Raw genomic sequence first — 144,179 nt, forward strand, 5'->3', positions numbered from 1 at the left:
CTCTTGGCAGATGGCGGGATGTCTTTTACCAGGACAGGAGCCACTGTGATCAAGTGAGCTGGATCTACAATGTACTGGGGCTCCTCCTGCTGGTCGGAGTAGTCAAATGACGGAGACAGAGCATTCAGCTTGATGGTCTTCTCGGCCTGGGCGAAAGTGAAGCTCAAAATCAAAATGGGAGAAGAAGAGTGCTCATCTGGCTTAGCAAGGGTTCAGACGCTGGGCCGTCTGCAGATATGTAAGGTTCTTGTGGTCGGTGAAGACTATCACTGGATGCTGGGCCCCTTCAATAGATAACGCCACTCCTCCGAGGCACATTTTATGGCCAGAAGCTCTCTGTCTCCTATACAGTAATTCCTCTCAGCAGGGGATAAGAGCTTGGAGAAAAATCCACATGTAAACATCTTGCCCTTGAAACTTTTCTGTAGTAAAACAGCACCGGCTCCCATGGAGTAGATGTCCACTTCTGAAAAGAATTGGTAAGAGACATCGGAATGACGCAGAACAGGTGCAGAAGCAAAGGACCTTTTTAATTGGACGAAGGCGGCCTCCGCCTCAGGTGTGCAGACTCTGGCAGATTGGAGATGTAAGAGATGAAAAATTCGGGATGAACTGACGATAGAAATGAGCAAATCCAAGGAAGCGCTGTATAGCACAAAGACCCTGTTGGCGGGGCCAGTCCATTACTGCATTCAATTTTTCAGGATCCATTTGCAACCCGGCATCCGAGATTATGTACCTGAGGAACGCTACGGTAGATTTTTCAAAGATGCATTTCTCGAGTTTGGCATAAAGTCGATTCTCTCTCAGTCGCTGTAAAACCAAACGTACATGCTTCAGGTGAGTGGTCAAATCTGGGGAATAGATCAGTGTATCGTCCAGGTACACTATTACGCAGACATAGAGCAGGCCCCGGAAGAGATCGTTTACCAATTCCTTGAAAACTGTGGGAGCATTGCACAGACTGAAAGGGATGACGAGATACTCGTAGTGTCCATCACGAGTGTTGAAAGAGATCATCTCAGAATGCAGAACCCCTATTTGCAACTTAAAGGGGATGCCTGCGCCTGTACGATACTCCTGCTCCAGAGGGCAACAGCGCTCTGATTACGTCACTGGGTTCGGCGCATGCCCAGTGACACTATTGAGGCTGTTGCCCTCAGGAGCAGGAGTATCATACAGGCGCAGGCACTTAGCGATACAGCGCCTGCTGGGGATTTCGGAAGCAGAGACAGTTGCCTGTGTATTATGATGAAGCAGAGAGTCGGCATCGGCTCCCTGCTTCATCATCCCTCCCCCCCTGCCGACTCTCCACACCTCTGGTCTGTGCGGGGGGCCAGGCCGCCGTCAGTCAGCCTCAGCTCCGCCTCCTTCACATACTAGAGAAGCCAATGTCCTGCTGCGAGGAAGAAGGTAAGTATGTGATGTTTATATTTTTTTTACTTTCTGTGAGGAGCACATTGTGGGCATATTACTGGGGGCACAATGTGGTCATATTACTTGGGGGGGCACAATGTGGGCAAATTACCAGGGGCACAATGTGGGCAAATTACCAGGGGCACAATGTGGGCATATTACTGGGGGCATTAAGGGGACTGGGTGGGATTAGGTGTATAGTTATGTTTTGGGCAGAGTTAGAGGCGTGGCCTAGTGCCGCAGACTCTGTCCTTTTTTGCTCGTTTACAAAGTTAAGAGTTATGAGCTGAAGGGCAACTGAGCATCTGGCCAAATTTTCTGCCAGTATAATCAACCATTTGCTAGAGGCCTTGGGAGCTGGACCGGCAGCTGATTATGTACACATGCATCCGCCGCTATATAGGACCTTACCAGTAGTCCGTCATAAGACATTCCCTTTAAAGGGGTTTGTAGCTGGCCAGCTAAGACCTGTCCTAGGTTGCTAACATAGCTTATATGTTTACACAGCTAGACCTGCCAATAACCTTAATACAGTTCCTATGTTTGTGTGTTAAAGACAAAAGCAGAGTTATTTACAGTGACTTCTTTTGGATGTCATATAACTGTTATATATATTGTGTTCACAGAAGCAGAAAAGATAATATGCCTTTAAGATTCATTATATGGATGTGAGGTAAGCTCAATGACAACAGAAACAACAAGAAGAGTTAAACTGTTGTTGGGCAGGAGTCTAGACTAATCACAGCCAGCCTCACACACAGCAGGAGTCTTGGCCAATCACAAAAAGCCTCATACACAGCCTGTGTGGGAAATTCCCTAGCAGGAGCTGCTAGAAAATATTCACCAGAGAGAGAAGCTGAACAGACATTCACTCCATTAAGAGCTGTGTTTTAAGCAAGCAGAGAGGCCAAAATAGGTATTTAAAACTGTTATTTAATGTTCATACTGTTAATATAGTGATTAGAACTGTATACTGAACCAGTTAAATGTGTGTTTACTTACAGTTCCACCAATTGTAAACTACAAATACCATACGAACAATTGCAACCATTCAAATTCCATATTGCAATCCAAATTGCATACAACCATACCAGATCATACTCAGCCAATCTGCAAATAGTTACTGCTAACTGCATATTGCACATTGCGACCAAATTCAGCAAGTGAACTATTGGTTAACCTCAGATATACCTCTCAGAGAGATCATAAAGTGCTTAAATAACTTAAAGTGAGAGTACAGATACTGAAGGGAGAAATATATCCACCATTTTATGTTGAATGACAAGCTTGAACAGTTGAACCACCATCTCATGCATACCGCCATCTTGTGATATCTTTTCAACACCTGTTTTGTCAATGGACTATCTGCTGCGGAGGCGGCCGTGTTATATATGAAGAAAAGTTGGTTAATAAAGAAGTTATTTGAAGCATTTGGTGTGCACTTTAAACCTACTGTTTCCATAGAACGGCGCTAGAGGAATTACAGAGTAACAGACAGTCTGGTTAGACTAAAAAAGTCAGAGATATCAAAATTCTTCTAATGCCACAGCGCAAAAGGCACTTTGTAGTGCTGCGCCTGCCACAGGGTTCTCCGGTTTCAGGGTTAAACCTGCATATAAGCAATTCTTTATTCTTTTACTATATATGAGTGGAGCATCAGAGCATTTCCTTGCTCCCCCTTGCCTTGTGCTGCATCGCGGCACAGATGGACATTCTATAGCACTGCCCTAGGCTGTTTTGGAGGCATGTACTAGGCAAAGTAGCATAAAACCCATTTCCAAAACAGTCTAGGGCTGAACAGAAATCTTTGCTTAGCATAGTGATGTGAAGCCCGGTACGTCACCGGCAGTAAACAAACAGAACAAAAAGATTATTATTGGGGAAAACTGTACAATTGATAGGAGGCTCTAGTCCCTTGTTGGGCCACCTCTAGCATGGATAGAAGATGAGATACAGTTAGGCATGGAGGCATACAGGTTCAGTGTGGTATCCTGTAGCACATTTCCACCTGTGTCTGGATGGGTGACAGTGAAACAGTGGGAGCTGCTTGTGCATGCGTAACACCCCGGAGTGGTGTTACCACTCCTGCACCCTGCTACTGTCTTTAATGGGCTAACACAGTGTCATCTTATGTATTTTTGTCCAGGTCCTCCACAATGTGCATTCCTAATCTTGTTATGCAATTGTTCATATGTAATGTGCCTGGTTCAACAGCAGGTGGCAGCAAACACAGCAGAGCTATAGTTAGAATAGAACTAACCATTCCATTCTCCCCCCCCTTTGGTCAGAAGTAGGCCAGTCCTGCTTTCTACCAGAAGGAGGTGGGGAAGTTCTGATTTGTGCTGGTTGAGACTCCATGTTGGAGCTGCCAGGATTCTAACCTATTTCTTGGATTAAGGGCTAATGCACACAAACGTATTTTCTTTCCGCTTCCGTTCCGTTTTTTTTGCGGACCGTATGTGGAACCATTCACTTCAATGGGTCCGCAAAAACAATGGAAGGTACTCCGTGTGCATTGCCTTTCCGTATTTCCGTTCCGCAAAAAAGTAGTGCATGCCTTATTATTGTCCGCAAATCACGGTCCGAGGCCCCATTCACAGAACGCACACTGAACACATCTGTATGTCATCTGTATTTTATCCATATTTTGCGGATCCATACTGTACAAATGCTATGCCCAGCCCATATTGCTGTGTGTTTGGTGATTAATAAGTTACTGTTTCCGTTTCTGATCCTCAAAAACGGATCACATACGGAAACCATACGGATATGTTTTGTGGAATAACGGAACGGTAGAGGACTTAAATCAGAGAAAACCTCACATACGAAATAACGGATCCGTGAAAAACAGACCGCAAAACAACAACGGTCGTGTGCATGAGCCCTAAGTCCGACTAAAAAGTTAAGTGCAGCGTAAAGAAGAAGCCAAGTTATCCAGTCAGCTTGTCAGTACAGCAGAGTGGGAGAAAGATATAGCAGAGTTGAATTTTCCTGCCAGTTTAATGCTAAAGCCTGCTGGAACCAAGACAAAGCCTGTAAACTGTTTGAAGAAATGTTTATTCAAAGTAAGGGCTTGTTCACACGACCATTGCCCCTCCGTTGCTGTATTGCGGCCCACATACGGCGGGTCCGCAATACACGGGGCACCAGCCGTGTACATTTCGCCTCACGGACAAGGCCAGTTCACTTAAATGGGTCCGCAAATCCAGAGATGCGGTGCGGAAGGGAAGCACAGAACGGAACTCCACAGAAGCACTACAGAGTGCTTCCTGGGGTTCCGTTCTGTGCCTCTGCACCGCAAAAAGATAGAACTTGTTCTATCTTTTTGCGGAACAGACGGATCGCGGACCCATTCAAGTAAATTGGTCAACAATCCGCATGCGGCTGGCCCACGTTCGGTGCCCGTGCACCGCCAACCAGTCAGCCCAGGCCTTACCATGTGCATGCTATGTAGCCGGAGACACCAATGAACTCACGAGGGACATCAAGTGTTGACCACTAGATGCCACAGGTACCGCGGGCATTCCACTCCATCCAACTCTGCCCCAGGAAGCAGTTCCCGAAAAACCTGCCAATTGAAGCGAGAAAGAACGTCAGCGATCCGGTTGTCCACCCCAGGAACATGCCTGGTCCTAACATAAATATTACGCTCCAGGCAACGGAGGACCAGGTGCCTGAGCAACGACAGAACCGGTAGGGACGAGGACGACAAACAATTAATACATTGAACAGTCCCCAAATTATCCGACCAAAAACAAACATGCCGATTCGCCAGACGCTCCCCCCAGATCTCAACCGCCACCACTATAGGGAACAGCTCCAGCAATGTAAGGTTCAAAGTAAACCCAAGAGCGGCTGGAGTTGACGTAAGGAGACCTTCCGCACCACCAAAAAAACATCAATCAATCCCATGAGATTGGCCAATTTGTCCGAAGGGAGACGGAAGACCATAGCAACAGTATCTATCTCAATTCCCAGAAAAGAGAGACAAGTCACCGGACCCTCCGTCCGCCACAAAAAGGAAGTCGTTCAGGTAATGAATCACCAACGACAACCCGGACTCGACACGCACAACCCATTCCAAAAATTAGCTGAACATCTCAAAGTAATGGCACAAAATGGAGCACCCCATAGGCAAACACATGTCATAGTAAAACAGGCCCTCAAAACAACCCCCCAACAAATTGAAACAATCAGGATGAATGGGCAAAAGTCTAAACGCCAACTCTATATCGGATTTGGCCAGGAGAGCCCGCTGCCCTCACCAGAGCCACCACCCTATCAAACGAGACATACGTCACTGAGGCTTCCGCCTGAAGTATAGCATCGTTAACGGACGAAACCCGTGGGTGAGATAGGTGATGTATGAGGCGGAATTTACCAGTCTCCTTTGTGGGAAGCACACCCCACGGGGAAACCCGCAGGTAAGGGAAGGGGGGCGCCACAAAAGGGCCGGCAATCCTCCCCGCTGACACCTCCTTCCGCAACTTAGCCTCAAGCACCTCAGGGTTTTCCCTGACAGACTTAAGATTGTCCGAAAAAAACGGGAACCTATTAAGAACAAACGGAATGAAAAAAACATTAGAGAAACCAGTACACAAAGTGGAAGCCGCCTCCCTATTGGGATACCTGTCTAGCCACGGCGCCATCTCTACCATGCTGACTGGCGTCCATTTGTTTCGAAGGGGGAGGGAGTCTTCCTGGGCTTAACCTGAGACCTGGTACACCGGGCCGCCGGGTGGGGGCCCCCGCATGCCGAGCATTCGTGCTTGTATTTGCACAAACTGGCATACTTGCAGAATCCCTCAGTAAACAACCAGCACGTGCCAGGTCGACGGCCGGCCACTGATCCCTGGCCTGCGGAGGCCCCGGCACCAGTGGCCGCCCCTTGAAAGAAAGGGGGTCTTTGGGACACCATCAGGCGAAGCCATACATCCGTAGCCTTAATCCCCCACCCCAGAGTCGGTTGCAGCGCCAAACGTCTCCTAAACTCCTCATCATACCTCCACCACGCATTGCCCCCGTGAGCCTTATACGCGCTATAAATGGTGTCCAAGTATATGAACAATTTAGAACAGCGCTAGGGGTGAAGCTGACCCAAAACACAACCCATGACCGAGAATGCCTGTGGCCAATTGTTCATAGTCTTCGACACCTTGACCCTCCTGTCATATGGATTATCTAAAAAACGTTTTTCCTTATCAACCGTATGTTGGTCAACCGATATCAGGGACCAAATGTCCACGTATTGGTTGGACCAAATCTTTTCCCTCACTGCCTCATCCAAGTGAGAACCCAAAGGCCTGACACCGCAGAAAAGCGAATCTTTATGTACACCCGCCAATACTGGGGTGACCCCCACAGACGATGACGAGGCCTCCCGTGAATCATACCCCAGCGCTGGCGGGGTAGGCACGGGAGGCGGTGAGGGAAACAAAGAAGGCAATTTGTCTAATAACGATTTCAACAACACCTCCAGACCTGCACTGGATCCGCCCGCCCCACCAAGCCCCGGCATATTGATACTCACCAGATGAAGGAGGCATCGGCGCCGAAGCTGCAGGTATAGGCACGACTTCCATGTGAACTGCCGAAGTAGCCAGGCTGGGGGCTCTGGACCCATCCCCAGGAACGGGTCTGTCCCGTCTTGAACGCGATGTACACACAGGCTCCTCCGATGCGCCCGAGGACCCGTCCGAGGACGACGGAGAGCGCCATCGAGAGGATCTGGACCGCCGACTGTATCTGGATGACCTGGAGCGATGACGTGAGCGGCGTCTACAGCGGCCACGCTGGCCCCTACTCCTGCCATCTACAGACGAGGAGGGGGACAAGGACAACTCCATGCGCCTGCGTGAGCGGACAGGGGAGGCCGCAAGGAGTTGAGGGGGGGTAAAGGGGCAATTTGGGAAGGCCCAGCAGAGGGGATCCCCGCTGAAGGGGCCAACAATACCAGTGGAACTGGGTGGACAGGTCCTAACCCCTCAGAAGGGGGGGGGCAACACTTCTCCCTGCATAGGTAGAGGAGCTGGCTGGGACACAGGGGGGGTTAACTGGCGGTCATCCGCCGCCATAGAGCTCCCACCAGACCCCATGTTAAATATTCCCGCCGCCTGCCTCACTGGAGACCACACTGGCTGGCGCGGAGGAAGAGGAAGGGGCGGGGCTAACCCCCGGCAGTGCAAAACTGCCGCCGGCCGGCGCACTGAGGCCGAGCGCCTGCGGCTTACATCAGGGGCCGAATCGGGTGCCGGAGAAGGAGAGGGACTATGCCCTAGGCGGGTCGGAGGGCGGTGAGTACAGGCAGACCGCCGCTCACCCGTCAGGAACACCGCAGCAGGAACATCAGGCGCTGGAGGGACGGAGGAAGGGGGAGCGCTCAAGCTGCCCAGAAAGGAGCGCAGCCAACCCTCCCCTTCCTCACTAAATCTCGCCAGGAAGGAGCGCATCGCGCAAAGCAGCGTCTCCCGCGGCCATCTCTTGTGGGGTAAGTACTCACCAGCTTGCCTTCACCATAAAGAGGAAGGGCCAGGAGCAGGGGGGGGGGAGTATATATCACCTCCCATTGCCCCCTCCCCTTCCTGCTCCGTAGCCCCTCCACAATTTTATTTAACCCTCCATCTCCCAACTCCCAGTTACCACCCCTTTAACCCCTTCACAGCGAAAGCGAGCCAACATTAAGGGGTGGGGGCCCTATCCTCATAATAAAACCTGGGGAAGGGGATGGGGGACCATCAGTCCCTCATCACCCTCCCTAAACAGTCGGGTGCTATCCAGGTCCGATGCTCTTCATAGAGGCATGTCTAGGAGTCAACAATCTCTCACCATGAGATTCACTACCCAAAAGAAGCCTCTGAGAGCCTTTTTATAGGGCAGCACTTTTACACCCTCTTGTGACAAAACCAAAAGTTTTGCAGCAATCAGACATTTCTATCTCGATGCGTTATTATATTTGTCATTATGTACTGATTTATCACTCTTCGTCTCATTGTCTCCAAACCTCAGGAAGTTAGAAGGTTATATCATTTTCTACATTACCTTGATGACTCTCTTTTAAAGTTTCACTACACTTTCCACATAAAGGCCAGTCGGTTTCTCAATAGGTAGCAGTGCTGTGATGAAACAGTCAAGATGAGCTGATGGAGCTCTCCGGAAGCATGAATGCAAAAAAAAGGAAGTTCCTTTGTAGAACTTGCTGAAGTCTATTTACTATTAATGTATTTATCTGAAAGCAGACTATCTAAACCCACAGCACCGCCCCGAGACGCTGAAAAGTGATCGCTTCCCAACCTGCTCATTTACAATGCATATTGAGGGATACGCGATGATTTGGTTGTAACACGTGCTGGCTATAAAACAAGGAAGCCTGAGAGGGATGGCTGGAGGAACACACCTTACAGGACACATGATGTGAGAAGACAGCAAGGAGACATAACAATCCAGGATGTCCATGCTATCACCTATCCTGAGTCCACCAGAGATCAAAAGTTACTTGTCCAAGGGGGAACGCTTCATAAAATGGGATGATGTAAGTAGTAGTCCTGCTCGTCTTTTCCTACTCACCGGTCATAGTGAAATAAGTAGATCCTACAAGGAAATTGTTTGCATTCATTTGCACATTTATACAACAGAACGTCTCGTCATGTTTGCTCTGCTGATGAATGAGGCTGAAAGGGTGAAAAACCCAAAAATGTATAAACTACTTAGCCGAATTTGAGTTTTGCTTTCTGCATCTATGTGCTAGTGAAGTTGTAGCAGCCAGTTAATTATAATTTATGGTTTTTTAGGCTGCGAACAAAAATTATGGGGATTTTATGTGGTTTTCGTGGCAGTTTTGTTGTGCAGTTAAAAATCAGAAATAGAATCAATAGCAAGGAAAACTATACAGGAAGGAGTCGTACATGTAATGGCCTTGGCTCAAAAAAACCTGTAAAACCACCCATAGAGGGTATTTATTTTTGAATCTCCACTATTTAGTTATGACCTAATGAAAGAGTCATACTTACCTGCTACCCGACGCTCCGGTCCTGCGCACGCGCTTCCATTCGTCGATTTTTGTGTTCCTGCCTGGTTATGGATATGGTCACCTGTACTGCTGAGGCCAAAGCATGGCTTCAGCGGTGATGTGTCCCCAAGCTGGATGTCACTGCTGGCTCACAAGCTGTTTGGGGACATGTCACTGCTGAAGCCAGTCATTTCCTGCAGCAGTACAGGTGACCATATCCATATGGCGGCCAGAAGTAAACAAACCGGGAACCAGTGCACGAGATGTTATCACATCATACATACTAAGGCTGCTTTTACACTAGCGTTAATATTTTCCGGTATTGAGATCCGTCATAGGGGCTCAATATTCGGCAAAAAAACGCTTCAGTTTTGTCCTCATACATTGTCAATGGGGAAAAAACGTAACTGAACAGAACGGAGCGCTCCAAAATGCATTCTGTTCCGTTCTCACACCGGAGAGCAAACCGCAGCATGCTGCGGTTTTCTTTCCATTATAGGATGTGGAGCAAGACGCGATCCGTTTTCTCTGACACAATAGAAAACTGATCCGTCCCCCATTGACTTTCAGTGGAGTCCAGGATGGATCCGTCTTGGCTATGTTAAAGATAATACAACCGGATCAATTCATAACGGATGCAGACGGTTGTATTATCAGTAACGGAAGCGTTTTTGTTGAACCCTGCCGGATCCAGAAAAAACGCTAGTGTGAAAAGTAGCCTAAAGGGCAGAACTAAATAGTGAAGATTCCGATATAACATCTTTTGATGCTTTAACACGCTTTTTTGTTGCATAACTTTTTTTGCATCTGCAGGTTGCTGTGTTTTTGCTCCAAAAACACTAGTTTTTTTGTACGGGTATTTTTGATCATTTGGTGCCATGTTTTATATTTCTGGCCTTTTTTTTTTTTTTTTTTTTTTTTTTTTTTTACAATGCAGCATGCTGTAAACTCTTGGCATTTTCTTAGGCATTTTGCCAACACACATAAAAAACACCACAAAAACACAGGGGCCGTATCCGCATGTGCGTTCTGCAAAAAAAATAGAGCATGTCCTATTTTTCTCAGTTTTGCAAACAAGAACAGGCTTTCTTACAATGGATCCGCAAAAAAACAACCAAAAAAAAACAATGCAACACGCACATCACATGGATGTCATTCGTTGTTTTTGCGGACTGCAAAATACATACAGTCGGGTGCACGAGCCCTAAGGATCCTGGAGCATCCTAGAGTCTGGTCAGGGCAGGTTTTTATCTTCTCAATATATGGAAAGATCTGTTGATTCACTAACAGCATGGTGAGGAACGGAGACCCCATTTTTGAGACCCCATTTTTTTACTACAACTTACAGGGGTCTTTCACTCTCTAGGTATTTTTGACCTCTCCTCACGTCCGGTCATCAATATCAGATTGGTGGGGATCCAATGCCCAGTACCCCTAACAGACAGGTGTTTTTGGCACTTAGAAACAAAACAGTGGACAGAGGAGGAAGCAGAAGGCTGCGTCCACTGTGTAGTGGTCGTGTCGGTGTACTGCAGCTCGGCTCCAATAGGCCATACCTCCTGGTCAGTGCTTAAAAAACTTAAAGGGGTTTTCAATAGATGTGGTCATGTGGCTGTTTACCTCATGTACAACTTCCCCATGCTTTATTTTGTTATTTTGGACTCTCCTGATCCGTTTTTTGACCATGTAATCATATCACTCTGGCTTGCTTCCATCCTGTATGCAGCATCCAACCGAACCCATGATGCCCTTCTCCTTTCTCAGACACAGCTCCAGCACCACCCAACTAGTTTATAGCATCTCCCAACCATCTACTTACATAGACACCCCCCTATCACTGCCCCACCCATGGACATGACATCACAGGAAATAGGAAAGAGTTGCATGGACATGGTCATGTGACCACAGCCCAGAACGGAAGAACGGAGCAATAAAGGTATCAGAAATACATTCCAAAATTACAGCTACCTTCATAAATTATTATTTTAAAAGATGATGATGCAAACTGGAAAACCCCTTTTGTTGTGCAAAGCACGTACATAAATTTTTGGTGCAGATTAAATTGGAATTCTGGCGCTTTTTGATTATAACAATCTGCCCCATTGTGTTCTTGAAAAGAAGGCAGAGTTATAGAGAGGGTTTTCTTCAGTTGAGGCAAGGATTCAATTTGCTGCACTAGCCCTAATGGATATGTAAATACCTTGACCAAAACAGAGTTGGTTTTGCTCAGCAGCTGAGGAACATCTCCTGCCCGCCCTCTGACAGCTACACCCCCGAGGAACGAGGGGAAGGAAGCTTAGCTTAGAAAACTCAAGCTACAGCTATAATATATTAAAATATTACACACGGTAGTACAATCTCAACGATAATTCCTCAATAATTACCATAAATTGCAGAACTAACAGTAGCATACAATATCCACTAATACCACCACCATATGTAACACCTATACTGTTATGCAGGGTCCAAATAACACAATACACAGCTAAGTTCTCTATCAGAGACTGGTAGTGTGAATCTTTTGTGAATCATTCTGATGAAGGCAAATGCCCATGATGATGGAGGCCCTGATTCCCCCTTATGCTGTCCAGTCCTGCCCATAAGAAGACCTCTTTTCCATTTTTGATCCTACTATGTTAGAAGTCCTCCACACTGGACTGGCCTCTATTAGCCAAAGCTGAGAAGATGACATAAGAGGCTCTTAGGCTGGTTTCAGACCTGAGCGTTTTACAGCGCGTTCCTACGCGCTGTAATTGCTCAACAGGCAAGAACCAATGATTAATAGTGGAGATATGGCACTCAATATCTGGGAAATTTGCTCAAAACAGGTCACTTTATTAATGCAATAAAATGGTTAAAATGTCATATCCCAGATATTGAGTGCCATATCTCCACTATTAATTCAAATTCTTTACTTCTGGTGTTTGGAGTTCACACCTAGATACTGAGCACCTCCCCATCCTACGGAGTAGTAGAGCCACTCCATTCTTGTTAAATAAAGAACCAATGATTCCCTATGGGAATGGTTCTCACCTGAGCGTTTTACAGCGCGTACGATCGCGCTGTAAAACGCCCGACGCCCCAAGAAGTACATGAGCTTCTTTGGGGCGTCTTGTCGCGCGTTCCCGTACATAGACTTTGCGGGCGTTCGCTTGTCTCTGTATGCGCGATTGCAAACGCCCGTACAATCGCGCATACAGAGCGCGACATCCCGAACGCTCAGGTCTGAACCCAGCGTTATAGTGTTGCTTCACAATATTAAGAAGGGTGTTTTTCTTGGTAAATTTGACCTCATGGACTTGTACTTTGCTAGCAAGAGTAATTTCCTCTGAGGGGGCAAGAGGACTTCAAGTATATAGAGATATGCGAGTAAATAAGAGAATGTTCTAAATACAGTATAATACATATATGTAAAAAACATATATAGCATTTCTAATCCAAAAAATCTTTTTGGCCCCATGGACACAACCTTCTGCGTGTGCTCCTCATTTTTCTCACTCCCATCAATAGAAAGAGCTATTCTCCTCCGCAATGTGGACATGAATAAGACATTGCGGAGCGGCCACACGGATCTGCAAAAATTACAGACCCCATAGACATGAATGGGTCAATGCGCTATCTGCAAAAAATGCAGCTAGCACATGGATGAAAAATACGGTCATGTGCACAAGCCATAGATCTATATAAGTGACATAAAATGCGTATGTGTATACCGCAAACTCATCCCTCGAAGATGAAAGCTTCATACAGGACCAGGTACATTGACCTGAATAACAAGAAGACTAAGCAGTCTGCCGTGAGGAATGGGTTAATGCACACACATCCTGTATTTATTTCTCTCTGTAATTTTTTTTTTATTGTTGATATAAATGAGGAAGAGTACTGGGGAAAAAAATTATAATAAGACATTCATGATGGGTGAGCTTCTTGTGTTGTTGCAGAATGCACTAGTAGTGTTCATCGTCGCTTCTCCCATCATGTGTTGCATTTATAAAAACGGGTGCCTTATGCTCCATGAAATATTCTACTATACATCCATCTCTACAAAATATGAATGTAAATGAGTCAGTATGAGGTAGTGTCAGTATTCTAAATTTTTTTTTTTTTACAATGGAACTCTATGGTGAACGGATGCCACTGTATGGCCTAGGAAGCTGTAGGATGACTGTGTGAGTGTAGCGCTCTAGTACTTGTGTACGGTGTCCGTGTGTAGTGTAGGTATTATCTGGGAATGAGTGGTAAACAGATACAGTATTTGGTCTGAGGCTCGTTCAAAAGTTTGCTATAGGACCCATCATTTTGTAGATGAGACTCTGCATTCTTCTGCATCCATGTCCTCAAGGAGGACCTCTCACCCCTCCTGACCTGCCTATGTATTAGCTTCATGCATTCCCCATGTAATAACAGTTCTGGAGCATCTATTCTGGCACAACATAGAGCCATAAGAATAGATGTCCCAGAATTGTTATTACATGGGGAATGCGAGGAGGGGACGGGTCCTCTTTAAGCACTATTGTTTCGGTAGTTTAATACTTAAGATAATTGGGCTGCACTGTAGGCACAGTAATTGGGGAACATGGGGCAGCAGGAGGCATAGTACTGGTATAGCATGAGGAGGGCAGTATTAAAGGGTTTCTGTCACTAGAATTAACCCTATTAAACTGGCTGACATTAGCGATGTGCTAATGTCAGCAGACCCCCAACTCTACTATTCTTATGCTTATTGATGCGCCGCTTACTGCACAATTTTAACTTTGATGATATGCAAATTAGCCTCTAGGAGCGGGGTGGCGTTGCTCCTGCTCCTAGACGCTCCGTTTTCCCACCTCATGTCACGCCCTGCCGTCCTTGATTGACAGGGCCAACGTTTGTCTTCTCCTGCCAGCTTCCTGTGTACTAGGTAAACGCACTGCGCAGGCGCAAGATTTATCCAGCACACAGGGCCGGCAGGAGGAGACGAACGCTGCCTGGCCCTGTCAATCAAGGATGGCAGGGCGTGATATGAGGTGGGAAACAGAGCCTCTAGGAGCAGGAGCAACACCACCCCTGATTTACACATCATCAAAATTATAACTGTGCAGTAAGGGGCGCATCAATAAGCATAGGAATAGTAGAGTTAAGCACGTCGCTAATGTCAGCCTGTTTAATAGGGTTAATTCTGGTGACAGAAACCCTTTAAAAGATAGGAATTTCAAATGCTAGGTCGAGTGGGAATAGCTATAAATAATGTCAGCCAGTTTATTAGGGTTAATTCTGGTGACAGAAACCCTTTAGAAGATGGGGATTTCAGGTGGGAATGGCTATAAAAGTGATGAGTCAGAGATGTCTCAGCTGCAGACACTGTGGTTATCAGAATTGTCATATTGGTCTGGGCCGGACAGAGAAGAAAAGGACAGAGAATGTCCGCAAAATAGAAAAGACCTCGACTCTGAGTCTCTGAATTTATGGTAGACCTGTCAACTCTCCTGACATATCTGTTAAAAGAATATCCTTGCATTAACCATAACGTTAGAATTGTGGAGCATTTGCTCCTGGAAGTGAATGAATACGGTCTTGTCTATATGGAGACTCATTGTAATGCAACTAGTATATATCACTAAATGTGAAAGACGTGAAAAGGTGCGGAGCATCTCTGAATGCATTGTAATTGCTTTCATTCCTGTATTTGGTGAACTAGTGAGCAAAGAACCTTCTACCATGAAATGGACCTGGTTATAGAAAGTACCAATGTTATAGACCGAGTGGACAAGTGTTCTGTGCCTAGTGATTTATAGTAGTTGTAAGGGGGTACCTCTGCATAACATGATTAGCGCAGTGACCTCTTGGTCTTGGGTTGTTTCCCAGTCGATGACTGCCAGTTAGGGAAGCGGGTGGAGCGGTCACAAGTGATCACTTACAGTCGCACATGTTTACATTGGAATATATAAACAGAAGTGTAATAAGTTCTCCTGAAGACAACCACAATTCTATTTTGGTGGCCTATGCTGTATGTGGGTGTTACAAAGTGATTATGAAATGGAACACGGAGTATAACATCATATAGACCTATAGATAGCAGTTTGCTTCCTCATGGACACCGCTCTACTTCTGTTGTTCTTATACAGAAGTAGACGTTCACAGGAGGAAAACAGGCTTCGCCTTCCCACCACTGTAGGCAGACATATTTGTTAGGAGCACAGCAGATACTTCCCATTTACAGTAAGAATAGAGAAACATTTCCTGGCACTGACAAAAATTGACCCTTAGTTGTCTTAGCTGCTCAATGCAAAGAACAGAGAGCACTTCACACTGAAGTCTTACCCTAGGCAGGTGGAATAACGCCTCATTTTATGCTATTCCTGATGATTAAATATTCACAAAAAGTATGTATATAATGTTATCGGGCAGTGGCGGTGAAACCACTGCACCAACTAACCGGGCTAGACCTAAGGGTGTTCTCCTGGCACTCCTAAGGGTGTTATCCTGGCACTCCTAAGGGTGTTATCCTGGCACTCCTAAGGGTGTTATCCTGGCACTCCTAAGGGTGTTATCCTGGCACTCCTAAGGGTGTTATCCTGGCACTCCTAAGGGTGTTCTCCTGGCACTCCTAAGGGTGTTCTCCTGGCACTCCTAAGGGTGTTCTCCTGGCACTCCTAAGGGTGTTATCCTGGCACTCCTAAGGGTGTTATCCTGGCACTCCTAAGGGTGTTATCCTGGCACTCCTAAGGGTGTTATCCTGGCACTCCTAAGGGTGTTATCCTGGCACTCCTAAGGGTGTTATCCTGGCACTCCTCTTATTTTTACCCTTTAACCCCTATACATTGATATGGTCTTCACTGAAAGCGAGCCACCTGGCCACTACATCTTGGAATAGTCCCGTGTAGTTGGGAGCTGTCCCACAGGGTTCAGATACATCATTGCAAAGCACCAAAGGATCAGGCAATATTTGTAATCGGGAAACAGGCAAGGGTCAAGGCAGGAAGAGTTTGTATCTGTGAAGCAAGTCCTAGGTCAGGACAGGCACCTAAGGGTGAATATGGTAAACAGGCAGCAGTCAGAACAGGCAGCAGAGTCAGTAAATGAGCAGAGGTTGGTATGTGGGCAGACAAACAGAGTAGCACACCTTGACTAGGACTAGCAAGCTAAAAAACCTAAAGTTCAGGCACCTTCCTCCGCGGAAGGTGCCTTAGAAAACCCACAGATGGCCAGCCATAGGCTGGAACATAGCAGGGCACGTGCACCCTAAGGACAGAGGAGGGAGGCACAGTGCCAGCAGGAGCAGACCATGGCCTGCAGGAAGAAGCATAAGGGCGAGTCTGGCACCTTGGGACCTAGCAAGAGGAGAAAGGCGCAGTCCGCTGCAAAATATTTACATTGTATCTAGCGGAAATCCACAAATGAGTTTGGATTTAGAGGAGTAAATGCTGCAAGTGTGTCACAAATTTCATCCTCTACATTGCAAAAATCTGAATCCTCAATTGACATGATGTGGATTTAAAATCCACACTACATGTAAAATTAGGATTTAAGTCCGGAAACTTTCCCGCAGCTTGAGTTTAGGATTATTCAAAATCACATCCAGTTTGCTGCAGATTTTGTGCACGTGGAAAATCTACAGCAGTTACGTCATGTACACTTGGCCAAGAACTGGTGGACATTACATCATGCATGTTCCTCTTCAGTGCACAGACCAGGGGCTTTTAGGGTGGTATCTTGAGATGCATTATTTAGCAAATGTGTTGCCTAATCTTCTAGCATTTGATGTCATTATAACTACATTTTTAAAAACTTTAGGTTTGGGATCTGTTCCAGGTCTCTCACTTAGCATCGGCATTTAAGGCTACCAGTGTAGTCAACAGCATTTTCTACATTGTCTGACAGCAGAAGGTTCAGTTCGTGTAGACCATTAGCATGTGTCAGTACAAATCGTAGTTTGTTTAGCAGTCATTGCAGTATTTGAGTCTGATTTGCTATGAAAATACAGGCAAATGAACAAGCAAAACCTCTGTGCGTTTTGTGAAGCCACATCCAGAAATACAAAACCGTCGCCGTCTTATGGATTTGAGTGTCAATACGATTACAAGTCCTGATTGTTTACTTAGAGCTAAAGCACATTAAGGGAAACTGGTCGCTTCCTCGAAGATTAGTGATCTAGGCTTAAAGGGGTTGTCCAGGGACATACAAGCTCATTTGTACACGCTCATATAATTTGATTATAAAAGCTGCACCATTTGCCCTATTTTGGGCCTCCTCTTGCAATCCAGAATATTCCACTTCAGATTAGTTCTGACAAAGGCAGAGAGCTTACCCCTCCCCTCCTCTGTGTCGGAGACGTGTATGAAAGGACATTAGCTAAGCCTGCTCTCTACTCTGTTATCGGGCAGTGGCTGAAGGGAGCTGGCTTTGTTAATAGACTGATGCAGACAGCCAGGTCCCCTCATATCGAGCAGGAGTAAGCTCTCTGCCTGTGTCAGACCGAATGTAGACGTGAAGCTTCCTGGGCCGAGAGAAGGGGGTTGAAATCGAGACAATGGTGCAACTTTCAGAATTAAACTATAGTACTCAGGGGCAGCGATCCCGCAGGAGGAGAGCTGGGAGAAGGGGAGTAGTAGTTGTGGCACTCATGAGAGTAGTGGTGGTTCACAGGGGCTTTCCTAATTCCAGTACTCCTGCTGTGCAGTGAGTGGAGGGCACACCATGAACCTTTCAGGGACTCTATCCTGGTGATAGTTGGGGTGCCGTTGATGGTGATTAGTTGGCAGGGTGCAAAACATTAGGGCAGATGCAGGGCCGGTGAAAGGCTAATGGAGTCAATGACCAGGCCCATTTGGTTGCAATAACCTCTATTTTTGCTGAATACATAATGGGAGTAGTAATGAGTAGTAATGGGAGCAGTAGTTCATACAGCAGCAGAAAGCACAGTTCTAAGGTATGTTAGGACTCTTTCAGACGGGCGAGATTTCCGCACGGGTGTGATGCGTGAGGTGAACGCATTGCCCCCGCACTGAATCCGAACCCATTCATTTCTATGGGGCTGTGCACATGAGCAGTGATTTTTACACATCACTTGTGCGTTGCGTGAAAATCGCAGCATGCTCCTCTTTGTGCGTTTTCCACGCAACGCAGGCCCCATAGAAGTGAATGGGGCTGCGTGAAAATCGTAAGCAAGTGCGGATGCGGTGCAATTTGTATGCACGGTTGCTAGGAGACGATCGGGATGGGGACCCGATCATTATTATTTTCCCTTATAACATGGTTATAAGGGAAAATAATAGCATTCTTAATACAGAATGCATAGTACAATAGCGCTGGAGGGGTTAAAAAATATATATAATAATTTAACTCACCTTAATCCACTTGTTCGCGCAGCCTGGCTTCTCTATCTTTGCTGTGCACAGGAAAAGGACCTGTGGGGACGTCACTACGCTCATCACATGATCCATCACCATGGTAAAAGATCATGTGATGTACCATGTGATGAGCGCTGTGACGCCATCAAAGGTCATATTCCTGCACACAGCTAAGATGAAGACAGAAGGAGATGCCGGCTGCGCGAACAAGTGGATTAAGGTGAGTTACATTTTATATTTAACCCCTCCAGCGCTATTGTACTATGCATTCTGTATTAAGAATGCTATTATTTTCCCTTATAACCATGTTATAAGGAAAAATAATACAATCTACACAACACTGATCCCAGACCCGAACTTCTGTGAAGAAGTCCGGGTTCGGGTATGGGTACCAAACATGCCGACTTTTCTCACGCGCGTGCAAAACGCATTACGATGTTTGGCACTCGCGTGGAAAAATCGCGCATTTTCCCGCAACGCACCCGCATCTTATACTGGCAAAAAACATGACGCCCATGCGGAAGAGGCCTTAGAGCATAGGAATCCTCCAATAGTTGTGAATAGGCAGTAGCAATGATGTTAGTAGTATTCCTGAGTCTCTCTCTAAACACACTTAGAAATCTTTCCAAATAACCACAGATGTGCAATTCAGATGGCCAGTTGGTCTCAAAGTGTGGTGGGTGCCAGAGGCAATTAACCTCTTCCACAAGCAGTAAAGTCTTAGGCTAGGTCTACACGACGACAATGAGTCGCGCAACACATAGGGCACAACTACACTGCAACATGTGTCGCGCGACATTGATGTCGCACCAATGTCGCGCAACAATATTTATAATGATAGTCTATGGTGTTGCACTGCGACATGCGACAGTCGCAGAAAAATCTATTTTGAATGGATTTTTTGCGACTGTCGTGTAGCAGTCACAGCATGGTGCAGTGCGACACTATAGACTATCATTATAAATATTGTCGCACGACATTGGTGCGACAAAATGTCGCGCAACAAATGTTGTCGTGTAGACCTAGCCTAACTGCCATAAACAAGCGGTACTTCACTGTGGCTTTGATTGTTCTAAACCTTCTGTGAATGTCTGTTCTCTTTCCCTTAGGCCTCTTTCACACGGGCGTGTGCGCCCCGTTGCCGTATTGCGGATCCGCAATACACGGGTGCCGTTCCGTGGGCATTCCGCAGCACGGAGGCAGACCCATTCACTTCAATGGTTCCACAAATCCGGAGATACGGAATGGTGCGAAACGGAAGCACGGAACGGAACCCTACGGAACACTACGGAGTGCTTCCGTGGGGTTTCGTCCCGTACTTCCGTTCCGCAAAAAGATAGAACATGTCCTATCTTTTTGCGGAACGGCCGGATCGCGGACCCATTCAAGTGAATGGGTCCGCGATCCGCTGCGGCTGCCCCATGGACTGTGCTCGTGCATTGGGGCGCACACGTCCGTGTGAAAGAGGCCTTAGGAGTAGTCTCAGTTAATTTGTTCTCTGGCAGCTTTTCAATCTCAGGAATGGTGTTTCCTGGATGAGGCTTCTGTTTGGGCCTACTTTGCAGGAGCTCACACATGTAGGTCTTGTCTCTAGCTCTGCTCCACTACAATTCACCAACTAACCATCATCTTAACATGTCTTAGCATGGCAACCTTAACAAGGCCACCATTGTTAACCGTTTTATGTCCATACACAACTATTTGGTATACGTAGGGGTACATTTATTAAGACGAGACCAGCGTTTTAGATGCCGGTCTTAATAAACCCTTAAACTGGCGATGGTTCTGCGGAAGTTATGAAGAGGCGCATGCCTCTTCATCACTTTGGCGGATCCACCACCAGTTCTAAATGTAGGACAGCTTCCGAGCTGTCTTACATTTAGACCTTTTTCTATACCACACTATATCACTCCCACAGCTTTAGACCTGGCGTGAGCAGGGAAAAGTCGCAGATGGCAGCGCAACTAACCAATGAGCCACGATCTGAGCCTGAAATACACCTAATATAGGCGTATTGCAGTATAATAAATGACCCCCATAGTGCATAGAGAAATGAGTGATTTTAGCATTAAATGACAATATTTAACTTTTTGCAAACAATTAACCTTTATTAGTGATCCACTGGGTCACTGCACAGGAAGAAAAATTGAAACCTTGAATTTAATAACCTGAAAATCACCGTTTTGCAGCAATCACCTTCATCAAACATCTACTATATAATATAAGATAGAGGAGGAAGTTTGGACCATTCTTCTCAGCAAACATTCAGTTCAGTTTCTCGCCACAATATTTTGTCACACAGCCCTCTTCAGGTCTTGCCACAACATGACCTCAATGGCAGCCGTTACATTCTCCTGTAAAATGTTTTGACACATTTTCTCCAAATCCTGTGGATAAGAAATAACTTAAAGGGGTTTTCAGGCTTTTAATATTGATGACCCTTCTTCGGATAGATCATCAATATCAGATCAGTGGTGGTCCGACACACAGCACCCTGCCGATCAGGCGTATGGCGAGAAGGTACGACCCGTACGGGCGGCACTTCTTCTGTCTCTTTTCATGTTTGCCATAGACATAGCAGCAGCGAACAGGAAGAGACACAGCTTCATACAGCCGGGAGTCAGACCCCCGCCGATCTGATATTGATGACCTGTCCTGAGGATAGGTCATCAATATTAAAAGCCTGAAAAACCCCTTTAATCTAACCAATACTCCCTTAAAGGTACCATCATTTTTGGCCAGGCCAGTTTTATGAGTTTGTTTTATAAATTATTATTTCTAACCACAATTCAAAGCAAAATCTGATTTTCATTGGTTGATTTTCAGTAAATTTTTACTTATTATTACTTTTGTCAGTTTCAAGTTATTTCAGTAACCATTGTGGGTTTTTCTTTCTATAATTGAAGGGTACCAACAATTTTGCTAATTGACTCCTCATTACACCTTATGTCCCTTTTGCTAGAAGAGGAACGTATGGTATATGATAAGAACACAATTATCTTGAGAGAGCAGATTGAGGGAGTAAAGCAGTGTCACCACCAGACATCTGAGAAGCTCTGACAGACGTTCTTCAGAACCTCCTGCTTGAGGTTCCCTTTGTTTTGCTTTCGTTTTCTCATCTCGTTAGCCTCTCTCAGCTGTCATGTAGTTGCACTGATTGCATCCCTTTAAATCCCTTCCCATACTGCATCACTTTGCGGTTTATACAACTTCCTGGAGTGTGTGCATGCTGGATGCTACTACTGAGTCTTCTACAGATAAGTTTTGTTCATTCATTTGTGTTTTCCTGTTTGCTGGATCCTAGGTGACCCTGACTCCCTCCGTATCAAGTGTAGGGAGCCGGTGGTCGTGTCCCCTCACTATTATAGGGTGTCCAGGTGTCATACAGTCGAGGAACGAGGGTATGCAATCATCTACCATAGAGATTTTTGCATAGGCTGAGCAGTAAGGGAGAGAGCCAGGTCTGTTGCAGGGCTTACCCTTTGGTTCCTTAGTTTTGGATCCAGTCAGTCGGATCTTCATTTTGTGTCTTCTAGTTTTCTGTACACCTTCCGTGACAAGCAGTTTGTGAACAATCCTGAATTTGTACGCAAAGAACAGACACTACAGCATACTATTGAAAGGTTCACTGATCAGATAAAGGAGAGTAAACACTTTCAATGTGTAAGAGACACTACCTACTTCAAAGAAGGACACACAGTATTTTTGATTATAGCCAGAAACAGAACAAAGCGTTAGAGTTGGAAACAGAACCTTCCTCATCAGAAGGGAAATCCGAAAGTGGTTCAACTAGAATACAAAATACTCAGTTGACACAACCAGCCATATTCCGAGGTAGGTCTCATAACAGAGGTAGATGTGGTAGAGGCTCGCGTGTGCGGAGCAATTTTTTAGGGAGGGGCCAACCCATGTATGACTACCTCCCGAGGGAAAGAAAGTAAGGCCAATTTACAGATGTGAGAGTCCCTCAGATTAATTGCAAATCATCAATTTGTCCAGTAGACCTCTGAGTTGTGACGAAATGAATCTCCTAACATTTGTCCCTACTGTAGGATGGCGCAAGGGACCGTCTTTGACAGAAGGTATGTGTCACCAAGGTTCCTTGCCTCGGTGGAGTAAGAGCCAGTTTTCATGTGTCAGCAGCAGTTGCTGTTTGACACTTTGCTATTTAGTATAGCTGTAATAGCTGATCTGGGATGGCTCTTACTGGGAGTAGTCAAAGTGCTGGGTGGGTGACTACTCCCCATGTTCCAGGCCGGGTCTTGACTGGACTATATAAAAAACTCAGCCAGCAGTGTCAGCTGGTGGTAATTACCTCTCTCTCTGACAGAGGAGCTCTGGCAATCGCTGGATTGGGATCCGAGCCGTGTGCTAGGCTGGAGGCCTGAGTTTGGGAGGTCTGCTCTGTCCTGAGCAATGCCGATCGGGGGTGAACTAACACTTAGGATAACAGGTGACTCTTGCTTTATGAACTGTCTAGGTGTGAACCAAAACTGCAAATGGACTGTTGTACTTTTTTGTTGCCATAAGTATGAATAAAACACTGAAGTTTTTGAGTTACAAACTGGTCTTTGCCTCTATACTGCATCCGCTTGTCCTGTCTACCAGAGCGAATCCCCACAATTGGTGGAGGATGCGGGCATAAGCAGTGAGGCCGGCGTGAATGCCGAAATATTTTTTGGTTTGCATTTTTGGGCACGGTTGTATGTCATACATCAAACCAGCGGTATTACAACCCGTGTCCCATGACAAAATGGAGGCTGTTGTGAAGGCCCTCATGGAGGCTAATCTGCAGCAGCGAGAGACAAACCTGCAACAACGGGAGGCTTACAAGCAGCAGCAAAAGACCAACCAGTTGCTGCAACAACATGTGATGGCTTTGCAGACAGCAGGCGCAACCCCGAGCATCCACAATGCTCGGAAGGCAGTCTGTGCGGCGATTCCTAAGATGACACCCGCAGATGACATCGAAGCCTACCTGGCGATGTACGAGAAAGTGGCCACAAGGGAGAAGCTACCCTGAGACCAGTGGGCTGAGGTCGTCCCTCCGTTTCTGGCATCCAAATACCAGCGGGTATATTTCGACTTGCCAGCCGATCAAGCGGCCGACTACCAAAAAGTAAAGGGTGAGATTTTGGCAAGACTGGGGGTGAATGTGTTGGTCCGGGCCCAGCGGGTACATCAGTGGGGGTTTAAGCTGGCTGAGCCCGAGAGACCCCAGTATTATGACTTACTCCACCTTTTGCAAAAGTGGCTACAGCCTGATGTGCTGAGTCCCATGGCTATGCTGGACAGAATATTGGCTAATATGTTCTGGAGGCCTTTGCCACCCCCTCTCCAGCAATAGATCGGCCAGGTCTCTCCAGGCAATGCCCTTGAGATGGTCGACCTGGTGGAATGCTATGAGGCTACCCGGAATCTACAGGGGGGTTCTTTTGGGAGGAGGGCAGTCAAATCCCGTAAATCTCCACCCCAGACCCAGTGACTTGTGCCAACCAAACCCGCCCGGGATGTGCCCACTGTGGACCCGGCTCCGATAGTCTGCTGGCGGTGTGGGGAGCCTGGCCATGTACAAGCTGACTGTCCACATCAGGTGGAACCCATGGACACGAACTATGGCTTCCGTCAGTCGTTATATGCCAGGAAGCTGTGTGCAGCGGGTACCCCAGAAACTCTAAATCACTTGTGCCAGGTGGAAGTGGGAGGCACTCCAGCGGAGGCCCTGCTGGACTCAGGGAGTCTGGTGTCCCTAGTAAGGGCTCCCCTGGTACAGTCTGCTGAGTATACTGGCTGGAAAGTCTGGGTCATGTGCATTCATGGAGACTTAAAAGACTATCCCACCGCCCTGGTGTCTCTAACCACGGGGGCCGGCAGGTGGACTCACGAAGTGGCAGTTGCCACAAACTTACACTACGAACTTATAATCGGGAGAGACTTCCCGGGTTTCCCGGCACTGTGGCCTGCTACAAAAGTGACTGATACCCATGAGACAGGGGTAACCCCAGCAAAGTGGCCTTGCTCCGGGGGGAGGCCAGAACCCTGGGATCTCGAGGCCGAAGGGCCAGCGGTAGTGGTGACCGGCACTTCGGTGGAAGAGGGGGAGACAACCCACTGAGTGTAATGGTCTGAGATGTGGAGGACTTGCCGCCGGGGCCTAAGCTGGCACACCTCAATGTATTCTGGGGCAATTTTGGTACTGCACAAAACCGGGACCCAACCCTATCCTGAGCCTGGGAAAATGTATTAATAGTAGATGGTGAACCACAACAAGCTGGGGCAGAGACGGAGTTCCCCCGTTTTGTGGTTCATCAGGAGATGTTGTATCAGGTTAATAAGCTGCGGGGTGAACTCATTGAACAGTTGGTGGTGCCCCAGGATTATCGCAAACTTGTGTTAGAGTTAGCCCACAACATGTTCTCGGGGGTCATCTACGAATGCAGAAAACACAGGACCGGATTCTACAACGGTTTTACTGGCCCAATGTGTTTAGGGAGGTGGACGAATTCTGTAAGTCTTGCCCAACCTGCCAGGCAACTAGCCCCCATCACCTTTTCCGCAGTCCCTTGTTACCTCTCCCAATCATTGAGGTACAATTTGAGCGAATCTCTATGGACCTCATAGGCCCAGTACCGAAGTCCGCTAGAGGACACCAACACATCTTGGTTGTCCTAGACTACACTACTCGGTACCCGGAGGCGGTGCCACTCCGACATACATTGGCTAAACTTATAGCTAAGGAGCTAATGAAGAGGTTCTCCCGAGTTGGGCTACCTAAAGAGGTTCCGACTGACCAGGGGACCCCATTTATGTCCAAGGTCATGAGGGAACTCTGTAAGTTGCTGCATATCAAACAGTTACGGACGTCCGTGTACCATCCACAAACGGACGGTCTGGTTGAAAGGTTTAACAAAACAGTAAAAACCGTGTTAAAAAGGGTGGTGTCTAAAGATGGGAAGGACTGGGACCTTCTTCTGCCCTATCTCATGTTTGCTGTGTGAGAGGTACCCCAGGCCTCTACTGGGTTCTTGCCCCTCCGAATTGCTATATGGCAAACATCCTCGTGGTTTGTTGGTCGTAGCCAAAGAGGCGTGGGAACAGCAACCCACTCCGCATAAAAGTGTCCTTGAGTATGTTACCAAGATGCAACAGCAGATAGAGACCATTTTGCCTCTTGTCAGGTAGCATATGGAGGCCGCTCAGCGAGCCCAAAGTCGGATCTATAAATCGGCAGGTTCGGGTCCGGATCTTTAACCCGGGTGATCAGGTTTTGGTTATGGTGCCGACCGTGGACAGTAAGTTCCTGGCCAGGTGGCAGGGACCCTACGAGGTACTTGAAAAAATTGGAGAGGTAAATTACAAGGTACACCAGCCAGGGGAACGAAAGCCGGAGCAGGAGTACCATGTGAATCTACTCAAACCATGGAAAGATAGGGAAACCTGTACTAAAGACAGCCCGCGGCCAGGTTTTCTAGGGGAAGCGGTTTTGGCCCCTCTGTCTGAAACAAGGGAAGCGGCTGCCACAGTAAGAATTGCTGACAGCCTCTCCTCTAAGCAGGCTCAGGGGGCCAGGGAGTTTATTAGCCGGAACACAGATGTGTTTTCAGATCTCCCTGGACGCACTTCCACAATTCGGCATGACATTGTCACTGAGCTTCAGGCAAAAGTCTGCCTAAAACCATACATGGTACCCGAGGCTTGGCTACAAGCCATCTCAGAGGAAGTGCAGATAATGCTGAGGCTAGACGTCATTGAGGAGTCTAAAAGTGAATGGCCTAGTCCTATAGTGCTAATACCCAAGCCGGACGGTTTTGTAACGATTTCCGAGAACTAAACGAGATCTTTAAGTTTGATGCATATCCCATGCCTCGGGTGGATGAGCTTATTGAGAGGTTAGACCAAGCCCAGTATTTTTATGTTTTGTACCTCACCAAAGGGTACTGGCAGGTACCCTTGACGGAGGCTGCCAAAGATAAAACTGCCTTCATCACACCAGAGGGGCTGTACCAATATAACTGGTTACCCTTTGGTGTGCATGGAGCGCCTGCCACTTTTCTGAAACGTGGATGCCCTGTCCCGGGTACACTGTCTGGCAAGTGTTCACCCCCTCAGGGTTGAACAAAGGGGGAGGTATGTAGGAAGGGGCAAGGGACAGTCGTTGACAGAAGGTATGTGTCACCGAGGTTCCTGGCCTCGGTGGAGTAAGAGCCAGTTTTCATGTGTCAGCAGCAGTTGCTGTTTGACACCTTGCTATTTAGTATAGCTGTAATAGCTGATCCAGGGCGGCTCTTACTGGGAGCAGTCAAAGTGCTGGGTGGGTGACTACTCCCCACGTTCCAGGCCAGGTCTTGACTGGCCTATATAGAAAACCCAGCCAGCAGTGTCAGCTGGTGGTAATTACCTCTCTCTCTGACAGAGGAGCTCTGGCAATCCCTGGATTGGGATCTGAGCGGTGTGCTAGGCTGGAGGCCTGAGTTTGGGAGGTCTGCTATGTCCTGAGCAATGCCGATCGGGTGTGAACTAACACCTAGGATAACAGGTGACTCTTTTGCTTTATGAACTGTCTAGGTGTGAACAAACACCAAAACTTAAAATGGAATGTTGTACTGTTTTGTTGCCAAAGGGGGGAATAAAACACTGAAGTTTTTGAGTTACAAACTGGTCTTTGCCTCTATACTGCGTCCGCTTGTTTTGTTTACCAGAACGAATCCCCACACTACGAATACATTCAATCTATTCGATTGGGTGAAAGACCTCCACTTGTTTATACGTAAATTAAAGTGGAAGAAGTTGCTTATAACACACAACAGGGCACAATGTGAAACCTTGGGAATTGAGATGGAGTACCTTCCAGATGTTGAAGTGCTGGCTGGTTTATGGGAGGAGGGTAACAGAGGTAAGAAGAGGGACCTTTTACCAACCTAAAGATACCTTCCACGAAGAACCCATCGGTTAGTGACCACACTCCATGTGACATCTTCTTGAAGGTGGTCACCGATCAGTTAAGAATTCTTGAGGGTTACAAGGTCGGTCACAGTAACGTAACACAGGTGGAGATGGAGGCATTGAGGGCTCTAGAATCAGACGCCTCAATTGTGATAAAACCCTCTGATAAGGTAGGGAACATTGTAATCCTTAACCACCAACAATATGTGGACATGTGTCTTAATATTCTGAGTGACAGACTTTATTATAAAATTCTCCCATCCAATCCCATGATTGCGTATCATAAGGAGTTGAATTTGATTTTGTCCCAGGCGATGGACACTTAGGATGATCAGTAAATCTGAATTTGAATTTCTGCTACCCAAATATCCACAGATAGCTTGTTTTTTACAACCTTCCGGAAATCCATAAGGGGCTGGATCCCCTTAAATGAAGGCCGATTGTGTCAGGCACTAATAGTCTGACACATCCTATAAGCACTTATGTGGATCAGATTTTAAGACATTTTGTCACTGCTTTGCCCTCCTATGTCAGGGACTCTATGGACATCATAAAACGAATTGATGGCATCCAGATGGAAGAGGGCACAATACTAGCTAGCCTAGATGTAGAGGCATTGTACAGCTCTATCCCTCATGGTAAAGGCTGTGAGGTAGTGGAGATCATGTTACAAGAACGTGGCGTCCATCTCCAATCACACAATAGATTTGTACTCCTAATGATGAGATTCATTTTGAATCACAATACATTCCTGTTTGACAATAAGTACTATCATGAAATAAAGGGTGTGGCCATGGGAAGCCCATCTTTGCCAATTTATATCTGGGCTGGTGGGAACGGGAAATTGTCACAGGTGAAACCTTGAGGGAGTATACATCGTCGATTGTACTGTGGATCAGATAAATCAACGATGTATTCATCCTGTGGAATGGTGACGCTGATACTTTTGCCTTGTTTGCAAATAAGCTTAATCAAAATGATTGGGGCTTTTTTTTTCACATGGGAGACTTACCCCTCTTCCATCACTTTTTGGGATTTAACCATCTATAAGAAAGAAGATGGCACATTTGGTACCCGTTTATTCCATAAGAAAACACCTACTAACAGCTTGTTAGGATGGAAGAGTCATCTGCCGACCTTCAAACGTGGTATCCCAAAGGGACAATACCTGCGATTGCGGCGTAATTGCTCGGTCATGCGAGATTTCCAAAGAGCTGCGGCGGATCTCAAACAGAGATTCAGGCATCAGGGATATCCACAAAGAATTCTCAATCAGGCATACCAGTTGTGACAGAACATCACTACTTAACCCACACCATAGAACAGACGAATCCGACATAATTCGGATTATAGGCAACTTTGACCAAGCACATGAACCAGAATTCTGGGGTATTCTACGTACTGACCCGGATGTGGGGCATTTGGTGGGTGAGAGACCAATAATTACCTCCAGACGGGGGCGTAACATCAGGGATCGCTTTGTACACAGCTTCCATCAGTCTATACCTCAGAGTTGACACTGGCTTCAGAACCCTTTGAAGGGAACGTTTAAGTGCGGCAAATGCATTGCCTGTAGTTCTACTAGAAAGGGTAGCATGTTTATGAGTACTCCCACTGGTTCTTTCTACGAGATTAGAACTTTTATTATTGTAGGACAGTGGGGCTGGTATATCTTGCTACTTGCGCGTGTGGTATGCAGTATGTAGGGAAAACCCTGAGAGAGTTTAAGAGAAGCATTGGGAGGCACCTGAGTGACATACGCAAGAGTGCTGATACCCCAATTGCGCGCCACATGATGGAGTGTCATGATGGATGGGGGTAGAGAAATAACTTCCAGGGAATTGAAGTGGTCAGGACATCACCGAGAAGCGAAGAGATGGACAAATACCTATTACAAAAAGAGGCACAATGGACCTTCCGCCAGAGGACGGTGCGACCAGAGGGCCTCAGTGACCACATCTCGTACATCTGCGTTATATAGGGTGATAAATTCATAACGGCGTCACATCCATCTTAAGTACTAATATCTATGAGCTGCAGGATTATTTGTATCCCTGTCAATTAAAGTTAGGGGGTGTTATAATGTATGATTATGTGGTTGTCACCTTATGATGAGAATATATAACATTCTTTAGATATATGGGAATTAATGGATGAAGGTACCAGTTATAATCCACTTATTATTTACAGTTTTGAATGCCTAATTAAAATTGGTTAATCATGGACCTGTTGTAATACCATCTGCAGAGGACGTCCTACATGGAAATGATACATGGATATTATCATCTCACCATAATAAAGTCAGCTGATCTTCTCATCGGGGACTGGCTAAGTATGGGTGTTCCTTTCCCCAACGGGAAGCCAGCTCTATGGTCGGCTTGGTGAGAAGGGCTGGAGCTACACCCTGTAAATTGTGGAGTTTCGGCAGCCGCCTTACGGCCGCTATAGTGCCGGGAGCGCCGCCACAGCAGAGTGCGCGTGTGTGTCTTTGTGTGTCTGTCATTGTAGGGAAATTTTGGCAAAAAGAGGGAGAAGGCGCTCATAGGGTAGTAAGTCTTAGGTATCAGTTTTTAGAAGTATTAGGTGTCAATTGTTATGCTCACCTTCTGGGGTTGTGCATACGTGGGCACAACACTCGTAAGGGCGATGGGTCGGTGCTGCCGGTATCTTCTCAGTTCTTGTTGGTGGAGTTGCCAGGTCTCCAAAGGAGTGATATGATGTGCAATAGGATGCTGTGTACTGAGATCGTACACAATGTGATTCCTCTTGGCGCAAGACCACGACCGTGATAGGGTGACTCTTTTTAAACGGTTTTTATTAGATGACCGCATTTCAGAGTAAAAATACTCCTTTTTCAAGTCTTTGGAACTGGGCAAAGGCAAGTAGCACAGCCAGTCAAAAGAACTTAGGTCCGGGCTGCTATGTGTGGCACGGTTGTAGGGAAATAGGCATTAGCTGTAGTGATGTATGGGCTCCTGATGAGGTCTAGTGTAGAACCAGAAACGCGTTGAACCAGCAAACAATCACAGCAAGCCACAACATACTAACTTATGATAAGATAGGCAGTGATTTCTTTTGATTAATAATAGTGAGGTCGAGAGTGGATGGTATAGTTGCACCCTGATGTGATTGGTAGATAGGGCCAAGACCCGTGTTGCACTTAGGGGTAATGTGGTGACAAACACCTGGCTAGGGTATATCACCACCACTACCCTCACTGAAGACATGGTTCAGATATAGGACAATACAGATTATAAACATACGGCACTAAGGTGCACGCTATTGTGTCTATATCGAGGATGTCTGAGATATTGCGCTAAAATATGTGTTGTTTGTCCTCCCCTTCATTTTAATAATAATTAATACAATGAAGTTATTTTTTGTTTTAATTTTAGCGTCCTTTTACCTGTGATTTGATCCTATTAATGACGTAAATGAGAGTAGAGGAGATTAACTACTGTGAATTGGTGTACCAACAATTATATCCTAAGATATGAAGTGGTTTTACCTCTGTGTCTCAATATTTTTCCAGTATACTGCATTCCCCTGCTTCACATAAAGGGTTTTTTCGGGAGTTAAATATTGATGAACTATCCTCAGGATAGGTCACCAATATCTGATTGGTGAGGTTCCAACGCCACCCATGACCAGCTCTTTGAAGAGGACTGTGAGCACTGTATGCCGGTAGCAAGTTTTGTACTATACTATTATATAAGCTCTGCACGGTGGTGTTATGTAGGCATTGTATTACAATATTACTGTCACGAGGGTGTCAAGAACCACGCCTGACTCCGTTATACCCGGGGTCAGGAAGTCGCAGCGGTTGGCTGCGCGCTCTATGTAAGATAGGGCTGTTTTCCTTATGGTAGCTTTTTGGGTTCGCTTTGCCACCCTTTTTGGCTCACTCAGGGATTCGTAGCTCCTTCTCCTCAGCTGTTCCTTGTCCAGTACTCCCAACCTCCTTATATTCCCCTCTCACACTTCTCTGGTTGCCAGATATAGAGCTTCCTGCCTGGACTTCTATACTGACCCACTGGAGCTGTGTTGCTGCGTTCTCTGGTTGTTGGTCCAGAACGTTTCCCTCCGGATCCCTGTTGGACCTTTGTGGTCTGCTGTGGTCGTCCACCTGGGATTATATGTTTGTCTGTATTTGTCTGTCCTCTCCTTGGTGTTTTCCTCTTAGTGTCAGTGGTGCGGACTAGCGATCCCACCGGCCCGTTCACTATCTAGGGCTTATTTTAGGGAAAGCCAGGTTTTAGGCACGTGATCGGCATACGGGTGAGGAACCCGTCTAGGGACGTCAGGGCAGTCAGGTGCCAGCCGCAAGGTGAGTCAGGGGTCACCACCTTTCCCTTTCCCTTGGGCAGGGCTTTCCCTTTTCCCTCCCTGTGCGTGACGCCGGTCATTACAATTACGTAGCAACTGGCATATCTATGGAAGGATCAATGTCTGAAAATCATGCTAATGACTAGAAAATGTATATATCAGTGGCAAAAATCTGTGCGCCCAAAGAAAAAGACAATACAATTGTGGAATGAGGCATATTAGAAGCTAGGGCTAAGGCCTCTTGCACACGACCAATATGGTTTCTGTTTCAGTTTTCAATCTGATTCCTTTCTGTTTTTCACATCTGAATGTATTAATTTTCACTGATCCGTTAGACTACAAGAGGCCTAATGGGTGGCTCAGGTCGGTGAAAATGGAAATGAACATATTCTAAAAATATCGGAACGGATACACGGATCGGTTAAAATAACTGTAGTGTACATTATGCCATTGAAATGCGTTGGTTCTATTGCTATCCAAGTGTAATCAGTTATTAAAACGTATGCCAGTCGGGGAAAAAATAAACAAAATCGGTCGTGTGCAAGGGGCCTTATTCATGATGAGTGGTGTAAAACTCTCCCGTATTTCAGTTGCTATAAATGGACTATTTTTATATGGACCACACATGTGTTCTGTTTTTCTTGCAGAACCATTCACTGAAATAGACGAGTCTTACACCAAATGGCTGAGATTCCACCATGACACCATTTTTGTGCTACATTGTATTAACATATGTTAAGAAATGAATCAGGACAGAATACTGGATCTAACAACAACATGGTGTTAATGGGTAGATATTCACTTTAGGCAAAGGGCGTGTGGGGGGGGGGGGAGAGTCAATCTAGAAACTAAACTATAGGATTAACTCACAGAGAAGTATGTTTCTTCTAAGCCAAGAAGCTAACACATATTACTGGTGTTTGTATATTAGCTTTCTGAGCAGATCCCAGTGTGGTTAAGCTATAGTACATAGTGCATATGATATGTAGATGCTAGCCCTGTCAATCAAGGGGACGGGGGCATGTGAAGAGCAGTTGCAAAGCATTGCTCCATTGATTCAGCCCCGCTCCTTGGTGCTCTAATGTGCTCATTTGCATATGAATAAAAACGCTGATATCTCTGCAGCTAAAAAGGACGGTATTGTTTTAATCAGCATAATGAGTCCTAACGGGCAATAGGGTTGATCCTGGTGACAGAGCCTCTTTAAAAGAGTTACTATCTTCCCTGCAAACCATAGACCAAAGAAAATTGCAATTGTATTTATATCTAAGATTTTTCTTAAAATTTCTGAGATTTGTTCATAAACTCTCCATTAATTTCCTGTAGGAATCATCTACAGCATCTCCAGTCATTCTACGTGTTGACCCAAAAGGTTATTATGTGTACTGGACTTTCCAGAGCAAGGTGAGAATATTCCTATTTACCTTTCTTCTTGGATGTGTGGAGTGAGATAACCAGGTTTAGGAAAAGAAAACGTGATTTAGCGATATTGTGTCAAGAGATGTGCACCCCATATGTGTCAATGTGCTTCTGTATTCAGAAGTGCAGTCTGGCAAGGGTTGTGCTAGCATTTTGCAATATTGTGTTCAATTTGTTTCATGAGAAATTGGAGTCCTTCACCAAATTGGAGCTAAAATACAGGTGGAGAGGTCTACAATATACCACATTTTGTATGTTTCACTGGGTTCACTAATATCTGAGCTGTTGATCTCCAAAGTAGGGGTCCACTCTCTGAACAAATCTATGTCCCCGATTAACATAGTATTTTAATATTCTACTGCACCTAACAACTGATACTGGTGTATTTTCAGCATGGTAACCCTTCTTCCCCTAGTTTCCAGGATTTTACTGGGCACAAGAACATCCCTTACCTGGCACAAGATCATTTGGTCAGACATTTATGTGATCTGATATTCAATCTTCTACCCTAAATGGCCTTTGAAACGGCCAAAAATAGTACATGTCCTATTTTTGGATGGACGCTATTCACTGAACGGCCATGTGAATAGCCCCATAGACTGTCATCCGTGCTAAAAATGGCCGTGAGGCCTTATTCACACATCAGTGTTCGGTCAGTGATTTCCATGAGTGACTGTGAGCCAAAACCAGGTGCGGCTCTAAACACAGAACAGGTGCAGATCTTTCCCTTATACCTTATGTCTGTGGAGGCTCCAATCCAGTTTTTTTGACTCACAATCACTGATGGAAATTACTGACCAAAACACTGATGTGTGAAGAAGGCCTTAGGCCTCCTGCACACGAACGTATGCGCTCCGTGGCCGTATTGTGGATCCGCAATACACGGGCACCGTGTTGTGTGTATTCACTTCAATGGGTCCGCAAATCCGGAGATGTGGAATGGTGCGGAATGGAAGCACGGAACGAAACCCTATGGAAGCACTATGGGGTGCTTCTGTGGGGTTTCGTTCCACAAAAAGATAGAACATGTCCTATCTTTTTGCGGAACGGCCGGATCGTGGACCCATTAAAGTGAGTAGGTCCGCAATCCGCTGCGGCTGCCCCACGGACAATGTTCTCCAAGGAAGAATAAGCTCGACAATCACACAGTTGTTTGATTTTACATTCTGCAAATTGAAATACTTAAAGGGTACCTAAACCTTTGCTCAAAGCAGAGGCGCTTTTCAGAGTTATCTGCACCTTCTGCTTGCATCTGCTTTGCTCTCCTTTTGCGGCTGTCATGCGGACGTGCACTCAGTATAACAGATAACGCACCAACCAGGCTCTGAACAAGAGACAGGGGAAGGGTCACCTCTTAGCTTATCCCTGACCTCTTTTCCTGCACTGCTCAGCCCACATGCAGACCTTGAAGGTAGGTGTGATGTGTCCTCCAGCCTGGGCTGACAAAACCCTGAATTCCCTGAGATGGTGAAGTGGGGAAATAGGAGCAGCCTGCTCGCACAGAACCTGGATGGGATAGATGACACAAACAACCAAACTAGAAATGCCACTTATCTTCCAGAGCAGGAACAGACAGCCAACCTTCCCTCCAAGCTTCCCAGACCACAATGATTAGTATAATCCGCTCAGAGCACTTAGCTGGAGGCCATTTAAACTAATGACTCCACCCAGTGCACCTGATGAGAGGCGGTTCCAGCACGGCACCAAAACAAACACTAAACTCGTGCTGCTATCCTGGCCGACCTCCGCACATCGTTAGAGTGGGGCATGACAGCGGCATGCGGAGCACAGATCCTATGGGGAGCGGAACTACCTCTGTTGCAGTCGTAACTGCTGCTATGAGGCCTGTCAGTACACCCAGTAATAACAAGGCCCAGGCTGTAATGGATGTCTGTCATTCATTATGGCCTGGGCATCATTCCCTAACCGTGCTCTCTCCAGCAGGTGCTGGGGCAGTATGTTCTACGTTTATCGGGGGAATAGGGCTAGAGGAGTATTATCAGCATTATTTTTTAATCTTATTTATACCACATGGGCTTCACTAATATAAAGGAGGTATTAAGAGGGAGCACTATAGTGTAGGGGCTCTAAGGGGGAGCACTACTGTAAGGGCGGACTAAGGGGTCATTAGTACCAAATGGGGGCACTAAGGGGTAAAACTACCAAGTGGGAGGACTAAAGGGGCATAACTACTATGTAGGAGGACTAACATGGCATTATGCTGTGTAGGGACACTAAAGGGAGCGCTACTGTGAGAGGAAACTAAGGATACATACCTACTGTGTGGAGGCACTACAGGGGCGTTCTACTGTCTCAGTTGGTGGGGGTTCTATGGCAAATTTGGGCGGTTATGATTAGTCATGGGAGAAGCACTGCTGCACCTTCCGTGTTTGAAGTAAAGGTTTAAGTACTGTACTCTTTAATGCGTTCTTCAGAATTTCTATTCAGCACTGATTAATTTTTTATTTTTTTAATCACTTTTACAGGAAATTGAATTTATCGAACTGACCAGTATCCGAGACACGCGATTTGGAAAATATGCCAAAATCCCAAAGGTATTTCGTTCATTTTGGTGGAAATGAAAAACAGATGTATTGAACATGCTTTTTCAGTCGTTATATTTGCCCTTTTTAATGCCTTCCGGCTCGGCATAATACTTTTAGACATAAAGGACGTGAGATTTCTAGTTCTGCTTCAACAGTCACGTGAAATATAATGAATTTCAGATTTCCCATAGGCAGCTATCTATTCAGTCGGATTTTATTACGGAATCTTTATCTGACTAGTCCTCCTTGTAGGAAATCCCCCCCCCCCAAAAAAAACAAAATACACTGTGTTATCCATGATGCAGAATCTGAGGGGTTGTGCATGACTTAGATGTTGTCATAAACATAAGATCTATTAAAAATGGTCACGTGTTTGGCCCATGTGTCCGTTTATGTCCTCCATGTGTCATCTGTTTTCCGTGTGCTGTAGGCTGTAAATTGGATTTCCCAAGCATCTCCTTGCAATGGTCCACGAAATGTGGACCAACCGTAGATGGCATTCGCATTTTGTCTGTGGTTTTAACAGACCCATAGACTTGTCTCCATGGATGTCAATGGAAAGAAGGCTCCGATGTGTTAAATTTTAGTGGAACCTCACAGCGGTTTACTTCTGTCTACCCATTAGAACCACATGCCAAGCTGAGTGTGTATGTGTATGGGAAAGCTGGGAGGAAAAGCTGTTGGACAAGCAAACATTGGATCTACAGGTGTACAGGCTTCTTAAGAGATTCCAAGACAGGGGTGGATTAAGTGAATCATAGGACTGGGACTGTTTACCCATCTTGGGCCCATTTCCTTCTTTTGCCTGGACCTTCTCCCCTTTGCGTTCTACCTCACACTTATTTTTTTCTGGTAAATATTAAAGAAAACTATACTACATATATAGTATAACACCCCCAGCCCAACACAGTATATAGTATAACACCCCCAGCCCAACACAGTATATAGTATAACACCCCCAGCCCAACACAGTATATAGTATAACACCCACAGCCCAACACAGTATATAGTATAACACCCCCAGCCCAACACAGTATATAGTATAACACCCCCAGCCCAACACAGTATACAGTATAACACCCCAAGCCCAACACAGTATATAGTATAACACCCCCAGCCCAACACAGTATATAGTATAACACCCCAAGCCCAACACAGTCTATAGTATAACATCCCCAGCCCAACACAGTATATAGTATAACACCCCCAGCCCAACACAGTATATAGTATAACACCCCAAGCTGAACACAGTATATAGTATAACACCCCAAGCCCAACACAGTATATAGTATAACACCCCCAGCTCCACACAGTATATAGTATAACACCCCCAGCCCAACACAGTATATAGTATAACACCCCCAGCCCAACACAGTATATAGTATAACACCCCGAGCCCAACACAGTATATATTATAACACCCCCAGCCCAACACAGTATATAGTATAACACCCCAAGCCCAACACAGTATATAGTATAACACCCCCAGCCCAACACAGTATATAGTATAACACCCCCAGCCCAACACAGTATATAGTATAACACCCCCAGCCCAACACAGTATATATTATAACACCCCAAGCCCAACACAGTATATAGTATAACACCCCCAGCCCAACACAGTATATAGTATAACACCCCAAGCCCAACACAGTATATAGTATAACACCCCCAGCCCAACACAGTATATAGTATAACACCCCAAGCCCAACACAGTATACAGGGAGTGCAGAATTATTAGGCAAGTTGTATTTTTGAGGATTAATTTTATTATTGAACAACAACCATGTTCTCAATGAACCCAAAAAACTCATTAATATCAAAGCTGAATATTTTTGGAAGTAGTTTTTAGTTTGTTTTTAGTTTTAGCTATTTTAGGGGGATATGCAGGTGACTATTACTGTACATAATTATTAGGCAACTTAACAAAAAACAAATATATACCCATTTCAATTATTTATTTTTACCAGTGAAACCAATATAACATCTCAACATTCACAAATATACATTTCTGACATTCAAAAACAAAACAAAAACAAATCAGTGACCAATATAGCCACCTTTCTTTGCAAGGACACTCAAAAGCCTGCCATCCATGGATTCTGTCAGTGTTTTGATCTGTTCACCATCAACATTGCGTACAGCAGCAACCACAGCCTCCCAGACACTGTTCAGAGAGGTGTACTGTTTTCCCTCCTTGTAAATCTCACATTTGATGATGGACCACAAGTTCTCAATGGGGTTCAGATCAGGTGAACAAGGAGGCCATGTCATTAGATTTTCTTCTTTTATACCCTTTCTTGCCAGCCACGTTGTGGAGTACTTGGACGCGTGTGATGGAGCATTGTCCTGCATGAAAATCATGTTTTTCTTACCTTGCAGACTTCTTCCTGTACCACTGCTTGAAGAAGGTGTCTTCCAGAAACTGGCAGTAGGACTGGGAGTTGAGCTTGACTCCATCCTCAACCCAAAAAGGCCCCACAAGCTCATCTTTGATGATACCAGCCCAAACCAGTACTCCACCTCCACCTTGCTGGCGTCTGAGTCGGGCTGGAGCTCTCTGCCCTTTACCAATCCAGCCATCTGGCCCATCAAGACTCACTCTCATTTCATCAGTCCATAAAACCTTAGAAAAATCAGTCTTGAGATATTTCTTGGCCCAGTCTTGACGTTTCAGCTTGTGTGTCTTGTTCAGTGGTGGTCGTCTTTCAGCCTTTCTTACCTTGGCCATGTCTCTGAGTATTGCACACCTTGTGCTTTTGGGCACTCCAGTGATGTTGCAGCTCTGAAATATGGCCAAACTGGTGGCAAGTGGCATCTTGGCAGCTGCACGCTTGACTTTTCTCAGTTCATGGGCAGTTATTTTGCGCCTTGGTTTTTCCACACGCTTCTTGCGACCCTGTTGACTATTTTGAATGAAACGCTTGATTGTTCGATGATCACGCTTCAGAAGCTTTGCAATTTTAAGAGTGCTGCATCCCTCTGCAAGATATCTCACTATTTTTGACTTTTCTGAGCCTGTCAAGTCCTTCTTTTGACCCATTTTGCCAAAGGAAAGGAAGTTGCCTAATAATTATGCACACCTGATATAGGGTGTTGATGTCATTAGACCACACCCCTTCTCATTACAGAGATGCACATCACCTAATATGCTTAATTGGTAGTAGGCTTTCGAGCCTATACAGCTTGGAGTAAGACAACATGCATAAAGAGGATGATGTGGTCAAAATACTCATTTGCCTAATAATTCTGCACGTAGTGTATAGTATAACACCCCAAGCCCAACACAGTATATAGTATAACACCCCAAGCCCAACACAGTATATAGTATAACACCCCAAGCCCAACACAGTATATAGTATAACACCCCCAGCCCAACACAGTATATAGTATAACACCCCCAGCCCAACACAGTATATAGTATAACACCCCCAGCCCAACACAGTATATAGTATAACACCCCAAGCCCAACACAGTATATAGTATAACACCCCCAGCCCAACACAGTATATAGTATAACACCCCCAGCCCAACACAGTATATAGTATAACACCCCCAGCCCAACACAGTATATAGTATAACACCCCCAGCCCAACACAGTATATAGTATAACACCCCCAGCCCAACACAGTATATAGTATAACACCCCCAGCCCAACACAGTATATAGTATAACACCCCCAGCCCAACACAGTATATAGTATAACACCCCCAGCCCAACACAGTATATAGTATAACACCCACAGCCCAACACAGTATATAGTATAACACCCACAGCCCAATACAGTCTATAGCAGTGATGGCGAAACTATGGCACGGTTGCCAGAGGCGGCACTCAGAGCCCTATCTGGGGGCACCCGCACCCTGGAAAAAGTCTATGGTGTACAAATATGCCTTCGATTTTTCCTGCCATTCATCAGCGCAGGCGCACTTTGAACAGCACAGGCAGCGCACTGAATGTAGGCAGGCTATTATAGCTAAATGATAAAGTACATGGAAGATATACAATATTGTATTCAGGGTAAATTGTCGTGTTGGCACTTTGCGATAAATAAGTGGGTTTTGGGTTGAAGTTTGGGCACTCAGTTTCTAAAAGGTTCACCATCACTGGTCTATAGTATAACACCCGAGCCCCTGATAGTATATAGTATACAACACCCCACATATATATAGAATAGTATAACACCTGACAGTGTACAGTATAACTCCCCTGTAGTATACAGAATATAGTAAAACACACCACAGTATACAGTATAATACCCCCACTATATAAAATATATAGTATAACACCTCGTACAGTTTATACACCCATGGTATATAGTATAACACCCCCACCATACAAAGTATATAGTATTACACCCTGTACAGTTTATACACCCATGGTATATAGTATAACACCCCAACAGTATGTAGTATATAGCATAACACACCACAGTATGCAGTATATAGTATAACACCCCAACTACTGTATATATATATATAATGTTCCTTTAAAAGAAGCTTCCACATCAGTCTGAGATCTCAGCTCCTACCATTTCTCTAATGTTTCACTCTTCATGGCTATTACTGTATCTTATGTACTAATGCTTTTTACCAGACTTTTTACAATTATGCACAGGAATGGAAAGCTGTGGTTAATCTTGAGCAATTACCAGGTACAATGTGTTCCTTCAGATACAACATGTATAAAGGCGCCTTACACAAAAAAATTCTGCACCTAAAAATCATCTGAATTAGGCTGGCGGGATGATTCAGATGAATGGAACTGATTGCCAGTGGCAGGAAGCCACAAATGCATGATGTGAGCCTTACCTATTAGGAGAATCCAATGCAAACTGGCTGCCGGTGCCCATATTCCTACTGAAATTAATTGGTGCCTTCACACGTGGCAGATTTTGTGGCAGAAATTCTGCAAATTAAAATCAGTTCCATTCATTTGAAAGGGGCAGCAAACACATGGATTTCTGCAAGCCACAAAATCTGCCACGTGTGAAGCCACCCATAAAGAGGTGCAGGTGCTTGTGGGTGGGAGTGGCCCTACCTATTGAAAATTATGGAGGTAATGGAGAAAGCCACGAAAGTAGCCTAGCTGATCTGGTCTTTGCATGTTGCATGCTACAGATTATGATGTTTATTCATTTATGAACTGTAGCTATTTACTTAGTTATTAATTATACTGAATGCATACCCCTATGAGCCTACAGGGACTTCAGTATGCTATACGTGTTTTTTACTGATGTGTCCTTCTTTGCCTCTCCTTAGTTCAATATTTCTCGAGATATGTGGTGAGAGATGACCATCCTATAAAAATACTATGATTTTGTGATAATGTGTCAGGAGATGTCTATCCCATTCAATGGGTGGCCATCCAGTGGTTGTGATTTGAACTGCAGCCTGTCAAAGGTTTTGCTAGCATGTTAGGATGTTTGCAAATGAGAAATCTGAGTCCTTAACCAAAACTGCAACATTATATATTCACTGACCAGTACTTTGTATATTGTACATGGTGTGTAGTCGAGACACATGAACACACTAAATTTACATGTATAGTAAAATAACAACATAGTAACATAGTTTATAATGTCGAAAAAAGACACCTGTCCATCCAGTTCGGCCTGTTATCCTGCAAGTTGATCCAGAGGAAGGCAAAAACAAACTGGGAGGTAGAAGCCAATTTTCCTTACTTAAGGGGAAAAAATTCCTTCCCGACTCCAATCAGGCAATCAGAATAACTCCCTGGATCAACTAGTAGCTATATTCTGTAATATTATTACACTCCAGAAACACATCCAGGCCCCTCTTGAATTCCTTTATTGTACTCACCATCACCACCTCCTCAGGCAGAGAGTTCCATAGTCTCACTGCTCTTACCGTAAAGAATCCTCTTCTATGTTTGTGTACAAACCTTCTTTCCTCCAGACGCAGAGGATGTCCCCTCGTCACAGTCACCGTCCTGGGGATAAATAGCTGATGGGATAGATCTCTGTACTGACCCCTGATATATTTATACATGGTAATCTTTTTTCTAAAGTGAATAACACTAATTTTGGTAATCTTTCAGGGTACTGTAGTTGCCCCATTCCAGTTATTACTTTAGTTGCCCTCCTCTGGACCCTCTCCAGCTCTGCTATGTCTGCCTTGTTCACAGGAGCCCAGAACTGTACACAGTCCTCCATGTGTGGTCTGACTAGGTATTTGTAAAGTGGTAGGACTATGTTCTCATCACGGGCATCTATGCCCCTTTTGATGCAACCCATTATCTTATTGGCCTTGGCAGCAGCTGCCTGACACTATTTTCTACAGCTTAGTTTGCTGTTCACTAAAATTCCTAGGTCCTTTTCCGTGTCAGTGTTACCGAGTGTTTTACCATTTAGTATGTACGGGTGACTTGCATTATTCCTTCCCATGTGCATAACCTTACATTAGTCAGTGTTAAATCCTCATCTGCCACTTATCTGCCCAAGCCTCCAATCTATTCAGATCGCTCTGTAGTAGTATATTGTCCTCTTCCATGTCAATTACACAGTTTAGTGTCATCTGCAAAAATGTATATTTTACTATGCAAGCCTTCTACAAGATCATTAATAAATATACTGAAGAGAATAGGGCCCAATACTGACCCCTGAGGTACCCCACTAGTGACAGTGACCCAATCTGAGTGTGTACCGTTAATAACCACCCTCTTTTTTCTATCACTGAGCCAGTTACTTACCCAGATACAGATGTTTTCTCCCAGTCCGAGCATTCTCATTTTATATACTAACCTTTTATGTGGTACAGTGTCAAATGCTTTGGAGAAGTCCAGATACACGACATCCATTGATTCGCCGCTGTCAAGTCTAGAACTTACCTCCTCATAGAAACTGATTAAATGAGTTTGACATGACCGATCCCTCATGAAGCCATGCTGATTATTTGCATTATTTGCTTATTTTCATTGAGGTACTCCAAAATAGCATCTCTTAGAAAACCTTCAAACAGTTTACCCACGACAGATGTTACACTTACCGGCCTATAGTTTCCAGGCTCTGTTTTTGGACCCTTTTTTGAATATTGGCACCACATTTGCCATGCGCCAATCCTGTGGGACATTCCCTGTCAGTATAGAGTCCACAAATATCAGAAATAAGGGTCTGGCTATGACATTACTTAATTCTCTTAGGATTTGTCTATTTTAATCTTTTTAAGACGCCGCTGTACTTCCTCCTGGGTCAGACAGGGCACTTCTAATGGGGAATTTACTTTTACATTCTGCATTTCATCTGACTGTTTATTTTTCTCAGTGAATACAGTGGAGAAAAAAATATTTAATAGCTTTCCTTTCTCCTCGTCGCTCTCTGCGACTCCCCCCTTATTACCTCTCTAGATGGAAGACACCTTCAGAGTTATACTTTTTACCATTTATATAATTGAAGAACATTTTAGGGTTAGTTTTGCTAATCTCTTAGTCTCTAGTTTGGCTGCTTTTATTTGTTTTTTACATATTCTATTCTATCATACTTTTTCAGTGCTTCCTCGCTACCCTTCTGTTTTAGTGATTTAAAGAGGACCTTTCACTTGGAAAAACATTGTGAACTAAGTATCCTGACATATACAGCGGCGCCCAGGGATCTCCCTGCACTTACTATTATCCCCGGGCGCCGCTCCGTTCTCCCGTTATGTCCTCCGGTATCTTCGCTCACTTGGTTATAGTAGGCGGAGACTTAGGACTCTTGGTTATAGTAGGCGGAGTCTGCCCTTGTTCTGCTGGGCGTCTCCTCCTCCTAGGCTGTAGCGCTGGCCAATTGCAGCGCAGAGCTCACAGCCTGGGTGTTTTTTTTCTCCAGGGCTGTGAGCTCTGCGCTGCGATTGGCCAGCGCTACAGCCTAGGAGAAGGAGACGCCCAGCAGAACAAGTGCAGACTCCGCCTACTATAACCAAGAAGATTAGGATTGGTCACTATTTCCCAGGTGTCCCCCAACCTGCACATCTGTTGTTCTGTCAGGTCTATTGGTTAATACTAAGTCCAGTATGGCCGTCCCTCTAGTCGGGTCCTGAACCAGTTGGGAAATGTAATTGTCTTTAGTTTTTGCCAAGAACCTGTTTCCTTTTATGAGATGTACAGCTTTCAGTTTCCCAGTCTATATCTGGGTAGTTGAAGTCCCCCATAATAATGACCTCGTAATATATATTTTTAATATATTTTAAATTTTATGTTTTAATTTTTTCTGCGATGTGTCCCAGTTGCTGTACCTCATTTTTCTGTCTAACATGTTTGGGCTATTACTTACCCCTTACTTGGCCTCCAGCAGGAAGTACATTGGGGATCTTCCAGCTCATCTTGAGTTCATATTCTAGATACCGCTGGCCTTCTCAGGACAACCTCAATTGTTCTGTGGACTCATGCAAGTTACTCCTCAGTCTTCTCCCTGAATTTCTGCTAGTGTCATCAAGTTATTCAGTCATGGTATGGGGGAATTATTTAATCTCCATATGGTGGCAATAACCAGTCACTTTACCCAGTCGTGATATTTAGTCAAAGTATTAAGGTGATTATCCAGTCACAGTATGACACTATTATGCAGTCAATGTCTGGTGGTGTTATCCAGTCACGGTATGGTGGTGTCATGGTTATCCACTTACTATATGGTCGTGTTATGCATTCATGGTATGGTGGTGTTATCCAGTTATTGCATGGTGGTTTTACACAGTCACACTACGGTGGTCTTATCCACTTACTATATGGTGGTGTTATGCATTTACGGTATGGTGGTGTTATCCAGTAATTGTATGGTAGTGTTATCCAGTTATGGTGTTATCCAGTCACAGTACCGTGGTTTTATCAAGTTACTGTATGGTGGCGTTTTCCAGTTACAGAATGATGTTTTTTTTTTACAATTACTGTATGTTGGTGTTATTCAGTTATTGTATGGCGTTGTTCTCCAGACATTGTATAGTGGTGTTATCCAGTTATTGTATGGTGGTATTATCCAGTCAAGATATGATGGTTTTATACAGTGACTAAATGTTGGTGTTATTCAGTCACGGTATGAGGAATTAAAAAGCAAAACCTAGGTCGGGGCTGCTGGGACATCTGGCTTATCAATGATATGCGTTATTTTATTCTATGTTTGTGAGTATAATAAAGCACTTTAACTTTTTCCACTTCGTTGTAATACTTAATGATTGGATTCCCTTGTTTGACTTTCTGGGGAGGAACATAGGAGAAGATCGGAGGTGTGTGGAGCACCAGCGGTTTTGGTCACAGTGATCATCTGTGGGAGTGCATGTGAAGCCACTAAGGAATAACCGAAATGGCACTCTTCCTTTGGATTTCTCTGTATGAATTGGAGGTAGCATGCATCAAATCTGTCTGAACCCGGTATGGTGGCGTTCCCCAGTCATGGTATGAAAGTTTTATACAGTGACTGTATGTTTGTGTAATCCAGTCACAGTATGGTGGTGTTATCCAGTCACAGTGTGGTGGTGTTATCCGGTCACAGTATGGTGGCGTTATCCAGTCACAGTATGGTGGCGTTATCTAGTCACAGTATGGTGGCGTTATCCAGTCACAGTGTGGTGGCGTTATCCAGTCACAGTGTGGTGGTGTTATCCAGTCACAGTGTGGTGGTGTTATCCAGTCACAGTGTGGTGGTGTTATCCAGTCACAGTGTGGTGGTGTTATCCAGTCACAGTGTGGTGGTGTTATCCAGTCACAGTATGGTGGTGTTATCCAGTCACAGTATGGTGGTGTTGTCCAGTCACAGTATGGTGGTGTTGTCCAGTCACAGTGTGGTGGTGTTGTCCAGTCACAGTGTGGTGGTGTTATCCAGTCACAGTGTGGTGGTGTTATCCAGTCACAGTGTGGTGGTGTTATCCAGTCACAGTATGGTGGTGTTATCCAGTCACAGTATGGTGGTGTTATCCAGTCACAGTATGGTGGTGTTATCCAGTCACAGTATGGTGGTGTTGTCCAGTCACAGTGTGGTGGTGTTGTCCAGTCACAGTGTGGTGGTGTTATCCAGTCACAGTGTGGTGGTGTTATCCAGTCACAGTGTGGTGGTGTTATCCAGTCACAGTATGGTGGTGTTATCCAGTCACAGTATGGTGGTGTTATCCAGTCACAGTATGGTGGTGTTATCCAGTCACAGTATGGTGGTGTTATCCAGTCACAGTGTGGTGGTGTTATCCAGTCACAGTGTGGTGGTGTTGTCCAGTCACAGTGTGGTGGTGTTGTCCAGTCACAGTGTGGTGGTGTTATCCAGTCACAGTGTGGTGGTGTTATCCAGTCACAGTGTGGTGGTGTTATCCAGTCACAGTGTGGTGGTGTTATCCAGTCACAGTGTGGTGGTGTTATCCAGTCACAGTGTGGTGGTGTTATCCAGTCACAGTGTGGTGGTGTTATCCAGTCACAGTGTGGTGGTGTTATCCAGTCACAGTATGGTGGTGTTATCCAGTCACAGTATGGTGGTGTTATCCAGTCACAGTGTGGTGGTGTTATCCAGTCACAGTGTGGTGGTGTTATCCAGTCACAGTGTGGTGGTGTTATCCAGTCACAGTGTGGTGGTGTTATCCAGTCACAGTGTGGTGGTGTTATCCAGTCACAGTGTGGTGGTGTTATCCAGTCACAGTATGGTGGTGTTATCCAGTCACAGTATGGTGGTGTTATCCAGTCACAGTATGGTGGTGTTATCCAGTCACAGTATGGTGGTGTTATCCAGTCACAGTATGGTGGTGTTATCCAGTCACAGTATGGTGGTGTTATCTAGTCACAGTATGGTGGTGTTATCCAGTTACGGTATGATGGTTTTATACAGTTACTGCATGTTGGTGCTATCCAGTCACAGTATGACACAATTTTTCAGTCAATGTCTAGTGGTCTTATTCAGTCACAGTATAGTGTTATTTTTTATTCACTATTTGGCATTATTAGACAGTCACAGTATGGTGGTGTTATCCAGTCACAGTATGGTGGTGTTATCCAGTCACAGTATGGTGGTGTTATCCAGTCACAGTATGGTGGTGTTATCCAGTCACAGTATAGTGGTGTTATCCAGTCATAATCACAAGGACCTGGCTGCGAGATATGTACCAATGCCTTGGATCAATATCACTGAGCGACATTTACATTGATCATTATTCTTGTTAGTTAACATGCGTCAATTATTATTGCTAACAAATGAGCGACTCGAAATGATAATTGGAGACCTTTACTGAAAGCATATTTAGGCTTAGTGCCTATGGCAGTAAGAGCAGTAAATACAGTCTGTGTAAATCATCTCCAATGTCTGCCCGCTCTTCTTACAGTAGGAAAGTTATTGGCCGTGCTGCACACCATGAATTGATGCTATGAACATTGCAACTATGAATTCAGCACTAACACTAGTGCTGCAAGCTCCCGAGGAATGAGGAGTGGTAGTGGCTCTGGCTGTAAGAGTAAATCACAGTGGCAGTCCTCACACTGATGCTCTCTAGGACCAGGGCAGTGATAGGCCCATGCACCCTTTCATGGGTTTTGAAGGTACGACTAGCCAGGACATGTCCAGGTAAGAAGGGTGTATTAATGGTGTCCCTCACAGCAGCAAAATCTGAATGGCTGTAGTAGCAGATTTCCTTGCTGACTCCTATACTTTGCAGATTCCAAGTTCTCCTCTTTCTGCCTTTACTCTCTTTCTTTTTTAGACCTAACGAGCATAGGTCCCTGCTTCCTTCGTCTCTGAACTCCAGTCAGGACAGATCTTGGAAGTCAACCCAACCTACCACAAAGGGCTGAGCCAGGATTGTTAACCATGGCTGTGCAATCCATTCACAGCTATGCTTGATATAATTTATAGCATAATACTGAATAACAAACCATTTGCAGATACTGTTCTAGGTGCTGCACATACCTTACTAACTGACTTCAATGTTCAACCATGCAGATTGACTTTCTAGCTGTTTCTTTCTCTTTTTTGCTTGAGTACTGTGTAGTATAGATGGTTTTCTCGCTGTAAGTTTCTCAGAGTGATTTTTTGCTATTAAGGCCTAGTTCTCTGTGGAGTGAGCCCATGTAACCTTCACTTCCTGCACCACCACACTACACTGACTGAGCTAGGAGCAGATCTAAGTCCAACACTTAACTTCCTACAGAGCTAGGATTATTAACCCTGACTGACCAATACAGAGATATACTAGTACATTACAAGGTATTACCATATTAAATTGCATTTATTAACATTTAGAACAAGAACATTTAGCAAATACCTTATTTTGGGGTACTGCACTAGGACTGTAACCCTCTGCCTCTAAACAATGGGTCAACTAAACAGCGGGGCACAAATGGATAAAGAAGTATTGGGCAAGTTCATAAAAATAGCTAGCTGACCACTGACCACCAACGTACTCTACACATGTCACATGGTTTCCAGGAAGCTGAGATACAGTATAAGGCTACTTTCACACAGTCGGTGTTTGGTCAGTGATTTCCATCAGTTATTGTGGGCCAAAACCAGGAGTGGAGGCTGCACAGAGATCAGGTATAAGGGAAACATTTTCTCCTTTTCTGTGTGTTTGACTCACACCTGGTTTTGGCTAACACTGATGTGATCATCTAATTTGCGACCGTAATATGATTATATACTCTCATCATACATTATGGTTTCCTCTGTCTAATTTAATGCATATGTTTCCCTGATAATTAAATCTTGATGTAACACTTGCTGACAAATATAATTATATGATTATATGATATTGATGAGGTGTTGTTCAGTTGTCCTTTCCCATATCTGATGAAGGCCACCTTGACCGGAAAACATTCAGAAGACTGGGAATTTGCTCAATAAATTACTAGGAACTTGTAAGTCATTCCCCAAAGTAAAGGAGTTGTTTGGTGAAATCTTCCCAATGAAGAGCTGCTCTGGTTGCTTCTGTATCTGCTTGTGATATGAGCACTGCGGTCTTCAGGCATTTTATTTCAGTTTTTCTGCTTTTAAGGGGAAGGACCTCTTCAAACAACTCCTAGCATCTAAGTATTCTTGACCTATTTGAGTTGCACTATCACCTTAAAAGGGTTATCCAAGACCTATAATGCCCCCCCAAATTCCCAGGCCCCTCACAGAGATTTTACTTACCTCGTTGCCCCTGACGTCCGCACAGCTCCCCGCGGATGAAAACATCTGGTGTCGGGGGAGAGCAGCCAATAGCAGGCCACGATGGCAAGGAGCCTCCCTAGAGTCACCTGCAATGCTAGGGAGGCTCGTTCTCGTCGCTGCCTGCTATTGGCTGCCCCATCATCACCAGATGTTTTCAGAAGCAACGCGGTTGTGGAGAGCAAGGTAAGTGTGGGAGGGGTCCGGGTATTTGGGGGGGGGGGGGCATTATAGGTCTTGGATAACCCCTTCAGGTTCATGCTTCATACACCCAGCCATATACCTGATGTTCTACTATGTTATCCTACTTAATACAGGGGCACCCTATGGCACACCGAGTATCTACAGTTCCAAAGGGACTACAAGCCCCTCCTAACAGGCCACATGCATGGTGTGTGCATGAAGCCTCAGAGCACAGTTTGGCTTTAGTGGGGATTGGTGGGTGTCTAACTTCCGGCAACCTTGCCAATCAGCTCATTGAAGAGGTTGCGGTACTCCGTTGACCGCTGTGGCCTCTTTCTAGGCCAGTGATGTCACATTAATGAGTCACATGGCCTATCTGCAACTCTCTCCCATCCAAGTGAATGGGCCTGGGCGTCAATACCAATCACAACCACTATACAATATACAGCGTTGTGCTTGGTATGCTGTGGAGTTTTTAAACAGTTGTTGGTTGAGGGAGCTGGAAGTCAGACCCCCACTGATCAGATATTGATGGCCTATACACAATGCCATCAACATTGAACTTTAGGAAAACCCCTTTAAATATGCTGTTGAATGACAAATATGTAGAACACAACACCCTACAGGAAAGTTCTGTCATCCTTGATCCAACATCCTTGTTTATTTTACTAGATCATCTTGAGGCAAATAATACATTCCTTGTTGTAAAGTATAAGGATATTTGCATCCTGTTGTTACCATATTGATGGGCAACTAAGATTCTTCACCCATCTGCAATCTCTGGCAAACATCCTGAGATCCTTTATAGTGGTTCATTAATGATATTAATCAGTTATTGGCCGGGTTCACAGGCTTTGTTCAGTTGAAGCATGTGCAGCCAACCAAGTTCTTCGCCTTTTTTTACAGGTTATCATACTCACAATAAATGGTTCCACAATGTCCTCAGTGGGATGTGGATCTTAAGCAACTTCCACAGTGTGCTTGCAAAGTATGTCTAGGAACCATAAGACTTAAATCTCCTGAACAAGTTTGCTGCTGTCTAGACATATTATGTCCACAGAGCTTCTGTACACACCTCCTCTTGACACCGGTATGCAGTGAAAAGTTTGCTTTTGTCTTTTTCTTCACGTTTTCTACATCTTTGCTGTTCTCTGGCTGGTATCATCTCAGGGTTGTGTCCCAGCATCTGCTCACTTTACTCTCTAGAGCCAGTGATGGCTAACCTCCAGCACTCCAGCTGTGGTGAAACTACAACTCCCAGCATGCTCCATTCATTTCTATGCAGTTCTGAGAACAGACAAGCAAGTGTGCACCTTGGGATTTGTGGTTTTACCACAGCTGGAGTGTCAGAAGGTAGCCATTACAGGTCTAGATATTTTACTAGAACAGTTTTACTGGTGGTAAAAAGTTGCAAACCGCGCGTTTACAACTTTTTAAATGTCCCTTTTGAAAAAAAAATGTGCAAGTGGTGTTTCTCAGCTGTCCTCAGCAATTTCCCAAAAAGGAAGTGTAGCAAGGGTGGGGAGGGAGCAGGGCCAGAGGGCCCAACACATTTATCTCTTTTTACTCCAGTTTTCTTCTATGGCGCCAGGGGCCTAGCGTAATGTTTAGTTAAGGCGCTTTGACTGCCAGAGATGGGCCTAATTATGATGAGGTCACAAATTAGGAGAATCTTTTAGCAGAGCAGGGGATATCATAGACTAGTGATAAATCAGGGACTGACTACTCTGAACTAACTCTTCCTCCCTATGGGAAGGGTGGCAACCGCTCCATCTAGTAACTGCCTATTACACAGGAAAAAATGCATAGACACCATAAAGTACATCTGCACCACTGCCTTGCATATATCCTTTCACTTACTTTTTTTCTAACTTCACTTAGTTAACATCAATGGCAAAAATGCAAGTGAAAGCACAAGTGAATTTTTGGGTAGTTTACCACTTTTGTTATTCAGTAGCAAATTGGGAAACTTATTGCAATCACTGTAAAAACAAAAATAAAATTATACAATAGCAAAAATATTATGACAGTAATAAAAAATAGTATAATTACGATAGTACAAAAATATTAACAATGATACAATGACTATCTATAATAATAAAACCCACACGAATAGAGCAATTAGAAGAACAAAACACAATGAAAATTGCCCAATAAGGGCTCATGCACACGACAGTTGGCTGTTTCGTGGTGGACAAAACATGGATACTGGCTGTGTGCATTTTGCGGAACAGAACGTCTGGCCCCAAACAGAATGGTCCTATCCTTGTCTGTAATGCGGACCAGAAAAGGATATGTTCTATCATTATGCAGACGGCACGGAACGGATGTGTGCTTTCTGCATCTTTTGTGGTCCCACGGTCGTGTGTATGAGCCCTAACATATAATGATTGTGGTGGATGGCACTCCTGTTGATGGTGGTCGGTGCTCAGTGGAAGGGGTCTATCAGAGTATATTCATATAAACCACGGCACTCGAAGTATTGCAAGATAAGATTCTTTTTTATTTATTGTCCATCCCAAATGGATCTTTTTATAAGTACACTGGCCAACGTTTCGGTCTGTTTAGGACCTTGATCACGGCCTTAGTGTGGGAGACCGGAGGTATCAGGGAGGACCTCTCTGATACCTCCGGTCTCCCACACTAAGGCCGTGATCAAGGTCCTAAACAGACCGAAACGTTGGCCAGTGTACTTATAAAAAGATCCATTTGGGATGGACAATAAATAAAAAAGAATCTTATCTTGCAATACTTCGAGTGCCGTGGTTTATATGAATATACTATGAGCCCTAACAATCATAAAAAATAGTACAATCAGAATAACAAAACACAATGACAAAGACAATACAGTCACAACAATAACAAAAGTAGTACAATCAAAGCAACAACATATATTTTAATAAATCTTCAATCTTTAGTGCCCCACATATGTAACACATGGTGGCCATTCTGTTCTTTACAAATACATACAAGTATGGCCAAGTTCACATATAATTTTTGCCTTACATTGGAGGTACAATATATACGTCAGAATTATAATCCCTCCTATATTTTTTTACCGTATTCCATTGTGTAAGAAAGTAAACATACCACATTTTCCTAGATAGATGCATGGGACCCTATGGATATATTTAACGTAAGTGCCAGGAGTTTTCCCATCGTGGTACAGCATTTTTGAAAAAAAGTGCAAAAAGATGGGCAGGGGTCTCCTAATGATTATGTTACTATGAATGATCAGCAGACATGGAAAGACAGCAGAAGCACAGGGGCAGGCAGGACACGGGCAGTGGGTAATTTTAGAGAAATTATTAAGGGCCCCAAAAACAAACATGTATTTTGTGGTGTTTTTCAGCACTGTCATGTTTTTTTCGCGCCTTCTCCAACAGTCCAAGCGCCGGAACAAAATCTACAGCAGCGTGGTTTTGGCTTAGATTTCGGTGATTATTTTGCCGTAAATGATGATGATAAATGTGCCGGGGCCGATCATCCCCCCCACCTCGCCCCCTCTCTGAGGGAGGCATAAAATTGTAATTGCAACTAGAAAAGGCAAAATTGCATTGAAAAGTCAGGAATCCAGTGAATTTGCGACTTTTCTTTCCAATTTCTTTCTAGCAATGATTTGAGTTTACTCAGTTTCGTTTTGTTACCTATCATCAGGGATATGGGGCACATACGCTATAACGGGATATCTGCAGTACATAAGATTTCTCATAGTACAGATTATAGACAGAATACAGACACAGTAATCTCTTAGATAGCCCAAGTCTTAGTTCATGTTGTTTTCTGCTTTCTTCGCCTCCGCATGTCTCCAGGATTTTGCTAAGATTTGCATGGTAGGATATGATTACTGGTGTCATTTGCACAGGAAATACAACTAGGTAAATACGAAGAAAACGGATCTCCTGCTCCAGAGCAGCTGCCCTTTGTTGGTGTAATGCATTTTACATGTTGATTTGTCATCGCTAGGTTATAGATTGCAGAGATTCACAAGGGAATCTGTTCTCCAGTTACGTGAAGAATTGTGATTACATACAGCAGACAATACACCTGTGCAATGGCGCCCCCTAGTCCTCAACTACAATGAGCAATCCTCTTATTTTACAGCTACCATTGCAGGTTAGTTTAACCACCTCCGGACCGCCTAACGCACATGTGCGTTCCGGAGGTGGCAGGCTGGCGCACAGTCACGCATATACGCGTCATCTCGCGATACGCGAGATTTCCTGTGAACGCGCGCACACAGGCGCGCGCGCTCACAGGAACGGAAGGTAAGCGAGTGGATCTCCAGCATGCCAGCGGCGATCGTTCGCTGGCAGGCTGGAGATCCGAATTTTTTAACCCCTAACAGGTATATTAGATGCTGTTTTCATAACAGCGTCTAATATACCTCCTACCTGGTTCTCTGGTGGTCCCTTTTGTTAGGATCGACCACCAGAGGACTCAGGTAGGTCAGTACAGTCGCACCAAACACCACACTACACTACACCCCCCCCCCGTCACTTATTAACCCCTTATAAACCCCTGATCACCCATGATCACCCCATATAAACTCCCTGATCACCCCCCTGTCATTGATCACCCCCCTGTCATTGATCACCCCCCTGTAAGGCTCCATTCAGACGTCCGCATGATTTTTACGGATACATGGATCGGATCCGCAAAACACATGCAGACGTCTGAATGGTCCCTTACAGGGGGTGATCAATGACAGGCGGGTGATCACCCATATACACTCCCTGATCACCCCCCTGTAAGGCTCCATTCAGACGTCCTCATGTGTTTTGTGGATCCTATCCATGGATCCGTAAAAATCATGCGGATGTCTGAATGGAGCCTTACAGGGGGGGGTGATCAGTGACAGGGGGGTGATCACCCTGATCACCCCCTGTCATTGATAACCCCCCTGTAAGGCTCCATTCAGACGTCCGCATGTTTTTTGTGGATCCGATCCATGTATCCATGGATCCGTAAAAAATCATGCGGATGTCTGAATGGAGCCTTACAGGGGGGGTGATCCGTGACAGGGGGGTGATCACCCTGATCACCCTGATCACCCCCTGTCATTGATAACCCCCCTGTAAGGCTCCATTCAGACGTCCGCATGTGTTTTGCGGATCCGATCCATGGATCCGTAAAAATTATACGGACGTCTGAATGGAGCCTTACCAGGGGGGTGATCAATGACAGGGGGGTGATCCGGGAGTCTATATGGGTGATTACCCCCCTGTCATTGATCACCCCCCTGTCATTGATCACCCCCCCTGTCATTGATCACCCCCCCCCCGTAAGGCTCCATTCAGACATTTTTTTTGGCACAAGTTAGCGGAAATTTTTTTTTTGTTTTTGTTTTTTCTTACTAAGTCTCATATTCCACTAACTTGTGTCAAAAAATAAAATCTCCCATGAACTCACCATACCCCTCACGGAATCCAAATGCGTAAACATTTTTAGACATTTATATTCCAGACTTCTTCTCACGCTTTAGGGCCCCTAAAAAGCCAGGGCAGTATAAATACCCCACATGTGACCCCATTTCGGAAAGAAGACACCCCAAGGTATTCGCTGAGGGGCATATTGAGTCCATGAAAGATTGAAATTTTTGTCCTAAGTTAGCGGAAAGTGAGACTTTGTGAGAAAAAAACCAAAAAAATCAATTTCCGCTAACATATGCAAAAAATAAAAAATTTCTAGGAACTCGCCAGGCCCCTCATTGAATACCTTGGGGTGTCTTATTTCCAAAGTGGGGTCACATGTGGGGTATTTATACTGCCCAGGCTTTTTAGGGGCCCGAAAGTGTGAGAAGAAGTCTGGGATCCAAATGTCTAAAAATGCCCTCCTAAAAGGAATTTGGGCCCCTTTGCGCATCTAGGCTGCAAAAAAGTGTGACACATCTGGTATCGCCGTACTCAGGAGAAGTTGGGGAATGTGTTTTGGGGTGTCATTTTACATATACCCATGCTGGGTGAGAAAAATATCTTGGTCAAATGCCAACTTTGTATAAAAAAATGGGAAAAGTTGTCTTTTGCCAAGATATTTCTCTCATCCAGCATGGGTATATGTAAAATGACACCCCAAAACACATTCCCCAACTTCTCCTGAGTACGGCAATACCAGATGTGTCACACTTTTTTGCAGCCAAGGTGGGCAAAGGGGCACACATTCCAAAGTGCACCTTTCAGATTTCACAGGCCATTTTTTACAGATTTTGATTGCAAGGTACTTCTCACACATTTGGGCCCCTAAATTGCCAGGGCACTATAACTACGCCACAAGTGACCCCATTTTGGAAAGAAGACACCCCAAGGTATTCCGTGAGGGGCATGGCGAGTTCCTAGAATTTTTAATTTTTTGTCACAAGTTAGCGGAAAATGATGATTTTTCTTTTTTTTTCTTTTTTCCTTACAAAGTCTCATATTCCACTAACTTGCGACAAAAAAAAAAAAATTCTAGGAACTCGCCATGCCCCTCACGGAACACCTTGGGGTGTCTTCTTTCCAAAATGGGGTCACTTGTGGCGTAGTTATACTGCCCTGGCAATTTAGGGGCCCAAATGTGTGAGAAGAACTTTGCAATCAAAATGTGTAAAAAATGACCGGTGAAATCCGAAAGGTGCACTTTGGAATATGTACCCCTTTGCCCACCTTGGCAGCAAAAAAGTGTCACACATCTGGTATCGCCGTACTCAGGAGAAGTTGGGGAATGTGTTTTGGGGTGTCATTTTACATATACCCATGCTGGGTGAGAAAAATATCTTGGTCAAATGCCAACTTTGTATAAAAAAATGGGAAAAGTTGTCTTTTGCCAAGATATTTCTCTCATCCAGCATGGGTATATGTAAAATGACACCCCAAAACACATTCCCCAACTTCTCCTGAGTACGGCGATACCAGATGTGTCACACTTTTTTGCTGCCAAGGTGGGCAAAGGGGCACATATTCCAAAGTGCACCTTTTGGATTTCACCGGTCATTCTTTACACATTTTGATTGCAAAGTTCTTCTCACACATTTGGGCCCCTAAATTGCCAGGGCAGTATAACTACGCCACAAGTGACCCCATTTTGGAAAGAAGACACCCCAAGGTATTCCGTGAGGGGCATGGCGAGTTCCTAGAATTTTTTATTTTTTGTCGCAAGTTAGTGGAATATGAGACTTTGTAAGAAAAATAAAAAAAATAAAAATCATCATCATTTTCCGCTAACTTGTGACAAAAAATAAAAAGTTCTATGAACTCACTATGCCCATCAGCGAATACCTTAGGGTGTCTACTTTCCGAAATGGGGTCATTTGTGGGGTTTTTCTACTGTCTGGGCATTGTAGAACCTCAGGAAACATGACAGGTGCTCAGAAAGTCAGAGCTGTTTCAAAAAGCGGAAATTCACATTTTTGTACCATAGTTTGTAAATGCTATAACTTTTACCCAAACCATTTTTTTTTTGCCCAAACATTTTTTTTTTATCAAAGACATGTAGAACAATAAATTTGGCGAAAAATTTATATATGGATGTCGTTTTTTTTGCAAAATTTTACAGCTGAAAGTGAAAAATGTCATTTTTTTGCAAAAAAATCGTTACATTTTGATTAATAACAAAAAAAGTAAAAATGTCAGCAGCAATAAAATACCACCAAATGAAAGCTCCATTAGTGAGAAGAAAAGGAGGTAAAATTCATTTGGGTGGTAAGTTGCATGACCGAGCGATAAACGGTGAAAGGAGTGTAGTGCCGAAGTGTAAAAAGTGCTCTGGTCATGAAGGGGGTTTCACCTAGCGGGGCTGAAGTGGTTAAAGGGAACCTGGCACCTGGATTTTGGGTATAGAGCTGAGGACATGGGTTGCTAGATTGCCGCTGGCACATCTGCAATATCCAGTCCCCATAGCTCTGTGTGCTTTTATTGTGTAAAAAAACCGATTTGATACATATGCAAATTAACCTGAGATGAGTCCTGTACGTGGGATGAGTCAGGGACAGGACTCATCTCAGGTTAATTTGCATATGTATAAAATAGTTTTTTTACACAATAAAAGCACACAGAGCTATGGGGACTGGGTATTGCGGATGTGCTAGCGGCCATCTAGCAACCCATGTCCTCAGCTCTATACCCCAAATCCCAGTGACAGGTTCCCTTTAAGGCCTCTTACACACTACCGTATGGCAATTTCAGTGTTTTGTGGTCAGTTTTTCACGGATCCATTGTTCCGTTTTTTTGTTTCCGTTGTGTTTTTCCGTATGGCATATACAGTATACAGTAATTACATAGAAAAAATTGGGCTGGGCATAACATTTTCAATAGATGGTTCCGCAAAAACGGAACAGATACAGAAGACATACGGATGCATTTCCGTATGTGTTCCGTTTTTTTTTGCAGACCCATTGACGTGATTTGCGGGCATACAGAGTACAATCAGTTTTTTTTTTGCAGAACCATTAAAATGAATGGTTCCGTATACGGAACGCAAAGAACGACCCACAAAACGGGAAAAAAAAGCGGACGTGTGAAAGAGGCCTTATTCAGATAAATGGGACTGAGCAAACAAGGTCAGTACTGTCCAAGGGCAAGAAGGGGTCTGTTTCTAAAAGGAAGCAGCTATGTTTTGTTCTCTCATTTAACCTCTTTGAAATTATATCTATATATTCCCAGAGAATACCAACTGTATAGTACAGCATATACGACCCAAATTCCAAAAAATAGAAAAACAATGCATTGATTTGCAAATCACACAGAACCATATTTTATTCATAGATCAGATGTTGAAAGTGAGAAATTTTGCCATTTCATGACAAAATGAACTTTTTTAGAGCTTGATGGGCAACAAGGGCTGGAAAAGTAATTAGTACTAATACAAAACCGCTAGAGAAGCAATTTGCAATAATAAAAAGAGTATGTTAGAGAGGCCGAGTCTCTCAGAAGCAAAGATGAGCAGAGATTCACCAATCTAAGAAAAACTGCCAAAAAATGTCCCTTGCGAAGACTGAATGGTCCACCAACGACAGTACATAATATCAAAAGATTCTGAGAATCTGGAGAAATCCGTGTTGCTCAGGATGTACAGGCCCTCAGACGGCACTGCATTAAAACCAGACATGGTTCTATACTGGAAATCACTGCATTGGGCCAGGAACACTTCCAGAAATTCCATGCAAATCACAAATGCAATTTGAAGTTGTATCGGGCAAAGAACAAGACATATGTTAACACAATCCAGAAACAACACCGTCTTCTCCAGGCCAAAGCTCATTTAAAATAGACTGAGGCAAAATGGAAAACTGTTCTGTGGTCAGATGAATCAAAATTTGTAATTTTTTTTGGAAACCAAGGACAAATTGTCCTGCAGAATTAAGAGGCGAGGGACCATCCAGCTTGTTATCAGCGCACAGTTCAAAAGCCTGCATCTCTGATGGTATGGGGTTGCATTAGTACCTATGGGATGGGCAGCTTATACATCTGGAAAGGCACTATCAATGCTGAACAATATACAGATGATTTTGAACAACATATACTAAAACATATACTCAAATCCAGACGTCGTCTCTTTGTCACGCCCATGTTCATGGTCGTGACTCCTTGGGAGCTGAATGCAGTTGCCCGTGGTCTGGGTGTTGTGCAGCTGGGGGCACTTAGTTGTTTGCCTCAAGTGCGGTTGCCGCGGACAACAGGTATGCGTGCGGTTGCCTTTGGTTTTGTGTGTGTGTTTGTATGCACTTTCTATGTCTGGTGTGCACGGGGTTTATGTATGTGTGCACTGTGACACTTCCCTTTGCCTGTGGCTGCCCATGGCAACGTGTTGTATTGTTTACATGTGTTGGCAGTGTCTCGGCCTTCTGGCCGGCTCCCAGGACACGGTTGCCACGCATGTCGTTGTCGCTGTTAACAGCTGCAGTGTGATAGTTGTTTGTGCACTTCCCCTTTTAGTGGCTTCACTACCCTGTTTGGTGATGGAAGGGTTAACTCCCTTTCCACAGTGTGTCTGTGTGGGTGTGGCCACTTTGGGCTATAAAGCCTCTGTGGAGACCTGAAGCTGAGGGGTTCTTCAGCCATGGTTTGCTGGAGACATCCTCCTGGTTATTCACCATCTCTCCAGTGAGGGCCACCCTTGTGGTCATAACTCTTGTTTGATGTTATGAAGATGTGTCTGTGGTATGCTTGTTTATTGCACCTTATGGTCCTGGGTTCCTGTGTGATGTGTGTTGTGTGCTGTGTCCTTTTGTAGTGGATAGCAGCACTTGCACATGGGTTCCAGGCTTAGTGTCTGTGGCAGGTGAATGTTGTGTTTGTGGCATGTACCTGCCATTGCCATAAGTTGTATATGTTCCCCCTTCCTTGCAGCTTGGCCAGTGAGACTCCTGTTCCTCCGTATCCAGAAGGAACAGGTCGTCTTACCCTGCTCCTAGTTTAGGGCCACCCTGAGGGCTAGCAGGGACTTCAAGGTTCCGGAGTATGAGCCCTCCTACCATCAGGGTCGGCTCATACAGCTAGGAGTCAGGGTCAGATTAGGGATGCGATTAGGAGGTGACCTGCTCCCTAATTCTGTCGTCCTGGTCGAGCAGCGACCACCATCTTCTGTCATCGCACGGCTGAGGGTTTTCCCCATCCTCAGCCGTGACACTCTTTCAGGGAAAGCCTTGCATATTTTAGCAAGAAAATGCTAGGCCACAAACTGCAACCATCACAACAACATGGCTTTTCAAAAGAAGAGGCTGGGTGCTCAACTGACCTGCCTACAGTCCTGACTTTTCACCAACATTTGGCATATCACGAAATAAAAAATCCAGCAAAGAAGATGAAGGACTGTTGAGCAGCTAAAATCCTACATCAGACAAGAATGGGACAACACTCCTCTCCCAAAACTCCAGAAATTGGTCTCCTCACTTCCCAGATGTTTACAGACTGTTAAGAGAAGAGGGGACTCCGCACATGACCCTGTCTCAACTATTTTGAAATGCGTTGCTGTCATCAACTTCTAAGGGAGTTCGTTTTTTTTTCATGAAATGGTAAAATTGTCTCACTTTCAACATCTGAAATGTGTTCTATTGTTAATAAAATGTAGTCTATGAGATTTGCAAATCATCGCATCCTTTTTTATTTTATTTACATTTTACACAGCGTCCCACCTTTTTTGGAATTGTAGTTGCTTATTTATATTTGCCAAGAACCTCTGTAGCAACTACAATATATATATAGCGTTATGGCTTTTAAAAGGTCTTTCCGGAAGTTAAATTTTGATGGCCAATGCTCAGGATATATTATCAATAACAAATTAGTTATTTTAGGAGACAGTGGCCTGGAGAGAGAGAGAGAGAGATAGATAGAGATAGAGATAGAGATAGACCTTTTACTTGGCGTACTACATCCTATTCACAACCTTGAGAACATGCATATGCTAACGTCAAAGACTGCACTACACCATCATCCACATTGCCATAGTGTGCATTACATGGTCCATCCGGTTTGCGCCCCTAAAACCTAATACGAAGGGCAACTCCACTACCACCAGGCAGAGGGTACCGGAAACAGAGTATACCCTGAGGGGAAGAAAAAGTGTGACCCTCCCATCACTACACAGCTTGGGGAGCACCACTGTGAGTAATTACTACCACCATGAGCTCCACCTTCATCATGCCTCTCCTCTCTCCTGGGAACACTCCATGAGCACCATGGTCCTTTCCAACAAATGATCAGGGGGGCTTTCGGGTATCAGAACCCGACCAATCTAATATTGATGACCTCTTCTATTTAAATATCGGAAAGCTCTCTTAAACTAGGTATTTGACCAGACATGTGGCTTCTACATTGCTTAAAACATCTAGTCATATGATATAAGTATTCATTGAAAGTGACCGTACACATAACATTTAAGGCTACATTCACACGTCAGTATTTTTCTATAATCCGAATTTCGGTCCGTTTTTTGCGGATCCGTTGTTCCTGAAAATGTTTCCGTATGTCATCCGTATGTCATCCGTTTTTTGCGGATCCGCAAAAAACGGAAACATGTATACATTTCAATAATCAAATAAAGTTGTTTGGATTTCTTTGAAAAAAAAAAAAATAATAATTTGCTATGTGTTTCCAGGAACGGATTCCGCAAAAAACGGAAGACATACGGAATGACATCCGAATGTCTTCCGTTTTTTTCGGAACCATTGACTTTGCATTGTACCAGGATCCGATTTTTCAGGAACATAATAGGACATGTTTTATATTTAAACGGACATGCGGAACGGAACAACGGAAACGGACAGCACACATTGTGCTGTCCGATTTTTTCCAGGACCCATTGAAAATGAATGGGTCCTGATCTGGTCCTGATCTGTTCCGCAAAAAACGGAACAGATCAGGAAAGAAAAAACGGACGTGTGAATGGACCCTAAAAGATACTGTAACATGACAGTCTGCAGCCACCACTACAGGGCTCTTGGGGCTCACTGCATACTGATATCCATTGCACTAAATAAGGCAGTAGCTCCCTCTAGTGGTAGCTGCAGCTAGCCAGCAAGTATTCTTTTAAGTTTATTGTAAGTCTGTCCAGGGGATTTGGAGTTATGTATGAGAAAAAAAAAAGGAGATATAAATGTGATGATAAAGGGTGCTAAATGGCGCCTACCTTTTGATGTAGGCACTCTGCAGCAACCCTGATGTGGTCAAGGATAGAACCTGAGCTCTGAGGAACAATGTTTGATGCAGGACAGGAACTCATTTTTCTAAAGAATTCTCAATGACAGATGTGAATATGTATTCCTTTACATTTCCCAGCAAAGAGAATATGGCTTTTTGGCAGCAATCATTTCCTTCTCCTCGCATCTACCAAACAATTATGGCAGTTAGATTTGCTTTGCATACAGATTAGCTCACAAGTCATCAAAACCGTCAAATTCTTATCTTTTGTATGTAAATATTAGCATTATTGTAGACTACGCTTTATACAATGTAGTATATACATATGTATAATATACACATACATAAAAAAGAGATGCACAAAGATGATAAAAACATAGAATTAAATGTGGAAATGCGTGTGAATGTGGTAGCAACCGGCTCCAAAATTTGTAACATGATCAGAAATGAAAAATTTGCTATATTGTCCCATTAACAAGCTTATGAAAGATACCATCATCAGTCTTAAGACTACCAGTTTACTAGTTTAATAGAACCTCCGAAATACAAATTTCCAGTCTCTAAATCTAAAGCTGTCCACAGGGGCAAAAAGGTATCATTTGTATATATCCACCTATTATCCTAAAATGATGTATGGGGGGAGATTTATCAAAAGTGGTGCCAACTGATTCTACCAACAAATCATGTTGTTGATTTAAAGGTGGATGGGTCATCACAATATGACGTTATTTAGATTATGTTTTTATTTTAAATATACATATACTGTATTTTTTGAATTGTTGGTTATTTTTGTTATCCATGTCACTATCTATATTTAAAAAAAATAAAAACCTAAAACGGTGCAATTTTGTCACTGACCACTAGGCCTAATAATATGTCAAGACTTCCTGTTCTGTATAGGTCACTTTTCAGCAGTCATCTCATTAACATCACAGGCAGGATTACAACATCACCTCTATATACTGTAGATAACACATGATCCACCGTTTACAATAGGTGATATCACAGCTTATCTTTTTCCCCTGACCTCTGCACAGGTCACAGAGCAGGCCTAGAAAAATCTCCTATAGAAGCCAGTGAGGTCCCCTCTAGTCTGTTGGGTCCGTGGCACTTATGATTTTCCTTCTGCAGCTTCATCTCCCTCCACCCTTTTATTTATCATTGTACACTATACAGCTTTTATGGTAACTGGGATCTCATTTACAGAAAGCCTGTATGTAAAGGGGTCAGATCTTATATAAGAACCATGAGTGGAATATATGGCTCCTCACTCAAGCATGGGATGGCAGAAGGAACACTGGAGGCAAATGGCTTGGTGGCTTGATCAAATGGCAAGGGCGTTATTGGATACAGTCTCAAGCAGGACAACAGGCATATGGTTTTAGTCTTGCAATGTGGCCCAGGCTTAGGCCTCATGCACACGACCATGGTCTCACTTCAATGGGGACGCAAAAGATGCAGACAGCACACCGTAAGCTGTCCGCATCCGTACGTCCATTCCGCTGCCCGGAAAAAAAATAGAACATGTCCTATACTTGTCCGTATTACGTACAAGGATAGGACTGCTCTATTGAGGGCCGGAAATTCTGTTCCACAAAATGCGGAATGCACACGGCCAGTATCCGTGTTTTTCAGATCCGCAATTTGCAGACCGCATAACGGACACGGTCATGTGAGTGAGGCCTTAGTCAATGAAAGCAGTTTAGGAAGGTGCACTGTCTCGTTCAGTAGTAAAAGGCTTACACTTTCCTCAGGCACTAAGGTGGTGCACCAATGAGCAAATGGTGCTCACTCGCACTTTGTAACAAACCTCCGCACAGTATTCAGCTGGCTCTATCTGCTGGGTCTCCGAGCCTTCACTCTTTGCTGTTGTACTGCATATCCCCCTTGGTTTGCAGGCCACTGCTATCTTTTCACAGGAACATGTTCCCCAGCATGCAGCCACCCTAGCAGGGCCGTCTTTAACATAGGGCAAAAGGGGCAGCTGCCTCTTGAGCCCCGCTGGCCACTGCCCACAAATTCAATGACATTGAGTGGCATGCCTGGGGTGGGTCTGCCCCGGGTGTCAGGCTGTCAGCTACACAGGGGGGTGCTGCCATGCCTGCCTGTGTGCGGGCACTCCAGGCAGCGAACTGTGAGAGAGTGAGAGCTGTGATTCTCTTAGGAGAAAGGACCTTAGATGACATCATCACCATGTGACCAGTAACATAGCGATATTACTGGTCACATGGCTATGAGGTAATGAAAGGTCCTTTCTCTCTATCAGGAGTGTTGCTGCAGGAGAAGTTTGCCATAATTGTGGAGCTTTTTTTTTTTGTGAAGATTACATGAGGAAAAGGTGACAGGGGCTGTTATTCTAATATACTGTAAGCTACTGTATATTGGGGTGCTGCATAGTGTGGGGTGCTATACTGCTCTACTGTATGGTGCTGTATAGTGTGGGGTGCTGTATACTGTGGGGTGCTATACTGCTCTACTGTATACTCTGGGGTGCTGCATATTGTAGGGTGCTGTATAGTGTGGGGTGCTATACTGTTCTGCCATATACTATGAAGTGCTGTATACTGTGGGGTGCTATACTGCTCTACTGCATACTATGGGGTGCTGTATACTGTGGTGTGCTATACTGCTCTACTGTATAGTGTGGGTGCTGTATACTGTATAGTGTGGGGTGCTGTATATTGTGGGGTGCTGTATATTGTGATGTGCTGTATAGTGTGGGGTGCTGTATATTGTGGGGTGCTATACTGCTCTACTGTATAGTGTGGGGTGCTGTATATTGTATAGTGTGGGGTGCTATACTGCTCTACTGTATAGTGTGGGGTGCTATATATTGTACAGTGTGGGGTGCTGTATACTGTACAGTGTGGGGTGCTGTATACTGTGGGGTGCTGTATATTGTCGGGTGCTATACTGCTCTACTGTATAGTGTGGGGTGCTGTATAGTGTGGGGTGCTGTATACTGTGGGGTGCTATACTGCACTACTGTATACTATGGGGTGCTGTATACTGTGGTGTGCTATACTGCTCTACTGTATAGTGTGGGGTGCTGTATACTGTGGGGTGCTATACTGCACTACTGTATACTATGGGGTGCTGTATACTGTGGTGTGCTATACTGCTCTACTGTATAGTGGGGTGCTGTATACTGTGGGGTACTGTATACTGTGGGGTGCTGTATACTGTGGGGTGCTATACTGCTCTACTGTATACTATGGGGTGCTGTATACTGTGGTGTGCTATACTGCTCTACTGTATAGTGTGGGTGCTGTATACTGTATAGTGTGGGGTGCTGTATATTGTGATGTGCTGTATAGTGTGGGGTGCTGTATATTGTGGGGTGCTATACTGCTCTACTGTATAGTGTGGGGTGCTGTATATTGTATAGTGTGGGGTGCTATACTGCTCTACTGTATAGTGTGGGGTGCTGTATATTGTACAGTGTGGGGTGCTATATATTGTACAGTGTGGGGTGCTGTATACTGTACAGTGTGGGGTGCTGTATACTGTGGGGTGCTGTATATTGTCGGGTGCTATACTGCTCTACTGTATAGTGTGGGGTGCTGTATACTGTGGGGTGCTATACTGCACTACTGTATACTGTGGGGTGCTGTATAGTGTGGGGTGCTATACTGCTCTACTGTATAGTGGGGTGCTGTATAGTGTGGGTGCTTTACTGCTCTATTGTATAGTGGGGTGCTGTATACTGTGGGGTACTGTATACTGTGGGGTGCTGTATACTGTGGGGTGCTATACTGCTCTACTGTATAGTGGGGTGCTGTATATTGTGGGGTGCTGTATAGTGTATAGTGTGGGGTGCTGTATATTGTGGGGTGCTGTATAGTGTGGGGTGCTGTATATTGTAGGGTGCTATATAGTGTGGGGTGCTGTATACTGTGGTTTGCTATATTGTTCGACTGTATAGTGGGGTGCTAACATTTAATAGTGGCACAAACCCTTAAAGAGAACCTGTCACCATGTTTTTACATATTAAACTAAAGGTACCTTAAATCTTGTCTACCATGAGAGTTTCCAGCGATCCATCCAGAACCTTCTCTGGACCCCCACATCCTAATATATCGGCCCCTAAAGCTCTCCTACCGTTATGCTCATTAGCATAATTAATTCCTTCCCCTCACACCATCAGCGCCTATTTCCCTCCCCCTAGACCAGGGGTAGGCAACCTCCGGCACTCCAGGTGTTGTGAAACTACAACTCCCAGCATGCATACTTACTCTGTTCTTCTCCGAACCCCCTATAGAAATGAATGGAGCATGCTGGGAATTGTAGTTTCACAGAAGCTGGAGTGCCGAAGGTTGCTGACCGCTGCCCTAGACTTTCATTGACAGCCAATATTCTGCATCTTCGCTCGAAATTGCAGTCTGAAATCGCGCGCATGCGCAATTGCCCTTTCTTTCTTGGACCAATCAGATAGCTCAGTGTATGTCCCCTCCTCCTCACGCCACAACGTGCTGAAATGTTCCCAACTATCCCCGGTCCCCCAGCGATAGTAGATAGCGGCGCGTTAGTTCCTGCTTCACAGCGACGCAACCTCATTTTCAATGATAAGAATGATGCGCATGCGCGAGATTACATCGCTATGGGACGTTTCTCCGGGAAGATTGCATAGATGGCGGGAAGTAAAGAAAAGATTGTCTAATTGTGATTTATATGACTGGGGAAACACAATGAAGATTTAGAAAGGATAAGTTTAATAGCTAAATTGAAGATGACAGGTTCCCTTTAAGTGCTGGGCGATATAATAAGATATTAGTAAACCTATTATATATACGAGCAATAGTTGCATTACAGTTTAACAGATCAACTAGATGGATCAAACCGTATACTATCCCGACAGTTACGGATTTCTTCATTAGAGGTACAACCAGTCTCTAGATGGTGTCTTGTGTGCTGAGGGCCCTAGAGGGAATCCCACAAGAGACGTGGGAACTATTTCCAGATGACATATGTCCGACAGCTGTATCAGTGCAGCAATTACTCTAGAATCTCTGCAGCGGGGGGCTTCTTCCTCCTCCCCAGTATTGTGCAGTGAGGTGACCCCTCCATCGCACTGCAGCTCATGTCACTGACAGACATAGTAAAGAGGCTTTTGCCTCCCTGGGTATTTTTTCCTCACTCTTCCAGAATCCCAAAATGGTACCTCTAGAGGTCACATGACCACAGCTACCTTTGCCACCTAGCAGTCAGGCAGTTCTGACGGAATTGTGGGGCAGCTGTTTGTGCCCGATAGTAGTTGTGCCCGGTCGCTGTTCTGATCCCTAGATCCAAAATCCATTGACATACATTCCTGCAATCTGTGCTGTTCTGTAAGAAAAATGCCCTATAGGAACAGTGACACCTGGTGGTGCATTACTGTACTTACAGCTGCCCCTAAATACAATACTCTACATACCTAGAGCTGTTTAACCCCTTCTACCCCGGGCCAGTTTTCACCCTTCTGCCCAGGCCATTTTTTGGAAATCTGACATGTGTCACTTTATGTGGTAATAGCTTTGGAACGCTTTTACTTATCCAGGCCATTCTGAGATTGGTTTCTCGTGACACATTGTACTTCATGACAGGGGTAAATTCAAGTCAATATATTTCACCTTTATTTATAAAACAATCCAAAATTTACCCAAAATGTTTAAAACAAAATCGGAATTTAAAAAATTTCTATTTCTCTGCTTTTAAAACGGATAGTGATACCTTATAAGATAGTTAATACTTAACATTCCCCATTTGTCTTCTTTATGTTGGCACCATTTTGTAAATTTTTGAACGCAATTATTAAAATTTTTAAGAAAATTGACAAAACCCACTTTTTAAAGGACCAGTTCAGATTAGAAGTCACTTTGTGTGGCTTACATAGTAGAAACCACCCATAAAAGACCCACCTCTGGGACCCGCACCTATGCCGAAAACGGAGTGGGGAGAGCGGTGGCTGGAGGACCCCGGGTTTCCCGGGGGTCCAGCCACCACCAAGCGATCTCCCCGTAGAAGTGAATGGGAGCGCACCGCGCTTGTGCGGCCACTGCTCAAATTCATTTCTATGGGGCTGACAGAAATAGCCAAGCCAGCGCTCGGCTATTTTCGGTGGCCCCATAGAAATGAATGGAGGGCTGCTGCACATGTGCAGTGTGCCCTATGCCACTTTCCTCACTCCATTCTCTGGGACCAGCACCTATTAGACAATGGGGGCATATCCTAGCGATATATGCCGCCATTGTCTGTGATAGGAATACCCCTTTAATTCCCGGAGAACCCCTGGACAGTAGTGACCAAGCCATTGGAAAGGAGAGATTTCTCTTCCTTCTGCTGTTTTTTCAGCAATTCAGTAATTTTATTTTCTTAATTGCCGGAGGACCCCTTTAAAGCGAAGTCGGTCAGACTTCTTTGGTTTGGAAGAGGGCAGCTCTTTGCAGCAAGGGTATTAATAGACTCCGAAGACACCTGGAGCACCAGTAGGTCACATGTTCCAGATAATTAGCCATGTCCATACCGTCACCAAATATTACCACCACATAGTGATGGTGAATAATGCTACCATACTGTCTTCCAGTTATGACTGAGGCCACCTTGCCACCAACACTTCCTAAGCCTTCCTAGCCACACAAACTCTGCAGCCCTAACCCCCCGTATTGTGACTAGCAAATTGTGTCTGCTGTTGCTCCTGGATCTCCGTTACTGTCATACCACCTACCTTACTGTGTCTTCTGCCGCCCTACAGTTCAGGTGGGTCAATTGATCATTTCAAACACATGCTGGAGTCGATTCAGCAATGAACCACAGAACATCAGAGCATTAACTCTTTAGCAGTCAACCATAGTGCATTAAAACTAACCCTTTAGCATTAAACCATCGGGTCACTGCACAATATAAAATTGTAATATACAGTTAAATAATGTTAATGGGATGTCAAGTGTTATCGTATTAATATGGCGGGCTGAATGATAGAAAAAAATAAGCTGGAGATCAAAATTCATAAATTAAACTACACTACACCCTGAGGGGCAATGTATTTATGCCACTATTGTGGCTTCAATAAGTTGCCGTTTATAGCGCCCACCATATGTGGGCCATGATTTGTGACTTTGTAACCCTCTTCTCAAGTGGTGGCCAGGCTTCATGCAGCCTGCTGGATTTACTATAACTTGCACCATTTTATGGCTGATCGGATGGTTACCTATGCATTTCTATGGAGCTGTTAAAATTGCGGTGTAGTCAACCATTTCTTTTCCGCGTCCGCTGTCCGTGTTTCCCGTCCGCAAAAAAAGTATTGCATGTCCTATTCTTGTCCGCAATAAACGTTTTGCCGACCCATTGAAGTCAATGTGGATGACCAACGGAAGCCATCCGTATGTCATCTGCATCCGTTTTTTCTTTAAGGATGGTTGCTGGGAAACCTGTATATACATGTATCCTGGGTGGGGATATCTAAATTTCAAGAATTAAAGCCTTCCGGTTTTTTTTGCGGACCGCAAAGACACCCGAAAACACAACCTACAAAATTTGCGGACAAACGGAATGGATGTGGATGTAAAAAAAACAGGAACACGGATCCGCTATTTGCGGACCGCAAAAAACAACTGTCGTGTGCATGTAGCCTAAGGCCTCATGCACACGACGTTGTTTTTCTCGGCCTCTGTTCCGTTTTTTCTGCGGATAGGATGGGGACCCATTCATTTCAATGGGTCAGCAAAAAAATGCTGATAGTTCATCCGTTTGTGTTCCTCGTCCGTTGTCCGTGTTTCCCTTCAGTAAAAAAAAATAGTGCATGTCCTACTTTTTTCACATTTGCGGACAAGGATAGGCATTTATTACAAGGGATCTGTGGAAAAAAACGGATCCTCCCCAAAAAACGGATGCCGCATCCGTTTTTTTTTGCAGACGCAAAAAACAACTGTCGTGTGCATGAGGCCTAAATGTGATACAATACAAGGGTAATCGTTTTTTAGACCATTTTCAATAGTAAATCTGCCACATTGTTCCTTGTTTTCTATTGGAAAAGGGCTCCTGCTCCAGCCAGCTGCCTTAGGCCTCTTTCACACGGGAAAATGTGCGGGTGCGTTACGGGAACACGATTTTTCCGCACGAGTACAAAACATTGTAATGCGTTTTGCACTCGCGTGAGAAAAGTTGCGCATGTTTGGTACCCAAACCCGAACTTCTTCACAGAAGTTCGGGCTTGGGATCGGTGTTCTGTAGATTGTATTATTTTTGTAGATTGTATTATTTGTCCTTATAACATGGTTATAAGGGAAAATAATAGCATTCTGAATACAGAATGCATAGTACAATAGCGCTGGAAGGGTTAAAAAACATTAAATTTTTTTTTAACTTACCTTAATCCACTTGCTCGCGCAGCCCGGCTTCTCTTCTGTCTTCTTCTTTGCTGTGTGCAGGAAAAGGACCTGTGGTGACGTCACTCCGGTCATCACATGGTCCATCACATGATCCATCACCATGGTAAAAGATCATGTGACAGACCATGTGATGACCGGAGTGACGTCACCACACAGCACAGAAGACAGACAGAAGAGAAGCCGGGCTGCGCAAACAAGTGGATTAAGGTGAGTTAAATTATTTTTAATTTTTTTTAACCCCTCCAGCGCTACTTTACTATGCATTCTGTATTCAGAATGCTATTATTTTCCCTTATAACCATGTCATAAGGGAAAATAATAATGATCGGGTCCCCATCCCGATCGTCTCCTAGCAACCGTGCGTGAAAATCGCACCGCATCCGCACTTGCTTGCGGATGCTTGCAATTTTCATGCAACCCCATTCATTTCTATGGGGCCTGCGTTACGTGAAAAATGCACAAAATAGAGCATGCTGCGATTTTCACGCAACGCACAAGTGATGCGTGAAAATCACCGCTCATGTGAACAGCCCCATAGAAATGAATGGGTCGGTATTCAGTGCCGTTGCAATGGGTTCAACTCTTGCATCGCATCCGCGCGGAATACTCGCCCGTGTGAAAGGGGCCTTACAGCCAGACACACCATTTGATAAAGGAGGGTTTTGATTGCAACACGAGACAGAATGGGATAATAGCCTCTCCTATATTACGTGATTTCCAGGGATTCAGCTTCTTATTTTGTGGTGTTTAGGCCCCTTGTAAAAAAAAAAAAAAGTTCTTTGCGAGACAGAGATAAGTCGACAGTTAATTTACAGGCCTCATAAGAAAGATAAGTTACATGTGTCCAGTGATTTGGCATTACATAAGCACACTGTGATAGATTGCGGAAGTCTTGGGTCGTCAGTGCCGCTTTATCTTTCCTGGCCTGTACTCTGGAGTCTGGATGGTGTCACTGCACTTTTTTTTTTCAACAACATCAATATTTCAGATAAAACTCTCAGGATGTTATATGAGACTTTTGAGAGAATGAGCACAAAAACTTCCCATTGTGCCTGTGGTATGTTTCCCAGAACAGATGATATGTCCTTTCCCAGGCTGCACTGTGTACTGTCAGATACATGTATAGGGGGATACTCTGCACGATATCAACTATACTTCTATGCTACAATATTGTGCTGTAATACTGACCGCCATGTAGGGTAAGTTACCCCTGAAACATAACTGTACATTTCTTGTGAAAATCCGCTTGTCTAATCTTGAGAAATGCTTTAATTTTTATGCAAATGAGGCGCGCTAGTTCACTGTGGGTGAGGCCGCTCCGCTTGGTGCACCATCCATGCCTCCTCTCTTGCTTGATTGACAGCCCCTGATATTTCAGAGCCGGTAGCGATGATCCAGGGAATGTTAGCTGCACAGAATGGATTGGTTCCTCCCACAGTGCCTCTACCCTAACTTTGACACATATTTTGGAGGTGACAGACTCCCTTTGAGAAGCGGCTCCATAGCAACTACTGGTAAAATCTCACCACTACCATGACTGTAATGGTTTCCAATGCCACAAGGAAATAGAAAACTACCCTCTGCACTTGCCTTACAGTATGCCTTTTGCACTTGCCTTACAGTATATTTTTTTTTCTCCAAGGTGTGAAAATGTGATGAGCGCATGGGAAAAGAAATGAAATACCCTTCTTCTTGTAAAAATATTTAAAAAATTCCATATTTGCTCAAATGTAGTTATTTACCCTTCATTTTAGGCCCACAGTGTTCATACCTCCTTACCTTACCTAACTCAGTTTTCCATTGAGCCACAATTGGGGACAGTGATGCAATTTTAGCATTTCCACCAATGTACCACTAATATGATCGACCCGTGGGAATGGTAAAAGAACATGGCTATCCTTAAATGTATGTAGCCCAATAGAAAACTTCTCACTTGGATGATGTCAACAAATGAACCCTGTTCAGCCACCCTCTAAAAAGTCTAAACGGCGGGTGAAGGAGAATAGCTTAGTCCTTAGATGTCATACTTTAAAGGAGACTGCCTATATATATATATATATATATATATATAATCAGTGAGAGGGGTTGTCCATGGTTAGAAAAAAAATTAGCATTTTTTTCTCAGAAACACAGTGTTCATAGACTGTGCCTGGTTCCAAAGGACAAACAGCAGTGATGTTTCTGGACCAAAAGCAGACCTTTTTCTCCAATCTGGGAAATCCCATTCTAAGCTACTATTTTGTTTTGGGTTTTACGACCAAAAAGGTCAACAGAGTGTTTGGAAGATGCAATTACCTTCTATCTTGATCATATCTGCATTTAACAATATAATTTCCCTTTTATGTCTAGAGTCAGAAATTACGAGAAGTCTTCAACCTGGACTTTCCTGAAAATAATTTCCTGGCCAAAACCCTTTGCATCGTCACTGGGTCAGACATGGTGGATCTCACCTTTCATAACTTTGTATCCTACAAGGAGAACGTCGGCAAGGTGCAGTACCAGCAGCCTTATGAAGGAATTATTTCTTGCTTTTACAAAGATATTGCTATGTCTGCTGTAAAGTAGCTTCAGCATCAGGGCTAGTATCTGATAGTACATCTGCGTTCTGCACCTTATATCACACATCTATGTTCTCCTAGCCCACTTTTCCCATCTCTCCATTTCTGCTTAGTCCAGTCTCTAGCTACTGTTATGTCCAAACTAGAAATGTCTAGACCAGGGCTGGCCAACCTGTGGCTCTCCAGCTGTTGTAAAACTACAACTCCCACCATGCTTTGCTGTAGGCTGATACCTGTAGGCAGTCTGGGCATGCTGGGAGTTGTAGTTTTGCAACAGCTGGAGAGCCTCAGGTTGGCCATCCCTGGTCTAGACACAGATTGCTTGGTTCACTTTTAGGGCAGTGTAGGTTCATTTAAAGAGGTGTTTCCAGAAATTAAATATTCATGACTTATCTCCAGGTTCGGTCATCAATATCTGATCTTTGAGGTCAAACTCCTGACACCCCCAACAATCATATGCAGTCCTCTTCATAGTATACAAAGCACAGCGCCTATATAATGTATAGAGGCTGTGTTTCGTATTACAGCTCAGTCCCATCCACTTGGATAGTCAAAGGCCAGTGTGACTGATGGACAAGGAAGAGGCCACAGCGCCCGCCCAAGTCACTTCCAAAATCTCATTAGTGGGGTTGCTGGGAGTCAGATGCCTCTGATCAGACATTGATAACCTATCCTTGACCTAGAAAGGTTATAATCAAGGATTATATTTTTTTTTTTGCAGGACTGGGCTACTGACATCATGACCATCATCACAAATCCTATTCTGAACAACGCTTCCCGTTATTCCTTCTATGAGAAAATGTAAGTGATGTGTGCAACAATAATGCACAAGGGCTTCTATGGAGTTACATCTAAAATTAAGTAGAGCAGGACGGGGTGTAAAAAATGAGTCTGGGCAGGTGGCTCAGTGGTTAGCACTGGTGCCTAGGAGCGCTGAAGTCCTAGGTTTGAATCTGACCAAGGACAACATCTGCATGGAGTTTGTGTGTTTGCGTGGGTTTCCTCCGGTTTCCTCCCACAATCCAAAGACATACTGGTAGGGACCTTAGATTGTGAGCCCCATTGGGGACAGTTGGAGGCTAATGTCTGTGAACCGCTGCAGAATATAGTAGCGCTATATAAGTGCATAAAATAAATTAATAAATCTGCAGCTCTAGGCCCTGACATACTGTACCTGCAGCTCTAGGCCCTGACATACTGTACCTGCAGCTCTAGGCCCTGACATACTGTACCTGCAGCTCTAGGCCCTGACATACCGTACCTGCAGCTCTAGGCCCTGACATACTGTACCTGCAGCTCTAGGCCCTGACATACTGTACCTGCAGCTCTAGGCCCTGACATACTGTACCTGCAGCTCTAGGCCCTGACATACCGTACCTGCAGCTCTAGGTCCTGACATACTGTACCTGCAGCTCTAGGCCCTGACATACTGTACCTGCAGCTCTAGGCCCTGACATACTGTACCTGCAGCTCTAGGCCCTGACATACCGTACCTGCAGCTCTAGGCCCTGACATACCGTACCTGCAGCTCTAGGTCCTGACATACTGTACCTGCAGCTCTAGACCCTGACATACCGTACCTGCAGCTCTAGGTCCTGACACCGTTACCTGCAGCTCTAGGCACTGAACATACTGTACCTGCAGCTCGAGGACCCTGACATACTGTACCTGCAGCTCTAGGACCTGACATACCTTACCTGCAGCTCTAGGCCCTGGACATACCGTACCTGCAGCTCTAGGTCCATGACATACGGCAGCTCAGACCTGACATACCGCCAGTCTAGGCCCTGACATACTGTACCTGCAAGCCTCTAGGCCCTGACATACTAGTACCTTCAGCTCTAGGCCCTGACATACTGTACCTGCAGCTCTAGGCCCTGACATACCGTACTGCAGCTCTAGGCCTGACATACTGTACCTGCAGCTCTAGGCCCTGACATACTGTACCTGCAGCTCTAGGCCCTGACATACTGTACCTGCAGCTCTAGGCCCTGACATACATGTACCTGCAGCTCTAGGTCCCTGACATACTGTACCCTGCAGCTCTAGGCCCTGACATACTGTACCTGCAGCTCTAGGCCCTGACATACCGTACCTGCAGCTCTAGGCCCTGACATACCGTACCTGCAGCTCTAGGCCCTGACATACCGTACCTGCAGCTCTAGGCCCTGACATACTGTACCTGCAGCTCTAGGCCCTGACATACTGTACCTGCAGCTCTAGGCCCTGACATACTGTACCTTCAGCTCTAGGCCCTGACATATGCAGCACAACCTACATTAATTGATATTTGTGTTTTTCCTCTTTAGACATGTAAAACTCATGCTTCAATTAAATGCAGACGGAAAGATTCCTGTACGCAAGTGAGTAATCCAATGAGCACATTTTTAAAGAGAGTTTCTATATGCTGCATAGATACATGTTATGGTACGTACAGTATATAGCTCTAGTCCTCGCCTTAAAGGAGTCCCACAGTATTAGAGTTTTGCCGTAAGAAGGTTTTCTGTGGATATTTCAGTGGGGAGCAATGGGCAAAGCAAGTTTGCTCCTTAGTATACTGCTTTAGTTATTCAAAACTGATCTGTGAATATATATATATATATATATATATATATATATTCTATATTATCATTCTGTTTAGAAATGTACTATTATAATAGAATCATGTGATCTTTCGGATTATGGTGGTATACAGTCTTTGGCTGTTGTCCATCTGAAATCACGACATGCCTCCAATACCGTGAGTTATAATAACCAGCGCTCAGCTAGCAGAGGTATTCTTTTCTACAAAATCAACCGTATTATCTTAAAATCACTTTTTTTTCTCTTCTTGAACAGTATTTTCCAGCTGTTTCCTGCCGACAGGAAGAGAGTAGAACAAGCATTACACTCTTGTCATCTTTCAAAGGGGAAAGTGAGTGTCATACCCTCCTTGTATTTATTGAGGGCCATTTTTTTCCATAGCTCAGATTCTAGAACTGGAAATACATTGAAACGAATGAAGAAAGAATCACGGCCAGTGCAATTGTTTAAAAAATGGTTAATGGTTATTAATGCACAATTATTTGTTTTTGCGAATCAAGTAAACAAGTCAAATTCATCTCAAATTTACCAACCATTTGGACTCAAGCCAATTCTGAATCTTTTGCAATTTGATTAGGATGATTTTTTCAAAATGGCCGCCACCATTTCGATGGAAATTCTGGGGGGTTACTGTAGCTACCATGGGAGGCATATGTGGCTGTGACTGTCACAAAGGCCATCTGTTAACTGGTATTAATGTTACATTGCATTACATGCGATGCTGTCGTAGTGAGACTCTTTTATATTTAGGGTAGGGATATGCGTTCAGGTTTCCTGATGCAGTTTTGTAAACCAAAATCAGGAGTGGATCATAAATCATCAGTTTTTTTTAAATTCACTCCTGATTTTGGCTTCCAAAACAGCATCAAACGTGCGGCTGTATCCTTATATGTTAATTCCAATTGCTTCCATTTATAAATATTACCCTAACCCCTTATGCTGTACTCCTTTCCCACCTGTAGAATGATTCCATCAACCCAGAGGACTTCCCTGAAACCGTCTTCAGAACGTTCCTGAATTATCTGTGTCCACGGCCAGAGATAGATGAAATCTTCACTTCCCAGTGAGTCCCTTACCTTGTTCAGCAGGTGTATCTTGATAAAAGCCCGCTTGTACTTGTAGCCGTATCCGTGCAATAAGAACGTGCATGAGAACCTTAATTAAAAAGACAAGAGAAGATGCGTTGTTTCTGCAAAGTTTAGGGTTTATTCCTAAATAGCAGCACCATTGATAGACCCTTAGACCATTTCGGTCATTTACAGATTAAGAGAGGCTATCCTTAACTATCTCAATAAAGATAACCTTATAACGCCACATCAATTCAGGTTTATGATAGACCTTATCTGATCAGGTTCTAGGAGGCAGTAAGTTCTAGACTGGAGAGTGCGATGTCATATATCTAAATCTTTCTAAAGAATTTGATACTGTGCCGCACTGGATAGGGGATAAGTAGATGATTGTTGGGGTCTGAACACTGGGACCTCCACCAATCATGACAACGAGGGTCCCTCATTCTGAAGGAGTGACAGGTCAAGCATGCGCCTTGACGCTCCATTCATTTTCTATGGGAACGCCAGAGATAGCTCAGCACTGTACTCCACTATGTCCATAGAGAATGAATGGGACGGCAGTGCACATGCTCGACCCAACACTCCATCAGAATGGGAGAACGGAACCCCTGTTGTCATGATCGTTGGGGGTTCCAAGGTTCAGATTCCCCTAGTGATCCACAGGATAGGCAATAACTAACATACTTAGTATAACCCCTCTAAACCTTTAACATATTTAAAGTTTCAATCACGTCTCCCCTTTCCTTTCTTCATGCTATACAAGTTAAGGGGCACATTTATTAAGACCGGCATTTTGCACCGGCCTTATAAAGTCCCATGGCTCATGGAGGATCCGCTGAAGTTACGAAGAGGCGCCGGTCTTTCCATAACTGCCAGTTCTAAATGTAACTTCTATAATTGGGCGTATATTTTGCTAGGAAAGCAAAAACAGAGAGCGCACCATAGGGTAGTACGTTCCAAATTGGTGGAACAATTAGAGAGAGTAAAAGTTGGAGGCTCACCTTATAAAGTTGTGCTATAAATAGGCACAACTCTACTGTACGTTTGTCGAAATTACGTGTCCGGCAGTCGGGTATGCAGCCGTCGCGTCCCGAAGCTTCAGGAGATGAGGCCCAGTCTTCTCCAAAAGGAATTTGCAATGTGAAAAAATAGCAGGACCACAGTGTGGCGCAACAACACCTTGCCAGGACACTCAATAAAGAGGAATATTCGTTTATTCTTCACATGAGTATTCTTTTTTTTGCCAATAAAACTATGTGTTTTGGGGGTCTGGGGCCCCCTTCATCAGGTTGAAATAGCTCAATAATTAGCTATTTCAACCTGATGAAGGGGGCCCCAGACCCCCGAAACGCGTAGTTTTATTTGCAAAAAAAAGAATACTCAATAAAGAGGAAGATTTGTTTATTCTTCACATGAGTGTCCTGGCAAGGTGTTGATGCACCACACTGCGGTCCTGCTATTTTTTCACAGTTCCAAATGTAAGACCGCTTCAGAGCCGTCTTACATTTAGACCATTTTTTACACCTAAAAAAAGCTTGAATGTTGGTCTATTATAGTCAATTTTGAAGTTAATTTCTGTATTTCCTGTGTTTCAGCCATTCTAAAGCCAAACCTTACATGACTAAAGATCACCTCACCAAGTTTATCAACCAAAAGCAAAGAGACAGTCGCTTAAATGAGCTGCTCTTCCCTCCTGCAAAGATTGAGCAAGTGCAAACTCTCATACAAAAATATGAGCCCAGTGCTATCAACAAACAGAGAGGTGGGATTCATGTGCTCTCCCCAACAATGACCTGAAATTGACACTTGTGTTCTTCATCACGTTTTTAATTTTTTTTAATGTAAACTGATTTGATTTCTTAACTCGTCTTTATAGCAGTTGGAGCTTCGTTATTCTGTCACAGAGCTCCGGTGATTTATAGAGCTCCCACTGGACTCAATGATAAATCTGTCTTCAGTGACCTCCTGAGCTCCCCCTAGTGGTGACATAACTGGGCCCCAGTGTTGGCTTTAAGTGGCTGCATTTTTCACACACTGAATGGTTTCAGATTTTTTTAAATTTTGTATTTAGCTAAGTTCCCCAACATGTTTGCCATGTTAAAAAATTACCTCATTAAATGTAATAGCGTGTGCCCCAACACGGACAGGAAAAATCCTAACCAAACGTTTTCCATAATTTGATATTAGTGCTCAACATCATTGTTATGGAATGAGACCATATTTTTGAGGTCACATATAAATTTTGCGTTCACTGTTTCAGGTCCAGCATCTCTATAGGGTTCAAGTAAAGAATTTGTCTAGGCCAATCCAAGGAAATCTGGTTAATCTGGTCTCTCCTCCATTCAGATGCTGCTTTTTTTAAATCACTTTTTTGCTGCATAACTAAATTCACATGATATTTTTGAAGAATTCATATCCCACAAGGCCATCTTCTGGACCATTGCTGTATTTAAAGCCTATGGGCTCACAATCTTATCTTCTAATTGAAGTGATGCATGCACCCAGTGGCTACTGATGGTAACTGTGAGAATGTGGAGGCCATACATAACTTTTCAAGGCAATCTGGGTCAAATGTATTCATACCTGAATCAAATCTGATGACCAATTTGTTAGAATCAAAAAACTTGCCAATCTCTAATATCGATCAATGGCAAATATATGTTGTACCGTGAACATGTGGTTTCAAAGCCAATATGGCAGAACAAAGCTATGCTTCAGAGGGTGGTGACCAACACTAAAATATTGAACTCTAAACGCCTGTTTTCTCTACTGTAGGGCAGCTGTCTCCAGAAGGTATGGTTTGGTTCCTCTGTGGGTCTGAGAACAGTATTGTGTCAATGGACAAGTTACTTGTGAATCAGGATATGAATCAACCTCTTACTCACTATTTTATCAACTCCTCTCACAACACTTACCTCACAGGTACTCTTCTGTATGGTGTCTATTACTCAGAATTAGTAACTGCCAAAATATTGTCTAGAAAAATAATAAAAGATACAAAATGCTAAGTGCCAAAGTCACAATTACATGCGCCAACTGAGAAGGCAATTATTGGGAAGGAAGCGTTCCTTCCCGATACTGCCTGCTCGTCAGAATATGTAAGAGATGTATTTACACACAGCTATCACCTCCACCATATGGGGATGAGTGATCACTACTGCAATCTCAGATTCATAGTCTCGGGGGAAGAGCAGATCACTGTTAACACAGCACAATCTGATACCAATAAGTGATTATTTAATGTGCTACATAAACAATTATTTCACCTGATGAAGGAGCTTTCATAGGATTACTGGCGGTACCTTTACACGGGCCAATTAGTGGGAATGAGGGTTCATATGAACGTTCGTTTCTGATAATCGGCCTGATAATAGCCCTATGTAAATGTGCTTTTAAAGAGCTAGAGATAATGATGTGAGACAATAGATTCAAGACAACTTTGAATGTAATAAATTAGTCTAATAATCCAAAGGCAACGCATTTCTATATTTATGGTAGTGAAAGCAAGTGGTGAGGGAACATGCTAACTGTAGGTCACTGAAGGATCAAAGGCATGGTAAGGTTGTAGGAAGAGTAAAAACAGAATATTGTAAGTTAACACTAGAACGGAATTTTACCATTATAAGCAAAAGAATATCATACACACCGCACAATAGGTAATATTGTCTGTACTGAATATGACTCGTCCAAAAATAAATGGTGCTCACCTTCGATGGTCAGTGCAACCAGTTGGCACAGATGTAGAACAAGCAATAGGGTGAAACCCTAGCTTCTTCATGGAGAAAGCCCAATTATATGAGGAGATGGTGGGCTTCAACCATGCTGCTGGACCAGAAGGTCTTCAAGTAGATATCAATCAAAGGAACTTTATTAGGACTGGCCTTCTGTGCCAACCGTGTAGTTGAGTGTAGTGTAGTAACTTTAGAAAGATCAACCAGGTGCTGCATTCAGGATGTTAAAGCTCAGCTACTTCGGCTAATGGATCGCAATGAGTAATTATTCTGTATTTGAGCTGAGAGATTAGGATTGGTGCGTTCTTTATAGTTTCGTTGGATTTAGACCATGTGCACATGCGGTGGATATTTTCTGCTGTGAAAATAGCCTGGTGAGAATTTTGTTACAGATTTCAACCTCTGCATACCAGTAGATTACATTTTCTGAAAATTCATGAACTTTTCCCTAAAAGTAGGGCATGGTGATCTCTCTGCTTCACCATTACCACGCCATGTAAATATACCCTAAGGCTCATAAATCACTAAAATGACCTTGCTAGGTTATAGTTTTTACACTTACTGCCGCAGCTGCCACAGTAGAAATGGTTGTGCATTGTTATAAGATGTAATTTATTTATATTTGGAAATGTATCATGTGAAAGTGTACAATGACAAGGCAGGAAATGTATGTCCCCATCAACCAACTCTGCACTAACAATTTTGCAAACCCTGCAGCTGGTCAGTTTTCTGGGGTCTCATCCCCTGAAATGTACCGACAGACTCTGCTCTCTGGTTGCCGCTGTGTGGAGCTAGACTGCTGGAAGGGGAAGCCTCCTGAGGAAGAACCCATTATCACTCATGGATTTACAATGACTACAGAGATCCTTTTTAAGGTGAATATTATGTTTCCAATTAAAGTGAGTTTTCCGAGACTCCAAAAATATGTAGGTAAAGGCCGGAAGTATATAAAATAGCAGAAGAGGTCTTTACTCGGTTATTGGATCTCCTGCCATTCCAGTTTATTCCAAGGGGGTGAAAAAATATCTTGGCCACGTGTGATGGACACCCAGATGCTTGGCTTGTTAGAGTATGGCTAACAGAGTTGAGTCTTGTAATGAGCAACAGAAAATACATTTATAAAAATGCTGTCCGTAGAATACTGTAGTCACATGCTAATAATGACTTATACGCTCCTGTTCTCCAGGATGTCATTGAAGCTATTGCCGAATCAGCGTTCAAAACTTCTCCTTGTCCCATCATCTTGTCATTTGAAAACCATGTAGACTCGTGAGTACTTTTCTTGTCTGTTCTGATAGAAATCTGGTTATAACTGCGAGAACTGTATTATTATTATTTTTTTTTTGGGGGGGGGGGTACTAAATTGATGGGACTTTCGATACATTTGCTAACTAAAGCTACCGCACTGGCCATGCAAGTGAATGTGACTGAGCCAGAATAGAACTAAAAAAATGACAATGCTGTGCATAGTAGACAATAAGAGGACATAGAGGCAGATTTACTAATTCTGTGTGATGATTAGACCGTCTAACGATGTCCCAGATTTGCCAGGTGGCTCAGGTTGGATGATAAATTTGGTGCAATTTTAGACACTTTTGTGTAACTTTTTACTACCTATTACAAAATGCTTGAGCAGTTGTTGTGCATGTTGTTACATATTAAACCATGCACCCTTATTGAGCAAGGTGCAAAAAAGTGTGATGCAAAGCAAGGACGTGAGTTTTTTGGGCGCAAGGCGCATTTAGCATAGTAGATCTCCCCCCAGTTCTTTCTGATGCACCATTTACCAAAGCCTCTTCAATCAAATGATATGTGGATCATCTTGAGGTTAATCCAGTAATTTAGTAGTCCCAGAAAACCCACTATGGCCTAGTTCACACGAACGTATGGCTTTTAGACCTAGTTCACACAAACGTTTTTTTGCGAGTGTACGGGCCGTTTTTTTGTGTTCCGTATACGGTCCGTATACGGAACCATTCATTTCAACGGTTCCGCAAAAAAACGGAATGTACTCCGTATGCATTCCATTTCCGTATTTCCGTTCCGTTGAGAGATAGAACATGTCCTATATTTGGCCGCAAATCACATTCCGTGGCTCCAAAACGGCCCGTACACTCGCAAAAAAAAAACGTTCGTGTGAACTAGGCCTAAGGTAGAGGAATCTGAGAATGTATTTTGAAGGATTAAAGGGGTTGTCTAGTCCTCCTGTTATATTTATTGATGTCCTGTTTTCAGGATCAAAATCTGATTGGCAGTAGTCCACCACCCTGCACTCCCTTCGATCAGTTTTTTGTGGGCAATTACACAGCTCTATCCATTGTGTAGTGGATGGAGCAGGTTACTGCAGTGCTGGGATGACCATCAATCGGATATTGATAGGCTATCCTCAAGGTTATTCATATATTTTAAAAAAAACTAGCATACAGTATGTGTGGTAACTATATAGATTGGTAGACAGTGAGGTAACATGTAGCTGCCAATACTGACTCATAAGGACTCTGTGTGCCACCACAGACGATCCATACAAACCTACAGGTGCATGGAGAACTTATTGGCATTAGTACTAGACTAACCACTGTGGGGTAAATTCATCATTCCCCATTAGGCCTCCACTGGTTTTGCGGCTTTTGAATGCAGTCGCGAATTTTCTAGTCACAATCTGCATTTCTGGCTCGTCAAGTCTATGAAAAGATGGCGGTAGTGAGGGAAAATTCATCATTATTCACGCCAGAAACTGGCATAAATAATGACTGAAATCCACGGCAGCTCCGAGCTGATGCATTAATCTACATGTCACTTTATGTGTCTTTTGTCATGCTATAATTTACGCTTATATTTGTTGTCGTACTTTGCAGTGCCAAGCAGCAGGCAAAAATGGCTGAGTACTGCAGAACAATATTTGGAGACATGTTACTGACTGATGTTCTGGAAAAATTTCCAGTAAGTACACGATGGGTCTGATGATCTCTAATCGTAAGCACTTCCCGTCATTACACTTCTTTTTGACCTCCTTATGAGCATGCTATTCTCCATTAGGATGAGAAAAGGCGGTACAGCTTCCCCAGGGGCTCCCCAGTACTGACACAGTGTCGGGTAGTGAGCTCGGTGGGAGCAGTGACCAATAGTGACCATGGTATCTAAGACATTTGACACTTTTACGGTTACCAGTATTGACCTCCTACAACATGATCATAGTGTGCCAATGGATTGTAATATCTGCTTTTTAAAGAATTTTATCCCATTTTCAATAAAAGATATGGTAAGTTAAATGGTAGCTTAAAAAATAAAACTTGTTCCGCAAAAAATAATCTCTCATACAGCGATGTGAACAGAAAAATAAAAAAGTTATGGCCTTAAAGAGAAACGCCAATATTGGCCTGGTTGTTTTTATTGTGCAAAAGTTGTAGAATGTAAAAGCCTATAAATATTTGGTATCGCCATAACGTATAAAATAAAGATGATTTATAGCGATGAAAACAATGGCAGAATTGCATTTTTTCCATTCCCTCCCAAAAATGATGGGGTTCCTCAATGATTAATGTAAAAAATTAAAATCAGGACTAGGGCTGAAACGATTACTCGATTGAATCGAGTAATTCGACACAAGAAAATCCTCGATGCAAATTTTTTGCATCAAGGATTTGTTTGTGTCATGTGACCACGGAGCGGGAGTGAAGCTCTTGCTATTACTTACCGCTCCGTGGTCACCCGCCGGCCCGCACCGCGCCGCGCTGCACTTTCCTCCTGACACATCGTCAGGTCATAGTGCACGTAAGGGCGCACTACGACCCGACGCTGTGTGACGTCAAGATGACAGTGCAGCACGCAGAGAAGAAGATGGAGGAGCTGTGGAGCGGCGCCCCTTCAGGAAAGGTAAGTACTGTCGCTGGGGACATGGCTAGGAGGGGAAGATGGTGGCACTAGGGGGCAAGCTAGTGGCACTGGGGGGCAGTTGGTGGTGGCACTGGGGGGCAGTTAGTGGCACTGGGGGGGCAAGCTGGTGGTACTGGGGGGCAGTTGGTGGCACTGGAGGGCAATCTGGTGGCACTGGGGGCAGTTGGTGGCACTGGGGGGGCAAGCTGGTGGCACTGGGGGCAAGCTGGTGGCACTGGGGGCAAGCTGGTGGCACTGGGGGGCAGTTGGCACTGGGGGGCAAGCTGGTGGCACTGGGGGGCAGTTGGTGGCACTGGGGGGGCAAGCTGGTGTCACTGGGGGGCAGCTGATGGCACTAGGGGGGCAGCTGATGGCACTAGGGGTACAGCTGATGGCACTAGGCGGGCAGCTGATGGCACTGGGGTGGAGAAGAGCTGAAGGCACTGGGGGAACGGAGCTGATGGCAGTGGGGGATAGTGGAGCTGATGGCACTGGGGGGAACTGATGCACTTGGGCTTATCGCACAGGGGGGAACAAAGGGTATTGAAGGGACTGATGGCAGGGAGTCTGATGAGTTTTTATAAAGGAAAACAGTCTATTAATTCATTTTTTCTTATAAGATTACTTAATCAATCGTAAAAAATAATTGATAAAATACTCGATTTCTAAAATAATCGTTTACTGCAGCCCTAATCAGGACATCATATAGTACAAACAGTATGTTATTATAATTCTATATAACTTTTTTTTAGTTGAAACCAGGATGTCCAATACCAAGTCCCAATGATTTGCAAGGCAAAATCCTGATAAAAAACAAGAAGAACCAGGCTTTTTTATCTTCAGAGAAGAAAGCCCAAACCAATGACCCAGCAAGTGCCGAACAGGGAAATTTTCTGACAAATGAAAACTCAGGTAAACATTTCTCATGCAATCAAGTGTCTTTTTCTTCATATACAACAAAGATATCAACATCAGTAAGGGTAAATTCATATCTGTGCTATAGGTGATCTGGTAGTGTGTTCCAGCAGAGGGACAGATTGATGGAGTTACCGTATCGGCATACCGCATCAGTATATGTCTGGATGAAACCCGCCATTTATGCCAGAAAGTTGCCAGATTCCCTTACAGTCGAGGGGATCCGGCGGTGTACCGCAGTATCTGACCATGCCGATACAGTAACTTCAGTAGTCTGCTCCTCTGCCGGAACAGACTACCAGATTACCGTTAGCAGATGTGAACCTACCCTTAAGTATATTAATATGTTTCATAGATAATCAAGCAGAAGAGGAGGCAGGGAAAGAAGGTGAAAGTGATGAAGTTGTAGAAAATGTGAATGAAGAAGAAATTAAACAAATGCAGTCAGATGAGGTAAAATTTATGGTGCCTTCAGAGCTTTATTTACTCATTTTTTTACTTGGTTTTCTGCAGTGCTGTACACGGGTTCATACCGGTCTATGACTCAATGGGGCGTACAATCTAATCAGTATGTTTTACAAGTGTAGAAGGAAACCAGAACATCCACAAGAACATACTAACATGCAGTTAGTCTTCAGATTTGAGCCCAAAACTCCAGCGTGGAAGTCAACAGTACTAACCACTGAGCCACATGCTGAAGGACCTTACACAGCAGTTTTTACACTGGCCCAAAAACACACTCTCAAGGCTTGAGATATGCAGTATCGTGAAAGTATGGATTCCAGTACATATCTGACACCCTGAAATGATGTGAAGAAATGGAACATGACACCCTATAAATACCATTACAAGGTTCCTCACAGGTTACCATCTCACAACCTTTTGTAGTCTCAGAACCAGACCATATATCTTCCTTACCCTCTTTACTTTCTCCTATTCTAATGTGGCATACATTTGGCTATTCCTTTTCCACAGATGGTCTGGGTTTATGGAGCATTCCTTGTGTCTTCTACCAGGGTGTTGAGTCTCTAGGCATAACATTGGCTTAACTGGGCTGTAGAGTCTAAAGTCATTTATTTTTTCTTCACCACAAGTAAGCATGGAATTTAAGGCCCCTATACACATTAGTGTATTGTCAGCCTAGCCCCCCGACTGTCTAATGTAGGTGAAGAGCTCCAGACCCTCCCCAAGAGATGATGTCAGAGGAAAGAAGGACTGGACAAACCGAATCTTTTTGTCTTCCCAGTGGATAGGCTTTCTCGTCTCTCCCCATTCAATACATATCTGGCCAAGCTGACTGTGTATGGTGGAGCTGAGATGGTGTTGGAAGAGATAGCCGTCAGCCGAACACTTGCATATGACCGCCCTTAGAGTACCAAGTCCTTAGGGCTGTATTACACCAACAGAGCATCTGACCAATCTCTGTCCAATCAGAACAGTAGTTCGTGTGTATAACAAAAGATTTGTGGGTGTAACAGGCCATCTGACCAATGATTGTTCAGAAAATATAAGGTTCTAGTCAGTTGTAGCAGTAGTTGGGGTGGAGAGAGTTAGTCTAGTTTAAAAGGCAGTTGTGAAGGGGATTTTGACCAGATTGGTAAACTGTGATGGATCCACAATTACTCCTAAAGTCTTTTCATCACCGCCATTCCGATCAATTTTGGTAAATACTGTACATTTCAGAATGTTGTCCCGGATGTGGCATACATTTCTGTGCTCCTTAATGTCATTAACTTAACAATTCTCAGTTTTTTGGGACTGGTTGACTCTAGCTGGATGAACTTTTCCTTTACCCTTCACTTGTTCAGGGCACTGCTGGTCAGGAGGCAACAGCTTATGAAGAGATGTCAAGTTTGGTCAACTACATCCAGCCAGTGAAATTTGATTCATTTGAGGTGTCTGCACGTAAGAGGATTTATTCAAATTGCAATAGTTAATTAAATATATAGAAGTCAATTTTGAATTTTAATTAAAGATAAAATAATTTTCCCAGGAAAAGTTAACAGATAACTGTAGGTCAGCGTTTATTATGTAGTAATTTGACTGTGACAAACATTATTTGGGACTGTCCTTTACATGTACGTTCTCCAAACCTTTACAGAAGTCACTTCTTAATTGCTTAGAGTAAGGCGGAGGTCACATTATGCTTAGGGGCAATTTGTAATGGTCTGCCAAATGTAAGCCCCAGATTTATGCAGCTGTCTATGCACATCTACTGTACTGTATATATCTGCCATTCACTTCCATGTGGTATACACTTAAAGGGGTTTTCCGAGATTTTCATATTGATGGCATATCTTCAGGATCAATATGTGATTGGTGGGTGCCCGACACACTGCACATCTTTTGAGTTTGCGAGCACCACAGCCTTCTCACACCTTCCTTGGATAGTGGCTCTGCTTGGTATCAGGCCCATTCATTTTAATAGGACTGAGCTGTGCCTAGACCATGTGACCAATAAAAATGACATCACTGGCCAAAGCACTGCGGCTTCTTCAAAAAGCTGATGGGCAGGGAACCCGGGAGTCAGACCCCCACCGATCACACCCTGAGAATAGGCCATCAATATGAAAACCTTGGAATGCTGCTTTAAACCTCTCTAAAAGACCACCTCTTTCAAAAGAGCATACCCTTATCCAGACTAGAATTCCTATGGAATCCATCTTCTTTGAGAAGACTATCCCCTCTAGAGAACCATTTTTCAATGCACTTTCTGAGTGGTCATCTCAAAGAGGTTTCATAGTAGTTGAGGCAATACTATCTCAATGTGTACCAGCCACACATACCCTTTTGGCATGGAGTCAGAGTAGATGTGTAGGAAGCAAGATTATAGTGTGACCCTAGTCTTACAGTCTTCAACGTTTTTCTCTCATTTTTACCTCCAGAAAAGAATCAAAGTTATGTCATTTCTTCATTCGTGGAAACTAAAGCCTATGATCTACTGACCAAGTTCCCAGTGCAGTTTGTTGAGTATCCTTCATTTGCTATGAGGACCAGTAGAGTATTTTCCACAGAATTTAGGCAACAATGTGTATAGCACGTTACTAATTCTATGACCCATACAGAACGCAGATTTTGATTTCCTATACCATATATTCAGATACAATAAGAGACAAATGAGTAGGATTTATCCAAAGGGAACCAGGATGGATTCATCTAACTACATGCCTCAAATGTTCTGGAATGCAGGATGTCAGATGGTGGCGCTCAACTTCCAAACGATGGGTCAGTTTTGGTTCTTCACGTTCATTAAATGCTCCATAGTTATGAGTAGTCAACCACTAAGAGTTATTATTACTATTATGATGCTTGATACACACATTGATTTCTTCTTTATATCACTTTGTTCCTAGACGTGGCAATGCAGCATAACATGGGTCTCTTTGAGTTTAATGGCAGAAGTGGGTACATACTAAAACATGAATTCATGAGGCGTGCAGACAAGCAATTTGATCCCTTTACAGTTGACCGTATTGATGTGGTTGTGGCTAACACACTTTCAATTACAGTAAGTTACTGTTACCCTTTTACATGGGACGATGATACAGAAGGAAGAACGCTCATTCCCAATCACTGCCTCTTGTAAACATGCCGCTGGTTTGGTGACTTAGTCCATCTCTCATGTCCCACCAAAAATGTTTGTTTGTTGGCAGCAAGTTGACCTATGTAAATAGGGAATGACCAGACAAGAAGCAAAGAGAATGAGGGTCGAATGATCATCGTTAATCCCTGATTAAGCATGCATCGGGTCATGTAAAAACGAGTACCAATGAACTTGTATATAGCAGCCCCATGTGCAAGTCAAAATGGCTGTTTGGAGATGGCTAATTGATTCCTTTGGGAGAGTGTTGTAGAGGTCACAGTACAGGAAGAGGGGAGAGGGTGATCACCTACGTCAAGTGGGGGGGTCTTGTTTTCTGCTTCCAGCTTGCCTTATGTCACATCCTACTAATCCTGTTCCCTGATGATAATGAGACAAGACTGCTGAGAAGTGCTGTCTATGCAGAATATTTAGCGTCAGTAACCAAAAGAATGTAATAGCTTAATTTTTAAAATGGTCAAAAAATGACTTCTAGTGCACCAGAATCTAATCTAATCAAGCACATCTGATTACATGTACAACCTGCAATATTATGGTATATTATAGTTGTTTTTAATATAGTAACATCAGATTTAAATAAAAACATACTGTAATTTACAGAGGATACATTGTCTTTAAATGCTTAGGGGCAATTTTTTATGATTGTATTTTTACTAATATTGGGCTAAAATTCTTTTTTTCAAAGGGTCTTTATTAAAAACTTTAAACAGTTTTTCCTCTATAGCTTTCAGTTTCAGTGCATATGCAGATTGTATTCTGCTTTACAGTGCATCCATGAGAGAGCTGGTTCGGTCGGTAGCTCTTATCTCAGAATACCTGACAGCTCATAAACACTCATAGCTAAAATCTTATCAAACTGGAATTTAGCTATAAAGGGTGTTCATGAGCTGTTAGGAAAGTACAGATAAGGCCTACAGATCGAAGAGTCAATGCAGCTCTCTGATGGATTCACTGTAAAGCAGAATACAATAGTCTGCAAATGCACTGAAACGGAAAGTCATACAGGAAAAACTGTTCACAATTTCTAATAAAGACCAATTGAAAATAATTATTTTTAGCACAAAATTTAAAAAAATGCAAAAATGCTAATTCATTTCTATGACCTTTAAGGGTGGAGATGCATGAGCTTTTAAAATCCCTATCCACATGTAGCTGAAAAAAAGTCTAACGGCATGCTGCAGATCTTCTATTCTATTCATCACAGATTTTGCCGCCTTTGCAGTGGGGTAAGATGAAAAAGCCTTGTGGCCTTAGGTCTCAAGGAAACGACCGTATCGATTTTGTAATCTGCAAAATACGGATACCAGCCGTGTGCATTCCGAAATTTTCCCACTCCCATCAGTAGAAGTAGCTATTCATGTCCACAAAATGGACAACAATAGGACATCTTCTATAATTTGTGGAAAGGCCAGGCGGATGTGGACAGCACACAGATGGCATCCGTGTGTTGTCTGAATCTTTTGCAGAACCATAGTAATGAATGCGATCCACAAAAAATGCAGATCAGACGCGGACCAAAACTATGGCCGTGTTCATGATCCAAGGTGGAGATGTGTCTAGAGTTGACAGAAAATCTGACTAAGATTACTGAAAGTATTCTGGCTGCAGAAGCACAAGATCATTAACGAGGTGTAATGTCCTTAGATAATTTCAGGTCAGTTCCTCAGCGACAAAAGTGTGAAAACCTATGTAGAAGTTGAGTTGTTTGGACTGCCTGGAGATCCTAAGCGAAAGTACAAAACCAAATTAACCTCTACTGCCAATTCATTAAATCCTGTATGGAAAGAAGAGCCATTTGTCTTTGAAAAGGTAATGTGAGGTGATGCTACAATTACGTGTGAATAACGCTCAATATGCAGTCTTCACATATATACTACACCAGTGTTCCTCAACTCCAGTCCTCAGGGCCCACCTGCCGGTCATGAATGAATACCTGAGGTAAGTCCTGACGCATTGGCACTAATTATATCACCTGCTCAATACTAAGGAAATCCTGAAAACATGGTGGGTCCTGAGGATCGGAGTTGAGGAACACTGTACAACACAATAGAACTGCATGCCTTATGGTGGACATCTATTCCTGGGATTCCCTTTACTGTATGCCGTCTCTTATAACATATTGACACTTGGGGCCCCAACTTCATAATAGTCGCTTAGAAGTAATTACAATGGCCCACATATATTTAAAGGGTTGTCTCACCACGACCATATATCCAGGGGCCTATTCCGGTAAATAGGCAGCCCTGTAATACTTGGCCGTTCTTTGTTGGTGGCTCTCCACTCGGAAGAAGCACATAGTAGGACATATGGACAAAGCATTGTCTTCATGGGCAATTCCTTAAGACTTGCACAATGAGGTACACACATATAGCACAGTGACTCATACTTTGTTAAAACTCTTTTGCTTAATTACCTTGCAGATCCTAATGCCGGAGATGGCATCTCTAAGAGTTGCAGCTTTTGAAGAGGGAGGAAAATTCATTGGTCATCGGATCATTCCTGTTGATGTGATTAGATCAGGTACAAACATAAAACTTAGACCCTTCCTAAGCAAAACGTGACAAAATTTGAATATAATTTGCACCCCAAAAAAAAACTGCGAGACTTTAACTTTTTGGTATGAATTAGAAGGTTTCAGACATTTTATATGGTTTAGTGCTCTCATTAGGAGAAACAAAATAAGAGTATTGCAGGTTTGATACCTTTTAATGGCTAACAAAAATATGAATTTTGTGAAGGTGTAATAAATTGTATTTTTGTATTTTTAATCTGTGAGCCGGCCTTTGTTTGTATTGTTTTAAATTAACTAAGTGGTTCTTAGTGGCTGAGCTCCACTCTGGTGAGCCCCTCAAATCTATTGTATTTTAAAATAATAGTAGGTTAGTAGAATTGGAAGAACAGTATCACAGCTCTATTGCTCTCTTCATAGGCCTTCATACAAGATGTCCCTTTGATTTCATCACCAGGTTACCATCATATGTGTCTACGGAGTGAAAGTAACATGCCGCTTACAATGCCATCTCTGTTTGTCTATGTGGAGGTGAAAGACTATGTGCCAGATACATGGGCAGGTACAGTAATATCTACTTTTTAATCCTCAGTCAAAATGTAACCTTTGGGGATATTTTTTTTATTATTGCATTGTTCTTAATTTGAGCTAAAATAATTTTTTCAATTGGTCTTTATTAAAAATATGGAGCCCTTTTTTCTGTACAGAGCTGACATGCTCTAGTAGCAGCCTGTAGATTTTCTGTCTTTTCCGTCATTTGGGGAGCTGACAGACTCCTTATATCTGCTCTCTGACCTTTTAAACACTCATTAGAGCTCAGTTCTTATCTTACTGATAAGAATGTGACTTAAGCGTTTATGATCTCTTAGTAATTTAGAGATAAGGGTTATTAGATGACCAGCACAAAGAGAAAGTCACACAGCTAGAAAAACTGTTATCCCTTTGTGACAGAATAAGGGCTCTTTCACACCTGCGTTCTTATGTTCCGGCATAGAGTGCCGTCGTCGGGGCTCTATGCCGGAAGAATCCTGATCAGTTTTATCCTAATGCATTCTGAATGGAGTGAAATCCGTTCAGGATGCATCAGGATGTCTTCAGTTCCGGAACGGAACGTTTTTTGGCCGGAGAAAATACTGCAGCATGCTGCGCTTTTTGCTCCGGCCAAAAATCCTGAAGACTTGCCGCAAGGCCGGATCCGGAATTAAGGCCCATTGAAAGGCATTGATCCGGATCCGGCCTTAAGCTAAACGTCGTTTCGGCGCATTGCCGGATGCAACGTTTAGCTTTTTCTGAATGGTTACCATGGGTGCCGGGACGCTAAAGTCCTGGCAGCCATGGTAAAGTGTAGCGGGGAGCGGGGGAGCAGTATACTTACCATCCGTGCGGCTCCCGGAGCGCTCCAGAGTGACGTCAGGGCGCCCCACGCGCATGGATGACGTGATCGCATGGCACGTCATCCATGCGCATGGGGCGCTCTGACGTAACTCTGGAGCGCCCCGGGAGCCGCGCGGACTGTAAGTATACCGCTCCCCCGCTCCCCGCTCCTACTATGGCAACCATGACTTTAATAGCGTCCTGGGTGCCATAGTAACACTGAACGCATTTTGAAGACGGATCCGTCTTCAAATGCTTTCAGTTCACTTGCGTTTTTCCGGATCCGGCGTGTAATTCCGACAAGTGGAGTACACGCCGGATCCGGACAACGCAAGTATATTTTTTTAATAAAGGCCAATTGAAAATATGATTTTTAGCCAAAAATCATAAACAAAAGTTGCCTCAGAAGGTGTACATAGCCTTTAAAAGACTTGCAAGCAGCACAAAAGGCATTTGTATAAGTGGTTTTCTGGCTACAGATTGGTTATTTGACCATAGCATGCTTTTTTTTATGCCGAAACCTACACAGGTTTTTCTTTCTGTTTGGATGCAAATTCAGAATTTTGCTTTAAAACTCGTTTGCAATAATTCAAATCAATTGCACTGTGAGAATAAGGCCTAAGATATGGATACTCAAAGATAGAAGGATTCCATACTAAACAGTTCTACACCTTTTTTGAACAGGTTGTCCACTGTGGGATGTAGGTACTTCTCATGCAGATTTCTGGTTTTGTCCTGGCTGGTACCTTCTGGTCCCTTTGGGGCGACACTCTTTGTTAGGGCCTATAAATACATTGGAGAACTGCTGTCTACGTGGTCTGTTATCTGAAGAATTTTGACCTGTTCAAGTTGAATTAATTTTACTATTGTTTATGGTTTTTGAAATATTTCGGTTTTGGATTATGCAGTTATTTCTACCGTTTCTTCCACACACAAGACTATGCAGGTTATTACGCTTTGTTTTGCAGAACTTACCCACGCTCTCTCAAATCCCATCAAAGCTTTCAAAGCCCAGGAGAAGTCACTAAAGATAAATAACAAGACATCTGACGAGGTACCGAGCATACAATTGTATGCTGTGACCACATGAAACTTGACTTTGCTTACCGTATATCTAGTTTTTGGGTACCTGTGTGAAAGAACATAGATAAGGGTGCTGCTACACATTCTGGGTTTTCTAGAAGTGGTATCTGTCCTTTATACTTTCTCTCCCTTTATGAGCCACGCTTGATTTTGGCTTCAAAAACTGCATTAAAAAAATGAACGCGTGGCAGCACCCTAAAGGGGTTGTCTGACCTCAGCAAATGGCATTTATCATGCAGACAAAGGTAATGCAAAGCCCTTACTAATGTATTATGATTGTCCATATTGCCTCCTTTGCTGGCTTATTCCATCACATTATACACTGCTCGTTTCCAGGGGCAGATTAAGGTGGCCAGGACAGGAGCTGCTGTGCATGCGCACTCCCACGGTCCCGGCCACCAGAGAGGCCAGGGCCTTTTCCTATAGTGTGCAAGCATGACCACCACTGCTGGATTGCAGGGTGGTCGTAACCCTTGAATACGAGCAGTGTATAATATGATGGAAAAATGAATCCACCCAGCAAAGGAGGCAATATGGACAATCACAATACATTAGTAAGTGCCTTGTATTAACCTTCTCTACATGATAGATGCCATTTGCCGAAGTGACAACCCCTTTAAGCTATTGGACCGTAATAGCTGCTCGTTAGTGATATTAGCTTACACATTTAAAAGCTGACAGCTATGCCTCCTGATGCACATGCATGTTGGGTTCGGGCAAATGTGTACTTAATGGGAAGAGGGGAGAAAGCTCCTGCCAGAACAAGAGGATTGGGTAAAAAGATTCTCTCCCCAGATATCATTTCTCCTTTAAGGGGTTGACCCAATCAGATAGGCGCGGGTCCCTCGAGCGCCGGCTTGGCTATTTCCAGAACTCCCATAGAGGTGAATGGGGAGCAGGCAGTGCATGAGTTGTGCACTCTTCTTTGTTCATTCTAGACGCTGGGACCTGTATCTACTGGTGGCATATCCTAGCAATATGTGTCAGATGGGCCAACCCCTTTAAGGCTTCTCCTACCGTTTCCCTCTGCAATTTCCCTTCAATATGCAAAGATGCTGTCTGTATATTGGACGCCCCCTTTAAATGCATGCAGGAGATTTATCTGCCTTTTGCTAAAATCAAAGGAGTATGAAGCTTCTGTGTAAGGGTACTTTCACACTAGCGTTAGAAGAATCCGGCAGGCAGTTCTGTTGCCGGAACTGCCTGCCGGATCCAGAAATCCGTATGTAAAGGAAAAAAAAATATTCCGGATCCGTTAGACTTTTGCATTGAAATACCAAATCCATCTTTCCAGTATCATCCGGAATAACGGATCCGGTATTTAATTTTTTCACAGATAGAAAGAACTGCGCATGCGCAGACTGGAAGCAATTTGCGGAACACTTGGTACCGGATCCAGCATTAATACATTTCAATAGGAAATTAAAGTGCGGTAGTGTTCTGGGATCTCCGCAGTCCAGTCAAATACCGTACAAGGGATGGAACGGAAAACATCCTGATGCATACTGAACGGATTGCTTTCCATTCAGAATGCACTAGGGACAAAACTGATGCATTTTTTCCGGTATTGAGACCCTTTACCGGATTTCAATACCGGAAAAGAATAACGCTAGTGTGAAAGTAGCCTAACCCAGTGAATTATAATGTGAAATATACAAAACAAGGGAATAAGAATAAAAAACACCATGTTATTGTGGACTCCATGACATGTAATTGTACAGCTTTTCTGTACGTTCCGTTGTACTCGGGGTATGGCGGTAAGTGCATGCGGTCCTATCTGTCCTTTATACTCTCCTATTCTGATCCACTCCTGACCATTTCTGATCATGAACCCTGCCTGTTAGACGTCACCTCAGTGTTCACATTCGTCAAGGTCTGTCTCTGTTTTATCTTCTAGAAAACCATCAAGCTCCACTCCAATGGCTCGTGTGGCTCTATTAAACTGCCGAGCGCCTTACTGCAGAACTGCACCCCGCGTAAAGGTCATTTATCCTACATCACAAACTAATGCGTTCACTGCTTACTGACAAGTCCTGAAGCATACCTGGTTAGGCTCCTGTACACATGCAGCTTGTCTTTAATGGGGTTGTGCCACAAAACTACAACTCCCAGCATGCCTTCATAGCTGTAGGCTGTCCAGGCATGCTGGCAGTTGTAGTTTTGCAACAGCTGGAGGGCCGCAGGTTGGCCATCCCTGTTCTACATCTTTCAAACCAGAATTTGGACCTGAATATTTCTGTAATTGTGTTTAATTAAATATTTAGTGTAGCAATTAAGTTATTCAATAACCTGTAGTCTGTATAGCACCACCTGCTGTTTCTTTTTCTCCTTATTCTCTCGACCACCCCACTATTGCTGAGGTGGTCGCACATGCTCAGTTCCATCCTTCAACTGCCACCAGCTATATCTACTGTTAGAAGCGGTGACAGTGACAGGGAGAGGATATGACCTCTGAGCTGCGATAGGGAGAAAGCTTCAGAAGGAACGACATGTCCCCTGAGCTGTGATAGGGAGTGTGTCCTTTCTGCTGCAACTCCCTCATCCCTAAGGCCCCTTTCACACGGGCGAGTATTCCGCGCGGATGCGATGCGTGAGTTTAACGCATTGCACCCGCACTTAATCCTGCCTCATTATTTCTATGGGGCTGTGCACATGAGCAGTGATTTTCACACATCACTTGTGCGTTGCGTGAAAATCCCAGCAAGCTCCTCTTTGTGCGTTTTTCACGTAACGCTGGCCCCAAAGAAATGAATGGGATTGCGTGAAAATCGCAAGCATCCGCAAGCAAGTGCGGATGCGGTGCGATTTTCATGCACGGTTGCAAGGAGACGATCGGGATGGAGACCCGATCATTATTATTTTCCCTTATAACATGGGAAAATAATAGCATTCTGAATACAGAATGCATAGTACAATAGCACTGGAGGGGTTAAAAAAATAATAAATAATTTAACTCACCGTAATCCACTTGATCACGCAACCCGGCATCTCTTCTGTCTGTCTTCTGTGCAGGAAAAGGACCTGTGGTGACGTCACTTCGGTTATCACATGATCCATCACCATGGTAAAAGATCATGTGACGGACCATGTGATGACCGAAGTGACGTCACCACAGGTCCTTTTCCTGCACACAGCAAAGAAGACAGAAGAGAAGCCGGGCTGCGCGATCAAGTGGATTAAGGTGAGTTAAATTATTATTTTATTTATTTTTAACCCCTCCAGCGCTATTGTACTATTCATTCTGTATTCAGAATGCTATTATTTCCCTTTTAACCATGTTATAAGGGAAAATAATGCAATCTACAGAACACCGATCCCAAGCCCGATCTTCTGTGAAGAAGTTCGGGTACCAAACATGCCGATTTTTCTCACGCACACGCAAAACGCATTACAATGCGCTGAAAAAAAATCGCACCTTTTCCTGCAACGCATTCGCACCTTTTCCCACAACGCCCGTGTGAAAGAGGCCTAAGAGCTGATAAGCAGAGAGCTGCAGCAGAAAAGCCAGACACCCCTGAGCTGTGAAACGGAGCAAGCTGCAGCGGAAAGGACATACTCCCTGAGCTGCCAGCTTGAAGGGATAGTGAGATTTCTGGATCAATGTGAGGTACAGGGCTGGTTCCAGCTTTGTTAGAAAGAGGTTGTCATGTACTATATGATTATGATTCTCATTTTTTACATTAGTCAGCGGAGAACACCCCTTTAAGTGTGCTACCATCATTTCTGGCTTGTAAGAAATGTGTTTTCTTGGTGCGGCATTTTTTTTTTGTTACACAAAGTGTTTCTTGCCTTTTTTTTAGACCTTTCGTTATAATAAAATTGTCTAGTTGAAAACACCTTAAAAAGGCCACACCTAGAGAACGCTGCGATTTAAAAAAAGGAAACTGTCTTCAAATGCCAAAATAGCAGCATTTGTAGGGAGTTTTGGAATTGACTATTGGCCAGAATGTAACATTGTAGTATTTTTTGCTCCAATAAAATGCACCACAAAAGAAGACGTAATGTGAAATTACCCAAAGAGGATTTCTCCTTGCATCAAGAACCTAAACAGAAACTAATCCAAACCTGCCCATGTACAGGCCCCCATACTACATGGGCTAGGGATCTCTAGTTGTCACCCATATGTTTCTAGGAGCCAAATTCCCGCCAGTTTCTGGCATAAATTATAGTAAATTAATCACTTATCCCCTGGGAGGGGATAAGTCCCACCCACATTTCGGGAAGTGCCGTGAGTGGCGGAAAACAGCAAACTTTACACAAATGATGCGTACACCAAAATGTTTGATTTTGTAAGGACAGTTTTTTGGCCTAAAGCCAATGAGAAATCTCCTCCGTGTTTTAGCATGATGTGGATATAGGTTCGCATCTGCGGTGTTCAGGGCTCAGAGAAAAAAAAGATTCTCCCTAACGAAACCTAATAGATCCTATTCTAGTCCGTTATTCCTGCAGAAGACTAGATAACGCGGATGTGAATGAGCCCTAATTGGACTTGCTTTTTACGTGCTCTATCATCTTTTAGGTTTAGCAAACTGTGCGAAAACGGATCCTATGAATGAAGCAGCAGGTAAATCTACAGCAAACCCAGCATGGACCGCAGCTACTTTTAACTCTTATTTTTGGGGAGGAATAATTAATAAGACATGGTTGTAGAAGAAAAACTTGCGCTTTAGGTCAGATAGTGAAACACATTTACTGCACAGTATCGTTTCTATAAGGCGACCAAAGTTGATGACTGATAGGACCTCCTCCTCATAGAGGGAAGGCTGTCAGTCACTGATAGGACCTCGTCCTCATAGAGGGAAGGCTGTCAGTCACTGATAGGACCTCCTCCTCATAGAGGGAAGGCTGTCAGTCACTGATATGACTGTCTCCTCATAGAGGGAAGGCTGTCAGTCACTAATTGGACCTCCTCCTCATAGAGGGAAGGCTGTCAGTCACTGATAGGACCTCCTCCTCATAGAGGGAAGGCTGTCAGTCACTGATAGGACCTCCTCATAGAGGGAAGGCTGTCAGTCACTGATAGGACCTCTTCCTCATAGAGGGAAGGCTGTCAGTCACTGATAGGACCTCTTCCTCATAGAGGGAAGGCTGTCAGTCACCGATAGGACCTCCTCTTCATAGAGGGAAGGCTGTCAGTCACCGATAGGACCTCCTCCTCATAGAGGGAAGGCTGTCAGTCACTGATAGGACCTCCTCATAGTGGGAAGGCTGTCAGTCACCGATAGGACCTCCTCCTCATATAGGGAAGGCTGTCAGTCACTGATAGGACCTCCTCCTCATAGAGGGAAGGCTGTCAGTCACTGATAGGACCTCCTCCTCATAGAGGGAAGGCTGTCAGTCACTGATAGGACCTCCTCCTCATAGAGGGAAGGCTGTCAGTCACTGATAGGACCTCCTCCTCATAGAGGGAAGGCTGTCAGTCACTGATAGGACCTCCTCATAGGGGGAAGGCTGTCAGTCACCGATAGGACCTCCTCCTCATATAGGGAAGGCAGTCAATCACTGATAGGACCTCCTCCTCATAGAGGGAAGGCTGTCAGTCACTGATAGGACCTCCTCCTCAGAGGAAAGGCTGTCAGTCACTGATAGAACCTCCTCCTCATAGAGGGAAGGCTGTCAGTCACTAATTGGACCTCCTCCTCATAGAGGGAAGGCTGTCAGTCGCTGATAGGACCTCCTCATAAAGAGAAGGCTGTCAGTCACTGATAGGACCTCCTCATAGAGGGAAGGCTGTCAGTCACTGATAGAACCTCCTCCTCATAGAGGGAAGGCTGTCAGTCACTGATAGGACTGTCTCCTCATAGAGGGAAGGCTGTCAGTCGCTGATAGGACCTCCTCCTCATAGAGATAAGGCTGTCAATCTCTGATAGGACCATCTCCTTGACTTCGCAGCCCAGAATTAGCAGGAATATAAACTATATATCAATCTGCTCAGCTCCTCCTGTTCTATAACAAGTTGCCTGTAGATTAGACTGCATTTTCATGGTGACAGGTTCCCTTTTAATACTTTGAGGAAGACCATCACCTGTGGCATAAAGTCCCTCCACCCCTTCCACAGTACCAGGAAACATTGATGGCTTCTGCCAGGGGTAGTACCATTTTCTTAGTACTGTGTGTATTTTTCTGTAATTTCACATATCCAGAGACTTTCATCATGCATTTAAATATGTATCAAATCTCCTAGCTTGGAAGTGATGGAGAATTATATTTTAGGTGGGATGAAATAAGCATTTATTAGAGTTATGAACAATAGGAACATAATTGTATAAGGAATGCAGCTAAGAATTTTATTTCCCAAGTATCACAAATTTCTTTATTTTTTATTTAATTCTGTTTTGAATTTATCAAATATGAAATTAGTTTAAAAGAAACTTGTAGCAAATTGAGTAGGATTCCTACCAATAGTGTCCTCTCTGGTCAAGTTGTCTTGTTTATCTACAATGATATGTTTGTATCCTAGAACCAGAAACCACAAATCAGGATGAATTACAAAAACAGAAAAGTTTTATAAAACTTCAGAAGAAGCATGAGAAAGAGTTAAAGGAACTGGAGCGCAAAGGAATGAAGCGAAGGGAAGAGATTCTTCAAAAGTATTCTGGTGCCTTCAGTGACTTGCATACCCAGATGAACAAGAAGAAGACCAGCAAGAAAGCCAACAAGTATGTGTACAGCATGGGTTCATGGATAGTATAGAGAGTGCTTATTTTACTCATGGCCTCCATACCTACATATCTCATATGTCAATGAGAGTCCGTCACCAGGAAATTCACTCTTAGACCTGGGAAGGCTTGTATAGCTGAATGTAATGACACCTTTCACTTAGTGATCCATTGCTTCAAAAAAGTACTTTTAGTTCATACTCAACTAACTAGTTACAGTAAGTGGCCCGAGGATGGGCCCAAACCATTCTGTTCCCCCTTGATCTTCCTCTTTCCTCTGCCAGCCCTACCCTCTCCTTCTTGATTGACAGCCCAGTATCCTTCATAGTCATCTTGCCTGGTGAACACACTCCATTCTAGTAATCAGCAGAGATAAGACTGTTCAAATCAAGTTTGAGCCTTTGGTACAGATGAAGAGTATTTCCTGCTGTATTCCTCTGATGGAAAGCTACAACCTATACCACTGTATAGGCATATAGAGGCTTGTATAACACCTGTTGACCCACATGTCAAATAAATATACTACGTGGTATATGGTTTGTATATGAGGTATAGCAGCTAAAGGAAGTCTAGATTAATGCACTGTTGCGGCAACCGCAAACTTCTGGTGGGAGATGTGGGTGCACGTGCAGCTAGAACATACCTTTAATTATTGACAAACCCTATTCCCTTTACTGGTCGGCAGGTTTCAGCTATTCGACTTACTTTCTGTTTGGGGAATTTTGAGAAGACAAATTTAGTGCCTGGTTTCCCCCTCCACATAGTTCTTCCTGTAGGAACTCAACATTTCTATTTCATTTATAATAATATGACCCAGTATATTAACAGCCTAATTATAAAGATGTTATTATGTAATCACAGCAAACCACTGGAAGCAAATGCAAAAATGTCTTTGGTGTTTTGGACCCATGCAGATATTTCTAGAACAGACGATTACTGACAGAAGTGGGGCTCAGTACCTGGTGTATAACATGAGCTACGAGATAAAGAGTGCTGTTGACTGCTCTTGACACCATAACTTATTTTCCATTGCAAAATGTATAGAAATTGCTGGCCACTTTGGTTAAAAGCGTTATCCCCTTTATGACACATTGAGGATAGGGTGTAAATGCCCAATAGGTGCAGGTTCCATCTCAAGAATGGGATATATTTGGAAGTACCATAGCAGTGAAGAGAGAAAACCACACATGCGTGGCTTGCTTTCTATCAGGGGGGGGACTGGACATTGGCCCTACAAGGAATCTTCCCAGTTGGCCGATGCCATAGGGCCACCCAAGCCCTCCTCACTGCCGCTGGCCAGGTACATACTACTGGGGGAACTATAGGGATCATTATTAGAGAAAGTCCAGGCAGCATGCTGAAGGTAGGGCTGGCTTGGTGTTGCAACCCACATCTCACCTTCTGTTCCCTTCCCCCATATCCATACTGGAGACAGTTGGAAGAGGAGGACAGAGCGTGGCAGCTATTGATGGCCACCAAAGAGGGACAGCTTCTGGGGAGGTATTTTGTGCTGCACTGTGGTGTTTGGTTCTGTGGGATGGTATTCTGTGCTATTCTATGGTATTACTGACCCTGCCAACTTGTACTGGCTCCATCTACTTGTGTTGCCCCACTTTCAATTTGGACCCACCTACAACATTGGGGCCTCTTTTAGATTTGTTTTCTAGGGTCACTTTAAGTTCCCAGTCCACCCCTGCTTTACATTTACTTCGGGGCCCTCTTCTTAGAAGCGGGACCTGCACCTATCGGATATTTAAGGCATATCCTATGAATATGTCATAAATGCCCATATAGGAATACCACTAGTCTTATTTTATTAGATTTTATATATCTGAAGCCTAGCAACTTGAGGCCATGGCCAGTGTTATGTTGAATTCAAGGCCCAATATAAGGATACATTTTTATGTCAGATTTATAGGAAGGCCTGAATTTACTAACCATTGTGTATTTTAGAAATCCAGAGGAAGAATACGGCTCAGTGTGGGGAGCTGGTGAAATGCCAGGTAAACCAGATCCTAAGGTTGTTGACTTGAAAGAGAAGCTAGAAGAGGAACTGATGCGCCTTGGAGAGGAGCTGTATGAGAGTATCTGGAAGAAGAAAGAGCAGCATTCCATGGAGGCATGTACAGTGTGCGCCAAAATTACCCCCGAACCTTACGTAGATGCTAAACTAACTTCAGTGTCCTGAATCTAAACTAATATTCTTCCCCACAGCTCTGTGTATTTACTGATATAGTGATATGCCTTTAACTCTTCACAGCAAATCTCCAAACTAATGGAGTTGGCGCAAGAAAAGCAAGCAGCAGAACTAAAAGTCCTGAAGGACTCAACAGACAGGTAGGGTTACTTATTAACATACTAGAAAGGAAGCATGACTGTCCCCAAAATGCAATAAAGTACTTCATGTCCGACATAGTTATATAATAGGTTGGCCATTCTTTACAGAAGGGATATTCCCATCTCAGACATTTATGGCATATCGCTAAAATATGCCACCAATGTTAGACAGGTGCAGGTCCCACCTCTGGCCCACTAAAGTGAAGGAGAGTGCTCCATGTAAGCGCAGCCACCCTCCATTCACCACTATGGGAGTTTTGAAAATGGCTCGACTATTTACAGAAGTCCTATAGCGGTGAATGGAGAGGTGGCTGTGCATGCGCAAAGGTATGGGTATGGGACTGCCAAAAATAGGAGAGGGTGCTCACTCGGCTATTTTCACAAGTCCCATAGCAGTGAATGGAGAGAACACCATGCATTCACAGTGTGCTCTTCACTTTGGGGGACCTGTTTTGGAGGTGGGACCCGTACCTATCCAACATTGATTGTATATCCCAACAATATGCTATCAATAAGATGAGCCAACCCCTTTAAGTCGCCAAAAAGTGAAAAACCTCTTTCCTGACTCCTCCTGACAATGGGACAAATCCAAGCATCAACTCTCTACATTGATACCAGTATCCATGCTTTATTAAATCCTGTTCCATAAGTTTAGGGTTCATAGGGTAAAATAGTGAAATTGCACCTCCTTCAATCCCTTATAGACCTCCATTAATCTTTTGACGGCAGGCAGCCGCAGCAGGTGTCAGGTCGGCAGCAAGGTCTTTTGACATTGGTGCAGTAACTCTCTTGAAATCTAGGAAGAGCCTATTGCATGCCTGGTGATAAGTCAGCCTGGGAGAAGAAAGAAGCAGTTTATAACCACTTCTGGCTTCTCTTTTTCAGTCTACGTAGTGCTCAATAAGCACTGTGTTTAACAGAGGAAACGGCAATGGCACTGCCTATATTGGGCATGGTGATCACATGATCTCCAGATGTCCCCTGGAATAGCAGGCTGCAGACACAGCAGTTCTGCCAGTGACAAACTCCACTACAGGAGGCTGTTTTCCTCTGTAACCTGTAGGGTCGTTCACTTGGAGGAATTTGCAGAAGACACCATGCCAAAATTCCAGCTGCCACCACATTGTGTCTACCTGCTGTTGTTTTCAGTGGGAGGCAGCGACCACGCTAAGAAGGGACAAAGTCCTTTCTTGGATAATGTCTATACACATGCTGTGGTGGGTGTCCACTTGCAGTTTAGCTCCATTTAGTGGAGCTAAGCCAGGAATAGATACACGGGATTCAAAGTTAACAATCGCGGTTTCAGCTGCCTAAACCAAATCAAACCATCACCACAGCCACCCCGTTCACCTGAGACCATACATAGTAGGTATTAAAGCTACAAAATAATATAGGGAACCCATTTTAGTAATTTATTTTGGTATTATAATACAGGAACAATATCTTGTTGGCTTGTGCTTTACATGCAGCAGACTGGCATTACATGCTGTGATTCAGTTTATTATCAAAAATTACATTGAACCCCCTTTCCACTGTAGACTCACCCAAAGGTGACCCAGGTCATAAAAAGTATGTACTTTTTTTGTGTCAACCGAGCGCTATGAAGTCCAACTTCTGCACCATTTATAAGGAGGTAAAACACTAATGGTCACGAGTAGAGAATCCATTAGTACTCTAGTCCAGTGTGAATATAGCTGGTTTATGACTACATTTTGAAAACAGGACTAAAATTTTGTTTCCAAATGTCTGTTTTTAACATTTTCCTGAAGTAGGGCTGACCCATTAATTTGATGGTGCCCTGTGTAGTACCGTTTGTTGGCGCTCCCTCCATATGGTGCACAAATGACCATGCAGAGTCTATAAAAATGCAGTATTCCCGCAAGTGAAAAACCTGGCCCTGGACCTACTGAGGTCTATAGATTGTAGTCTACTCTTTGAGTATGAAGGACTACATTGTCCACTTGTCACCTCTGCTGCTCATCAGTGTAAAAACTTCATCCTATTTTTATTCTCATCATCAGAAACATGAGTTTTACTCAAGTACCAAATATTTCCTCTAGAAGAACCATCTGTTTAGAGAAATTCCATGTTAAAAAAAATCTAGAGAATTATCAGGTACAGAGAAATGAATGTTGGTTGTCAGAAGTGTTTCAGTTTTGGATGAAAAGCAGGTCTACAAACACAAATCTACCCTAGATATGAAGAAATAAAGTCCCAAAGTTATTTATATGTGAAACATGTCATCCAGCAATGGAAAAAACTGCCTTATATCACCGAGAAAAACCAAGGCAGGTCGCATAAAACAATGGCCAGGACGATGTGAGGTCCAAGCTTGTGAATGATGTGTCTTTCCACAGTGACACTAAACAGATGAAGAAAAAGCTGGAGATGAAGAGGGTGGAAAGACTTGAAGCCATGAGCAAGAATACAATGGATAAAGCTGCTCAGGAGAGGTTTGATCATGCTAAATATATGGATAAAGTGGTGGAAAATAGGCCGAAAAATAGCTTTAAGGGCCATCAAGTGTGAGATATAGCTATCGGGGTGATCCAAAGCAGATTAGACAGATCAGCGCTGGGGCAAGGGAAGGTGCTGGGTGGCAATACGGATAGAGCGATGGTACAATGCACACATGGCACAGGCATCCTAATTTGCATCAAATGGTTTAGTACACTTATGTTATTTACACATGAAATAATTATAGGGCATCTTTTCTTCTAACCATATGTTGTGCTGTTCCTCTGTTATCCCATGCTCAATCCTTATGAATAAATTGACAGATAGGGCTATGTCCCTACAATGTCTGATATCGTTCAGGTGGATGGTAACGGTAAGTTGTCAATTTATTCATAAAATTCTAGGAGGAATGAAGGACCAAGACAACATGGAGTGCAAAGAAAAGATGCTCCAGAATTCCTATTTAATGGGGAAATACGTATTTTCCAAAAACATATCAGGAGAGCTAAAAACGAAACGTGCGACACCACCATAATGGATGAATTTAATCCGATACCAGTATCTACTTTCTGCTTTCCAGGTTAAAAAAGGAGATAAACAACTCTCATATTCAAGAAGTGGTGCAGGTCCTACAAATGGTTGGTACTGTCATCAGATATATTAGTACAGAAATGACGTATGGTCTTCTCAGCTTTAGGGTCCATTCACACGTCCGCAAGATGGGTCCGCAATTTTGCAGAACAGGTGTGGACCCATTCATTTTCAATGTGCTGTCCGCATCCGCATTTGCGGATCCTCAATTCCGTTCCGCCTAAAAAATTGAACATGTCCTATTCTTGTCCGCAAAAGGCATTTTCTATGAGAGTGCCGGCGATGTTCAGTCTGCAAAATGCGGAACGCACATTGCCGGTGTCCGTGTTTAATTAACACATACGAACGTGTGAATGGACCCTTATTTTGTACTGATTCCGTTTACATGGGGCTGCTGTATCAGTGGAGTATATCTGCTTACTTCCTCCTTTGGACAGTTATTTGTGCGATTTGTTTAAAAAGAATTTTAACATGTTTCTCAGACTTTTTTTTTTTTTTTACACCACACTCTAGAGTATACTGCATTAAAGGGTCACTGAGTTTCCATAAAACCTTTGACATGTCATGGAGGGAGTCTGAGTGCTGAGAGCTCCATCGATCACTGGTAGAGAGAGCAGCACTTGCATATTGCTGTCTTCGCCACAGAGGACTGAAGAAAGATGGGTCCATAGACTTTCTATCGAGTCCGTCCTACTTCGGTCTCCCGCTTCACTCTCCTCACTCTAGTCTAGGTCTCGGCACTCAGACCTCCACCATCTCTACGACATATCAAATGTTTTAAGAAAACTCAGTGATCCTTAAAAAAAAAAAAATCTATGGTACCAAATGTGACTAATAATACCCCAAACAAAAAAAAAATTTATGCAAAAATTTGCAACTTTTCCCAATTCTAGGCTGCTCTTGCCACCTTTTAAAAAAAGTGGATGGGACTTTGCCCTCTGCTGCGCCTTGGTTTTAGGCTGCATTTACACGACTGTATTTTCGGTCCGTGTCCAATCTGCATTATTTTGATGATCGCACATGGATGTGGCCACAATGCTAAATCAGTGCCAGGGGCGTTCCTAGAGTCTCAAAAGATCCGGGGCCCAAGCCCGAATGAATATGGCCCAGTTCTCTAAGTTGCCCCCCTTCCCCTACACACCGCATATTGCTGTACTTGCTATAGAGCAGCACATACCTGTCACATCCAGGGCCTCCAGGTGACGTCTCCTCCGATGTAGATCTTTTCTGTCATCATCTTCTCCATTTGGTCCGTACAACGTTCAGACGTGCCTGGTCTCTGCAGAGTGTGACACACGGACATCTTATCTTCCTCACTTTTCTATCATCTTCCCTCTACCCCGAGTCTCAACAGTGTTCTCCTGCTGCTTGCTGTGCTCCCCAATACCCCCAAATAACTATCCTGAAGAAATAAGTGCCCCCATAGTAACAGTACTCCTCATAGCCCCATCAATAGTAATTCCCTTCTAGAATGCCCTCATTAGTAATACTGCCCCCTACAGTGCCCCAACAGTAATAGTGCTCCCCAAGAGTGCCTACATTAGTAGAATAGACCTCCAGTATTAATAATACCCTCACAGAGTCCCCAGTAGAAATGAGGCCCCCTATTGTTCCCCCAGTGGTAATAAAGCTCCCTACAGACCCCTCAGCAGTAATAAGGCCCCCCATAGTGCTCTTACTAGAAATAATGCGGATCTATAAGTCCCTCCCATAGAGCCCCCAGTAATAATAAGAACGCCTAATGTCCCCTGGATTTATAATACCCCTACATTGCCCCCAGTATTTATACTGCCCCCTACTGTTATAATACTCACCCTGAAGTGCCCCCTGTAGTTATATTCCTCCTTCCGCCATACAGTCCCATGTAAATAGCATCACACCATCTCTTCTGCCCCCTCCAAAATACAGTCCTATGTAAATAACATCAATCCCCTCCCTTCAGCCCTTCCAATATACAGTCCCATGTAAATATCACCCCCTCCAATATATAGTCCCATGTAAATAATATCACACCACCTCTCCAGCCCCCTCCAAAATACAGTTCCATGTAAATAACATCACCTCCTCCCCAGCCGCCTTCAACATACAGTCCCAAGTAAATGATATCACCCGCTCCCCAGCCGCCTCCAACATGCAATCCCATGTAAACATCACCCCCTCAACATTCAGTCCTATGTAAATAACATCATCCCCCCACCAGCCACCTTCAACATACAGTCCCATGTAAATAACATAACTCACTTCCATCAACATACAGTCCCATGTAAACATCACTGCCTCCCCCAGCTCCCTCCGACATGCAGTTCCTTGTAAATAACATCCCTACCTTAAGTTCTAACATACAGTCCCAGTTAAATAACCACAATTCAGCATTGCTCTGCCTGTCCCTTCACTTACCTCTCCTCATTTAGCAGACATCACAAGAGCTTCTTCCCCCAGGACTTCTTCTCTTCACTGCCGTCCTCTCCTGCACTGGTCACATGATGGTGACATCATCGCAGGTCCTTCTCAACCACTGCCTGATTTACTGGTCACATGACCTGTGATGTCATTACATGTCCTTCAGCTCTTCCAGTGCATTAGATTTAATTGTATTGCCGTCCTGAGGAGGGTAAAACAGTTGTATCTAGCTGGCAGGCTGGACATTCGGGACCTGGGACAAAACATCAGGGGCCTAGGCTCTGAATGTTTTAACTTAGCAATGCCCCTGATCAGAGCTATAGCTTCTTCATTTTCAGGAATGATGAGGGTTCCAGCAGTGGGACTCTCACCCATCAGAAAGTGATGGCATAGATTACAGATATAGCATCACTTTATGTGATGGAAATACCTTATTTTATGGGACACACCATGCAAAATTTAAAGGGGTTGTTCAGAATTTAAAACAGGGTTTGCCTGTTTTTTTTAAGGATTTTCATGTGTGAAAATACCAGTAAAACATCCTTGTATATTGTTAAGAAAACATCATGAATCTTTTAGGTATCTGATAAATGGAGCAACCAGCAACAGAAATTAGAAGAAAGGCAGACTGAAGGACTGCAAAGAATCAAAGAGAAAGGAGAGCAAGTAAGCAATGTAACCAAATGTCTTCCTCCACGGTGACCTATAATATTAACAAGGGTCCATGCCTGTTCTGCGAATTGTGCTGGTACTTACTTCTAATAGTGGAGGGAGAAATCCAAAAGAAATTGCACATCACAAAACTGACATGTTTACACCTCTATACCCAACTTTTTAGTCACAAAAGGTATGATCTAACCCCAACTACTCCTCTAAGTAATTTTTTTCACGCTAGACTTTAGATGTTGGGTCTGACAGCTGAAAGCCCACCAATGCTGAGGGTAGAGGGTCACCGGTGGAGACATGACCATGCAAACAACTGTTTACGTACATAATTATGGCAGGGAAAGAGTTGAAAACGAACCACCTCGGGACATATATGAGTTAGGCCACTTCCACACGCTCAGTATTTGGTCAGTATTTTGCATAAGTATTTGTAAGCCAAAGCCAAGAGTGGAACCAACAGAGAAAAAGTATAATGGAAAGTTGTTTGCCTCTTCCATATTTGGGACCCACTCCTGATTTTGGCTTACAAATAGTGAAGAAAAATACTGGCCAAAGAGTAATGTGAACGTGGCCTTTAATGGAGCACACTGCAGCAACCATTTCAGACTAGTTTTGTGTCACGGCAATAAGTTTTGTGTCACGGGGATAAGAGGAACACCAAGTAAACAAACAGCAACAGGTAAACAGACTAGGCCCCAAAGCTAGGGAGGAGTGAATGGTAACCTCCTAACTATTTCTGAGCCTCTCCCTGACTGCTGACAGTATGAGGAAGTCCTGATGGAGAACGAACTCATACGCTGGAACCTAAGCCCTGCTGACACTGAAGCAAACCCTTACTTAGGGAGCGGGGAATGAGACAGCCTGTACCTTCCACCGTGAAGGGACCAGCATCTCCCTGAGACCTAGAAGCAACACACGCACAAAGGGGAGAACAGGAGGACTTAGGCTACTTTCACACTTGCGGCAGTGTGATCCGGCGGGCAGTTCCGTCGTCGGAACTGGCCGCCGGATCCGCCGATCTGCTGCTGACTGAAAGCATTTGTGAGACGGATCCGGATGCGGATCCGTCTCACAAATGCATTGCAAGGACGGATCCGTCTCTCCGCTTGTCATGCGGACCGACGGATCCGTCTTGTACATTTTTCTCATTTTTACCGATCTGCGCATGCCGGAACGACGGATCCGGCATTCCGGTATTCTGAATGCCGGATCCGGCGCTAATACATTCCTATGGGAAAAAATGCCGGATCCGGCGTTCAGGCATGTCTTCAGTTTTTTTCGCCTGATCAGTCAAAACGACTGAACTGAAGACATCCTGATGCAAACTGAACGGATTGCTCTCTATTCAGAATGCATGGGGATAAAACTGATCAGTTCTTTTCCGGTATAGAGCCCCTGTGACGGAACTCTATGCCGGAAAAGAAAAACGCTAGTGTGAAAGTGCCCTTAGCTTGAGATGAGCGGGAAGTAGAGGATCCACAAACAACCTGTAAAGAACTCCAGAAGGAAAATATCAACCGCAAAGTCAGCAGTAAGAGGCGGACTTAAATAGAGCCTCTTAAACAGCTAACGAGCAGAACCTGTGGAGAGGTGGGATCCTGCCCACAAAAATAAACAGAAGGGAAACACAGAAAGACCTGTCAGATAGACTCACGTGCTGCAAGAATATCCGATCTTCTCAGATCTCTCAGAGGGCAGGCAGTGACACTTTGTCAGGGTCTTGGGGCAGATTACAAGGTAATTCACAAGACTCTCGTTCTCACTTCCCACTATTTTCAGTAGCTATATAACATTCATGGCATATCGCTAGGATATGTCATAAATATCAAAGAGGTGTGAGTCCCATAGTGGTGAACGGGGAGGTGGTCGCACATGCTCTGCTTGTTATCCTTTCACTGTCAGCTGAGCAAGTACAAGTCCCATAGTAGTGAATGGAGACGGCGCTGTGTATGTACAGTGTATTCTCTTTCACTTTGGGGGCCTCTTTGTGAAGATAGGACTAGGTCCCAGAAGTGGAACCTGCACCTATTGGACATTTGTAGCATATCCCAGTGATATGCCAAAAATGTTGAGATGGGACAACTTTTTAAGGGGTTTGTTGCAGAGGTACCAGCCTGGACAATAAAACGTCCAGAATAAGATCTAGTGGTCTCTTTCTTCCAGAATAATGCTGCACTGTACCCAGCAGCTATCTCCGGAAGTTGCAGCCGGAGCCCGCATGCTCAACAATTGCTTCAATCACCCCGGGGACTTCAAGACCCTGTTATTGATGAGGGGGGGGGGGGGGGGGGTGATAATATCTTTTGGTGGAAAAAACCCTCTATAAATATGAATATTTATTGGATCCATGGTTAGTTAGGTAATTATTAAATGGTTTCCGAAATAGAAATTTGTTTTCTTTTATATGGCCTAAAATATTCTTATAGCAATATATTTTTTCAGTTTCAAGCTTCAGTTTCAAGACTAATGCCACCATACTAAGTAAAATCCACACTACTGACTGACTTAGGCCACTTTCAGATGAGGGTTTTCAATCCAGGTAACAGGCTCTGTGTGGGAGATGTATTTCCCGTTCTGAACAATGCTCATCACAATGATTTATGATGTTGCGAATTCCTTCCTGACTGTGAGTTTACTGAATTGTAGTCACATAATGCTGAGACTGCAGTTCAGTAGACCTGCTGGGAGATGGGGATTCACATCATCAATAATTATGATTCTGCTCAGAGGAGCAGTGTTTATAGTGGGAAATACAACTCCCACACAAAGCCTGTTTCCCAGCGTGAACACACTCCTCCGAAACTGGCCTTACAGTTGACATCTCTCATTGGAGCTGTTCCCACTAAGCCAAGACCACCATGACAACTTCTTCCAGCCACAACTCATCTCTGCAGAGTTTGCAGCACAGACATTTTTGGGTTAGGTTTAGGGTTTTTCACCCTACCCTACCTCTTCCAAGCTACACAAATTCCCCATCATGATGCTTCCCCCATTTCTTGATACTGCTCCAGTTGCTCCTATTGCTGTACCTGCTGATACTTTACATCACAAACATGTTCATTGTCTGGGGGCAGAAAGGGGGTGTTATTATCAATGATACCCCCTTTCGGTGGCAGCCTCCTCTGTGTCCGCACACAATAAAAATGCTTAATACAGTATGTAACAGTGCCTACTCATTGGTTATAGTGGCCCTCATATGTTACCGGGCCTATTCATCATTAATAGTGCCCCTTCTTTTAAAGTACCCTTTTACTTTTTATAGTGTCTTCTCGCCGGTTACAGTTGAAAGTAGTGCTTTTTAGATGAAGATGGGGATCCAGGTCTGCATCCCGCTTCTCCATGGTTTCCTAAACCAGTTTGGGAGAACTGGGGAGAACCAGCTGGAAACCACCCTGTTCACATACATTTTTCATCAGTATTTGTAAGCCAAAACCAGGAGTGGGTCCAAAGCACAGAAGAGGTACAACTTTTTTCAGTATCATTTCTTTCTGCATGTTCCAGTTTGGTTTTGGCCTACAAATACTGATGATGTGAAAATGGACTGGATGCAACGTGCAAGCTATACTAACAGGCATTACCAGAAGATAACTTCAGTCCAATGATATGTACCACAAAATGTTGCCATAAAAACTACAACTTGCCCCAGAAAAACAAGCCCTCATACAGCTTAGCCAGCAGCAAAATAAAAAGTTATGGCACTTGGAATGCAGAGATTAAAAAAAGAGAACAAAAAAAATTACTTGAGCTGGAAGGCTCAAAATAGGCAAGTCCTGAAAGCCTTAATATTGTTGCCAGGATATTAAAATTGAAACTTTTACTTCCCCAAAAATCAGTAATGTCAGAGGTTTGAAATAAGGCAAGTTAGGACACAGAGGGTCATTTATCAAACCGGAGTAAAGTAGAACTGGCTTAGTTGCCCATAGCAACAAATCAGATTCCGTCTTTCATATTAAAAAGGAGCTGTTAAAAATGAAAGGTGGAATCTGATTGGTTGCTATGGGCAACTAAGCCAGTTCTACTTTACACCAGTTTGATAAATGACCCCCATCATTCGTAGCAGAATCAGAATCTAGCATGTTAGGCCGTGACATCAGCACTAGTCATTTCCATTGGTCTGCTCCATTAGAGGCGCAAAATAATTAAATTAATGGAACTACCAGATTCAGTACATAACTGAAAAGGAGTTGAACAGCCCCAATTTAGTATAATGGGGTCCATTTTTGTAGCTGAAAGAAAGTCCAGCATGCAGAACTTTGTTGTCCACTCGGAATCAGTGACAGAGGCCTCCAAGCCCTTACACTGTATGTGTTACACAAGTCACGTGTTATTTTTTTTTTCAGTTAACTTTAGTTTTGCTTTTCTTACAGACTCAAAAAGACCTTCAACTTGAATACCAGGAAAAGGTGAAGAGCTTGGAGCTGGAAATACCAACTCTGGTTCACGACTGCATGGCACCATGCTTTCCCTCAGAAGCCAAATCTTTGAAAAAAGAGCCAGAAAACTGTGCAAACAGGTGGGAATTTCTATTTGCAAAACACGACAAAGTAGAATCTCCCACCGTTACTGAAGAGGAGTCAAAAACCAAGAATGACCCACCAGCAAATGAGGTAGAAGCTGGAACTTTGGGCAGCAGCCCGGCTACAGAACCACTTTCCACAGCCGATTCAGTGGGTGAGATATCTACAAATGAGGCCTCATCGAGTGACGCTCCAACATCTTCAGACGTAGTGGAAAAGATCTCCTCAGAGGAAGTATCCACACAATGACAACCTATAGCCAGAACTTTGGGAACATCTACCTAGTCATTTAGGATCTGCCTATCGATAGAAGTGTTTTCTGTTTGGAATGGACAAAAACATTAGACTGGAATTTAAATTATTGTGTTTGTGATAATCGAGGTGACTTGTATTTGGGCAATGGGAATATTAATATTTAACTGTAGATGTTTGTGATGGAACTCAGTGTATCAGACAAGTAGGAAGGTTTTCCTGCACTTGAGGCAAAAATTCTATTTGCCTCCCTCCCCCATATGAAGCCTAACTCCATTTGCTGCACATGCAACCCCATCATTTAAAGCAACAGAACATATTATGGTTTGTTTTTGTGTGAATGTTTTAGGAGGCCTGCAACTTTTTTTTTTCCCATCAACATTTTGTAGTATATACAAGTTCTTGATTGTGTTTTAATCTTGGCACATTAACAAAAATTTTTAAAAAAAGCTATTGATTGACACCTGGCATGAAAAGGCAGGCTTCAAGGGGAGCAGGTGAATCCCGTGGTGGGCCCCTAGTCTCCCACCCCCTGCACAAGTGGCACATGGCACAGTAGAGTGACTGCACTACATATAGACAACATACATCTCAACCAGCCTATGTCTCCACATATAAAAGATTATTTAACAAATATTATAGATGCATTGGGTGGTTAAGATGACTTCTAGGCACAAGGGCAGGCTGGCCAGCATCTTCTTCAAAGGACCCACCTTCTCGCTGCTGCCCGTCGCTGGGTGTGCGTGTGCCTGGCTCATATGGCTTAGGGGAAGACCACACTGTGTGGCCGTGCTGTGTTCAAGTATCTCGCAGCCGAAAGGTCTACAATAGACTCTAATTAAACTAATGAAGACCACCCTGATCAGTGAAGTCTGTATTGTTAATGACCAGCTGGCACCTTCAATACCACACCATGTAGTCGTACCCTTAGAGGCTCATAGTCCAAGGCAAGAGACAGTCAGCAGGATAGGTCTCCAGGACAGACTAGTCTGAGGCACAGCCTAGTCAGCAGTTTTAATGATTTTCGATAGGGGTCATGTAGTACTTGCATATAGCTGCATAGTGGCCCCAAGGCACCCCAGTTTGACTATGGAAGTCATAACTGCACACTTGTCTGGAATAGTAGCAAAGCAGTCACATAACTCCCAGCAAGTATTGTCCATGGGTCCTATGCTAATTAATGGCACTAATGCATGATACTTGATAATCATTGGGCAGTAAGTGGGCAGATATGGTTCTCGAAATAGAAGGGGGCAGTAACTACATAAAACTTCACTTTTATTGTATTAAGGTAATGTGACGGTCACGTACACTACACACAGGGAGAAGGATAGTGACCACTGCGCTCCACCCTCACCCCTGGCCCTGCCTACTTGCCTCGCAAGTCCTAATGACAGGGGACAACTAGACGGCAGTCCCTAACTTAGGATACGTGCTGGGAAGACAAACAAGACATATAACGGAACGTGAATAAACCGGGTCAATACCTAGAGAGCTACGCAGTACTAAGGAATGAGCAGAGAATAGTCAGGAAAAGCCGAGGTCAGGATACCAGGAGAGATGCGCAGTACAGGAGGAGCAGGCAAAGGATTGTCAGGGAACAGGATCAGGTGAGTATTCAGTGGTCCAACAAATAACCAGGAACCTAGAATTAACAGGCAACCTGTGGCCAGCAGGCTGCCTGTATTTATAGTGGGATCTGAAGGTCATGTGACGTGGCCAGCGTCACATGACCGACAGACAGACAAGTCGAGCACCGAGTGATCAGCTCGTCGCTCAAGGCATACCTAGGAGCAGGGAGCCTCCCAGCTAGCAAAGCCGCCCTGGGAACGAGGCCAAACACAGATCCTCGCTCCCGAAGCTAAGCAACAGGTCTGCGGCTGATGGGACACCGAGTGCGCCTTTGGCGCCCCGTGACAGATAAAAAAGGCCCCTACACACAAGCAAATAAGTAGTGATGGTCTAGGATATAAGACTGTCAAGAGCGCCAAATGTAGCCATCAAGATGGCTGAGTAGGTGCCCACACCGTGTACTGGAGCAGGGGAAACAAGATACTGTGGTCCCCCTTAAATGGAAGCCGCATAGGGCCTCCAGAATAGGACCAGGTTCCAGCCGGGGCAACCCCTTGCGGGGCTTTTTGGATCCCGCTCCAAGGATTTATCTATAGGGTGTACTAGGCCAAGTAGGGCTGTGTAGGGTCAGTTTACAACAAACCCCCCCTGAATCTTGGCTATAATCACCCGCTAGTCTATCATAGGTGCCTGTGTGATACCTTTCTGTACCCATTACATGGTCCAGTACACAGTGTGGGCACCTACTTAGCCATCTTGATGGCTACATTTGGCGCTCTTGATGGTCTGATATCCATAACCATTTGAGCTCCTAGACCATCACTACTTATTTGTTTGTGTGTAGGGGCCTTTTTTACCTTAATACAATAAAAGTGAAGTTTTATGTAGTTACTGCCCCCTTTTCTATTTCTATTTCCTACCCTTTGAGCAGTATTCAGGACAGGCTTTATCTGTCTCTCCTGATTGACCAATTTATACATATTGAGATATGGTTCTCCATGATGGATATCAGATCGGTCAGGAGAATATGTCGGGGTAACCCATTTAATACTCCTCTTTGTGTAGAATTTGTAGCACAGCATCCTCTAAGTGGACGATGAGAGTCTGGAGAGTGGAGTCTGTTGTCTCTAGATGTCTACAGTGATACTTCTCTTGGTGATTGTGTAAGATTTAGTCACAGTCTCCAGGACGGACCATCACCTCAGCCTCCTGTCCTCCAAAATAGCTGAATGCTGCTGCAGCACCTGACTCACCAAGTGTCTCTGTCTGTTGCCTGTGCACGGTCGGTGACATATCAAAGTCTTTGGTTGATGGGGGTCCAAGTGCTGAGACCCCCACAATCCATGGAATGAGGAGAGAGAAGTTCTCACATAGCACGACTCTGGCCTCACTGCAGGAGATGGAATGGAGATGGGCTCATAGGCTTTCCATTGAACACATCTTACTTAAAGGAGAGGAGCACGATGTGTGAGTGCTTCTCTCCTCTAGCGATCTATGGGGGGTCTCTGCACTCAGACCCCGACTGCTCAAAGCCTTTGATGTCACTATTACATGTTTTTTCGAAGTACAAGTACTTTTAAACAGCTTATTACTGCTGACCGGGGCACTTGGTGTGTCTGGTGGCTGCAGCAGCAATCAGCTGTTATGGGGAACAGTAAATACCAAGCTATTTCAACTTCTCTTCTGTCTGGCCTGGTCCACAGGACAGGGGATAACTATTAGATGAGTGGGGGTCCTACCGCTGGGACCCCCCACCACTCACAAGAAAGGGGGCCCCTACCCCCTCCAATGAACAGAGCGGCTGGTTGGAGATAGCCGAACATGAATGGAGCGGCTGCACACATGCCCGACTGTCAGCTCCGTTCATTTCAGGGGGAGCTGCAGAGGGTATGATGCCCCTCGTTCTCGTGACCCCCACCGATCTAATAGTTATCGCCTATCCTGTGGATAGGGAATAACTTAATCTAACCGGAAATCCCCTTTAACTGCATTTAGGGCACATGCCCCACTTGCCCTCTCTTCGCTACGCCCCTGCAGTAGAAGGATCCATGGCGCTCTTATAACAGGTCACTTGTCTCCGTATGTAATTTACTAGAGCTAATACATGTGTACCTAAAGTCTTAAAGGTGGTCTGCTTATATATATTGCATATATGATCTATTCAAGTGAATGAGATTGTACGGTAATACCACATACAGCCCATGGAGTGCTGCATTTTCCCGAAAAAAAAAAAAGAGAACACAAAAGTGCATGTGTAGCCTGGTCCCATATATAAATGTATACAGTATAGATATATTTATACAATTATAACTATACCCCTAGGCTGCATGCAAACTGCAGAACTACATCTCCCAGCACTCCCTGCTAATCCAATGTCTGCCTTCTGGGAAGTGTACACCATGCATCCGGTGCAATAACTGGAGGTGGAAAAGACTAACTGCCCTAGTTAGCCGTCTCCAATAAGGCCACTTTCACATTAGCGTGCTATTGAGATCCGTCATAGGATTCAATAGCAGAAGAAAACGCTTCCATTTTGTCCCCATTCATTGTCAATGGGGAGAAAACTGAACTGAACGAAACGGAGCGCACCAGAATGTACTCTGTTCTGTTTCGTTGCGTCCCCAGGATAGGCCGTCAATACAAAAGGAGCGGCCAACCCCTTTAAGGTTGTCAACCACCTCTATCACTGCTAATGGACTGCATTTAAAAAGTAACTACATTTTTAAACAACTTTATTTAAAAATGTTGCAAATGCCCTAAAAAAAAAATTCTAATATACTTTATGAATGGATTTTGCCTTCTTACTAGAGAACTCTTCTGGACTCCGTACATATGTACACCACTGACATGTACTGATCCCAAAGTGCATAAAAAGGCGAAATCCATCAATAAAGTATATTAGAATTTTTACAGCATTTGCAAAATTTTTAAATAAAGTTGTTTAAAATTTTAGCTACTCTTTAATTCCAATCTTACTATAAAACAGTTTTTCAAAAACTCTATACCCTTAGGGCCTCATGCACACGACCGTTGTTGTGTCCCGTGTCCGTTTTTCCGTTTTCCGTGATTTTCTGCGGACCGATTGACTTTCAATGGGTCCGTGGAAAACTCGGCTAATGCACAGTTTGTCATCCGCGTCTCCAGTCAATAGGACAGGTCATATTTTTTTCACGGACAACGGTTCGCAGACCCATTCAAGTCAATGGGTCCGTGAAAAAACACGGATGCACACAAGATTGTCATCCGCGTCTGCTTTTTTCCTATCATTTGCATGTCAAACTAAACTTAGATTTTTTTTTACTTTCCTTCATGTTTGGAGATCCTTCAAAAATAAAGTATGACACACGGAAACAAAAACGGACACGGAACAACAGAACCCCTTTTTGCGGACCGCAAAAAAATACTGTCGGGTGCATGAGGCCTAAATTACATGTTTCATCATTTTCTGGGGAAAAAAAAACCTACAATGTATTTCTACATGATTGGGTTGTGGCCAAACATTTATTTTTTTACAATAGCTGTAAACTATCCAAAAGGGAAATGGGTTGTGGCTAAATGATTATAATACATTTCTCCTGTAGACAATTGTAATCACATGTAACCTATAGATTTTATGTAAATTGTGATATTGGCATATCACATCCAGAACACTACAGGTGAGTGATATTGTTTGCTGTGGTCAGAATTGGTGGCCATTGCTTTGGTGGATCCTGAAACCCAAGGCCAATGAAGGGCAGATGTGTGACATCAAACAAGCCATTACATACGATCAGTCAGCATTTAGAGTCCTAGCCATTAAAATGAGGTGCAATTTGAAGGATGCTTTTCTTTTAAGAAAAATAAAACAACTTTGCAAATACAAGTAATTTTCGCAGTCCATGGTTATAGACTATGAATAAACTGTAATCTGATCCCTGAGGAGCCGGTACAGAGGATGGGAGTGATAGTGGCTGTGATGAGAGGTTGTGTCACGGTGTACTCCTTCAGGCCGTCGCTCCCTGGGGTTTGTCGCAGTGAAAAGGTGTTATGAAGGAATCAGACAGACGTAGGAGAACATCTTTCTTTACTGTTGTGTTACATCCAGCAGTGGTAGGTACAAGGTGCACCAGATGATGAGGTATGGTCACTCAGAAGTACGCTGACAAAGTCTCTCTCCTGATTCCCTTTCACTACAGTTATAAACTGGCACCTGTGGCTGTAAGTGTCCACCGTGTAATGCAGGCTTTCAGGTTTGCCTGAATTGGGCTATAGTGATGGGTGTCTTAACTTGCTCTCCCTCACCTTGCAGCAGGGCCTGTAAAGCTGTGGTAGCTGGTCAGGCTGCTGACTGTATCGCCGTAGCTTTGATGGATTTCTGCAGCCTTTGGACCTTCCTGTCTACCTGGAGTAGTGGTCCTCACAGGCAAGCTGGAGCGAGAGCTGATGGTCATGCTTCCTGAACCCTCACTAGCCTAGCTAGCTCTCTCCTTTTATCTTATGCCCTCTCCTGGCAGGAAGTCTGACACTCCCAAGAGGGGGATAAAATTGGATGGTTACTCTCCTTTCCAACTGCCAACCGCTACCTCATCTGATGGTGTGCAGTTTAAAAAATGTCTTAATAATAATAATACGCACCAAACAAATTGCAGATACCCCATCTGGGGTATTGCACAAGCATATTTCCTTCCAACCATTCACTGCTTCTTTATATGGACTTGGCCATAGGTATACAACTCTGAAGCTCATATGTCTGCCAGCGACTGCCCTAAAAACACAAGTTCTTTCCTAGCTGACCCTGCAGTATTTTGACAAAAGACTGTTTCACACGGTCCGTATTCTACACCGGTATGTGGTCAGTATTTGTAGTGGAACCTACAGAGAAAAGGTTCTTACAAATACTGACCAAGTTAAAGAGGCCAAATACTGATAAAACCGACCCCATACATTTGCCCATTAAAGTCCATGGGCATGTTCCAAGTTCACGTTGCTGGTTTGAGGCTGTCAAAGAAAGGATATTGGCTACACGTAGCCAGAATATGTCCTTGTTCCTCTTCAGTGCCTGGCATCCCCGGGCTCAGACGACAGTCTAATGTGTGGTGGGAGCTCCTGACTCTCCCTCGCCACATGATGTCAGGGGAGAGAAGGATCTGGCAAAGTGAATATTTTTGCCCAATACTTTTGTTCTCCCGAGAGATAAGCCGCCACTAGGTGTCTGGCAGCAGCTATTTGTGGATGGGGGAGTCCGGAGAGATGGCTGTCGGCAGGACAGCTATTGAATGTGGATGGCAGCCTTTAGCGTGCAGGATGAGACAGGCCATGGGAAATGGGTCCTGGTGAGGAAGATAAGGTGCACATACAGAGAAACCTTCTTAGGCACTTGACCAGTTTTGATATAATCGGCATTATTTTTGATAAGATAAAAAGTCCAGTCTGTCACTATCTTCATGAAAGGGAATGGAAACCTGACTGACAAGATCTTCCTGGAACATGCTCTGTTTGTTTCAGTTATTCAATCATTTAACAGATCACTTTTTCTGTTCTTCAGGTCTGAGACCCCTTTTACACGTCTATGAGGCCGCTTTCATACAGGCAATGTTTGAGCAGTGATTTCCATCAGTGATTGTGAGCCAAAACCAGGAGTGGAGCCTCCACAGAGATAAGGTGTAATGGAAAGATCCACACCTGTTCTGTTTAGAGCCCAACAAGGGCACAGGGCCCCTTTTAGTGATATGGTAGAAGGTACCCAGGTGTAGGAATGCCAGAGTCGTGTAGAGAAGCCTATAATGTGCCTTAATGTTGGTGCACGTGTCACAGTGCTCCTACCTGGATACGCTGCTATGAAAAGGGGGTTGTTGATGAAGGGGGATGAGGAAATAAATTGAGTCCAGACTTGGTGATGAAGTTGATAACAGCTTTACTTAAAGCCTGTAAACCATGTTGGAAAATGTTTATTTATCTTGGTTCCAGCAGGCGTTAGCATTAACTGCAGCAGGCAAACTCCTCTCTGCTACGTCTGTTGCTCTCTGACTCTGCTGTGTGGACAGGCTGGCTGTACAACTTAGCTTCTGCTGTATGCTGCAACTTCTCTCTGTAATCTGTGTCTTAGGCTACTTTGACACTCGCGTTTTGGGTGTATCCATCATGGATCTGCAAAAACGGATCCGTTAAAATAATACAACCGCATGCATCTGTCATGAACGGATCCGTTTGTATTATCTGTAACATAGCCAAGACGGATCCATCATGAACTCCATTGAAAGTCAATGGGAGACGGATCTGTTTGCTATTGTGCCAGAGAAAACGGATCCGTCCCCATTGACTTACATTGTGTGCCAGGATGGCTCTGTTTGGCTCAGTTTCGTCAAGCGGACAGCAAAATGCTGAAGGCAGTGTTTTGGTGTCCGCCTCCTGAGCGAAATGAAGACTGATGCAGTCTGAGCGGATCCTTTTCCATTCAGAATGCATTAGGGCAAAACTGATCCGTTTTGGACCGATTGTGAGAGCCCTGAACGGATCTCACAAACGTAAAACCAAAATGCGAATGTGAAAGTAGCCTTAATTGTACCAGGGAACTATACTTCCTGGCTTCAGAGGCTCCAAGCTGTGGCCTCCATATCCAGCAGAGCTGAGGGTGCTCTAGCTGGCCTAGACTGGGCTTGTCCAACAGGGATGTGCACCTGCTGCCTTCCCCTAGCAGAGGGTGGCAGCAAGTGAGATACGCCCACCACACCACAGAGGGGGGTTAGAATGGAATAGACAGCTCCATTCTCTGTAAGATAGCTCTGCCATGTTTGCTGCCATCTGCTGGTGAACCAGGCACATCACACGTGAACAGTTACATAACAAGATTATGAATGCACATTGTACCGGACCTGGAAATAAATATATAGAATGACATTAGGTTAACCATAGAAGATAGTAGCGAGGTGCAGAAGTGGTAATGCCACTCTGGGGCATTACATATACAGATATAAATGTATCTGGTTCTAAGGGCCAAAACTGGTCCCAGCATCACTGCAGTGTGTCTGGGGGAACATGTACGTTTCTGAAATCTTATCTGCTACATTGGTATTTGTATAGAACAGATATGTGTGATTGCTGTGTAACGTGAACAAGGTATTTGAGGAAGGCAGCTGAAATCCCAAGACACCGTTCTCTTACCGTCCTTTTCCATTACTGCCTTCCGGGACCAATCACAGCTATGGACACCCCTCCAGCTGATCCAGTCTGACGCAACCATTGGTAGAAAATACATTTTCCTAAAATACAGGAACCACCAATAAACATTTCTTAAAGGGGTCATCTGACTTACTTTAAAATCTCCAAATTGTCCCCTAATATGTTAAAATACTAAAGAATTGTATATTTACTGTTAGATCTGCAGTCTGTACCCGCTGACCTCCTGCTGCTCCCCATGGTCACAGAAGCTTCACCACTTATGATGTGATCTGGTGTCCTGGTCACCAGCATCCTCTCTATGCTGCTGCCTTCATGCTCCTACCTGATGTTCTCTTAGGGTGCCCAGGCACGCTTACCTAAAACCTCTCAAAGCTCACTCCCAAATCTGTTCCCAGCTAATGGCCGAAGGTCCCTGGGTATTTAAAGGCACCTTCTCCAGCAGAAAGGGTACCTGAGCTTTAGGTTCTCTGGTGACCAGCAAAGGTGTTTGATAGTCTAGTGCAGGGATGGCCAACCTGAGGCTCTCCAGCTGTTGCAAAACTACAACTCCCACAATGCCCTGCTGTAGGCTGTTCAGGCATGCTGGCAGTTGTAGTTTTGCAACAGCTGGAGGGCCGCAGGTTGAGCATGCCTGGTCTACAGCTATCAGCCTACAGCAGGGCATGGTGGGAGTTGCAGTTTCACACCAGCTGGAGTGCTGGAAAGTACAACTCCCAGCATGCTCTATTCATTTTTATGAGCGTTCTGAGAAGAGCAGAGCAACAATGCATAAGATGGAGCATGCAGGGTCCACCAAGAGTGGTCAGGATTCTGCTGCTCTGAGGCCAAGATCAGCGGCAGAAAAACCAATAGCAGATTACTGGCTGAAAACAGGTCGCTTTTAGTGGCAGATTTGTAATTTGGTGGAGGTGTTAGAGGAGTTTTTACAAGATTATCAGAAGAGGATTTGGTTGAGGTTTCTCTGTTTCCCCATTGACTTCTATGAACTCCTCAATCAAATCTGCTTCCAAGGAGTAACGTCACTTCTCAAATCAGCTACTGAAAAAACCTCCACCGTGCATGAGTATGCCGATGGGGAAACGGTTGGCGAGTCTTGAATGTGGATTTAGCAGCTGTGTGAACATACCCTGTTACGCAGCGGGTGTGAACCTACTAGGGCACATTTATCAAGCTCCCCGCTTTTCGGCCATAAAATTTGTCAGTTGTATCTCATTCTTCTATCTTTTGCCAAATACTTATTAGAGGTCGCACCGCAGTTGATGAATTAGACTTGGCGTGTTGCTATAAGTCTGACCTCTGGTGGTTGTTTTTCGGTACGACAGGGTCATATTCACCTAGACTGGAATTATTTATTTGCGCATAAAAAAAGTTGCATCTTTGCAGAGAAAAGTCACATGCCTCCAGGAAAGCGCGACTTTTACTGCAAAAGACAAGTCGCACTGAAAACAGACTAAAAAAAGTACACCAGCTCTGGAGTGGAGTGGTAATTAGACCGTTTTTGCGATAAATTCAGGTCCAAAAAGGGTGCACCTATATAGATTGGAAAAAAGTCACAAAAGTTCAAAAACTTGTGAATTAGTCTAAAAAACCAAAATAGTCGAACAAGGCGCAAAAGCATCCATAACAGGCACAATTTGAGTAGTAAATGCAACCCAAAAAATATATTTACATTACATTAAGGCCTCATGCACACGACCGTTGTGTGCATCCACGGCCGTTGTTCCATTTTCAGTTTTTTTCCGCAGACCCATTGACTTTCAATGGGTCCGTGGAAAAATCGGAAAATGCACCGTTTGGCATCCGCGTCCGTGATCCGTGTTTCCAGTCCGTGAAAAAAATAAGACCTGTCCTATTTTTTTTCACGGACAACGGTTCACGGACCCATTCAAGTCAATGGGTCCGTGAAAAATCACGGATGCACACAAGATTGTCATCCGTGTCCGTGATCCGTTTTTTCCTATCATTTCAAAGGCAAACTTGACTTAGATTTTTTTTTTTCATTTTTCATGTCCGTGGATCCTCCAAAAATCAAGGAAGACCCACGGAAGAAAAAACAGACACGGATCACGGAACAACGGAAACCATTTTTGCGGACCGCAAAAAAAAACGTCCGTGTGCATGAGGCCTTAATAACCAGAAATATGTCTAAATTAGGGTGGGTTCAAACTAGCGTTAGGGATTCCGTTATAACGGAAAAGAATGGAATCCATAAGACGGAAGGACGGATCCGTTCTTCTGCCCATAGACTTGCATTGTGAAGGAATGCAAAACAGAAGCCTTTAAAAGGGATTCCATTTGCTTTCCGTCCTAATAGAAGTCTATGGGAAAGCATAACGGATCCGTCTGGGTCCTGTTATGCAAGACGGAAAACGAAGTCCTGTGGACATGACTGTTTTCCGTCTTGCATAACGGGACCCAGACGGATCCGTTATGCTTTCCCATAGACTTCTATTAGGAGGGAAAACAAACTGAATGCCTTTTAAAGGCTTCCGTTATGCATTCTGTCTGAGCATTCCGTTATAACGGAAAGCCATAACGGAATCCCTAACGCTAGGGTGAACCCACCCTATGGAGCATTTCTGACATAGATTGCAGCACAATCTGCGACTTTTCCCCGCTCACGCCAGGTCTAAAATAGTGGGCAGGTAAGGGGACAGGCCCGTCTCATTTACCATTTTCTACGCCTGTTTTAGGTGTAGAAAATGGTCCAAGTGTAAGACAGCTTAGGGCATGCAGCACAGGTTTAATGTAAGAGTCAGGCAGCAAAGGGTCAAATCATGGCATGGGCTAACAAATGGAACAACAGCACGGGACTAGCAAGCTAGAGAACCTATTGCTCCAGCACTCTCCCACTCCTCTTAGGAAGTCTTCCATAGGCTGGGGACAGAGTAGCGTGTGTATGTCCTGGCCCTTTAAGAGCCAAGTACAGTGGCAGAGGCACAGACAAGAAGCAGCCAGGCTGGATAGACCCAGAACAGCATCATTGCTCACGCGGCCCAGAAGACCCAGCTGAGAGACGCTGGAGGGCTCGGACCATTGCTATTACACTGCCCAGGAGAGCACAATACTTACTCTTGGGGGTTATTTTAGCAGGTCCCACATCATCACCACCAAGAGGCTGACAATCTACAGAGTGACAGGTTAAATGGGGTGGCAGTGGCTAACACGTGGCATGTTTACCACTTGCTGGCAGAGGTCTGTTGGCGCTGCACTGTGCGTGTTTTGGAATTGACACTGTTCTCATTAGACATCTGCACCTGGTACTGGAGTCACTGGGAGCGCTAGAAAAAATGACTTGTCCCCAGGAGTCTGTGTGACATCCACAGAGGACAACATAATAACCACAATTCTCAGTGAGGCAAAGGCTCTGTAGGATTGCTCAGTACTGAAGTCAGCAGGAGACGGCGCAGCTCCAAAGACCTTCTGATGAAGGCCGGCTGCAGGTGACAGAGCCACGGAAATGGCTACGTGCTTAACCCCTTACTGCCTTACACGGTTTACTAATCGGGTCCTCCATTTTACATACAGGGCGTTTTGCACCAGTCTTTGTTCCCCCCTCTGGGCTGGCGGAGAAAGCAGAGGGGGAACAAAGACTGGAGTGGTGGGGGCCGGGCACTGGTCCTGGCAAATTTACTGATCAACTGGGGTATTGGGAGTGGCGCCCCCCACTGATCTGATGCTGATAACCCCTCAATATCTGTAGCTAACATAACTACAAGGAACAGAAGGAATAAAATACTTATTACTTTTCCCAGAGCCGCTCTTCATAGTTTTGTATGTAATATGGCGGTAAAACTGCTTTCACTGCTATTCACCAATGTCCCAGAAGGTTTAAATAAAAAAACATCTCACGTCCCTTAACTGGTTAATCACACAAACGTGTTTACAATAAGTAATACTTGACTTTCTGGCTTTCATCATCTGGACGGGGTTTGCATCCGCTCTGGTGATATACACACACAGCAGTGTTCCTACCGCCAGATACAGCGTGGAGACCCTACAGGCCACCAACACCACATTAAGAGAAGTCCTAGAGGTTGGGGGATCAGCAACCTCCAGCTGTTCGGAGTAGTGTTGAGCAAACTTGTGTTTTAAAGTTCGGCGTCTAAAGTTCGGGTTATCGAAGAATCCCGTAATGGATTCCGCTACCACGGACCATAACGGAATTTGGAATCCATAACGGGATACTTCGATAACCCGAACTTTAGACGCCGAACTTAAAACACAAGTTCGCCCAACACTAGTTCTGAGACTACAACTCCCAGAATCCCCCTTTCACTTCTAGAAAGAGCCAAGTACATGGTCATGCTGGGAGTTGTAGTTTCACAGCAGTTGGAGTGCTGAAGGTTGCTGATCCCTGGTCTACAGGGTCATTCATTGCATTTCCCTTTTAACCCCTTAGTGACTGCTAAAACCCTTTGTAGGACAGACCCTAAGGTGCCACTTTACATAGCTGCAGCAGAATGCGGACACCGATGTGTTGTGCCGGGTGCAGCAGGTCTCAGCTGTCTAAGGACATCCCGAGAAACCTCCAATCCGCAGACTAAGGGCTTGATCACACGGGTCCGCAATACACGGGCACCGGCTGTAGCTGTATGAGGGCTTGTTTTCTGCGGGACAAGATGCACTTCCTAATGGCACCATATACAGTTGCATAAAATGTGGTCGGAAATGGGAAAGAAATTCCCAATGGAGTGGAAATATAAAAAAAAAAAAAAAAAAAACACCATTGCGCCACAGTTTTTTTTTTTTTTTACACCATTTCCTATGTGGTTAAACAGACTTGTTGTTTTTATTCGCCAGGTCAGTACGGTGATACCACATATGTATAGTTTTTCTTGCGTTTAAAATTCTGGGAAAAAATTAATAAATAAAAATTTGAAAAAAATATAGTTTTCTTCTTTTCAGCACCATATTTTGACTCCTTACTTTTTTTTTTAGTTATGTGTATGGAGCTGTGTGAGGGCTCATTGTTTGCAGGGCAAGGCTACTTTCACACTGGCGTTTTGGCTTTCAGTTTCTGAGATCCGTCATGGACTGGATCTGCTCAGAATGCATCAGTTTGCCTCCGTCTCTGGAGGCGGACACTAAAACGCTGCTTGTAGTTCCCATAGGGAACTACAGTATAACAAGCAATCCAATGCATTAGAGTGAATGAGACTTTTACTATGTTCCTATGGGGCAGCGTGCTGTCACACAGGAGGACAGGGGCTGCCAAATACACGCTCCGGCTCCCCCTGATCCCCACTGGGGGCGCCAGAGGGTTTTAGGGCATCCATTTTTAAATGCCCAACTGCCGACGTAAATTTATGTTGGGATAACGGATAAAGGGATAATGATTAAAAAATAATAGCTTTTGTGTTGCCACATTCCAAGACCAGCTAGATGCACAAAGGGGTTAATGACCATATGTGACTTTATCAGAGAATAATTCTGTAAGAGCGCTTTCGTACATAGGTTTTGAATTGATTTTTTTGAGCCAGTGTTTTTGCAGTAGAAATGCCAGCCTCAGATGTTAGGTGAAGGGCTGCAGGAAACGTGAAACACGGCACGCACAAGTGTTCTTTTGCCCCTGGCAATATTGCTGATCAGGTTGCGTTTTTGTATTTCTGGCTTTTCAAGATGTTTTGACATCACCTTCTCTATAGGCTAGTGCAGTGATGGCTAACCTCCGGCACTCCAGCTGTGGTGAAACTACGACTCCCAGCATTCTCCATTCATTTCTATGGAGTTCTGAGAGCAGCCAAGCAAGTGTGCATCTTGGGAGTCGTAGTTTTACCACAGCTGGAGTGCCGGAGGTCGGCCATCACAGGGCCAGTGGGCAAACACATTCCAGTGCAAACACCGGTGCAAACTTCTGTGTAGGGGCCGGAAAAGTTTTAAACATCCAAATAATTAAACTCAATTCTCAGCTGCATTATGTCACATTTATATTGTACACATACATTATCAGATGTATATTTCCATATGTTTACTCCATTTTGGAAGCATTTTAAAGGGGTTCTCCAGGAATTAAGAAAATGAAAATACGTAAATATTACTTAATTATAAATATATTCTCAAATACCTTTCATTAGTTATAGTGGCTTGTTTTGTCTGGGGAGCAGTCATCAGGGGAAACAAAATGGCCGCTGTCCTATTAGTGCACACAAAGCCTGTCCTAATCACACGGGAGGACAAGTTACTTCACAACACGGAGGTAAAGAGCTGCCTCATCCTCCTCTCTGCTTGTCAGGGATTATGATTCTGAATACAGATGAGAAGATCTTCAGCTGCATCTCTAGGACTGGAGATCATGAGGAGACATGAAGTACAGAGAGGACAGGCTGTGGGAATGGATACTGCATACAGGTGCTGCTGCTCATTAGCCACATCTGCTCATGAACTGTATTCCTACAGAGATTCAGCTGATGACCATATTAAACAGGATCATAATCCCTGACAAGCAGATAGGAGGATGAGGCAGCTCTTTAGCTCAGTGTTGTGAAGTAACTTGTCCTCCTGTGTGATTAGGACAGGTTTTGTGTGCACTAATAGGACAGTGACCATTTTGTTTTTCCTAATGATTGCTCCCCAGACAAAACAAGCCATTATAACTAATGTAAAGTATTTGGGAATATATTTATAATGAAGTAATATTTAAGTATTTTAATTTTTCTTAATTCCCCGAGAAGCCCTTTAACAGAATATATAAGCACTCTATAAACAAAGTATATGATTTATATATAAATTAATACATTTACTATGCATACTGTATAAACATGAGGTGCATAGCAATATATTTTGCTAAAAAAAAATCTGTGCCCATGCACCACAGCAAGGTGACCTCAGTCTGCATGGGAAACTACTATTCGGTTTTCCTTTTTATACATGGCCACGAGCACCTTTGTATTTACTTTATTTTGCTGAATGTGCTAAATAATTCTTCATTTTTGCAGTATACACTTAGAGGTGTGGCTGCCTCCATGTTGGTTGCATTATTACTGACCCTCCTTCCCACATGCTGCTCTCCCTACTTGTTAGGGGTCTGATGGCAGAGAGAGAGCCAGTTTCGGATGGGTTCAAATTTGGGCCATTGTGTTCAATTGTGGTGCATGTTGCCACTGCACTGTGTATCCTGCCATTAGTTACTTGAGGTGTGAATTGTGCCTATGTGCTTGTATGCCTCCTCAAGTCCTGTATTGAGAGAGTTAATATTTCCCTTAGGGCTCTTTCACACAAGCAGATGCTGTGCAGGTAACCGCTGCGTGAAAGAGTGCCAAGCCGCGCTCCGGAAAAGCACAGTGAGATAAAGTTGTCACCGTGATTTTGTAGTAAAAAGATCACAGAGGCACAGATGGCCATGGGAGCACAACGGACATGTGCAAGAGGCCTAAGTCTGCTATTTAGTCTTCAGTTCTGTATCAGTTTGATGGATGTCTCCTGAGTGCCTTGACTTGCCCTGGTTGTGCAATTATGCCATGTCTTGGTTTGGGGCTGTTTAGTTTAGAAAAAAGATGACTGAGAGGAGATCTAATTACTATGTATATAAATATATCAGGGGTCAGTACAGAGATCTATCCCATCATCAATTTATCCCCAGGACTGTGACTGTGACGAGGGGACATCCTCTGCGTCTGGAGGAAAGAAGGTTTGTACATAGACATAGAAGAGGATTCTTTATGGCAGGGCTGGGGAACCTCCGGCCTGAGGGCCGTATGCTGCCTGCGGGATCATTTCATGTGGCCCCCTGCCAGAACATATTGTGAAAATGCTAATGACCGCTACCATTATGGAAGCATTACGGATGCAGACTCATCCACTGGAATGCGGTGTGGCACGGACAGAACCCCACGGAAGCACTACAGAGTGCTTCCGTTCCACAATTTTTTTTAACTTGTTCTATCTTTTTGTGGAACGGACGGATCACAGACCCATTCAAGTTGAATGGGTCTGGATCCGTCCCGACTGGCACACAGATGTTGCCCGTACATTGGGGACCCCAAATTGCGGTCCCCAATGCACGGAACGGAAACACAACGGCCGTGTGCAAAAGGCCTTAGGGTATGGCCACACGAAGCGGCCAAGAACCGCGTGGCCAATCAGCCTACAGATTCCTTTCATTTAATTAACGCACTGTATAGTCTGCCTTCACTGATAGTGGCCGCCAGGGGTGCACCACCAATGAGGCCAGGTGAGGCGATCGCCTCAGGCAGCACCAGGTAGGGGCAAGAGGGGGGCAGTGGAAGGGTTATGGGCAATGAGCGCTTTCAATGTGACAAAGGGGTTAGGTTAAGATATTTGCATGGGGGGAGGGGGGGGCGCCATTTAAGTTTTTGGTAGGTTAGGTGCACCCCTGGTGGCCACACAGTATTGAAGGTGCCGCGCGGCCATCATCAATGAAGACCGCCTATCCAGTGTGGTCTTCATTAATTAATGAAAGAAAGCTGTAGGCCAATTGGCCACTCAGTAGGGTCGCTCCATACCCTAGGACCTCTTTCACACCAGCGTTACGGATTCTCAGTGTCTGTTCAGGAAGCTCTGTGCCAGTCCATTCTTTCTCCGCTCTCCTATGTGTCACATCTACTTCCTCACTACAGTTTTTTGTTGCTGCCTAGAAGTTCAGGACTTTTGCCTATGGATGTTTTCGCCTTTTTCACGCACTGGTATTACCTGTACCGTAAACTCTTACTTTTGTCTTTACAATCCAACAACAAATGAAGATGGAAGAATAAAGCTAAATTGTCATTACCTGGTGGATTTGGTCTCTATTATTACTTTTCTCTTCTGGAAGAATCCGTTCAGTATGCTGGTGCGCAGATGAGGGTGTTTGGTCATCAATGATGAGTGTAACTTAACATACACATTACATTTACTGGATTTAGGTGTAATACAGGGTCTTCTTGTCAGGTGATCACTATTACATCAACTTGCCTGAGTGTTCCCCTCCACACGCTGGTATTTCCCACAACCTGATAGTAATAGATGTGGCTGCTAGTAGTGGGAAGAACGATAGGTTTCGAAGACACTTGCCCTCCAGAACGCCTCTACTTTTTCCTAAAAGAGGTATCAAGGACAAGTTTAACTAGTGAAAGAAAAAGCCCTATATTTGCACTAGACCTCCTACAGGGTTTACATGGGGCAGATGCACAAATTAACCCAGGTACAGCATTCTAATCTGTGCGGCCACTGGCCCATGCAGGAGGGCAGAGCCGCGACCACCACTCCGTGGTGTGGAAACCCAGCCTCTCAATTTTCAGAATTAGGCGACCCTCTCTTCACAAGCTTTAATTATCCCGGCAGAACAAAGCCAATTGTGTCGGTTTTCTGATCTTATAAAGTAATGGAGTATAGCTAAGAGATGCCACCACCTTATAGTCGCTAGAGGCCGACCCTCGCACCCCTTCCAATGCTGAGAATGAAGACAAGGGGTATTTCTATGTCAGACATGGACACTGACGGCAGCCACCTCTGGGATCTGCACCTATCACCAGAATGGGGACCCCCATAGTGAAGGAGAGCGCACTGCGCAAGTGCAACAACCCTCCATTCATTGCTATGGGAGTTCTGAAAACAGAGAGAGCTGGCCTCGGCTATTCCTGGTGGTCCATGGTGAATGGAGAGATGGCCATGCATGAGCCGTGCACTCTCTATCCACCGCTATGAATGGATTACACCCCTCATGTGCGGCATGCTCTCTGACATTGATGCATGTCTGAGAGGAGACAACCCCTTTAAGATCTGCACAGCTGGTGAACAGGGCAGGGGCAAACTAAATTCTAAAGAGGGCTTTCCAAACCAGAACCGTATAACCCCATCAAGCTCAGCGAAGGCCAGCACCCAAGCACAGTGTGAAGCAAGGCCCCATCCCCTCCGCAAAACACACACGGACGTGTGAATGGACCCCAAGGCTACATGCTGATGACGTTCCTTCTGGCATCCGTTTTTTTTTTGTGGATCCATTGTAATAATGCCTATCCTTGTCCTCAAACTAGAAAAAAAAAAATAGGACATGCGCTATTTTTTTTGCCAGGTAATGGAACGGACATACTGATGCGTACAGCACACGTTTTTTGCGGGCCCATTGAAATGAATGGGTCCGCATCCTATCCACAAAAAAAAAAAAAAAAAAGCATTCTCTATATAGCGCTGGCTATATTCCACAATTTGCGGACCGCAGACGGACGGTTTTCGTGTTTTGCGGATCTGCGATTTGCGGACCGCAAAACACTTACGGTCGTGTGAATGCACCCTTAGTTGGAGGGGAACAATTATCTGCGCAACCAGAGAACCCCGCTCTGCGCAGATGACGAGGGAGCGGCAGGCCTTATAGCAGTGGCTGGGACCCTGTACGTTTACTGGCGATGCTGACTGCAAATCGTGGATCCAGAAAATGCAGATGCAGTCCGGGGCTGTTCGCACATTTTGCAAACATATTCCGTTTTTTCACATTACAGACAATCTGTGTGCTAACCGTACGTCTGGTACGCAAAAAGAAAAGGAAACACTCCAGATCTTAATCTCATTAACCCCTTAGTGACCAGCCTGTTTTGGGCCTTACTGACCAAGTGTTTTTCTTCCTTTTTTTCATTGTCGCCTTCCAAGAGCTATAACTTTTTTAGTTTTCCGTCTATATAAGCTTTATGAGGGCTTTTTGCGGGACACTTTGTAGTTTTAACTGGCGCCATTTTGGGGTACACATAACTTTCTGATTAACTTTTATTAACTCTTTCTGGGAGGGAGAAGGGACAAACAGCAATGCTGTCACTGCATTTTTACGTTATAAATTTTATGGTGTTCATTTTTCAGTATAAATAACATAATATCTTTATTCCCTGGGTCACTACGATTACAGGGATACCAAATATATATGTAGTTTTTTTCCGTTTTACTACTTTTTTGCAATAAAACCCCTTTCTTTGTTAAAGGAAAAAAATGTTTTTTGCATTGCTGCTTCCCATAACTTTTTTTTTCTTTCTATGGAGTTGTGTGAGGGCTTGATTTTTGCAGGACAACTTGTATTTTTCATTGGTAATATTTTGGAGTAAATGGTGGTATATCACACAGTACAGTGGTATATCACACAGTACAGTGGTATATCACACAATACAGTGGTATATCACACAATACAGTGGTATATCACACAGTACAGTGGTATATCACACAGTACAGTGGTATATCACACAGTACAGTGGTATATCACACAATACAGTGGTATATCACACAATACAGTGGTATATCACACAGTACAGTGGTATATCACACAGTACAGTGGTATATCACACAGTACAGTGGTATATCACACAGTACAGTGGTATATCACACAATACAGTGGTATATCACACAGTACAGTGGTATATCACACAATACAGTGGTATATCACACAATACAGTGGTATATCACATACCTGTACACACTATAGTGGTATATCACACAATACAGTGGTATATCACATACCTGTACACACTATAGTGGTATATCACACACTACAGTGGTATATCACACACTACAGTGGTATATCACACACTACAGTGGTATATCACATACCTGTACACACTACAGTGGTATATCACACACTACAGTGGTATATCACACACTACAGTGGTATATCACACACCTGTACACACTATAGTGGTATATCACACAGTACAGTGGTATATCACACAATACAGTGGTATATCACACAATACAGTGGTATATCACATACCTGTACACACTATAGTGGTATATCACACACTACAGTGGTATATCACACACTACAGTGGTATATCACACACTACAGTGGTATATCACATACCTGTACACACTATAGTGGTATATCACACACCTGTACACACTATAGTGGTATATCACACAGTACAGTGGTATATCACACAATACAGTGGTATATCACATACCTGTACACACTATAGTGGTATATCACACAGTACACTGGTATATCACATACCTGTACACACTACAGTGGTATATCACACACTACAGTGGTATATCACATACCTGTACACACTATAGTGGTATATCACACAGTATAGTGGTATATCACACAGTATAGTGGTATATCACACAGTATAGTGGTATATCACACAATACAGTGGTATATCACATACCTGTACACACTATAGTGGTATATCACACAGTATAGTGGTATATCACACAGTATAGTGGTATATCACACAATACAGTGGTATATCACATACCTGTACACACTATAGTGGTATATCACACAGTACAGTGGTAGATCACACACTACAGTGGTAGATCACACACTACAGTGGTAGATCACACACTACAGTGGTAGATCACACACTACAGTGGTAGATCACACACTACAGTGGTAGATCACACACTACAGTGGTAGATCACACACTACAGTGGTAGATCACACACTACAGTGGTAGATCACACACTACAGTGGTAGATCACACACTACAGTGGTAGATCACACACTACAGTGGTAGATCACACACTACAGTGGTAGATCACACACTACAGTGGTAGATCACACACTACAGTGGTAGATCACACACTACAGTGGTAGATCACACACTACAGTGGTAGATCACACACTACAGTGGTAGATCACACACTACAGTGGTAGATCACACACTACAGTGGTAGATCACACACTACAGTGGTAGATCACACACTACAGTGGTAGATCACACACTACAGTGGTAGATCACACACCTGTACACACTATAGTGGTATATCACACACTACAGTGGTATATCACACAGTACAGTGGTATATCACACAGTACAGTGGTATATCACACAGTACAGTGGTATATCACACAGTACAGTGGTATATCACACAGTATAGTGGTATATCACACAGTATAGTGGTATATCACACAGTATAGTGGTATATCACACAGTATAGTGGTATATCACACAGTACAGTGGTATATCACACAGTACAGTGGTATATCACACAGTACAGTGGTATATCACACAGTACAGTGGTATATCACACAGTACAGTGGTATATCACACAGTACAGTGGTATATCACACAGTACAGTGGTATATCACACAGTACAGTGGTATATTACATACCTGTACACACTATAGTGGTATATTACATACCTGTACACAGTATAGTGGTATATCACACAGTACAGTGGTATATCACACAGTATAGTGGTATCTCACAGTATAGTGGTATATCACAGTATAGTGGTATATCACAGTATAGTGGTATATCACATACCTGTACACACTATAGTGGTATATCACACAGTAGTACAGTGGTATATCACACAGTACAGTGGTATATTACATACCTGTACACACTATAGTGGTATATTACATACCCGTACACAGTATAGTGGTATATCACACAGTACAGTGGTATATCACACAGTATAGTGGTATATCACACAGTATAGTGGTATCACACAGTATAGTGGTATCACACAGTATAGTGGTATATCACATACCTGTACACACTATAGTGGTATATCACACAGTATAGTGGTATATTACTTACCTGTACACAGTATAGTGGTATATCACACAGTACAGTGGTATATCACACAATACAGTGGTATATCACATACCTGCACACACTATAGTGGTATATCACACAGTACAGTGGTATATCACATACATGTACACAGTATAGTGGTATATCACACAGTACAGTGGTATATCACATACATGTACACAGTATAGTGGTATATCACACAGTACAGTGGTATATCACACAATACAGTGGTATATCACATACCTGCACACACTATAGTGGTATATCACACAGTACAGTGGTATATCACATACATGTACACAGTATAGTGGTATATCACACAGTACAGTGGTATATCACAGTATAGTGGTATATCACACAGTATAGTGGTATATCACACAGTATAGTGGTATATTACATACCTGTACACAGTATAGTGGTATATCACACAGTATAGTGGTATATTACATACCTGTACACACTATAGTGGTATATCACACAGTATAGTGGTATATTACATACCTGTACACACTGCAGTGGTATATCACACAGTACAGTGGTATATCACACAGGACAGTGGTATATCACACAGGACAGTGGTATATCACATACCTGTACACACTATAGTGGTATATCACACAGTACAGTGGTATATCACACAGTATAGTGGTATATCACACAGTATAGTGGTATATCACACAGGACAGTGGTATATCACACAGGACAGTGGTATATCACACAGGACAGTGGTATATCACACAGGACAGTGGTATATCACATACCTGTACACACTATAGTGGTATATCACACAGTACAGTGGTATATCACACAGTACAGTGGTATATCACACAGGACAGTGGTATATCACACAGGACAGTGGTATATCACACAGGACAGTGGTATATCACACAGGACAGTGGTATATCACACAGGACAGTGGTATATCACACAGGACAGTGGTATATCACACAGGACAGTGGTATATCACACAGGACAGTGGTATATCACACAGTATAGTGGTATATCACACAGTACACTGGTATATCACACAGTACAGTGGTATATCACACAGTACAGTGGTATATTACATACCTGTACACACTATAGTGGTAGATTACACACAGTACTGTGCAGTGATAGGTCTGTATCCTCTCCACTGACGTATCCAGCAGCCGGGCTTCTCCCCTTTCCCTCACGCAGTGGAGGAGCCTCCATCCCGACCCTCCCCGTCCACATCACCGGTCCCCGTTACCATGGCTACCTAGAAATATAAAGCGCTCGGTCCGGGGCGGCCCCGGAGTCACCCGCAGCGGGGAGGCTGGAGGACAGTGCTAGCTCCGCCAGGATGCTCCGTCCCCGGGACCTCCGGCGCAGCTCGGGCACCCGCACCTTCCTGGACGCCATGCACGCCGGTAAGGTGCACCTGGCCCGCTTCGTGCTGGACGCTCTGGACCAGCGGATCGTGAACTCTCCGGCGGGGGATCACGGCCGCACCCCGCTCATGTTCGCCGTGTGCCTGCGGGAAGCCGAGCTCCGGGCTCGCTTTGTCCGGCTGCTCCTGGACAAGGGCGCGGACGTGAACGGGCAGGACGAGTCGGGGCGCACGGCGCTGAGCCTGGCCTGCGAGCTGGGACACCTGGACGCCGTGAAGCTGCTGGTCCAGCACAGCGCCGACCCGGAGATCGCGGACCGGGACGGCAACCGGGCGCTGATGTACGCGGCGTCCTGCGGCCACAGCGCGGAGCTCCTCTTCCTGCTCCGCTCCTACAAGCGCTTCGGGCTCCGCCTGGACGCCACCAACCGGGCGGGGATCTCGGCTCTGGACGCCGCCCGGGTGTCCGGTCACTGGGAGTGCGAGAGAGCCCTGAGCGGGCGCGGCGGACACAGCCCGGACTCCAGAAACGGGGAGACGACGGCCCGCAGCCCCAAGCCGCTATCCCGCCAGATGCTGGAGCGCTTCTCCCGGCCCTTCTCACACCGCAGGGAGGACGAGCGGCCGCGGGGGCTCCTCATCCGCTCCGCCAGCTGTTCCCCCGCCCACGCGGAGGACGGATCCCTCCAGGAGAAAGACCTCCTCTGTATCCCGGAGCCAGTCATTCAGCGAGCGCACAGCTGGGACGGCTCCAGCACCGAGGCCACGTCCCCGTGCAGCCGCCTGCTGCGCCGCCTCACCTCTCCGGACTTCTTCCAAGGACTGTCCGGGGACGGTCTACCATGTTACCCGGGAGACCTGAGGAGCAACTGCAGCCGGAGCCAGCTCATACCGACCAGCAGCCGACAGGCCCTGGCCTTGTAACAGCCGCCGCCGGCCACCTACCTCAGAGGCTGGCCCGACTACTGACTGGCGTCGCAGCCACGTGACTCCTGAATGGCGGGAACTGTGCTGGTCACGTGGCCTCTGACTCTTATGGACCTGTTCCTGCCTCTCTGACTAAAGGCTTCTTGTATACTATGTTATCAGTGGCCTGGCTGTAGCAGTGACTGAAGGGCCCCCATTTTTTGGGGGGTCCCATATTTTAACCAGCAGGAGAACCTCTATTTCACACCATGACATATAGTTTGTGATTTATTTTTTTGGTCAGTGTGCTGTCCACTGAGGTGACTGGTGCTATACTTACCGCCTACAGGGACCTACTGTGGTATCAAGCATCGGCCATGTTGTTGGAGCCCCAGCGTGGACGATGTGTGACACAGCCTTCTGACTCGTGTCCTGTACCCCAGCATGGGGCGTCTGTCATTGGGAGTTTGTGTCTCTGTCTACCACAGACCCATTGCTGAGTGTATATAGATAGAGCGGGTCATTTATCACACTGGTGTAAAGTAGGACTGGCTTAGTTACCCATAGCAACCAATCAGAGTCCTCCTTTCATTATTCAGAGCTCCTTTGGAAAATGAAAGGAGGAATCTGATTGGTTGCTATGGGCAACTGAGCCAGTCTTACTTCACACCAGTTTAATAAATGATCCCATAATGTTGAATAATTATGGAATATATTGTTTTTCTTGTTTTGTATCGATGCAGAATTACAGACTGTAGCAGAGTCCAGAGCTGAATTCATAATTCTTCAGGTTAAAATGGTCAACAAGCTTGTTGAGACACGTCCCTAACGGCTTAGCTGAACTCCAGGGACAAGCAGCACAATGCCTGTGTGTTAAAGGGGTTGTCTCATCTTGTATATAGCGGTAATGTAATCCTATTGCCTCCTCGTCTTCTTCTTTTAGTCCATTTTGCCTCCCATTATACAAGTGTAGTATCTAGAGATTCTGGCCACTTCTGCAGTTCAGCAGCTGGGGCTGCACATGCTCAGTAGAAGAGCCGCCCTATCTGCGCTGCTAGCTCTAGGGCATGCGCAGTAGTCATAGAGCCCTTCTACGCATTTATAGATCACTAGCAGTCTTGGGAGCCTAAGCCTCCAGTCATACTAACAGGCACCGCCCCCTAGGAGCACCAGTCACAGGCAGCGCTGAAAAGGAAGGGGTGAGACAACCCCTTTAAGACTATACTAACTACTGTAAATGACCAGATACAGAAAGGAATGCTGGGAGATGTCAGCTCTGGACTACAATATACATAAAGAGGCTGTCCAGCCTATCCTCAGGATAGACCAGCGCTAACAGGGTGCGGTGTAGTTCCATTACAGACTTCCGGCGATGGATACACAGAACTGCTGATCGGTGGAGACGTGTCAAACCCCCACCAATCAGCTAGTTATGGCCCAGCTAGATACGCCATCACTTAAAAAGGCTGGACAACCCCTTTAAGAATCAGTACTAAGTTGTTGTGTTTTTTGGTTTTTTGCAAAGCTACTTGTTTGAAAGTGACCTTCATATGTAAAATGCTGTTCGGCGCAGAACATGTGCTGCCCTCTCCAGACATGTATGTTTTAGTAAAAACTTGATCCAGAATTGTAAAAAATTGGGAACTCGTCTATATTGTGCCATTATTATTCCTGCTAGACAACCTACAGCTATTAGGGCATGCTGGGAGTTGTAGTTTTGCAACAGCTGGAGGGCCGCAGGTTGAGCTTCCCTGTTCTAGAAGAAACAATAGCAGTTTACAATAAAGGTCCAGATGGGCATTACCAGTTGAGGGTGTGTTCCTGCACAATTTGACACTACAGACTGTGCAGGGACACACTTCCAACTGGTAACACCCCTCTGGACCCTCATTATAAACTGCTAGCTTTTAATTTATAACTTCTAGCAGGAATAATAGCACAATATAGATGATCCAGAATTGTTATTACACGGGGAATACAACTAGTTACTAAAATAGACATGTCAGGAGAGGGGGCAGCTCCTCTTTAAAGGGGTCTTCGGGGTTGTAAAAAGTAAAAGAAAAACAGCCTTCTGTGTAAACAAAGTCCACCTACTTGTCACAGGAGCTGACAGCCTTTCCAGTGCCGCTCCCTGCCCTCATATACATCACCATCATACCCATAGAGAAGCGGCACAGGAATGAGATGCTGCACTACAGATGCTCATGGGGTGTTCTGCACCACATTGTGCACGGTGTAGATCAGAGAAGTCTTTATAACGGGATCAGGATAGTCACCTGGTTTGTAAGGCTGAAAGACATCTGTCCATCCAGTTCAGCCTGTTACCCTGCAAGTTTCCTCCCTTTAGGGGGGAAAAAAATGCCTGATTGGCGTCGGGAAGGAAATAATAATTCCCTGGATCAATGACCCCTCTCTAGTAGCTATAGCCTGTAATATTATTACACTCCAGAAATACATCCAGGCCCCTCTTGAATTCCTTTATTGTACTCACCATCACCACCTCCTCAGGCAGAGAGCTCCATAGTCTCACTGCTCTTACCGTAAAGAATCCTCTTCTATGTTTGTGTACAAACCTTCTTTCCTCCAGACGCAGAGGATGTCCCCTCGTCACAGTCACAGTCCTGGGGATAAATAGATGATGGGAGAGATCTCTGTACTGACCCCTGATATATTTATACATAGTAATTAGATCTCCTCTCAGTCGTCTTTTCTCTAAACTGAATAACCCTAATTTTTGACAATCTTTCTGGGTGCTGTAGTCCACCCAGTACCCTCTGAACCCTCTCTAGCTCTGCTATGTCTTTCTTGTGCACAGCCGGGATCTCAGACTCCCACCAAACATTGTGTAATGGGATGTTCTATTGACATGTCATAAAACACTTTTGTTGGAAAAACTCTTTAGTTTGTTACCATTTTGTTCCAAAACAGGCCACAGGATGAGCGCCATGTTATAAGTACTTACCCGTCTACCTGAAGTAGCTGTAGGCTATGTACACCAGTGGGGAGAATATATAATTTTTTTTGGGTTATTATAGAATTTTACTCATTTTAAGCTAAAAATCCCTTTTCGGTTGGTCTTTATTAAAAATGTGGAGCCCTTTTCTCTGTACAGGGCTGAGTTTCTCTAGTAGCAGGATCTGAATTTTCTCTCTGTTCCGTCAGGCATCTCAGCTGACGGCTTTTTATCTCTGCTCTCTCCTAAATACTCACTATAGCTCAGGTCTCATCTCACTGATAAGAATGTGGCTTAAATAAGGGTCTATAACCTTTTAGTAAATCAGCGTTAAGGGTTATTAGATGCACAAAGTGAAAGTAGGATTCACACAGCTAGACAAACAGTTAACCCTTTGTGACAGAACGGCTCAATATTTTTAATAAATACAAAATGAAAAAGGGATTTTTAGCCCAAAAGGAGTAAAATGCAATTATAAAAAGGCTCAATATTTTTAATAAATACAAATTGAAAAAGGGATTTTTAGCCCAAAAGGAGTAAAATGCAATTATAAAAAATCCCCATAGGAGTATACAGCCTTTAGAGGGGTTCTCCAGGAATAATGAGTTTTTAGCAAGTGCCGGCAGCCTGCCTCTCTAGACAGAAGATTCATACTTACCTGCTCCCCACAGCTCCGGTCCTCTGCGCTGCCTCCATGTTCTGGCTTCATCCGGGATGTTGCCACAAGCAGCACGTCACTACTGAAGCCAGTCATTGGCGGCAGCAGAGCATATGACGCTGGGCCGGATGTTAACACTGCAGGGACCGGGACACGGCGGCAGCGTGGAGGAGCAGGTAAGTATGAATCTTCTGTTTAGAGAGGCAGGCTGTGGGCACTTGTTGAGAAGTCATTATTCCTGGAGAACCCCCTATCTATAGGATATCCCTTATCTCAGAGGTTGACCGCCCGCCAGTTTTGAGAACAGGGGTCCTGTGCCCATCCCACCCCAGGTGCACTGCTGCTCCATTCATCTCTATGGGACAGCCCATATAGAAGGTGAGTACAGCACTCATCTGTCTCCGGCAGTCCCATAGAGAAGACTGGCGCTGCGGTGCACGGGCTGGAATACTGCAGGACCCCCACCGATCTGACACTTGGGGTCCAGCAGAAAATCCGCTGTGTGTGAAGACGTCCTTATACCCTATGGCTTACGGATAAGCTTGGACACAGATCACGTTCAGTACCATAAGAAGATCGCTGGATGTGTTGGTATTCTGTACGTCTGTGACCAGATTTAGGCCTCACGCACACGGACGCATATATTTTGCGGTCCAGAAGATATGCGTCCATGTTGCATCCTCATTTTTTGTGGACCCATTGACTTCCGTGGGTCTGTGGTCCGCATTTTGCAGCCAAGTATAGGACATGTTCTAATTTTTAATGGATGCAGAAAGCACACACATCCTATCGGCGTCCGATACGCAAAAAGAACGTGCCCACAAAATACAGACTCATTAAAGTCAATGAGTCCGCGAAAGAAATGCTAAAAGGCGCATCCGTATTTTGCAGATCCATGGCATGAGACCTTTTCTACAACATGCAGTATAAGGGCTCATTCACACGACCGTTGTTCTGCAGTCCGCAAATTGCGGATCTACAAAACATGGATACCGTCCGTGTGCATTCCATATTTTGCGGAACGGAAGGGCCAGCCCCTAATAGAACTGTCGTATCCTTGTCCGTAATGCGGACTATAATAGTCATGGTCATACGGACAAACAGAAACGGTGAGTCAGTCCCGTTTTTTTGCGGCACCATTGAAGTGAATGGTACTGCATATGGGCTACAAAAAAACGGAACAGACACAAAATAAGAATACGTTCGTGTGCATGAGCCCTAGCATATGAATCCAGCATAGGCTCGCATGTGGCGGATAAGCTGTAGATTTGCCATCACGGATTTTAAAGGGGTTATCCCATCATAATGATCACTGTTAAATCTGTTAATGATTTGACAGTGATCATTTTTGTAAATATACTTTATTAACAAATCCCCACCGATTAGGATAAAATTCATCCCCACTTACCTGATTGTTGTGACTCGGTCTCCCCTGGTTACGACCTCCGCTCTTCTCCAAAAGCCGGAAGGTCGCGCTTGCCCAGAAGACTCCTTCTTTTCTCCCGGCCGGTCCGCTCGCTGTTCTGAACGCGCACGCTGCCGCGCATGCGCGACGGTGACTTCTTCCCGGCCAGAATAGTACAGAGCTGCGAACGCGCACGCCGGCTCTGTAGGAATAAGTCACCATTGCGCATGCGCGGCGGCGTGCGCATTCAGTCCAGCGCGCGGCACGGCCGGGAGAAGACTTCAATCAAGATGAAGCCCGCCCCCAGCCAGAATCCAGGAAGTGAACGCGCGGTGGCAGCAGGTAAGTTTAAAAACGCTACGTGGGATAACCCCTTTAAGGTTACAAATCCATAGCAAAAGTGGATGAGATTTTATGAACCGCCGTTCACACACTGCATAAAAAAACTGCAGCCTAAACTGACCTGAGGTGCGGATTGGAGATGTCCATTAATGCTGCGGATCTCCACCGCCTTTGCACTAGAGCCATTTCCGAGGCAAATAATGCATATAGAGTGTGGACGGACCCTGAAGGTTCAGAAATTCGGACCGTCCTGGACTTGTATCCAGTGCACAAAATAAACGGAAATCTCACAATCGCTGGAGAGGAAGCAGAGCTAACAACTGGTGTAAAGTAGAACTGGCTGTGTTGCCCATAGCAACCAATCAGATTTCACCTTTCATTTTTCACAGCTCCTTTGGAAAATGAAAGGAGGAATCTGATTGGTTGCTATGGGCAACTAGGCCAGTTCTGCTTTACACCAGTTTGATAAATCTCCTGACACTATAGTTTGGGCTCCTAGATTTTAAGAATTTTACCGCATTGATGGGTAAACGGGTGCAGACCCATTCATTTTCAATGGGGCCGGAATGTGTTGTCCGCATTTGCGCATCCGTGCTTCCGTTTCTTGTCCGCAACTGCAGACAAGATTAGGCATTTTCTATTATAGTGCCGGCAATGTGCGGTCGGCAAAATGCGGAATGCACATTGCCAGTGTCCGTGTTTTGTGGATCCGCAAAACACTTACGGACGTGTGAATGGACCCAAAGGCTTACAAAAATCACTCTATTGTTTTATATTCCCCATTGACTTTCAGCTAATATTTGGGAGAAAGAAAACGCAGTGTTTTTCCCAAAAGTTGTATGTTTTGAACTGCACAACCACAGTCATCATCATAAGGCCTCATGCACACGACCGTTGTTGTGTTCCGTTCCGCAAAATGGGGTTCCGTTGTTCCGTGATCCGT

At 44.4% G+C, this 144,179-nt stretch overlaps 2 protein-coding genes across 3 annotated transcripts; both read left to right on the plus strand.

Annotated features, from left to right (window-relative positions):
* The first annotated feature begins 8,648 nt into the window (after window positions 1-8,648).
* PLCB2 (phospholipase C beta 2) lies at window positions 8,649-114,671 on the plus strand. Of its 2 annotated transcripts, XM_044271738.1 has the most exons (32): window positions 8,649-8,944; window positions 33,346-33,423; window positions 35,925-35,993; window positions 72,599-72,739; window positions 73,529-73,608; window positions 75,117-75,170; window positions 75,646-75,721; window positions 76,353-76,453; window positions 78,056-78,222; window positions 79,236-79,382; window positions 80,909-81,066; window positions 81,378-81,460; window positions 83,047-83,131; window positions 84,817-84,976; window positions 85,335-85,432; window positions 86,788-86,884; window positions 87,865-87,949; window positions 88,080-88,204; window positions 88,333-88,487; window positions 90,225-90,389; window positions 91,001-91,100; window positions 91,547-91,651; window positions 93,432-93,517; window positions 95,444-95,528; window positions 98,066-98,110; window positions 100,007-100,205; window positions 102,159-102,324; window positions 102,466-102,542; window positions 104,900-104,995; window positions 105,580-105,637; window positions 108,570-108,656; window positions 113,024-114,671. In XM_044271738.1, the coding sequence occupies exons 1-32, from the start codon at window positions 8,861-8,863 to the stop codon at window positions 113,420-113,422; spliced, it is 3,711 nt and encodes a 1,236-aa protein (XP_044127673.1). In that variant the 5' UTR covers window positions 8,649-8,860; the 3' UTR covers window positions 113,423-114,671. The 2 variants fall into 2 exon arrangements, with proteins under 2 accessions (XP_044127673.1, XP_044127674.1); XM_044271739.1 differs by lacking the exons at window positions 8,649-8,944; window positions 33,346-33,423; window positions 35,925-35,993 and adding an exon at window positions 71,317-71,448.
* Window positions 114,672-136,844: 22,173 nt separating this feature from the next.
* ANKRD63 (ankyrin repeat domain 63) lies at window positions 136,845-140,377 on the plus strand. The gene has a single exon (XM_044272221.1). The coding sequence runs from the start codon at window positions 136,946-136,948 to the stop codon at window positions 137,894-137,896; it is 951 nt and encodes a 316-aa protein (XP_044128156.1). The 5' UTR covers window positions 136,845-136,945; the 3' UTR covers window positions 137,897-140,377.
* The last annotated feature ends 3,802 nt before the right edge of the window (window positions 140,378-144,179 follow it).

Source organism: Bufo gargarizans, chromosome 11, assembly GCF_014858855.1.
Source record: "Bufo gargarizans isolate SCDJY-AF-19 chromosome 11, ASM1485885v1, whole genome shotgun sequence".
Classification (NCBI taxonomy): domain Eukaryota; kingdom Metazoa; phylum Chordata; class Amphibia; order Anura; family Bufonidae; genus Bufo; species Bufo gargarizans.

Bases quoted from the DNA above. Each gene is read 5' to 3' on its own strand.
- PLCB2 (XM_044271738.1), top strand. From the start codon at position 8,861: ATGTCCATGCTATCACCTATCCTGAGTCCACCAGAGATCAAAAGTTAC. The intron at 35,994-72,598 runs GTATTTCGTTCA...TTTTATGTCTAG, and splicing joins AATATGCCAAAATCCCAAAG to AGTCAGAAATTACGAGAAGT. The intron at 105,638-108,569 runs GTTGGTACTGTC...TGAATCTTTTAG, and splicing joins TGGTGCAGGTCCTACAAATG to GTATCTGATAAATGGAGCAA.
- ANKRD63 (XM_044272221.1), top strand. From the start codon at position 136,946: ATGCTCCGTCCCCGGGACCTCCGGCGCAGCTCGGGCACCCGCACCTTC.